Genomic DNA, 144,179 nt, shown 5'->3' on the forward strand with positions numbered 1-144,179 from the left:
CATTAGTTTTGAACAGATTATCTGATTTTCCTCAAACTCTCGCTGATGTGTTCTACTAATATTGCTGCATTTTCTCAATCCACATGCATATTTAGGTGAACTTGTCTTTAAGCATTCATAATGTACATGCGGGGGCTTGCGCACAAACACACACACACACACACACACACACACACACACATCTATATGACACTGCACTCCAGTGATTACTAACATGGATATAATGAAATTTCTCATTACAATAATGTACAAATCCTGGTCCAAAAATTATCATGTATACATCTTCATATTCTGTTTGGCTATAATAAAATTAAAGGCATTATTTACCATTTGCAGATGAAACAAAACCCATACACAAAATGTGGACAATAGTTATAATAAAATTGTTCCTAGAATAAATCGTCTACAGTTATGGTTTTATATTGATATGTTAGTTTTCATATCTCTAATATACTTTAGGCATACAACTGACCTACACATAATGCATCGAATGTGGTAACTCGAAAATTTTAAAATCGCTGCTCCAAATGGTAAACAATACCTTTAAGATATAATGAAAGAAAACCGCTGGTCTGAAGAACCTTGTTATAACAAGAGTGCACTGTCCATCACCCAAGTATTAACAAACCCGTCTCACAGTTCATGTTCTCTGTGTACTATTTTAACACCAATTGAAGACGCCAAACCAACCACACAAGAATTCAAGTTACAAAAGTAATTGTTTATTCTAAAGATATATACGCTACTTCCACAGATATAAATTTCCCTAGTACTTTTCTAGATGAGTTGCACATCAACTCCACAAAAAATGAAGTACACATTACTGACAGGACTAGCATTTCAGTGTGGATCTGTAAAATCATATTCAAATTCTTGTTGAAATGTTGACATGATTGTAGTAAGTCTTAGCAAGTCACAACTGAATAAGTACAAATTAGGGTGTCACATTTAAGAATGTGAACGAATGAGGATTGAATTTAACCATCTGAACTCTATACATAGATAAAATATGGTGAGTTTTAAAGATTCGCTCCACTGAAAAGTTTCCAAGATTTTTAAAAAAAAATCTGATTTTCTTCTTTCTTTCTTTTCAAAGCACAAGTTGGCACTGATTTGAGTGGTAGAAAGACGATAGTATCGAAGAGTTGGATCTGCTTGCTCTGTCTGTCCTGTGTACTCTTTTCAGAGGGCCAGTCAACTCCAGATGATCACACTAAAACATGGCTCCTAAACCAACTGATAATGTCCAACAAATAGCCTCCCTCTCATCTACTTGCTCCTAAATCATGCAAAAAACTGGTATGTTTGCATTCAACTTTATACTACAAACTATGAATCAAAATACCTCTGAGAGTAAGTATGAGAGAGAGAGAGAAAGAGAGTGATATGGAGAGAGAGAGAGAGGGAGAATATTACTTGGGAATGAAATATATTCATGTGATAGTACAAACTCTGAAAGAAAATATACTCATTGTAAGGACATAATGTCGCTCCTCCTATACTACCAAGAAAGCAGAATGTTAAAGACTAGTTTCAGCTATTACAAAGACTCCCAGCATATCACATCCTCTGTATGACAGTAGTTATCTGCGAAAACATCACCAAATCTCAGAAAATCAATTCCTCCCAGCAATTTCTGCATCTAATGCCATACGAATGAAAGTACTTTTCCAAACAGTGTCTAATCGATATAATCACCTTATTCTTGTCAGGTTTCCTGACTCGTATCCTCAATTATAGCTCTATTCATACGAAGCAGCTGCAGAATTATTCATCAGTTTTGAAAATTTGGGGGCACTTTTTCCTCCACATCCTTCCACTGCCACAAATGAAGGGACAAGACTTTGAAAGCCTCGGGGACTATGATTTGATTCACGTTTTTCATTTCTCTGGCATTACCAGCCCGTTTGGGATTTTGACTAATCCTTCTGTTCATTTATATATTGTGCATCTACAAAAAAAAGGACAAAATGCCTGCATACAACTTCTATTTCACTATGCATGAAAACTTAAGGATCAAAACGTTTAAGTAGATTGAGTAAATGTAACACAAAGCTGCTCCTCAGTTTTGACCGTGAAGCTACGATGAAGCTGAAAAGGACTATCAAATTGATTATGCGGTTTGGGGAGGTAATGTAAACAAGTGTGTGAGCACAACAATTCTTGCAAAATTCGTTTGATGAATATCTTTTTTTACGGTCAGTGATTGTAAGCCACAACACAGCAACAAGAATCGGTTTCTGTGTAGATGTCAGAGCTTCGTTGTGACGCCCGAGCAGCTTCCTCCGGCACCGCTGCCACTGCTGCGGCAGTCTACTGGAAGCGGATCTGGTGGATGGTGACAGCGCCCTCTATGAGCAAGGTGTTGACATGGGCGCACGGGATGCGGTGGTTGTATTCGATAAAGTGCTGTCCATTGACGGCCACCTTGTAACCCTGGGGCTCACAGAGGATGATGACCTACCATTGCATTGAAGTGAAAACAAAATATTATTCTTCATATTTTCCCCTCCTGCTGACGGTTAATCTCTGTGGATATCTTACAAGCACTTGAAATCATTTGATGCACTGGATACAATAATTCTTCTTCAGTACATCTTCGAAATGGATGTGCAGAAAAGAATTTTATGCTATTCAATTGGACACCTTAAAACTTCACACTTTTATTCTATGTCCAGTTTGAATGAAATTTTTCATATATCTGCTTTCTAGACTTCATTTCATCAAAGTCAGCTGAAACATGTGTAGCGGTTTGGGGCCTTTAGATGCCCTTAACACAACCACATTTTATTGGCATTCAGGTAATCCCCTATCAAGAAAAGAAGAAAAACAACAAAACTAAAACAAACAACATGCAAACAAGAAGAAAAAAAAAACTTGACCACAAAATAACGTTTAAATAGAAAACTCATCCAGGTGGTAACTAAGGCCTTTATGATAGCATAGGGATTGGAAAATACTGTGTGTGCCATATACTTCGTGAACACAGTACAAACTGTATTTCACAAATTGAGATTTTGAAAGAGGTTGAAATTACAATTGAGGACCAAAGTTACTGAATGAGAGTCTATCCCTTTGTAAGAGAAAAGTTTGCAATCTCCTACCATTGAGACGATTGTGCACTACTTTTATATTATGGGAGGCAGTATATCACAAAAATAAGACTGCGGCAAAATATATGGCAGACACAGTAGTTTGATCCCTATTAACTGACAGTTAATTTCAGGGCATTTGTACTGATAAAGACGGGAACAGATACGTTAAATGGTGAACAAATCAAAGAGGATTCAAGAGCAGATCAACTCACCTCAAAGAATCCGTTAGGAGCAAATGGGAAGTAGGGGGCAGTCTTCTCCTCACTACCCCACTTCTGGTTCTGCAGGGTGTTGCGCACCACGGCCTGGGCCTGGAAGCGAGGATTGAAGTGGAGGGCGATGTTGGGGCGGGGATTGCTCCCGACGCCACACTGAAGGTTGATATGGAACCTGTCCGAAAAGGGGGGGGGGGGGTGGAATGACAATGGAAAGTCAGTTTCTCTCAATTTTCAGTTATTCTATCCTCAAATATGCAGATCACAGACCCCAATTTTCAGGAGCAGGAGCTGATGATGACATGCAGTGTGTCTATATCTACTCACGAAGAAAAAAGCTTGAAACCACTTTCTTTCCATTAGCTCTTCTTTAGAGGTACATATCATTCCTTTCATCAATCTATATATCTATTCATCTTGCAATATACCCATATGTCTATCCATATATCAAATCTGTCAATCTGTCCAGTATTATACCTACGAACCTATCTATAACACCTATCACAAAGTAAGGGAGTAAAGACCAAATAGCTAGAGCTCTATGATTCATTCTTCCATCTCACTGACAAGTCATTTGTTTCTCCATTTTACTGGAAGACAAACTCAACGACAGCATGTCAAGATGAAACAAGGAAAAGTAGAAATTACGCGGTGCGTAATATATGTCCCCGCCGGAAGTAGCATTTAGTAGCAAAATGTACAATATAGGTAAAAAGATCAAGGTCAAAGGTCAAAGAAGTCAAAGGTCAAAATTCTATGTAGAATTTTGAAGCCCTCACCTAGTGCCATCACATAAAGCAAACGGAATCGAAATCAGGTTAGAAATAGCGAAGGAGTAGCATTTTGTAGCCAATGTACAATATAGGTAAAAAATCAAGGTCAGAGGTCAAAGAAGTCAAAGGTCAAAATTCTGTGTAGAAGTTTTGAAGCCCTCACCTAGTGCCATCACATAAAGCAAATGGAATCGAAATCGGGTTAGAAATGGCGAAGGAGTAGCATTTGATAGCAAAATGTACAATACAGGTAAAAAATCAAGGTCAGAGGTCAAAGAAGTCAAAGGTCAAAATTCTGTGTAGAAGTTTTGAAGCCCTCACCTAGTGCCATCACTTAAAGCAAACGGAATTGAAATCGGGTTACAAATGGCGAAGGAGTAGCATTTTGTAGCAAAATGTACAATATAGGTCAAAAATCAAGGTCAAAGGTCAAAGAAGTCAAAGGTCAAAATTCTGTGTACAAGTTTTGAAGCCCTAACCTAGTGCCATCACATAAAGCAAACGGAATCAAAATCGGGTTAGAAATGGCGAAGGAGTAGCATTTTGAAGGTAATGTACAATATAGGTCAAAAATCAAGGTCAAAGGTCAAAGAAGTCAAAGGTCAAAATTCTGTATAGCAGTTTTGAAGCCCTCACCTAGTGCCATCATATAAAGCAAACGGAATCAAAATCGGGTTAGAAATGGCGAAGGAGTAGCATTTTGAAGCAAAATGTACAATATAGGTCAAAGGTCAAGGTCAAAGGTCACAACTGAAATTCTGTGTAGAAGTTTCAAAGCTCCCATGTAGTGCTATCATATAAAGCACACAGAATCAAAATCGGGTTAGAAATGGCGAAGGAGTAGCATTTTGAACATTTTGATCACACACGGACGCACAGACGGACGGACGGACAGACGGACAGACGGACGGACACACAGACACACACACGTACGGAGCCCGTTTCATAGTCCCCTGCTCGAATTCGTTCGGCGGGGACAATGAGTCATTTACAAGACTCTTTAAAGAGCTACCAGATATTTCATTCCCCACATCATCTTGAAGGCAGAGAAGTGATTTTTGGTGTAAAAATTAAAATTTCAAAACACAGAAAATCTTGGTCAATGTTTAAGTATAAAGCCTATCATCTAAGCTGCTGCTTATTACATCAGAATCCACATCAATTACAAATTTATTGTAAAAGAGAACTCAACACATGAGAAGCATCAGATTCTGAGGACACTGAAAGTGGATTTCAATCACTTCCACAGAGCAGTTGAAAGCCATCCATGTATCTCAAATCACATGATCTAAACATGCCCATCCAAAACTATCCAGCTTTCCCCCTAGTCTTACCCTGCCAACCCCCTTCCCCCCCCCCCCCCAAAAAAAAAAAAAAAAAAACAGGGAAAAAACAACAACATACATTTCCAAATGAACACAAAAGTAAAGTTCAAGCAAAGCTAGCTAAACATGAAATATGAACAGAAAAAAAAAAAAAACAGGAGACAAAACAAACCAGGAGGGAGATTATCTCTCCCTCATACCGTGCTCAGCTTGCTGTTACTAACCTATCTGGGTTGGGGTTGACCTTTCCGCTGACAAAGATCATACGTCCGGGAGACATGCCATTTGGGATGGGGCCTGTGAAAGGCAGGGGCTATACGTAAGCAGCAGAAACACAGAGGGAAATAATGAATAGAGAGAGAATGTCATTTCAACATCTTTGGCCTCATCCTGCTGTACTCATTGATCAAACTGCACAGGTGGAGACAAAAAAAAAAGTCTATTTAAGACACAAGAACTCTACTATCACTTGCTAGGCAGAACTCTCCATCAGTGAATGCAATTCAAGCAGAAAATTTGGCATTTTAATTTGTGAAAACTCATAATACAAGCTGGATTATATCAGTCATCTGATATCCTGAAGATTGACTTCAGCAAGCTCGATCCTCACACATACAGTCACAAGAAAAATCCCCCCCCCCTCCACATTCACAGGTTCTCATTCTTAGCTAATGATATGCATTCACGGCTGACGTTGTAATTTCATTCACAATGTTTTGTGCAAAGAAATATTGATATTACACCATCTCAACACCTATCCTTTTAACATCTCAGTAATTTCAATCATATAGAAGGCATTTCATCACTTGCAGCAATAAAAACTCACACGAACATAAAAATGAAAGTAAGTTGAAAACTTGAAAATACAGGCATTTGGAACAATTCTTTCACATTTTTATCAGCTTTACAACTGCCTAGGGCAAATCTTGTGTGCACAGCACACCTAATCACAGCAGGGGAGAATGTGTGGATTTAAATGCTAAATGCTAAACATGGACTGGATCAGTCTCAAATACTCAAATTGACAAAGGAATGTCTTCCAAAAAAAAAGGGGGGGGGGAGGAAAAAAAAGTCCTGGAAAAGGGGGGGGGGGAATGGCCATGGGACTGTTTGTTCCTAGAAGATGGACATTATGGTGAAGTACTGAATTTCAACAGGGTTGTCAACACGCTACAAATAGCATTTATGGGATCATCATTATGTTCCCTGAACTTTGTTGAAATCTGATTGAGGAAAAAGGACTACTTACTGGGTTGACGATGCTGCCCCCAGGTGCAACATACTGTCAGGAGAAGAAAGAATATAATAAGAAGCTCAATGTAAAACAGCGACAAAAGAAGGATCATGAATCTGAATTGAACAGAATGTCTGCTTTGAAGGGAGAACCAGCTCCTACAGGAGAACTGGGCCATGGAATTCACAGTGTTCATGTTGGTCCTGCCCTATTCATTTTTTTCTTGTTCTCTCTCCTGTGAGGAAGAATCATTGTTCAACACAAGAATCTGCTGCCATGTTGAAATTGTTCGTTCTGTTTTTTACTAAGCATGCATTTGTGATTTCCTTCCTTGGCGTGAACTTGGAGTCAATCCTTGTGCCTGATGCCAGGTCTCTCCCAAAAATCTTTTGTTGCACTCTGAGAGAAAATAAAGTCTCTCTTTCAAGAACCAAATTCTATTTGCAACGTGAATATAAAACACAAACGGACTGAAAACCACAAAAACGAAAGGCTTGTCTACTGTGCACTGCATGTGCATGCAGAGAATTGACTTTTGCTAACAATGACTTTGAGAAGCATAGCTTGGCTATGATTCAGTAGGTCCCCCTAATTAGATGACTTGCTAATTAAGCAACAGATGTTGTGTTAAAGGGTTGCTAATGACACTATGAGCACTGGCATCTGCTCCACTATCAAGATGGCACAATGTCTACACATGTTAACCCGTTGAGGACGAACTGATTTTGCTACAACACGCATTTCCCATAGACCTCTGCCTGAGTATACTCGGGAATCGTCCTCAACGGGTTAAAGGTAAAACACAGTCACTGTATGACTCCAGAAATTGTCAATTTTTGCTCTATAATGGACAAAAATGCATAATAAATGTGAGAAATAATGCTGTGATAATGTGATTTCTATTTAAAATAATTCATATTTTACACAAAAAGGTAAGCCAGAAGTATTACAGTCTCAAAGCATTCTGATCATACTTGTTACATTATGTTTTATAATCGTTAACATCAATTAAAATGTTAAATATTGGGCTATAGCAGTATAGATTACACAAGAGTGAATAGCATGTGATTCAATACTACTGCTAGGGCACGTTTTGATCATCATGTACTGGCACTGTTCTACCTACCCACTGGTGAACAGGGAGGGCACTTCACAAATACTTATGTAGTTGGTTGGTTATTATTTCATACTTTTAATCTCAAAATACTCCCCAACTACTCATTATCCTGGCAAATCACATCAACCAGACAAGTTTCTTGTTAGATACTTTTGATACTTTGCACACAAATTCCAAATGGTGGAAGATGAATTTTAAGCCCTCCTGAGAATATGTCTCCGCTATTAAAAGAAGATGGTGTTTATTTAGTTTGCCCGACATTTCTTGTTTCATCACATCCCTTGTCAATGAATATGGCTCTTTAACAGCTTTCTGTAACATAAAATTCACAAGACTATTTTTATTTGTGGTGGGGAAAACTATCATTCAAAACAGAGGAGAACAAGTGGTTAGTTTCTAAAGACTATTTACTTCACCTCAAAAAACAAACAAAAACAAACAAACATAACAAAACCTACTATAACCGCATGCTGAATCAAAGCTGCAATGGAGTGGTGAATGCTATCCACTTCAAGCATTAAACCATGCCATAATGCATAATGTTTTATAAAACTATTAAATCTAATGTACAACTTTCATATCAATTTTCCATTTGGACATACTACCAGGGATCATTAAGCAACACAAGCTTTGGAATCAATATTCTTATTTTCATAAATATATGTATTTTTTAATAATAAATTTTGTGTATGTACACAAATCATAAGTAATACATAATCTCAATTTTCCTGCAACTGAAAAGGCATATCATATTGTTTGGCCTATAAAGAGTTCATGCATCAATTTATACTCCTCTTATTTTCGTAAATATATGTATTTTTTCATAATAAATCTTGTGTATGTACACAAAAAGTAATAGATAATCTGTAACCCATATTTCTTCAATTTGAACAAAAATGAGAAGTGAATGCAAGAAAAACAGTCCATGAAGAACTGAATGTAATTTAAATTTTCCTGCAACTGACAAGGCATATCATATTGTTTGGCCCAAGAGTTTATGCAACAATTTATACCCTTTCATTGCATTTGTAACTGTATTGAAGAGTGAATCTGTATTCAACATGGTATTATATGTTTTTTCTTTGCATTATGAAACATTATTTGTTGTATAAGCATTCTGTAAACTTCTGTAAACAATTCTGTAAACTAACAATATGATTATGCTGCTTCCTCAGTATTCCGTATTGCACACAATTAGCTTCTCTATACCCAACGCTGCACACTGGCACTGGTCCGATGGTCCCTGACCAGTAAAAAATGGAAAAACTGGGTACCTACCAGTCCGACAGATCAAGGTCAGACCAGTAGAAAAGAAGGGCTAGTGTGCAGCCCTGCTATACCTTCAATCATTTTTATGTACTAATGTATCACAACATGTTATCTGGTATGAGCTCCTATTTTGTTTCAATGATTTTAAAGTAAACCTGGTTTGAATATAAATGCAATGAAGATGTTATATTTGAGTAAGGTTTGACCGAAGTAAAATATTTGTGACAAATTAGAGTAAAATTTTCTCGGTCATGTCACAAATCTTAATGTCATAATTTCATCATTATTCTGTTTTAATTGATAAGTTCACTTATAATTACAAATGCAAATATCACTTACAAATTGTCACAAATGCACTACAACACACACAGATCAACACAGACACACAGACAAACATCCTCACCGCTGCAGGAGCTGCTTCGCTGCCCCCTTGGAACCTGACGGAGTAGAGGTGGACCTTGCCATCGATGGCAAGGGTGTCGATGCGCCCGAGCCGAACCACACGATGGTTGAACTCGGTGAAGTGCTGGCCGTTCACTGCCACCTGATTGGACACAAATCAAGTCAAATTTTTCATATGATTTTTGTGATATCAATAACACAGACTAGTATTCCATACATCACATTCAAACTAAAAAATATAAAATTCTCCTTATCACATATAACTATTAGAACTCAAACATTGGCATTGCTATTTAATTTCTATTACAATGTGTCGACAAGGTTGTGTCCGTACATAGCACAAGGTCTACTTGATTGATAAAGATGGTTTTGATAATAATGATTATAATGATATTAGAGTAGAACCTCATCTGTATCGGGAATTCAACTGAAATTGGTGTTAAACTTTTGATCTCAATACACGATATTTACCTCCGGAATGAAGGCTGTTTACAAGTGTCAACAGCTGAAAATACCGGAGGTAAATATCATGTACATGTACTGAGATCAAAAGTTTAACACCAATTTCACTTCAATAATTATGATAGTTGTGTGTGAAATACAGTCAAACCTGTCTATAGCGGCCACCCAAGGGAGACAAAAAAAGTGGCCGTTATAGACAGGTGGCCGCTATAGACAGGTTATCCAACTTAGTGTGCATCGCCTACATGTACATTATCGTTGTATACATCTAAAAGTACTTACATGTACATACAATGTGTGTACGTATGCACACGTGTGTTTCATGCACTTAGAAATAATGCCGGTGTTTATGAAATTGTTGCACAGTAGCATGTGTACAGTCTGAAGAAAGCTAAACACTAGTGCATTATTATGACTGAATGAGTGATGAATGCAGCAGTGGCGATCACTGCACGTTGCCCAGGAATGACTGGAACGACTACAAAGCAGAAAAACACATTGAATTACTGGCTCGGCTATGGCTCCATCGGGTCTGTGGTCGCTATAGACAGGTTAAAGTCTACCACGGGAAACAAAATTTGTGGCCGCTGGCCACATTAGACAGGTGACCACTATACACAGGGTCTTTAATAGGGCTTTTCTCTCGGGAGGATTTTTCAGTGGCCGCTATAGACAGGTGGCTGCTACGGCAGGTTTGACTGTACATATTTTATTTTGAGTGGCCTGTTGGTCAGGCTGAGGATCCTACCTTGAATTGCTTGGCCTCACACAGGATGATGATCTCAAAGTTCTGGTTGTAGGCAAAGGGAAAGTACTGCTGACCCCTCTCTTCCGCTCCCCACTGCCCCTTCTTCAGGGCGTTGCGCACCACCACGTTGGCGCCGAAGCGGGGGTTGAAGTGGAGGGCGATGTCGGCCCGCGGCTGGACACTGGTACCACACTGCAGGTTGACGTGGAACCTGAGCACCAGAAACATGACAAGAAAATTTCCACTCTTACAGTACTACCATAAGATGTCATGAAGAATGCCAGCAAACACAGACACAAGAAACCACTTTATTACAAATGCAAACACATGTACATGTGAAATAACATACAAAGTCACGACTATCTAAAGTCCACTTCTCATAAGTTATGATTTTGATGTTGAATTTTTTAGCATTTTGTACATTGCTATTATTTTGTACTTCAATAACATTATCCTCTCTTCTACATGTACCTTATAGGACAAGTTCACCTTCATATATATATGTGCATTGAGTGAACACAGCAATATCCATAGAACACAGCAATATCCATAGAATACATCAGTGAAAGTTTGAGGAAAATCAGACAATCCCTTCAAAACTTATGAATTTTTAATGTTCCTGTGCAGTCAGAAAATAAAAAACATGTTTAATTTTCTTTTCATATTTTCTGTTCATTGTTCTACACATGAGTCATCAAAAGCTGTAGAATTCTTCTCGTTTAGTGATGGCGGCAGTGAATCTTCAAAATTTCATAACTTTTGAACCGATTGTCTGAATTTCCTCAAATTTTCACTGACGTATTCTACATATTGCTCCTCTCAATCAACATGTACATGTATATTAAGGTAAACTTATCCTTTAAAGAGGAATTTAATACTGTGATGTTTAAAACTGGTCTTGTACTTATAGTATAATTTCCACACATGTATAGTACAGTATCATTCACACACATATATTGTAGGCTAAGCTTCAAAACATACACACACATCATTTGTGCTGGCACAACATCCGCTAGCATTTTGAAGTCAAAATACACACGAATACAAACAGCTCAGGTACTAAAATGATGAAAGACTGGACTTTGCATTTGGTGTAAACTGTCAGAGATTCATTTCTTCCTTGGTTCCAGTTCAGGCCTTTAAACACATGGACTGTATTCTTGCAACACACAGAGAATGAATAAGTACTTTCACACAAACGATGATGTGTACAGGCAAGATTCACTCAATCAATGTTGAGCATCACAAAGAAAAGTGCTGTTTCTGAATGAAAACTTTTTTGCTAAGATTCATGATCAGAAATTCAGTAATGCATGCAGAAATGTTTTTTTTTTTTTTGTGTGTGTGTGTGGAGGGGGGGGGGGAAGGGGTGGGGCTGGAGGCTCAAAGGGACAGTATAGTATTGGTGGAGATGAGGATCGGACTTTTAAATTTCTGTAAGATACCAAAAAAACACTTATGAAATAGTACAGAGGATAACATTCTAAGAGGAATTCAAAGTTTATTTGTGACCGTGCACCACAAAACGAACAAAAAGTCTCACACAGTGATTTTGTGTGAGGACTGAAAATAGGTGAAATGGGTCAACCTAACCAATCTTGGGTTTTTCATATTTTCTGAAAGAGCAAGTCTTTTTCTATATTATATTAAAGTTTGGGATCATAAAACAAATAGGAACTTGTGATTTCAGCAGTTTTTCTCAAATAATTTTTGGTGGAATAGTGTGCTTTAGTTGTTTCTCATAGAACCATCTTCCCATTTCTCAAAAAACCTATCCACACACTTCACTCTCAACTCCAATAACTCTGGAGAGAATGATGCGACTGCATTGAAAGGTGGCATAGATCATCTACAGAATGTGCTAATGAAGTATGCTCAATTTCAGCTTAATCTGATATTCTCTTCATTGTTGTTGCTCCGGTGGTCAACATCCTGTTTTTTGTTCAATTCCTCCCACAGCTAGCATCGCTTGATAAAGATATAGCGCTTGATACACCCTGTACTTCAGAGCCCGTTTTCTCAGTTCTCACTTTCCAGAGTGTGTCCTTTCTTTCCAATATTAAGATAGGTTAGGAGAGTCCATTTGAATTGAGTTATACATCATTTTAAAGCTAAGAGTCTGCTCTTTCAGAATCTACTCTTAACTAAAAATCCATGTCTGGCGACTTTTTGTTTGTTTTGGGGTGCAGGGTCACTTCTGATGAAAATCAGCTTTGGAATGGCTGAGACATCAAAAAAAAAAAAAAAGTAAAGCAAAGCAATCCTACTAAAAGGTGGGTCCCACCTTTTATTAGAATTGCTCTTTTTTGGATATCTCAGCCATTTAAAAAATTTCATCAAATAAATGCTGAATTCCTCTTAAAATTACATGCTCTTTCATATTTCATGAGGGGTTTCTCATTATCTCACCCAAAAAATGTTAGAAACCTGAAGTTAGGTCTCAACCAAAACTGTACAATCCCTTTAATGCATGCATTAAACTTGAGAGGGAACCATCTCTTTATCAAAGCATTTTTTTAAAGGTACCAGCAATAACTTTTGATCACATTACATTATCATTACAAGAAATTTGACCTTCAAAATTTGAAGGAAGTGTATATTCAGTTCACTTTCCCGTAATACTAGTTCAGGATTTATAAAAGTGATTTTCCTGCGCCCACATGTATCATTATTTTTTTCTCCTGGTACCCAAAGTTTACACATAGGACTACACACATGCATGCATGCACACACACACATACACACACACACACACACACACACACACACACACACTTTTTTTGTTTTTCAACGATGTTTATTCTGTTCCATTCAAAGTAATAGAAAAAAAATAACAATTTTCATTTGCTACAATTGAAATGACGAAAATATACATTTGTGATCATAATAGCAAATTTGCTATTGCTGTACATAATGACATAACAAAAATTACATTTTCATGAACAATTATCAATTTACATACAGTCACTTCCCCTATGCTCTCAAAAAAATTGCTTAAATTTAACAGTGATAATTCAATTCTTCTAGCATTAATCTTAATAATCATCCAAATGAATTATGCAGCAAAATTATACAGTAATAAATAATGGAACCATATTATTTATCAACCAATACCCGCCCACCTACTAACTCATATCCCTTACTGAGTCCCTATGACCACCCCCACCAGTTCCCTCCCTTCCTGTTTCCTCCCCCACCCCTATCTGTACACATGCAACACACAAACACACACAAACACACCCATACACACACACATACACATGCACCTAATTTGGTTAACTGCTCTTGCCTACACATCACAATATAGTAAATATAGTTATATAATCAGCCCGCCAACAGGCTGACAGGAACGCATGGGAAAGGAGGGGGAGAAAATACAAAACAACACAAGAGAAAAAAAAAAGAAGAAGAAGAAGAAGAGGAGGAGGAATGAAGGAAAGGGAAAAAAAATGAAGAAAAGAAAGAGTGGAATACTATGGAAACATTACTATTTTCTTAAAAGTCACAGACGTTGCACGTAGCTTCAGACTGGTTTATTCAACGAAGTCTCAAAATATTCCCATTTTTGTAAATGTACATGTAGCTTCCCAGCCTTGGTCGCAAGGATTTTTTCCTCATTTATTAATTCAACAATAATCTTTTGCATCTTTTCTCCAGTGGGTAACTTATTTCCCGTTCTAGATTTAAAAATGATGTATTTTGTTAAGATAATCAAAGTATTTACACATTTTGATCTATTTGAATAACCAGAAATTCCCCCAAATATATCTCTCCAATTCATATTCCTTAACTCATTTATATCAAAATAATCAATTATGAATTCCCATAACGGTTTCACTTTAACACAGTGTAAAAATAAATGCAGATAAGTTTCAGGCTCATGTTGGCAGAAGGAACAAAGGCTGTCTGTTACAAAACCAAACTTCATTAAACGCTCCTTAGTGTAAACTACGCCATGTAACATCATAAATTGAAATTCTCTATATTTTCTTATCAATGTACACTTACTCGGTTTAATAAAAAGATCTTTTATTTCTTTGTTTGTATAATCATAGCTACTGTGGTCATCTTTGATTTGTAAAACATAAGATGACTGTAAATCTTCCACCATAGCCTCATATATTTTTCTCGATTTTAAAACTTGCAAATTTACTCTCTGACCAGAAAAAATCAATTTTAAGTCAAAATTTGTGGAATCAACTTGCTGAAGTGTACCTGCTCTCATAGAATCCTTCCATTTCTGGGGTATAGCATTAAATATATCATTCAGTTTAAGCAATTCTTCTACCTTAAAACCAAGACCCAAGCTTTGAAAATGTGACTGAGATCTCAAATGACCGTTATCTAATATATCTTGTATTGTAATTATTCCTGCATCAAATAAATCTCTATGAAAAAACATCCTACCTGCTATGCGTACACTCCTATTATTAAATATTATTGGATTTACAACCTCATTTTCCAATTGTCTATATTTATAGATATCGAGCCAAACCTTCAATATTTCCGAATAAAAAGGTGGTACATTATCTGTCATAATAGATGAATCAAAGTCACACATAAACAGGAATCTACCTCCTACAGTACTAAAACAGAAGTCAAAAAATAATTTCCACCCAACTTCTTTTTCTCCATATAGAAGGCGTTTTAGCCACACACACACACACACACACACACACACACACACACATGCACACACACACACACACACATGCACACACACACACACACACACACACACAGACTTTTTTTTTAATGACACACCCATGTACACACACCTAAAAATACACAACACCACTCTTTTGAGGAGCAGTTGGGGAGAAAATCTGGTGAAGGAGTGGGGGAGGGGGTGTGGTCAGGAATCTTATACCCCTTTCAGTAACTCTCTGGCTCTGGCCAGGCCCGAGCTAAGTTGTTAAATTTTGCGATTACGAATGGGTCGGGACAAAGTGGCCCATACCAGGCTCGGGCTAATTTGGTGCTGCTGTAAGCTCTGGAGCACCAGGCGCGGGCCAGGTTCGGGCCTGGCATTGATTGAAGAGTTTATGAGCGATAGCAGTGCCAGGCTCGGGCCAAAATTCCCTGGCTGTGCTTCCAACACTAGAGGGCACATTCCGATACCACTGAACTGTTGCTGGCCTGCGCAGAAGCAACTGTGTTGTGTGTTGTCACATAAAGCAGACCATAAGAAAAAAAAAATTGCAATGACTTTCTATTGCTTTTCACTGCACTTTACAGAACACAAAATGCATAATTCGTTACCAAAATCAAAACCAGACCTATCGAGCCTGATGCGTGACCGCGATCAAGTGGTGTGCGTATATATCATACGTATCATTCCAGCTAATGGACTTTTGCTCTGTACTTGGCGTGTTCAGTTACCATGGAAGTTATTCCTTACATGACCGAGTTTACAAATGGGTCATCGTAAAAAAAGCACGGCTCTGCTACTGTATACGCCATATATTTCGCGAGTCTAAATTTTCGCGAATCGGAAATTCCCAACGATTTCACGAGTGTTTAAATTCGCGATCGTGGAGTCCTGTACTGAACGGAGAAATGTACATGTGTACGTCACATTCACATCGGGATCAGAGTCAATATTTTTGCATGTCTTTAATTTCGCGAATACCACCCGATTCGCGAAATTCGCGAAAATAAAAACCTCGCGAAATATTCGGCATATACAGTATATAGTTACTGAACGCAATTTTTACTGCCTTGTGTGGGTCAATTTAGCTTGAGCCAGGAGCTGGCCAAAAATGCATGAATAACTGGAAGGGGTATAAAAGATCTAGGCTGGCCTGATTACTTTATTTTGAAAGAGACATATTGAAGCCATAACATTATGGAGTGGTAGCAACAACAGACCTTTAATTACTTTTCTTTGATTTAGTAGAAGGGGGATGGGGTGGATGGTACAGGCCAACCTTTCCCTGGGCATAGGCCAACCTTTAATAGCCTCTTTCAAAGGCCTTAGCACTTATAGTCTCATGCAAAGTAAGCTGAAGCTAAGCATGTCCGCACGGTAGATAGTTTAAGTCTGTAAATGTCATTATTATCTATGACTGGGAGATAAATTTAACCTTGCACACCACTAACACTGTGTCATTCTGTTGCCAAATAACTTTGATCAGTGTAACTGTGACATTTGCTCATTGATTATCAGCCATCAGTGCAAAATGTCTGCAAGAACTTCCAAACAGAGCTTTTGCTGATTGATTGTGACTTTTGTCTGGTATCAAAAGTTGGTCCTTGAGGGAGAAAATCTTCATAAATTTGAATACATGTGGAAACTGGTCTATTACCACATCCCTGTAGCGTTAAAGGGAACCTCTGGGCTGTGGAAGACTTTTGTTTATCTGTGTTTGCTTTTAAAACATGAAAATGCCCATGAAATATCTATTAAAGCATGGCTACAAATGTATGACGTATGTGAAGAGAAAATCAAGAAATGATAAGTGGTGTTTTAGTCTATGGAATCTAGTTTGTACATAAGTCTGCATGCAACTGTCATTTGCTTCTGCATTATTAAGGCTTATTGCTTTTAAATTATCAGGTCCACTCCATCACTAATAGTAAATATTTGGTCACAGGCACAAACATGCATACAAGGGTCATTGATCGATGCATTTGGGCTAAGTATGTTACAGTCATTGCATCGAGTGATACCCAGTATTAAGGATTGCACAAATATATTCGTTAGTGAAGTTGACAAGAAGTTTGGAGGTTAATATAGTTGTGATCTATGCTTACGAGTGGTGCATCTGTAATTGTAAAACAGGAAATATTCGCTGCATGAAATATCTGTGAATTGGAGCCAATGGCCTATTTTTTCTTGTGGCGTGAAATTTTCCCCTATTGCCACTAGTATTCAATGCAAAGTGTAGCAAGAACTTCTGCCAGCATAATTTCATTTCACAAATCTTGGCTACTAGTGAAATACGCAAAAAATTTCATGCATGCAAAAATGTATGATTTCACAGCAACTAGCAAAAAAAAAGTCCTTGTCAGTTAGTAACCTTTGACCTCAAGCTCCCCTCAGAAATGTGCCAATATTCTCTACAATACTGAGCCCAGCCCATGAAGTCATTGAATGAAGTACAAACAGAAATTTGAGCAAACAGGAACCAAGTTTAGTTTACTCTCAAAGTATCATCTAGTCACAGAGGCCATGAAATGTGTTTGTTTGACAAGACAGACTTTCGATATCCTTGTTAATTTGCTTTCCTGAGTAATTGTTGTGTAAGGACCCACCAATGGAGACAACGTATTTCACCTCATCACACGTTGCAGGAAAGGGAAAATATTTTCAGGCACAGAACAAAATTGGTTGCCATATACAGAACATCACTATCATTGCACTGTTGCACTTAATGGTACTTGTTAGGACTTTGGAAACCCTGTACAGATGGTTACAGTTCGCTATCCCAAAGATTCATCCATTCAATGCATAAGTTTGTTAATCTGTAAATGACGGAATATCAAATATCATTCAGGTTTGTCATTCTGAATGTTCATTATTCCAAAGGTTCGTTCATCCAAAAATGAGAAAAAAGCTGGTTATTCAAAAAGTTTGTTAATCCAAAAATGGAATAAGGTTTGTAATTCTTCCATTTTCAGATTAAAGAATATATTTTCAAAATTCTTTAACCAACATTTTGAAAAACAAACATTTGATTTTCGAAACCATGGACCTTATTTTATCTTTTGATTACCAAACCTTTGGAGTAACAGACCTTATGAGGTACCAGGTAATACAATACCAGCATATCATTTCATTTTCAGATTAATGAACATCTGTGTATGTAAAATTTGTGTGTAATGGGATAATGAACCTTGGAAACCTAACAAACCTTATTCATTTTTTTTGAAACACTGAACATCACCCCATAGATATAGCATGGCTCGACACTAACTTTTTTATTTGGTGGCCCGATGGGGCCACCAAAATCCTAAATTTCAAATTTTTGGTGGCCCGAGAGAAAAATTTGGTGGCCCGAAAAAACACAATAAAAAACATTAAAAGTCCTTTTTTTTTAATGAGTCAAATATTTAAGTTTTATGACAGTAAGAATTAGAAGTTGGACATATCTACTCAACAAACTTGCAACACTCACTCTCAGGCACTCATTCAGTCCTTTTTCATCCATCCTTTAAACAAATTTATCTGCTAATTTCCGGCGCAAAAAGTTACGAATTTATTGACATACTTTTCAAAAAAATTTTGGTGGCCCGAGGCGGGCCACCAAATTTGCCTTTTTTTTAAATTTGGTGGCCCGACTTTCATTTTTGGTGGCCCCGGGCCACTGGGCCACCGTTAGTGTCGAGCCCTGGATATAGGCTACTTTGCAACATAATGTAGTGTATCACATGTATAGGCCTATTGTCATATGAGTAGTCCTTCACAACCCTCAAAACATCTTGCTACAAATTAACCACTGCATGAAAAAGTTTTAAGCATTATCACTGTCATTATTATCACAATCAATATTTTCTTTGGCACAAGATATCAACATACTCATCAGGTCTTCACAACAACAACATAAATCATGGGACATGATTCTTGGTGTCCGAATCAAACAAATGCTCTCCTAGCTTGTCTGGAACTACTATTATGACTTATTAGCTTCTCTCTCCATCCAAGGAATATTCTTTGGTGTAAATCAAATTGTAATCCAAGAAAACTGAGCATTGACAGGTTGGAATGTGGGAAAAAGGGGGGCAAATAACAACAAAGAAGTAACAAAAGAAAGTAAGAATTATGATGGGATGAACAGCATCTAGGAGTGAGATGGGATAATGGAATGCTTCAGGAGACTAGGAGACTACCAAAGAGGGATGGGTGTGGCAAACACTACTCCAAGAGACAGTGGGTGTGTTTATGCTGAACTTTTTGGGGGGCCATAATCAGGCTTTTGAGAGCTTGAAAAAGGTGAGCACAAACAGTATCACTGTGAAATGCATCTTGAATCAGTGTTTCAAACCTCTGATTCTGCTTTCATAAAATTGAGCATAAATGCACCCTTAAAGTCTATGGATTGACTGATGAGCGCAGGGTTGAAAGGGGCTTCAGTAGCGGTGGTGGTGGGGGGGAGGGGCGGGGTTAACTTCACTGACCTGTCTGCTCCTGCTGGCACGAAGCCATTGATGAAGATCATCATGCCTGGCTTCATGGGCCCCCCGTGGATGGAGCTGATGAAGGGCACTGGCTGCATGTCGGCAAGCGAGGGAGACAAGGAGAAGAGAAAGCAAACATAGTGAACAGCAAACATAGACAACAGTAACAAAGACAGTTTCAAATGTAACCTGGTGCATCATCCTGACATAGTTGTCAGCGCAATGGCTGAAAACAAGGGTCAATAGCTATTCTAAAATGTGCTAAAGTAAAAAAGATAGTTTTAAATTTGACCCCTTCCCACATCATCCAGACAAGGTTCACGACACAATGGCCTGCAAACAAGAAGATTTGGCTGATGGGAAAGAAATATGAAACCGCGGTAAATGGTAACAAATTCAATGTTTCACATCTTAATTCCTTTTCCAGGTTTCAAAGAACATCTTGATTTACTACAATTGGGGCTTCTTTTTTTTTCTGGTGGGGGGGGGGGGGGGGAGAAGTTTTTGAGAATCCATTACTTAGTGCTGTTGTATTTGAATTAACCCTCTGCATTTAAATTTCTCATCTCATGCATGCCAGACTGCATCTAATCATCCAAAGCAAGTTTCCTCAAACCTATAGTACTATATTTACAGTGACCAGCTTTCTTACCATAATTCTTATCACAAATTTCATGTGCATTTTCATTTTGCAAGAGCCAAAATTCCCAAAATCAAAATGCAAGTTCATGTCTACACTGCAATGCATTGGATGCCAGTGGCTATTCATGAAAATTTCATGCCCTGAATGTCAGCTCCAACTCAAGATAATTTCTTGCTGTGAATATTTCTTGCTTAACAGTAGATGTAAAATGGAACATACTAAATTAATCATTTAAAAAGGTTAGAGTCTGGTCAATTTCAAAATACTGATACTTGATGTTTGGTATTGTAAAACTTTATCAAGCTTTCACAATATATGATTGGTCACAAGTATTATAGAATTACAGAGGAGAACATTTTTGCCCCTGGTGAGACAAGACCTTTTATCTCAAAACATTAATTTCTAGAAGAATGGAAACACTTTCTGCAAAATAATGTCAAGTTGATGTCAATCAATGTAAAAACATTGTTTGGGATCACAGTAATACCTGCAATGTTTTAAAACTAAAGTCAGTATTTTTGATATTTGAAATGGAGTTGGGAGGTTTTTTTTATATATGATGGTTGAGATGCCCAGTGGATGATATCTGGATTTAAAAGACAATGAAGAACAGTGGCTTCAAATGGCTAGACAGCAGCCGAGTAAGATGGCAGAGGAGACAAAAAAAAGAGAGAAAAACAAAGATATGAGTGTATGAGATTTAGGACCGACAAGTAGATATGTATTATAACATACTCAAAGGGGGGGGGGGGGGGGGAACAGAATGGAATAAGCGCTGTCAACAAGTAACGGATGTGGAAAGGTGCTCGATGCACTTTGACCTGAAAACTTCCCTCATTGTGTTCTCTATATTTTCCTTCAGTTTTCGTTTCCCGCTGCCATACGAGCACGTCTCTTTGTAAATCATATTTTCTAGTCAGCATGAACCAAAATGCATAGAGCTGAGTTACTTCATACAAAGGGAATGGTATGAAAAAATGAGTCACTGAGAATGTTCTAAAATGTGCATTGCCTGTTTATTTGGGGTGGGACTCTGTCTAGCTCATTCTGGAGATGTGGCATTTATGACAAATAAGATGTCACACAATCTGTATGCACTGTATGTTTTGGGGTTTTGTTTTTGTTTTGTTTTCCTATTTTTGAGGAGGAAGTGCTGAGATTGATTATAATTGTTAATAGCCAAGTTCAGTTTCACTGTTTATCTTCCTTCTTCTCCCTTCATTCTATCATTTGTGACTTGTCACCGTATGTAATGCTCAAAAGAAAGCTAATCCCTGAACCAGGAAATCAACGTGAAATAAATCAATCTTGGTAAGAAGCATAAACTTGAGTTCTGCTAAAGTTTGATTGCTATTATTTCTCTCAAGTATATTACTTTCGTGCTATTACCTTGAGTGTTTGAATGCACACTTCACTGCATCTAAGCATGGAGCTACTCTCTGTTAGTAGCTCCATGATCTAAGCTTCAAAACCTGGTTTATCAAAACTGTGTTTGTCTGGTAGTCAGCTTTTATAATCATGTCTATGCCATAAAATATAGCGTTGAGCACATTTCGCTACATACATTGTACTTCACTGCAGATATGTACATGTACATGACCGTGCCATCACAATTTACCAACAAAAAGTCATGCAACTCAATTTTACATGAAGACTCAAAATATTAAAGTGAAAAGGGTCAACCTGGTCAATTTCCAGTTTTTCAAATCTTATGAAAGAGTAATTCCTCTCTATTATGATTCAAAAATTTGAGATCATAAAGTGAATGGGAAATTCAGGATAGTTTTTTTTTCAGTTTTTCAAGAACACTTTTTTTTTTCAGTCTGAACAGATTTACAAATTGTGAGCACACTCTCTTCACTTCACTTCTGAATGGATGATCCTATTTCATGAAAGATATGTATCTAGTAATAAGTTGAATATGTCTAATGAGTGTGCTAATTTCATCTTAATTTGATAATCCCTTTACACTGATCTTTATGGAGCTTAATACTTTGTTCTTTGTGTCATTTATTGTACAGGACACGACCAGGTGAATACTGGTAGATCCTAAACTTCTAATGCCTCTTTTCTCAGTAAAACCTTTCTTTTTTTTTTCAGAGGGAGTACACACTCTCTATCATAACAGCAGAGTGAAGAAAGTCCATTTGTATTGAGTCATCATTAGAATACTTAGAGTCTGCTCTGTAAGAATTATTCCTTCACTAAAAGCCCATGTATGTTGATTTTTGTGGCTTCCTGATGTACGGGTCACATATAATGGAGACCTACTGACGATACTTTTAGCAAGCATGCCCGAAAAAGAAAGGAAATAAATCCATAAATTCATCCTACCTTGCATACTTATGATTTAAGGAGGAGATACATGTAGCATCTATGTGAGTTCAATATAAAAGATTAAACTTCTGAACAAATGAAAAAAAAAAGGAGAAACTCTATGAACAAATGTGTGGTCTCAGTTGTGATGGCACAAAAATTATGAAAAAATTCAAAATGAGTGTTAGATTTAAATATCTGTTATATTCTGTGTGGGTTGTTTGTTGTTGTTTTTTCTCCACCACATCCTTGAACCATTTTTTATGTGTTCTGGTGAATTTGACCTGTCTTGCAATATTTATCTTCATAAGTGCAAAAATGGTTTCCTCTCAAGCACACACATCCTGGTGTGTCTTTTTTTCCTCCTCCGGAAGTGGGCACTCGCCAAAAACTAGTCAAGACACGACACCATGAAGAAGCAATTATCTTGCATGGTTTGGTTTTGCCTTCTCATTCCCGCTGCATGGTGCCTGGTCCAAATGAATGATATTCCATTGGTAGGGTGAGTTGGCATTATCATATTATCACATGATATCCCTGCTATACACTCCATGAACAAGTATGATCCTGAACTGGCCACATCCACCTCAATGAGATACACTGTCCTTTCTCAAAATGTTTCCATCAATGGGTTTATGTATACTTTCCATACATAACACACACACACACACACACACACACACACACACACACACACACACAAACTTTTGGTGAGGTATTTCATTACAAATCTGTTTATATTAGATACTTGCAATCCAGCTTGTGTAGGTTGTCAAGCAGCTATTGCTACATATTGTACACTGGGCAAACCTCCAAGAAGCTTACTGCTTGTAAGGAAAGACATTTGAAACACAATTAGTATGTATACAATATGAAACATGGTTGGAAAATACAATGGCTCATGCTTAGTCTGGATTCCACTTGAAAAAAAAAAAGCACACACACATATACATAATTACTATATAACCCGAATATTCCATGAGTTTTTTATTTTGCGAATTTGGCAAGTTGGGTGCTATTTGCAAAATTAGAAATATGCAGAATTATTAACTCTGATCTTGACAGCAATGCGACATGGCAGGCATACATTTTTCTGTTCATTCCTGTGCTCATCAATTACATATTTAACCACTCAAAAAACTGTCAGGGTGTACTGATTTGCAACAAAATTAGACTCGGTGAATACAACCTACCGCTAAATTTATTATGGTAGGGCCTATATAAACTATCATGAGGTAAATCAGGCAAGTAAAAGATATGTTACATACAGAGACTCCAACTCTCCCGTTTTCGACGGGAGATCTCCCGCCGAAAGCCATTTTTTGCAAAATCTCCCGTTCTCCCGTTTGAGATTTGATTTCTCCCGCCCTGGCTCTGTGTCTCCCGGTGGAAAGGATTTCTTACTTTTTGCTATCGTATGTTGAAAAAATAAGCCTTAGATAGCACCAGAGAACATCTAGAACCCTAGGAACTTCGCGCTTCGCACACATCAACTTGGAGTCTCCCGTTTTAAGTTTCGGGCGGGAGAATCTCCCGATCAGAAGGTGCTTGGGGTTGGAGTCTCTGTACATATGAAATTTAAGTTACCGTAAGTCAAAGCGAAACTAAAAGTCAATATGCAACGCTGCACACTGGCACTGGTCTAATGGTCCCTGACCAGTCAAAATCACTGTCAGACCAGTAACTTCTTCTGAAATGAAACAGTAAAAAATGGAAAAACTGGGTACCTACTGGTCCAACAGACATGTTGTACTAGTAGAAAAAATGGGTTAGTGTGCAGCCCTGCAATATGGCAATATCACTTCAGGGTGTCTCCAGCCCTACCCTTACTGATGGGGGGGGGGGGGGGGGGGGAGGGCGGGGCAAGCCTAGTTTGCAAACACAAACCCCTGTTGGTCGTATAGGAGTCTGCATGCGCCAAGACTAATACACGCACCACTACACTGCAGCCTCTCCTTGGGAGAAGCTTCAACACAGGGCCTATGGGACAGTGCCAGAGTGGTGCATGTAGTAGTCTTGGCGCAGACTCCTTTACGACCACCAAGGGTTTGTGCCTGCAAACTAGGGCAAGCCAAGCATTTTAAAGTTGCACTTGAGCCTCCACATGCCCCCCAGGTCAGCACTTTGGCCCCATTCTCTCTGACCTTTGATTATGACGTGGTCCTCATGCGGAAAGCACATGAGACCCTTTTCGTCAAAGCAAATATTTACTGTGAGTGGGTGTTTCAGGCCATTACATCATATCCAAAGGTACTATAATACCGTTAGTGGGACCTCTATGTACAGGCACCCCTCTACTGTTAGCACCTCACTATATGCACAGCCGCACAAAATGGGAAAGAGAAACTGAAGCTGGGGTGGGAAGGTAAATAGAAGAGAACTAGGAAGAGAACGTCATGTAGGTAACATTACAGGTTCTGTGGTGAAGTGCCCCTCTGTGCATAAGTATCAAAACTGAAATGTATTACACACTGTCTAACTCTGTTGACTCTTCAATGTATTCCTGACAATAATTATTATTAAGCATCAGTCAACCTGTGTTCCACAATAAGCTAGTTTGCAGTTCCACTTGGCACAAGAGCAGAAAAAAAAAGTCATTCGTACCAACAGGCAATTGGTTTTTAAATGCACAGGGATAAGCATCTGTGATGTAATGATTATTCACAAAATGTAATCCTTATAAATGCTGCTTGCCAGCACATCCATCTGACAGCAAAAGTGGTATTTAGCAATCAACAGAAAGAAATTGTTAATACATTCAATGCAAAATAACGAAATGGATGCCTTCCCAAATGTAAATTGATTGATTGATCATTCTGGTCATCTGGTCTATGCAAATTCATTATTTGTCTGAAGAGGATTGATGAATCCCATAAATTGTTAAGTAAAGCTTATATGTACAATTAAATGTCGCTCTAAAAATCTAGTGAAGTGCCACTAAATGACTGCGAAAAAAAGAAAGGCCATTCGTACCAATGTGCCCATGAGCTAACTCTGGACTGGCTTATTCTATCAACCCTTGTGTACCGGTGTACTGCTTACTGACATTTAAGACTGCAGATGTCTGTACGGACACCAGAACACACACTGCAGCCAGCTTGTAAACTCACATAATTCTTAATTAACAGACTCCAAATTAAATTTCCAAGGGCAATGCATTCTGTAGTTCCAAGTTGATCATTGACTCTAATATTTGCAATACTTGTTTTTGTATCATTCTGCACAAGTGTTCTTCCTTCCTACTCTTCTGCAATCCTTCTTCCTTCTTCCCTTTTCACATACAAGTCATATTCTTGGAAGACAAGATAGCATGTAAGACCATGTCAAAGGAAGGTTGGTCCAACTGAATCAATCTTCAATTGCTGCCCACCAGGTATTCGAAAAATTATGACTAGCTCAGGCCTGTTGGGAGCAGAATTGCCCATCACAGAATACTGTATACTGTATTTTCAGATATTTTCGCGAATTAGGAGGTCATAGACATTTTTGGCGAGATGTTGTTTTCGCGAATTGATGCCGATGCTAAGGTAAGTTCTGCACTATTACCCTAACACATGAAGACATTTGTTAAGTTTGGGATCCTCCTGTGATTTGTGAAATTTGCAAAAATAACAGCTTATACAGCATGTGAACTGATGTCAAAGTCAGGTATGGGAAAACACAAGCATACAATGCTTATTGATAGAGATGCAGTTACAATCAAGCTATAAATGGACAACTTTTGAAACAAACTCTTCATAATGGAGATTAAAGTAAAAAAAAATGAAACAGCAGCCAACCAACCACTTATAAATGTGTGATTTGATGGCTTAAAAACAGTTAAACGAGTATTCAGAATACAGCTTTAGCGAGTTGAGGACAGTTTGATGTTCCTACAACACGCATTCCCATAGACGCTTACCCGAGTATACTCGGGACTCGTCCTGAATGGGTTAATAATGTGTTGGAGACAAACGGCCATCTCCTAGATACCCATCACTCTCTCATCCTCCTACAATTACCATCACAGCATTTTGAAGGAGTGAGACTGAAAGGGTTAACCTGCACTGGAATAATCAGGATGCCTGATTAGAGAGACAGGGACCACATGTACAGTAAAAGGTCAACCCGAGATGATGACTTCAGATACACACTTGACCAGGAGTGACTTGACCCATCCCCTCACCGTCTGTTTGTTTGTCTGTCTGTCCATCCCTATGTAAATGGTCAGTTACTTAAATAGTAGTAGTGAAGGATTCATTTGAAATATTTCCCAGAGCACTCTAGGGCGGGCCCCACTAGAGTTCAGTTTTAGTAGACATATTTTCCACCCAGTGGTCTATTTGCACTCATGACTACTGTAAAAGTGGAAATTTTCGCGGTGTTAAAAATTTCGCACATTTGGTGCAACAAGAAACTAGCACGAAAATAAAAGCACATCAATAATTTTGCTTGCTATGTATTCCAGCAGCTGATGTCTTGATTCCACGGAATTAAAAACATGTGAAACTCTTCTTACTCGGCCGAGCGTGAAAAATTAGTCACGTGAAAATATCCACTTTTACAGTAGTACTACTGTCACTGTCATTGACAACTCTGACCAGCCCTTATAATTGTGTAGAAAACTGAAAAATGGAAGGGGGACAGGAAAAGGGAAAAACAAATAATGAAGAATAACCATTTTTACCAGGGACGTGGAAAAGAACTGTTTTATCTGGGTTAACAAACATTCCTAGGAGCCTTGCTGCTTTGTCTCCAAATGCTAAATGTATTGAGGGGGGAAAAGAGAACAAGAAACACCCACATATATCACTACACATGGTTACACAAGTGTTTGGTCAGCCTACATAAACCTTTACTCATTCCTTACATGAGAGCTAACCTTGATCCAAATACTACAGGAATAGACAGCTTTGACCCAAAATGTCATTTCATATTATTTCCTACTTTAAGGGAAGATTGGAGCATGGAAACATGTTTTTACTGCAAGATCATAATTTATATTTTTTGCAATCATCTTACCACTTATTTTTTATACGCTAATCTATTACCATTTAATCTGACCACCATGTAAAACAAGGTGACATGACATTTGCTCCTGTGACAACTGCTCTGGTCTTACTTTCTCCACGAACCTTGGGTTATGGTTATGGTTATGGTTTATATGATAGGGTTTTATGTTTAGTTTGACATGAGGATTAGGATTACTGTTTGGACAGGGTAATGTTTGTGGGAGGACATTATGTTTGGCATACAACATGCAGATATTTCATGGGAGCAATTGTAGCAGGAGCAAATGTCATGGAACTGTAAAACATAGCTTATGAGTACTGTAGTTATGAGGTATATAATATCAGAATAGTGATTAAAAAGATACTCCAGCAGACAGTTTTCTTTCACTTTTGTCGTTTTGTTTGCATTTATTTGACTTACATCGGCTATTATCAAAATGAGAAAATGAAAGCATACATAAATACTGGTATCTATTGGGGAGATTGTAATGTATGTCTATATGATATTGCTCACTGCTGGCGGAATTTATCGCCTACCACACCTTCACCAACCTTGCAAACTCAACAAGTAATAAAGAAAAAAAGTTGTCAAAGAATATGATACCAAAAGGTATAGCTCTGTTTGTTCACCTTTTTTTTCTACCATGGCTCATGTGCATGCAAGGTAGATACACATTATGTGTATGACATGATATTCCAATTTTTCCCTACACCTTATCAAGCACGTGAGGGGACAAAGTTCAATGCAGAGAGACGTGGTATGCAAAGAAATCTCTCTCTTTCTCTTTGTCTCCTTGTTGTTAACTTCTTCCCCCCCCCCCCCAAAGTCTCTATGTAATCTTCCTACCAAGGCTCCTGTGTTTTTATCTGCACCTTATCTGCACACATCACTATCTATTTGTCTGTGCCTGCCTGTCTTTACCTTCTGCCGGCTCAGCTTTCTCTTTATATATGTCATTCTAATCTTCTTGGTTTAATCAGGTGGGAATCCCACCTCCCTGGTTTTATAATACCACAGTAGTCAATCTACAAATCTCTATTCATTATCAATATCCCTAAAACTCTACATTTCAAATATCAATTTAATATTCCATGCCCAATATAAAATTTCATATTGAAAAAAAAAGAAAATATATATAAAAAAAATGTGGAACATTTTTCAAATGATACTGTAAGGTCTACAAATCTTTTGTAGTATCTTAGGAAACCGATGCACAAATTTCTAGCCATTTATATCTTTTCTTACTAAGATATTTGCATGATTGCATAATGTTTCTGTAGTCCAAAATGATGATTTATTTGTGGCACTCTGTGCAAATTCATATTTTGACATCATTTGTAGCTGTTTATATATTTCATTCTTATGAAGAAACTGTTTTTTTCTGCATTACTTTGATAAAAGTAAATTATGTTCCAGTAAAATACCACGAGTTTCAACAAAATACAAGCTGATATTATCACTATCTAAAGTGGTCCTCAGCAGTTTATGGGTTAAGGCCACCATCCATCTACATGATTGCATCTACCTTGGATTTGCTCTCTATCACCCCCCCCCCCTTTCCAACAAGACTTCTCAGCATGACAACTAGTGATTAGGCCACTGTTAGGAATGCATGTTGCAATGTGGGATCATTCTCTCTCACAACTATCTCCTTCCTGTATTCATTTCTGCATTTCTTTATCACACAACAGGGTAAATTTTACAGAAGCTGAAACGGGGTAAAAAGACATATTAACTGCTGAGATATATATGGCATGCCATGGTGCCTTTTTAAGGACAGATGATGGTAAGTAACTTGGTTTACCCTGAATCTGGTACCTTATGTAGGGCAAGAGAGATCCTTGGTGCTTTGGCAAGTTTAACAAAATGCCCTATCACGTTGTAGTCTCGAAAAAAAAAAAAGGCATCATGGAAACAATAAGTTGCAATATTCTCATCTTCTTAACTTTGAGAAGGTTTCAGGGTGAGTTTTAACAAGTCACAGTTTCCACTTCTTGCCTTTTCACTATTAAGAACAAGTCCACCTGGGTGAATTCCAGCCTACTTACTAAGCAAGTTTCAAGAAGTTGCCTCTTATATCACAGACTTTAAGCTGCTTTAAATTTCAATTTAGGGGCAATGTGATAAAGTGTATGCTTTTAAGGCAGGACAGAAAATGAGGGGAAAATGCCTGTGCAATGATGTCTGCTAAAAGAATTTGCACTTCCCAAGTGATTGCACTGTAAAAAAAAAACAAAAAAAAAAAAAAAAAACGAATTATCATGCCAAATCAAATTTGTTCTCAGCCTCTCAGAATCAGAAGGCTTGCCATACGTGTTCTCTCATAGACTTGACAAATGTCAAATGTACACATTTAAAGTGGGCTGGCGGACCGTACCTCTTCTTTCATGCCATTAGAAATACATTGAGACAGGTGCCGGCCGCGTGCCGGCCCTAATCTCCCATAATGCACTGTGTTTTGTCCTTCACAGCATAGAAAAATAGTCTTGCTTTCAGGATGTCTACCAGTTAGTGTTTCCTATCAGTGTTGTATAGTTAGAGCATCTAATACAGTATCTATCTTAAAATTCATGACCCTGGCAACCAAACACTTTTGGAACTAGTTACCAGAAAACCCCATTCAATTTGGTTAAGTTGTCACAGAGAATTGTGGATCTTTGTAAAGCATGTCATGGGTCTGATTCAATCTTCCAAATGTAACACTCATGGATGCTCTTGTGAACGTTTTATGTGTGAACACAATGGACAGAACTTGGAGGGAAGGTATTCCTGACATGCTCTACAAACTCATTTCTCTTTGACCACTGAAGCAAATTGGATGGGATTTTCAGTAAGATGTTGGTAATAAGTTAGAGTTTCATACCCTGAAATTTTATTTGGATTGAATCACTATTTCTAAAGTTACCATTGCAGATGGTCCCCATTGTAATTTTTTTGGGACATACGGTACATTGCATGTCTCAGTTTTAATTCCAGTTTATTATGTCACTGTGTGTACTTGAATACATTTTATGTACTAATATTTGTAGTAATATCCAATGCAGTGGTGGATCGTGGGGGGGGGGGGATGCATATGGTGTGCGCCCCCTCTTTATTTGTTGTTAAAACAAAAAAAAATGAGATGAAATCACTTATATGTGAACAAAACTAGCACATGATACATGCATCCTATTCATGTCATACAGTACATCAATGATTTTGTGTGTGTGTGTGTGTGTGTGTGTGTGTGTGTGTGTGTGTCTTGATCAAAGTCAGGTTGACCAGTCACAGCGGACGACTATAATTAACTCCTCCGAAACCCACGAAACGTTTTGAATTTTCAACCGTCATCGAGGCAGTACACTAGTGCGCATCGGGCGTTCTCATTTTCACCAAATTTTCACCTTCTCATATCTCCGTTATACATTGACCAAAATCGCTCAACCTTCCAGTATCAATGCAAAATCATGTTTTCTATCTACATACGGAAAATCACGAGAAACGATCAAGAACTTTCTAAGTTATTCAACATTTCATGTTTCGCTGTCTCGGAAAAGAAACATCCGATTATTTCCAGACACATCTGGTCGCACCACTTAATATTCATGAAACTTGACATACATATTCATAAGACATGTGCGGATGTCAATGTAGCCCTGCTCGCTTTGCCGAAGACCTATTTTTGAAGTTACAAGTGAATATAAATGAGGTATCTTGTCAGAAATCTCGGAGCAGCAGACCAGAATAATGACGTCATATTCTAAGAAAAACTGATTTGCGCTTGCGCAATGAATGGACTTTCCCATGCTGCTTCGATCCAGCGAGCTGATTGGTCGATGCAATGCAGCGTACTGTTACTGTGGGATGCAAGGTGGCTGCATGCACTTTCTACTAGCTGTCCGATTGAACTGCATGCTGAGTGTGTGGTGCAATGCTTTACAATACATTTCTCATTAACTGGTAACGAAGGTTCCCTGTATTCTCATCATCAGAAGCAAGGGAAATTAAACCCACTTTCGTTACAGTACAACAGTGCCGTACGGCACTGAAGTACAGGTGACGTGAGAGCGACAAAGATGTGGGTACGTGGACTTGTACCCTGTCTTCCCGTGTGCGAATGACTATGAAATTTCGTGCTCGGAACGAACTTGGAAAGTGCACCTCTTTCGATTATTTCCAGACATATCCGGACGCATGACTTCTCGAATGTGATATTTTAGAGTTCCGGAAAGAAATACATACTTAGTAACATACTTGAAAGTTTTTTGTTGTTCACGAAGTCAAAATGTGAATTTTAGCAACGATTTCTGACAATTATTTTCCGTTTTGAGAGTGAAGTTATGCTACATTTTGGAATATTTTATCGTCGTTATTTAACGACAGGCAGGTTAAAATGAGGTTTTTACTTTTCATAACCGTTTGGATTATCAAAAAATATGAATAAATAGTAAAGTTAGAGCAGTTTTGCTGTGACACTTTCCTAGCGGTTTTCATGCGAAACGTGTTCATTCAAGAGGAAAGCAAGGTCAGGTCAAAATGAAAACGGTGAGTTAATTGCACCCGTCCGCTGCGACTGTAACAGCAAAATGCATCTCATCTTCCATACCATACTTTCATACTTTTTTCATATGAGCTTCAAATATTTGGGTTGTACATAAAAATTCAATTCCAAAATTGTCCCCATCATAATAAACATGATCAGATTGCTGTAAAAGCACATATGATAAACGAAATGGTTATTATCAAATCATCATCATTACTATTATTATAATATTACTAAGGCACATGTACACAAAATGAGGGAACAGGAAGATTTGGTCGGCTCAATATCAACAAATATTCCACCATTATTGCATGTATGACTCATTAAAAGCACAACCACGAACGACGCTAATTTGATGGTGAGAGCTGCATTAACTTAATTAGGTGATACGCTATCAGCGTATCACCTATTGTGCTTGTCAAAATTTCTCCTTTTTTTTCAATTTGGCATAATTTACCATTTGCAGATGAAACAAAAATCCATCATTAGTGAGCTTCAAAATAGTTCTAAAATGTGAATTAGGGATAGAAACAACCAATGTAAAAATCTGAACCAGTATAATCAATGTTAAGTCATCCATTATTAAATATATACAAAATGTGAACAATAGTTATTCAAATCATAAAAATCTTCCCTAAACCATCTACAGTCATGGTTTAATGAAAAAATAGGGATATCTCCTTATATTTAAGGCTTTATTGCCAAAATTTCATATTGTAGAATGTTTTGTGATACAGTTGACCTACACATGTGATATGCATATCAAATGTGATAACTCAAAACATTTTTTTTTTTAATCACTGCTCCCAAAGGTAAACATTACCTTTAAGGCACTTTGAGAGGTTGGGTCTTATATGTACATGCAGCTGAAATGTCAACTTTCGATTTCCTTTCAAAACGATCTTTTTCCCTATTATGATCTACACAAGTTTCATTTTCTGACAATGCGTAACAGTATGACCATCAGATGGCCATGTACATATGTATAACAGATAACTTCTTTAGATAAGGGCACAGCTACAATCAAGTGCCATAATTTCCTGGTATACTCCCCTCCCCCCCCCCCTCCCCATGCGTACATACGTACACCCTACACACAGATAGCTTCCAATACATTGTACATGTCTTATCCTCCTAGGGTAAAGCTATACTGCCCATAATGCTTCCACTAAACACACAAGCCCACTAATGCACACTTTACCTTGAATACTTGATACCCATTTTTAAAGGCACCGGTCCTCTTGGCAAATATTAGCAGCATAGTGCACTTTTGACTTTTAATACAATTCAGAATCTGAAGTGTTTTAACAACCCTCCTCCCCTCGATCCCCACTAACCCCCCTCCGCCCTATATTACCATTCACTGGTAAAAAAGACAACATTATAATGTTAAGTTCATGCATCATACTTGGTTCTTCCTCAAGAATAATGCATTATGCAGGAAAATAAGATTTATCATTGCCAGAGTGTAATATTGAGGAGTCATAGTGTAAAACAGGAAAAAACAGCTTTTCCTTTTGGTGGCCCCATACATATGATTCAACTGCCATACAAGCTCACTCAAAAAACCACAACCAATATCATGACTGGAAGTCAATTTTATTCTGGAAAACATTCTGGAAGAACTAAGACAGCCTCTCATGTGATTAAGGGGGTGTTTCACCAATTTAGTCAGTGCTGACAAGTTGTCAGTCACTGACAATTTCAGCAAAATCCTTGGTTTTGATTGGCTGAGATGCTCTGGTCACTGAGTGTTACTATGGTTATTGTCAGAGACTGACAACTTGTCAGCACTGACTAACTTGATGAAACACCCCCAAGATGCTCTCTTCAGAAACATGCTCTCTCCTACATATACCATTCACACACAAACACACACACACACACACACACACACACACAAAATGACACTAACAAGTATCATCACAGTATGGCCCAATACTTGACAGAGAAAGAGAGAATATTTCTGATGATTTTTTTTTTTACACATTGAAAAACAAACACAATGACAAAAAAAAAAAAAAAAAATTAAACAAACAAACAAAAAACTAGTATTATACCATCACTCATGATCCAGTGGTGGATCCAGGCAGGGCACACTGGGCACTTGCCCCCTTTATTTATTTTTTTTTTAAGTAAGCAAAAGGGACAAAAAAGAAGAAAAAATGGGGGGACATGTGCCCCCCCTTTTAATTTTGTAAAGGTGCCCCCCTTTTACGGAATTCCTGTATCCGCCCCTGTGATCATATCGCAGAAAAGTTTATGATGTCATTGTGCTCTAAACTATTACATGTCACTCTTAATGCATGAAATATGGCAGGTGACATGTTCAAATTAAAATCAAACAAATCAAATCAAGGGACACGAATTGAAAAGCCTTGTGTGGTTCTAACCAACAATAAAAATCAATCATGGCTTCAATTTAACAGCTTGCGAGGAATGTCATGTGATTTCCCCAGTACACAGGTACATGGCAGTCCGACAAGGCAAGAAACTGTGTGCTGTCACACGCGAGGAAACTACTGCTGCACCATCACTAATCTTACGATGAGACACTCAACAAACATTTATGCACATATGGCATTTAATCTGCCACAGCTGGACATACATCTCGGCATATGAATCCAATAATTTGGACTGATTGACTAATTGATTGAATTGATTTGTTCAAACGTGACCTATACAGAAGCATTGAATGCTTATAGGCAAGCAACCAAATTGGGCCGCATAAAATTACATTTCAATGTAAGAGGCATGAAATTACACCAGTAGTTTCTCCAATATGTTTCAGTACACATCAGATATCACAATACACATACTAACTGAATAAGGATTACAAAGTTTATTGGAAGGGATGTATTAAGTGTCTCACATTTTGTCAGTCTGTCCAATGTAAGATGCCTTTTTTTACTTTGCTTTTGATAGCAAGAGTCCAAAATTCAACATTATTCATCTTACTCAACAAGGTCTTTTCTGAATTCCCTTCCAACTTCAAGAAGCTGTGTGACAGGGCCTGTGAATTAATGATAGTTGTAATGTACTTGTTGCATTCAGGCTAAATACATTTCCAGTACTGTATATGCCATATATTTAGCAAGTTTAATTTTTTGTGACTCGGGACTTCGCGACAGTTTCATGAGTGGTTAAATTTGCAATTGTGGAGTATAGTAACGAACTGAGAAGTGTATGCGTGCATGCCACATTCATGTTGGAATCAGAGTTAACATTTTCACACGTTTTTAAATTCGCGAATAGCACCTGGCTCGTGAAACTTGCGGATATAAAAGCCTCACAAAATATTCTGCATTTACAGTATACTGTGCAATGCATTTAACATTCTAGGAAACGATACCAACAAGATAGACTGTATAAACTGAACAATAACAGATAACTGGAAGGGGGAAGTGGGGTAATCTTGGTGGTCACTTTAAGCCTGCATAGAATAGAAAGAAAAAGGTGTCTTCCTGGTTTTGAGATAAAACATGCCATTCCACAATCATAAGGTTTCTCTTACCGGATTGAGCACAAATGGAAGTGAGGCCCCAGGGGCGACTCCTGTCTGGGGGTATGGGTAAGCCATTCTGGTATTGCCGTCTCTTTGAGGTTCTCCAGGAATATGATTCTGCAAAAAACAGAAGAGACACAATTAGCACAATGAATGGGACAAAGAACAGGATATAAATCTCAATAGCAAACACTATGAAGGGTTTATCGGATCAAGCTGATATTCTGCACATCTTTCAGGTACATTCTATTCATGTCTAATATCAAAACAACTTTCAATGCAATAAAATCATCCATTCAAAAATTAAACTAGTCTAAAATGAAAAGTGTATAACTAAGGGAAATCTGAGAAAATGTCAAAAAAGGCTTTAGAAAAAATGCAAAAAGAAAATTTCCCATTTGTCTTAGAATACGTCAAAATTTCAAATTATACAAAAGAATATGACCCGATTCAGCTATTTTTACTCCACTATGTAAAATTAGGGCATACAGACTTTTTGCTGGTTTTATGATGCACAGTCACAACTACATAATGTATCATTGTATACGTATATAAGTATTTGTACCTGGCGTTTTGTACCTGTGGGTACCTTATGCAATGGATTCCAAGCTCTTTCAAAAGAGACAATCAGCACTCTGATATACAATATTGTATGCTGATATTTTCGTGAGGGTTTAATTCTCGCGAATTTCATGAATCACTATTGGACCGCGAATTTAACAACATGGACAAATATCTCAAACTGAAAGGCATTAGTGCACTTATGACAGCCTTAATGTTAAAATCATGAAAACAGCATCTCGCGAAAACTGCCTATGACCTCCTCATTTGCAAAAATATCTGTATGCAAAAATGATAGCTTATAAAGTAAGTTAAAGAGCTACATTCGCAGTGGCCCCATGGCCTGAAGCCACTAAAAATTGATTTCTGGCCACAAAATCTCTTTGCAGCCCGCTCAGGCAGCTAAAAACCAAATTAACTTTCCTTTTATTTCAGTCCAACATTTCTTTGTTAAAATTAGGCCACCAGAATTTCACATTCAAGTATCTATTAAAGTGGCCCATATGGGTCACCAGAAGAAAAAGTTAATGTTGAGCCCTGAGTTTTCTCTGATCTGAATTTTTTCATTCTTTGTATATAATTTTTTGCCGATCAAACATGTGAATGAGCAGTAGACAAAGGTCTAGACAACAAAAGAGACGTAAATAGATTCATTTTATTTGCCTGAATATGAAGAAAGAATATATCTCCAAGTATCTTCAAGAATGAAGAAGGGAGATTAATCTAAAGATAAAAAAATATATATGTCACGTGTCCCACTCCTGCATTGTGATGAAAATGAACTTTCATCTCTTGTGGAGTCTGATGGAGCGTGGAGGTCATCATGGAAGATGACGCTATGGTGTACCAAGTGTCAAACATCGATCCTTCATCAGACATTATACTTTCTTCAAGTAATGATATGATATGCTGGCAGGTTCCATGACACTTGCTCCTGCAACAAGTGCTCCCATGAAATATCTGCACGCTTTTAAACCCAACCATAAAATTCTACCCATAAACATAATCCCAACCCTAATCCTAGTCCTCACATCAAAACCCTAACCCTACACGTAAGTCCTTGGAGAAAATAAGACCAGAGCAACTGTCGCAGGAACAAATGTTGTGTCACTGCTGGCATCATGCAAGTGTGGTGTCTCATGAATTTTCTGGTACACGTGTACATTTGCAAATAGAACAGATGTGACCAGACTTCACTTTAATCTATCCTTGATATTAGCTTTGGTTCACAATGCATAAGCCCCTCCAGTTATATTTCTAGAAGAAATGCGTTATGCCATCAGATGAAAATCTCTCTCAAGGAAAATATCCAGAAAATTTTTTATTGTTATCTCATTGCCATAATGAGCAATTGAATGTGCATATTTATGAAAAAAAAGGAAATCAATACTTAGAGATACATAATTTTCATCAATGCCTCCAAGCTTTCTACATTTATTTCAACATCCAAGTGTACATTGTATCTAAACTGTTTTCCCATATCACAAAGTCAGGAAATTCACATGGAAGAAAATGGATCTCAGTATAATGATGCAAAAATATAATGGCAAAAACCACAGCAGTTTAGAAATCAAATCACAGAATTAAAACTTCATGCATTACTCAAATCTTCGCATTGACATACAACATATTTTATACATACATGAATCCACATATAATAATAGACCTACTTGACAAAGGGGTCTTGGTGTCATATGAAACAGGTCTTCAACTTCGAGAATCAAATTTGCATGGCAATATTCAAGTTTTCCTGTCGGACCGGTACTTTAATCTAGCCTTGACATATGAACAGAACAAGATGGTGTCACATGACATACATGTAGACCTGCAACTTAAAAAATCAAACTTGTGTGGTCATATTCAAAGTTTTACTCAATTTAGCTAAAGATACCAACAGATAATAGACCTACTCAACCAAAGATTGCTCGGTGTCATCTGACATAGACCTTGAACTCAGAAAAATCAAAGATGTATTGCAATATTCAGCACCTTTTTACATTTACTGCTGACTGATTTTATATCTCGGTCGAGTAGTGTTATTCTGTACAACATACACTAGAACTAGATCTTATCTATACAGTTGAAGCACAAACAAAAGGGCCTATTATGCAACTACTCTAGTCAAAAAGTACAGTGTACCTGTAGCCTGACCAGACCGCTGTGCAAAGCACAGCAGTCTGACATGTACTAGTGTTTAAACGTTGTAAACGACCATCGCTTTTGACGGCAAGACCACAAAAAATGTCTTTTATTTTGTTTGATTTTAAAGTGTATAATACCACCCACCTATATCGTATTTTGCTGATGGTTGAGTTGAATTTGGTGTTTTGTTGGTATCCAAACCTTATTGTTGAATTTTTCAGAGTAGATTAAGTGATGATTCACAAAATCAATGAACTACCACGAACGCTCAACCCGAGGTACCCTGGTACAGTGGTAGCATTTTACGTACGCCTGTGCGTTTCGTGTGTTACGTAAAGCGTGTCGTCTTCTACGTACATGTATTTCCACGCGTGCTGCTCTCATGATTTGACGTCACTTCCGCTCCAACTAGCTACGTTGTAGTATAGGAGAGTGATTGCCATTCAATAACATGCAGAAGATGAGGAGTGAAGCAATACGGACGCTTACACTTACACTTACAGACCTGATTTTAAGGACGGATTTCAGTGGGTTTTTGACGTAATTCAAAAAAATACGCATACCGATTATTGAATGATTATCATAGATTACAAGGATTCCTTATATTTTAGTTTTCCATGATTAATAAAGATATTCATGAAGGAAACGTACACCCACCGCTGAAAAATAACAACGTCTGCGAAGGAGTAGACGTGCAGCCGCTGTCGCGAAGCGACAGCGGCTGCGTATCGTTAAAGTAGGTTCCTACCTAACCCCGGGACGCTCCGTGTACACAGTTATACTGTGGGAGCGTCCCGAGTCAATAGAGTGCTATATCGGTAAGCTTGAAAAACATACAGTCTGTCACAGATTTTCGCCCCTCCGTAAGTTTTGAATATCACTAGAAAAAAACTTACTTTTATAGTATACATTAGATTCTTATCTAATTCCTACCATTCGTTCACCTTGTTCTTGTTCACACTGGTCCAATGATCTTGAAAAAACATTTTTTTTTTTACAGGTCCATCTCCTAGCTCCCCATCCCATTCACCATTTTCGAAATCAGTATGCAGTACACTGCGCACGTAAATATTCATGTACTGGCGGAGTCGCAATACTTTTAGCCTTCTGACAAGGCCTGCGCGCGCACACTCACCCAGAAAGCAACGCAATATACAGCGAGAGGGTTTGCCAACAGTATGATAAGGCCTTGCCATAAAGCTACAGCTGTACAATGAATTGACGGCCAGCGCATGCGCACAAATTTCAAATCCATTGACTGTATAAGATGTCGTTCTCCCAAGTTCCTCTCGACCGAGTCACATTTAACTCATCAATTCGAGCAGAAAGGGAATATTGGCAGAACCAAAAGTTGAACGCAGTCAGTCTTCAACATTACAACTTCACCTGTAAGTCATCATATTACAGAATTTTTGCGATTTCATATTGATATTTAGGCGCTATACTTCGTCTGTCATGATCATGTCTGCTACAATGCGCAGCCCCAACACTGCTTGTTGGGGCTGGTCGCAGTTAGTTCCTACCTGGTGCTAACAGGAAGTTCTACTCGGTGCTTATAGGAAATTACACTTGTTGAGATTGATTCAAATTCGGGCTTAGCCTATTATCTGTGAGGACAGACGCCTCCCCATTAAAAGATTGAAATCGGTCACATCACGGTAGGTTTTTGGTCACATACCGTTGCGTTGGTACAGAAATAATAGCTACGCGTTCAATGACATGCCAGTCACATTATGTGGGGATTCCCCCTTCGATCCCGCGCTCCCTGTCACACCTTTGCACTGGGTTGGCTTTGTGGGAGGAGGTCAGCGTGGCACAACACTCAAACATATTACATTAAAAAAATCTGCATTCTCACCGCAAACAATTAATGTCACTTGTATTTTCATCAAAAATATATGAGCTACGAGTAGTGTGAATGTTTTCCACACACAGAAACTTACATGAAACGGGTTATTAGTGGTCTTGGTCGAGCGCTCTCTCCGGTAGCTTGTTCTCCCCCTGTGCTCTGGCAACGGAGTGACCGATTGCAGTCAGTGCGTGTAAGTGTGTGCAATACCGTGTTTGGGTTCTAGAGTGACATTCCGTTTCGCAGGTGGGTGGCGTGTCCAGTAGGGCTGATACAGTAACCTCGTGTAGTCTATGAAACTAGTCTGTAAAGTATCAGAGCAAGTATCACGTACTTGTACTCAGGACAGTAGTGGCACATGGCTCTACGTGATGATCATGCCATGGTGATGATGTCTGTACATGTCCATAAACAAATTTATTAGTGTATCAAGTAATCATATTTTTGTTTATTTGTTTATTTGTTTGCTTGCTTATTTGTATTCGTACTTGGACGAAAAGTCAAGGTATATGCTACTTCTCCCCCCCCCCCCCCCGAAAAATCTCAGGCGGGACTCTTGGAACGTCGTGCGTTTTGGCGTGTGTGTGTGTGCTGTTATTGTTTTCTGTGTGTACGCCATTCCTTTTGATTTACAAGTACATAGAGACTCTAACAAAATTTCATTTTCAAGAAAAGTACATATTCCATCAACTTGTTACTGACATACCGTTAGGGTAATATTATTTCCCCTGCTTTCTGAAAGAGGGAAGTCAATAATTGCCTTTTATGCTAGAAAAGTGAAAATATGTTAGATTTTCCTTTATGTTAATATAGCTGTATGATGAATTGTTGTCTCAGAATGACGTCATTGAACTGTATAGTAGTCCCTCATCAAGCGATGACGGCACCGAAACTTTAAAAATGCATCATAACTTTTGAATCGATTGTCTAATTTTCCTCAAACTTTGTGTCCTACGGTATGTCCTGCTTTCACTCAATCCACATCCAGGCTAACAAGCAGCTAAGTATTAACCCATTCCATACTGAATTCTGAAATCTTCATAGACTTAATACACAATCCACCAGTTTCCCGTATGAAACGGGTTAAATTAAATCAGGTTTCGGTTTCCTTTAATGCGTTTTGACGTAGATGGCGGGATTCGACGAATTACTTTCACAGGTATACATCCACAGAACTCTTTTCTGTGTATACATCCCACAGAACTGTGAGTTCTACATCATGTGGTGACAGTTCTGTGGTGCGTCGATCTGGTGTAATAATGGGTAGCAAAGAACCTCTCATCTCAGGGGAAAAAAATTACACACTCGAAGGTTTTCACTTGTCTCCATTTCCGTCTACTCAACTTATCCAAGGACCATAACTCGCATGACAGTCACTAAAGTCTTGTGCTTTTAGTCCAGTCAAAATATGAAATGACCCACAACTAATTGCAACAGAAACGATTCCACTTGCATTTGACCCGGAAGAGCTATCAAAATAACATATTAAAAGTTCCCTAAAATTCGGGTGGTGGATCAGTGTCTAATTTGCATAAATTCAAAATGGCCGCCATACAACCTATTTATGCCTATATCTGGGGATATGTAACCCACAGAAAGTAAATTCCGGTGTCTAATCCTATGTTTTTTAGGTCAAGGAATACAAATATGTTATGTATAGCAACTTTCAAACATCCTTTTATATAGTTTTTGCATATATTTGCATATAATTACATGCAAAATGGCCGCCATATTGCCTGCGCAAGCCCGTATCTTCGTATATCATTAATGTAGTACACTCAGGAATAAGTCGCTATATATCTGGACATAAAACCGCAGAAAATAAATTCTGGTGTCTAAACCTATAGATGTTTTTTAGGTCAGGGAATACAATTATGATATAAGCAGTAACTTTCAAACTTCCCTTTATACATTTTTTGCATATATTTCCATTCAATTAAATGCAAAATGACCGCCGTAGTGCCACTACAGGCTTATATTTCTATCTGTAAAAGGTACCTAGTGATGGTGTCTGTGGTCTTAATTTTACTACTGAGAATCACTGATGTAGAATACGTTCCACTCAGCAATAGTTACCTATATTTCACTAAAAATTTGTATATATTTATACATAAATCTATTCAAATTACTACCGTGAATATGATTTCAGATATACGAATACAAGCTGCAGAAGGTTGATTGTACTGTAATGTCTCATCCAAGATATCAAGGGAAAATTGTTATACCATTTAAAACCTTGATGATTATCCTTCACCTAGTGTGTATATTCTTGCATTTATTAAAAGTATTGTATTACATTGTACTCACATTTTCTTGAGATACAGCTTCAAAACAGAGAACAACTGTAAGTAGCATCGAATAGAACATATCTTTATTAACTGTAGATTCAACTTATCTTCCAAAGTGTGCTCAATAGGTACACAAATATTAAAGTCTAAAATTATGTAGTAGGAATCGTTAAAATATTTCATGATTGCATGATATCTAATGTATTATGTTTTGTAATTTGCCCTCATGTTTACTGCTTATTACTTGTGTCTATGTTGCAATTCTTTATTTCTTCTCTCTCTTTTTTTTTTTTTTGCCAAGGGGGGGGGGGGCATGTCATCAAGTTCATGATTATCCATAAGCTACTCTACAAAAGTTTAATGAGTTTGGACATATCTCATATAGCTTTCAAAGTGTGCTTACGGTACACAAAAATTGGTCTTAAATCATTCAGCAGGTTTTTTTTTTTCAAACATCTTTTTTCTTACCTACGATGATTTACATCCATGTTTAGTTGATACTTGTGTCCTTTGTTGCAAAACTTTTGGTAAAGGCATGTTTATCAATGAGCAACATATGACCGTGATAATTTGTATGGAAGTGGATTTTGTCATATTTTTGCACGGTTTCACCCAGTGACTCACTGAAAATGTAAAACATTGTGATTTACAGCCAGATACAAAGAAAAAGAAAAAAAGGAAATGCCTTAACATTTCTATTACTAGTACTCTGGATTCATCAGTCGATCAATACAAACAGCATCCTTCTCATTGGCTTCAAGCTCATACAACACATATAAATTCTTATAAGTCTTACTTTTACCTTTTTTGTGTTGTATCTGCAGCTTTATTAAAAGAAATGTTTCCTATTGCATTGAGGCTTCGCACTAATAACATTTTCACCAACACACAGTTGTTGTTTTTTAGAAATGCGAGCAGCATGAAGGCTGAATTCAATTTTGCTGGCGAAAAAGCAGTCTTAAGTCAGATAAAAAGCAAAATACATAACATCATTTTCTGTTCCTAACCCTTCCAAAAGGTCCCTTCCCTCCAGCTTTTCTTCAAGTTAAACAGTGGAAGGGAAATGACATACAATCATTGGAATTGGGACGATTTTAGGAAGATGTTTAATCAAAAATATGTTCTGATCACTACAGAAAAAGCTGCAGCTATTAAGGAACTCCTGAAGAAAGTCTGATGCAACTGCAAGACAGGATGTTAGCAACTGGCAGTGTATAGTTGCAGGGCAAGCAGATTTGACTGCACACAACCCATACCAGTGTCAGATGCGGGCCATTATATATCAGACACTTGTAATGTTGTATTTCTAAAATATGTGAGGAGTGAGATTATGCTGTTCTAATTGGTGACTAGGAATAAGAAGCATTCTCGAAAGACATCGACACAGTTTACAACAAACGTGAGACTTACCACGCTTCAGTATGAAATGGAGCCGAGATCCTGTTTGCTTTAAATTAATCAACTGCAATTTCACACCATCCTAGTCCAGAATTTGTGGTAAACACATAAAACACTGTGAGTGTAAGCTATAGTTTTGTATACTCGTGTTTCTATTTTGAGAGATCACATTACATACCTTAGTATCTGTATTATCACAAGCTAGAAAATGAAAATGATGTACAGGAAACGAAAGTTTTCTTGAAATCAAGTGACTTTGATCCATTAGATTTTAAACTCATCTTAGCCAAAGGTTCAAGACAGCAAAAAAGATTCAAGCTAATATTGCAAATAGCCATCATTTATATTCTACTGTCCGGTCGTCGGTCATGCATACATTTTCAAAAACCATTTCCAGCTAGGTTCTCTTTAAAAAAAACCCATGTAATGACAGATTTTCAACAAACTAGGCAAGTAGCATCCCATGGATGATAGGCTTTCAAGGTGTTCAAATAGACACCATATTCCGAAAGGTCCCAGAACCCCGAAATTAAGGAATCTATTATAAAAAAAACTCCCGTCACACACACACACCCTCACACACACACACACACAAAAGTAGAACCAAGTGTAACAGAGCTAGGTATAATGTACAAAGTTGAATATCTTGGAGATTGCATATAGATTTAAGTTTACTTTCACAGTTTAACTTATTTTCGAAATATTACACATTATATATATATATATATATATATATATATATATATATATATATATATATATATTGACAGCAAATCTTGCACATATAGACGTGGCTGGTGTTGGGTAGCACCCCTTTAATCATCGAGTGTGGTCTTGTAGTGTTGTCTGTGTACAGACAACACTACAAGACCACACTCAGCACCAACACAATCCTGAAGAAGGGCTTTTCGCCTGAAAGCTCGATGATTAAAGGGGTGCTACCCAACACCAGCCACGTCTATATATGCAAGACTTGCTGTCAATAGATTTACTGTCCTTGCACCGCCCCGCCATGTTGTGGTTAAGTCCTTTGATGTCAGTATATATATATATATATATATATATATATATATATATATAATAATAATAATAATAATACTTGTAATCAATGTGTTGGTACCAGTACAGAAAGATGACGAATCAGGGTGGTAATGCATTTCAGTCCAACAGTGCTATTTAGTCAGACCAAATTTTCGACGCAAACATTCGTCTTTCTTCACAATTGTCATTGTCGATCCTGAGGAAGATGAATGTATCCGTCGAAAATTTGGTCTGAATAAATAGCACTGTTGAACTGAAATGCATTGCCACCATACTTCGTATGTATATATATATATATATATATATATATATATATACATATATCACGGGTACCATCTACCCCAACCCCCCCTCCACCCCAGGCCACAGGATGCCCAAAGGCACCTTAAATATTACCTATAGGTGCGGATGCCTTGGGGCTGGGACCAGTTATTGGGGGCCACTTTTGATTTTTGATCCTCTTTTTGAAAACATATGGTCAAATTTTCAACAAACTTAGTACTGTAGGTGCATTTATCGCTAGTGTCATGAATATATGAACATCATGCCTCCCTGGGCCATGGAGGTCCCTAAAGGCTTGTAGAAATGGCCCTTCCCAAAGTCTTCCAATTTCCTCTCTCCCAAGTAATAGTCTGTAAGAATGCATGGAAGGTGAACTTGAGATACTCGAGTGAGGGCTGGACCCCTGGGTCTTTTATTCAGAAAGTGAGTGAGTGACATGGTATCCTGATATGACAAGAACATTCTCTAAACAAATGTCCAAACTCACGAAGCTTTTGTAGAGTAGCTTATGGATATAAGCTACTCTTAATTTGAATAGATTTATGTATAAATATATGCAAATTTTTAGTGAAATATAGGTAATTATTCCTGATTGGAACGTTTTCTACAACAGTGACTTTCAGCAGTAAATTAAGACCATAGACACCACCACTGGGTACCTTTTACAGATAGAGATATAAGCCTGTAGAGGAATTATGGCGGCCATTTTGCATTTATTGAATGCAAATATATTCCAAAAAATGTATAAAGGGAAGCTTGAAAGTTACTGCTAATATCATAATTGTATTCCCTGACCTAAAAAACATAGGTTTAGACACCAGAATATATTTTTTGTGGGTTTTATGTCCAGATATATAGCGACTTATTCCTGAGTGTACTACATTAATGGTATACGAAGATACGGGCTTGCACAGGCAATATGGCGGCCATTTTGCATGTAATTATATGCAAATATATGCAAAAACTATATAAAGGGATGCTTGAAAGTTGCTACAGATAACATAATTGTATTCCTTGACCTAAAAAACATAGGTTTAGACACCGGAATTTACTTTCTATTGGTTACGTATCCCGAGATATAGGCATAAACAGGTTGTATGGCGGCCATTTTGAATTTATGCAAATTAGACACTGATCCACCACTCGAATTTTAGGGAACTTTTAATATGTTATTTTGATAGCTCTTCCGGGTCAAATGCAAGTGGAATCGTTTCTGTTGCAATTAGTTGTGGGTTAACCCACTTTTTGTCGTATTTTGACTGGACTATTTGTGCCTGATTAAGAAATTGGATACAGAAACTTGTCAGAATGTCTCGCGAAATGAACGCTCCGATCGACAACTTCAGTATCATCGCTTGTTGTGAATCTCCATGATAGTTACTGCAATATTGTTCCTATTTATACTATAAAAATATTAATCAAGCAAATGAATAAATTCCACATGATGAGGTGTATTCCAGATACCGCAAAATTCATGATTATATCATAGTAGCTTTATAAATTTGCTCGATGGGTAAACGATCTCTTTGACGCAAATAAAAAGTTTAATTCAATTCAATATTACCATCGTTGAATGGGTTATGAACTGAAAAAAAAGAACAACCGATGATAACTATATAATGAGCCTATACTTGAAAGAATGATTGCTTTACAATAATAGTATTCGTGGAACCTATAAAACAGGCCTCGAGTATAACGTTAAAACATGCACATAAGCTTCGGTATATACGCAGACACCAGAATAAAAGATATTCGTATAGGCCTATTCATTCTCACACTATGTGTGTGGACGGACTCGTATATCTATAGCTACATGTGATGACAAAAATGATCTGTGTGCATGCCAATGAGAAATAAAAAGATTCCATGAAGGTTAAAAGGATATACTGGTGCTTTTTTTTTCATAGGATAAACGGACTGCCATACATTTATTTCTGTGACATCAGAAACTGACACATAATGTTTTGTTGTTATTTCTAAACTTGAGTGTTATATTCCTCTCGGTCTCTTTTTTATTCTTGCTGTATTCTTATTATAATGTAATTTTGTTGCATATTTTCGCTATTTTTGCTACCTGGTTTATATGTGTACTTTTGTTATGATTATAATGATGTGTATTTGAATATATGTTTTTGTATCTTAAGTTACCACTTGGTATAAGAGCAGTTTTTTCTTTAAACTGAAAGGGCTACCCTATTGAAATAGAACGAAATCAGATTGCTGATGTATACTGTGAAATTTCACTATGTAGCAGTAGTAAAGGCAGGTTGACGCGTAATTTATATAATTATGGGAAGAGTAATTGATGACTATTGTAAACATTTGTATAATGTAAAAAAAAAAATGTTCTTTTCTTAAATGTGCAGAAGCTAAACTACGTCGGGGTGAACCTGGGGTGCATGTGAAACAACTGAGACTGTATGACGAGAGTGCAAGTGTGGTTACAAAACTCAGTTGGACCAATAATATTGATTTATAAAACAAAATTAGTTTCAAGTAGGCCTTCTTACTATTCAATTCAATTCAATTCAAATCAAATTATTTTATTGCCATATAAAGTAATACAAAGTAATATGCATAACGCTTACATGAATACATAGTATTTAAAGGAACTTTGAATCACGTATAGGTTTCAACAAAACATGAATACAATTATTATAATGATACCAACTCTTGTTTGAATAAATAAACAAGTAAGCAATACAATCTTAATTTATAACTCTACATGGAAAAGAGGAATTCACAAGAAAAGCATGGCTTGTAAAATTACTCTAGAAGGTGAGGGCATCTAAAGATCCGTCAAGGAATGCATGTATACATTTTGATATCCTGATGTCAGGCGAAATAATCAGAAAATAAAAAAAAGACTATGACAAGGACAAGAACTAAAGCAGGGATGGAACAGACAGAAAATAAAACTAAAGATAGGCATGACAAAGAAAGGGAGTGAAACAAAACAAGACAATGTCTACATTCAGTTATCTGGAAAGGTCACCAAGGCATGAAGAAGAACTCAAAATTCTATACAAATTTGTCTTAAAACACAAACTCTTAATAATTCAAAAAAAATCCTATCATTAATTGATTTATCTATTTTTATGAAAATAACAAAAAAACATTGTTTTAAATCTGTTTGTTTGTTTTCGTCAGGATGACAAAAGACATTTTTTTTCAGTTTTGATTGAAAGGAAGGAAAAGTCAGAGCATCTTTTAGAATATTATCAAGGCTGTTCCAGAACCTCGGGCCATGAAAACGAATGTATTTTGGGCGAGAATTGTATACGTATATATAATGGTAAATGAAATTCACTGGAACGTCGAGTAGAGCCGCATCATTGCAATGCGACAAAAGATTGGATCAAATATTTGTGGTAAACTTTTGTTATTATATTTGAACATAAATTGACCCAACTGAAATAAATATAAAACATTTATCTTTAATAATTTATTATCCCAAAACAAATTATCAGTATGAGCACGCAGATTTAAGTTAGAGATTACTCTCAACGACTTTTTTTGCAATAATGATTTTTTTTTTCCAAAAGGAATTGATGTGTGTTGCCCCACTCTAAAATTCCATAATTCAAATACGGTAAAATAAAACTGGAGTAAAACATAGTTAATGTGGAAGATGGTAAAAAATATTTCAGTCTATTTATTATACCTTATTTCGTGAAACTGTTTTACAGAGAACATTAACATGATCTCTCCATATAAGTTTATCGTCAACACAAATACCAAGAAATTTTATACTATTGACATGTTCAAGAGGAATATTATCGATAAATATATCCCCAGGCAGTATTTCTATTCTATTCACAGCCGAAGAGGTATGATGTACAAATTGACCATGTTAAGAAGAATAAAAGAAATACGAATGACAATAATTGAGAAAAAGAAAAAAAATGGAAAGAAATCGCAAAGATGTATAGAAATATATGTATGCATATACGATGAGTGAACAAAAAAGGAGGATGGAAATACGGAGGCGAGTGTGAGAGGACGATAAATGGAAAGAAGAAGGAAGAGTGAGAAAGACAAACAAAATATATAAGTTGATTTTAAAGGAGGCACAGCCTGTGAAAAGGCATATTAAAGGGGATGGCTAGTAAGTGATCAGTGGGAATCAGTGGGAATGCTTGCGGGGATGATTGTTCCAATCCTTGTGGGATTATTTAAGAGTACAAAGTGTGTGAAAATTATTTGCTTCAGAATATGCAAGTAATGTGCAGTTAATCGTTAACGATCGTCCTGTCACTGTACAGGCATGCTAACCTGGAAACATTAAACTGCACATTACTTGGATATGAGACCATTCTGAAGCAAATAATGTTCACACAACATTAGATATATAATGTACTCTTAAATGAATCCCACAAGGATTGGAACAATCATCCCCAAGCATTCCCACTGATTCCCACTGATCAGTTACTAGCCATCCCCTTTAATTGTATATACTGTAGTAACTATACGTGAAGGACGAAATAGATAATCTAATTTACGTTGTCATTTACAACTACCAGCTACATAACATACTATTTGGATTTTCCCAGTATTATCTTTGAAGTATTTCTTTAGATGTCAATTAAAAACAGTCGATGTCGATTGGAAGCAGATACCAGCCGATGAAACCTGAAAGTGGAAGTGGTATATAGCGGGTAAGGCCCTCTTTTTTTTGTCAGCTGAAGAAACCCGGAAGTGCATGGTACCAGAAATGATAACCTGCCCCCTCCACGTTTAAAAACGTGGCACCGGCTGTGAAAGAGGCTGCACTGACAAAAAAGAAAGAAAGAAAGAATGTAATTCATTACCAATTTTATCCTCATTGAAATAGGTAAAAAGTCTTTCATTTCTAGGAATTTGATTGTATCTTCCAGAGGCAATTGTCAATTTGAGATTAGCACATCGGAATTCATTTGCACAGAATTATCGCCTGCGAATCATTCATGTTAGAAGTAAACAAAGCTCCTACTTGAATTTTTCGATAATTCAACCATCATGGCATTTTTTTTTTTTGTATATCACCATGCCACTCTTGTTTGTAGATGACATTTAATCTGGTGCTAACTAAACTTTAGAAGCCAGCTAGTTTGATGCCTGATAGTTCAAAATTTCCGTGAGACCTAAGTTGTCAAAATCCTTTTTATTCTGATGACCCACGACATAGAATTCTCTTGCCTCACAGATAAAAGATATTGAAAATTGCTATCTTTATAAATAAATGATAATAATTGCATCTATATGACACTTTATACGGGTGTTTCTAAGCGCACTTGATTTATACACGATAACTAGAAAACAATAACATAAAGACAATGCCAAAAAATAACAGTAACGAAAAGAAGAAGGAAAAAAAAAATAATGTGATACAGTGATACAATGATTAATAACTAGCTGTGTGCGCCCCAGATTGAACAAACAAACAAACGAACAACTGATTAAAATGTCTAAATGATTATATAGATGAGGCATTCTGAATATGAAGAGGGGTTTATTACAAAGGATGGGGGCAATGGAAGAGAAGGCTCGGTCACTATAACGAGTTTATCTTTGACATTACTGTGAACAAGCCTAAAGCAAAACATGAACATCCGAAGGGTCAGTTTCTTCAAACCTTTAGTTCCGTGAGTACAGCAGCAGAACAACAGTCCTAGAAAATGTAGACTACGAGACCATAATAGCAGCACTGCACTACACTGAAACTGAAACGGTATATTTAATACGCGGAGCACCGATCTAGCTAACAACGTCACTAGAGCGGTCGTATTCAAATTTGAAAGGAGATTGACTTTGCATCATGAATCGAAATTCTCACATTCCTCGGCTGAAGCAAGAATTCAGCAGGCGAAAACAATATGCAACAGAGAAACCACCGACTCTTAGGTAACATGACTTTATAATAACGATAATTAAGACGTTTTCCAAGATATTTTGCCTAGGCTAGTAGTAAGAGGTAAACGTTGGTCCCATGTATTAAATCTGATGTTGTTCTTCTAGTAGTACTAGTAACTAGTAGGCCCCTTACAAATTTTTGTAAATAGAGAGCATTTGTGGCCGTGTAAGTACTGTAACAGCGTTATTGAAATGTGTATTGTTGGGAAGGCGGGGGAGGGTTAGGGGGGAGGAAGGGTTGGTTGATGATGATGGGGGGGGGGGGGGGTATACAGTAAACCGTGGCGATCTAACGTTAGAGTGAAAAATGGGAGGGAATCGGTAACTTGAGTCCTTGAAGTTGAATGCCTTGTTGTTGCAATGTTGGATTTGAGGCTTGATATAAAATTTATAGTCTATCGGAGGATGGATTGGATGGAGGATTGGGGGAATTGGCTTTCTATCTTGCTTCGGAATCGCGAATCAGTGATGATGGTGAGATTGAAGAAGAAAATTAACACAACCTGATATTCATTCGAGATAAGAAGTTGCCTCTCTTCTAACCGTTTACTTTAGAAGCAAGCCAAGCACAGTCTCTATTCATTTAATTTGGCCTATTTCTTATGGATTAAATGTAGTAGTATATTAAAGTCAGTTTTGCAGGCTCTGTGAGAGTATCAAATGAATATACCAATGGTAATGAAGATATATCTCTTACAGATAAATTTGTTGCAACATTTCTTGGGCAAAGCAGATGAGTAATAGTTATCTACCCCATATTCTGTAAAACAAGGAATGTTTGCGTGTATTTTAATTGGCAGTGTGATACAACCACATGCGTGTTGTCTTTACCATCCAGCCACACGAGTGTGGTTGTAGCCATGGCCCGAGTCGCTGAATATAGCCACACTCGTGTGTAATGTTTATGTACATATCCACACACACAAAGAAGCTTTATTATTGCATAGTGGGGAACACGCTGTGTGTGGCCACATCAACACGCGATGTACCACCGCAAAGTGATTAACCTACCTTTCTAGATTAACCTCATTTAACATTATCTCACCATCTAGACAAATTTACTTTTTTTCATTTTAAACTTTATTCTCATTTTCTTTTTTTGATAAGATGAATTTAAAATCAATAGCAAAGTTACAGTTAATTTTGGACTTTGATTTGCGATTGATCATGCATCGCGTCGTTATTGAGACTTCGCCTTCGTTCGTTCGGGTACTCGCAAATCGCGCACCTAGCATACACAGGCAGCCAGTGCGTGGGTCCCTGCTGGGGCGGGCGGCACATCTGTGCTGGCTAGGCTGCAACTACGCTGAGCGATCGCTAGCACCCGAAGTCACGATGTAGGGCCTACCACCAGCAGTCTAGCGATGTCAATCCGAAGTCCCCCAATTTAGCGGCAGTTGTAATTTGGTATTAATTCTACACCCATCGTATCAAGCAAACACGATGAGAATGGAGCGAAAAAAATATTTGTAAGAAAACAATATTAAAAGGTATGAAAATGAGGTTGCTTTAATCACTTTGCGAGCAAGCCGGTTGTGTGCGTTCATGTGCTTGACACGCATGGCGATCATCTTCTCCGTGTGTGTATCCATATGAATATACATGTACATTACACACGAGTGTGGCTGTATCCAGCGACTCGGGCCATGGCTACAACCACACTCGTGTGGCTGGATGGTAAAGACACACGCGTGTGGTTGGTTGTATACACTGCCATTTTAATTTCACAAATTTCGCAAGAGCTGAGATTCCCGATATCAAAATGCACATGAAAGTTCTTGTCTACACTATACGCATTGAATGTTAGAGGCAACTGGCGAAAATTTCATGCCGGGAAAAAGGCCGTCGGCTCCAATTCACGAAAATTTCATGCCGCGAAAATATCATGTTTTACAGAACAATTGTAGTCCCCCGATCAAATATCTGGAAAAAAAAATCTAATTGACACTAACAGAAGATAATTCTGTTTTGAAATCACCTTTCATGTTGTATCTATTAATGATGGTTTTAATATTGACAAAGTTTGCTATAGCTTGTTCCTTGCCTGTGTTCATTATTAATGCACCTCTGCTGTTTTTTTGGTAATCCTTGTGAAATTATCTGGGTTTTATATGGGGCATTGCAATACCTAATGGAGTATGAATTTACACAAATATACCCTTTGCATGCAGTAATTCTAACTCATTTACATCTCCATTTCTTCAGCTACACACAGTTGAAAGTCGAAGTGTCAGCTCTGCAAGAGGAGAATGCTGACCTACAGCAAAAGTTGATGAAACACCAAAATTCTGTCCTGTCATCCAAGGTATGTTTCTCATTTGTGGGAGCAATTTTGAAATTCAGCACTTGACCTCTATTTGTGGTTTGAGAGAGGATGATAATTATGATGATGTAAATCTGTACTGCACTTCAAACTACATTTTTAAGTGTTTGATTGCAGTTTAATCCTAGGATTTCACTGTTGATGTCAGGACTAATGCACCATAACACCATGGTAAAAAGCAAAAGACACAGTAGGAAAAACAGATTTTCTGTTTAAGTTCGATCGAGATTCTGCATCTTCGTCAGTGTCCTATACCAAGTGATGAATGACAAAATCTGCTTTGTGCTAAAAATTTTATTCATATGTGATTGTCTTTCATGCTTTTTATGATATCCCTTAAAGTTCGTTCATGAAACATCCTCTCCATCCTGATATTCTTGTAGTTTCCTGTCATACTTTTGGACTGTTTACTTCCACTACCATTTTATGGTTCTGTGGCTGTGAGATTTGTACATAGTATGGCGACCAACTGTTGATGCATTATTTCATTCAAAGTGCATCATATAGCGAATGGTTTACTTTTGCTGGACTGAGACGGCCCGTCTCAAAGCTGAGATTGGTGCGATATCGACATCATCATAGGTGTGTCAATTTGTTTGCTCTTGTGTTTTGCTTTCTGTATACATTTGCAGGCAGCTGTGAAAGACCTGCAGAAGGAAAACAAGGAGTTAAAACAAAGATTGGATGATGAAACAAGGCAGCTTAAAGGTAAACTTAGAATGGACTGATTGAAGTGTTACAAGAAGATGTATAAGGAATTACAGTGGTACAAGGCAATTAAGTTAGGTTTCCTTTAAAGGAAACCTAAACCAAGATACATGCATCGATATGGATTGAGTGAAAGCAGCAATATTAGTAGAACACATCAATAATATTTTTTAGCAAAAATCTGAAGATCAATTTTAGCCTAATTACAAGCATTGAGAGTCTAATTTTTGATCTGTAAATCTGTTTTAGCATATTCAACAATTGTACATCACAAAAACTTCCAAAACTCATTTCAATTCTTATGTATTTTATTGTTTTCAGAATTTCTTATGTATTTCTTTGTTTTTCAACTTTTGTTTTTCCATTGGAAATTGTCACTGACCACTTTTCTACCATAATTAGCACAAAATTAATCAATGAAAGTGATTAATTGTAAAAGTAATTAGGTTTTTATAACTTTCGTGACAGAGCACTGTTTTCCATAGGAAATGTACACAAAATCACAAAATTTTGCCTGTTTTGGGGCGACATTCCATTAAAAAAATGGGCGTGGCTTCACAAAAGTATGCGTGGACGTTGCAAATTTGGTCTCAAAAGTTGCGCGAGACTTGAACGAAGAAAGCCTCGCGACGAGGCCTTCTCGCGTTACAGAATTATAGCGCGAAACGTCGAGGGGGGGCAGATTCCGCACACAAACATCTTATCCGTTCATGGATTTGAAATTTGTGCCCATGTGATGTGTGTGCATGCGCTGGCTGTAGTATTCAGTGTATGTAGCTCTCCCAAGGTCCTCTCGACCGAGTCACATTCAGTCATCAATTTGAACAGAAAGGGACTATTGGCAGAACCAAACGTTGCCCGAAGCCTGTTCTCAATACTTCAACTTAATTGGTAAGTCTTCAAATTGAAGAAATTTTTGGATTTTAAGTTGATATTTACCCGCGATACTAAATCTGTCATGATCCTGAATGCTACAATGCGGAGCCCCACTACGCTATGCGTATGGGGCTGCTGGTCGCAGTTAGCTATGCATACACGTGTTTTGTATGGGGCTGCACGCTGCTGGTCGCAGTTATCATGCAATAATGGTTTCGTACAATGCGTGTACTACCTCGCCGCCGTACGGCGGCAGCTCTGGTACGAAACCATTATTGCATGATTACTGAGACATGAGAGCACTTTTGGGCGAGTAAGTCTCACAGTGTTTAATAGTTATATGAAAGGTACGTTAACCTGAAACACCAACTAAGACAAGGAAATTCAGGGAAACTTTTGAGGTACCAAAACTTTATATTATCTTTAAGAGTTTTGGTGCTGTCATTGCTGGATAAGAAGACTACTACAGTTCATGATGTCTTGTATGAACAATGATATAAAGAAAACACAAGGAGTTTTCCACAATTTTTTTGTGCGTGTGCATAGTACACTTTCCACGGACTTGTTAGTGACATGCGCAATAAGGGTACTATTATTCCCCCTGCTCTCTGAAAGAGATAAATCAAATGCTCTTTCATTATGCTCGAAAAGTGAAAGTACATTTAATTTTCTTTATATAGTTGTCTATACATGGATGTTAAGAACTTCAGTAATCTTCTTATCCAGCGATGACAGCTCCAAACTTTTGAAACATCATAACTTTTGAATTGATTGTCTGATTTTCCTCAAATGTTCAACCTTGTGTACTACTAAATTGCTGCTCTCACTCAATCCACATTTATATCTTGGTTTTTGTTTCCTTCAAACCAAAAAGGTGTTTCTGCAAACCTAGTGTCGAATGGCTCCTTTGCTACTCCTCTGTTGATTATATGAATATCTGCAAAACAAGGGAAGATGAATTCTGTTCATTTACATTTACAATGTACATGCATTATGTTCTCTAAATATCTAAATCAGGTTTGCTGGTTTTGAAAAATTTTACTTAGCAGTTTCTTGTGTACAGTGGTTTGAAAATAAAGTTGAAGCCATGTGGAGATCATTTAATAGCAGATAATGCAAAATGGTGCCACTTGCAAATGTGTAAGGACGCCATCTTGTGGCTGTCTAACACACAACTTAAATATCTGTGTTCATATATTTAGTTTGAAATATCAGACCCATGCATCACTTCACAGTAGCAATGATATGAAAATCTGAACACTGCCAGCTACTGTCCGATACAAACATTTCAGTAGGACGTTCAGATATCACAAGAAGAAAGAAACTACAACAAATACTATTGGCAAAATGAGATACCCTGACAAACTGCTTTTAGTCAATATATGAAAATTAGGGCAATCAATTTTATTTCCTTGCACTGCACACAATTAATAAGTAGGATATTGGCAGGTGTTTTAGGAGGCATGATGGAGTAACCCTTTCATAAAACGTCTCTGTTAATTGAAATTATACAAATTCAGTGCACTGTAGGTAGTCATGAAGGCAATTATGAGAAGATTTATACTCTTTCTGGGTATGTATATGAAGATTCAAAACCTTTCTTTCCTGTAACCCATTGCAGAAGAGTTAAGTCCGGAGTATACTCGGGCAGGTGTCTATGGAAAATGTGTGTTGTAGCAGTATCAACCTGTCCTCACTGGGTTAAAACTGTAATTAGATTCACAACCAGTCCCTAAAAGCAATCACCCTGATGTCTTTGTGGTGCAAGCTGTCCTTTACTTCCAATACAAACACCTGCTTCTGGAGGTATAGAGAGGTAATGCAGTATTTTTTTATATAATACATGTTAGTGCTCATGTCTAATGAAAATTTGATACAAACACGCTTGCAAATGATAAAAGTTTATGGGAATGCAGTTTTTCTCTCTTATGCAAAGGCTGAAATATGAAAGAAGGAATCAGAATTGTCTCAGAGGTTTGCAGTCATTGTAATGCAATATGTTTTTTTTTCTGTCTGTCTGTCTGTCTGTCTATCTGTCTCTCTGTCGCTCTGTTATAGACTTGTTGTCCTCAAGCCAAGATGAGCTTTCAACTAAGACTAGCTTCCTGGAAACCAAGTTGTAAGTATTTAATTGTAACTCTTGATATACTGAATATGTTTTCATAGTTCTTATGCAAGTGGAGGTCAAAGCTCGCGGTTGTATTCTTGAATGATAGTTTTAATCCAGTATCTTGAAAAAATGTTCAAATTGATGTTGTCAAACCTCTTCAAATTGGCTTAATATCATTTAAGGCAAATTATGATGGCTGTTGTGATGCTTTGTAAATATTATACTGTACAGTGCACTCCTGTCATAACAAACACGGTTATAACGAAATTCTCGTTACAGAGTAGCAGAAATTCAGGCTGCAGCATTATCTGCTCTATGTATTTTTATTGTGTATTTGTTCAGTTTTGAACAAAATTTCAATAACAAAAGATAACTGCCGATCCAGAGGGCTTTGTTATAATGAGAGTCCACTGTATATTAAAGACCTGTTGACACAATACAACTTTGAATGTAAGTGAAAACACAGCAGGGGAAGTCAAATGTTACTATGTTTTGTTTTGTTGTTGTTTTTTTTTCCCTGAAAAGTCATGTCAATGGATTTCTCCACCTTAAATTTGAATTGAACAGTGGCATGATCTTATATTAGGACATATGGCAAAGATCTTTTTTCAAAGTTGTTAGAGTTAGAAGTAAAGAGTAAGTAATTATTAGGTTTAAAAATTAAAAGAGGCCTCTAAAACATATATGTAACTAATCACACTATTCTGAAAAGAAAAACAAATTATAGAAAAACTTCATAAAACACAATTTTCCATATATGTTTCAAGATCCTAAGCCTATAGTATCATGTAGAAGAAGAATTGCTCTTTCAGATGATATTGAAAACTTTGAGTTTGAGATTGACCCACTTCGCTCATTTTGAGTCCGTACGTGAAATCATGACGTGTGATGACTTTTTGTTGGTTTTGTGATGCACTATCACATACATGTACATGTGTGATATGAGACTGCATTTTTAACATTGTATCCACAGCAACAGTTTTCTTTACTGCCTTTTACCAAGTGTGAAGGAAATATTCAGCTATGTCCATTTAAAGTGAAGGAAACCTGTTACATGCCATTTATAGAGGAATCGAGACATTCACGTTACCACATGACAGTGAAACCCCAAAGATTCAATCGACTGAAGTAGAGCAATGTGTGCTGGTATACATATCATATGCTACATGATGATCAATGTGTCTCTGTCTGCTTTCCATGAGTTTTTGTGTAAAAGAAATGTTTAACTATGTTAATTTGAAGTATAGGAAAGCCAATTACATACATCTCATTCATAGATGAATCAAAACATTAGCACTACCACATATGTGAAACCCCAAAGATTCAATCACCTGAAGTGGTTTCAGGGTAAGAGCATCACACATACATGCTATATGATGATCAGTGTTTCATGCTCTGTCTAGTTCCCAGGAGATTTCATAGAAGGAGAAATAAATCCTTCCTATTTGCTGGAAACATAAACGTTGACCTCTTTATCTAGATGGGGAAAATAGCCGTAGCATTGTGTGTGGTTATAATCACTTTTTACTTTTTCTCATATTGCTTTGCAAAAGTAGCACACACAAAAGAAATAACAACACCCTAATATTGTAAAGCAAAAGAGGATTAAAAATGAAAAACACTGTCTCACCACAGTGTACATTGTACATGGTGAAGTGATTAATTTTGGGAATATATTACCCTTATTAAACATGTTGATCAGGTAAATGGTAACAGAGACAAGAAAAAGCCTGTCGATTTTCCTGCGTAAATGCCTGAGTAATTACGGGAATCTGGGTTTGTTGACGCGTTGCCCGGCAACTCGGTTGGGTCAAGGAAGTAGACTTGTTGTTTCCATCGTGAGGGGATACCACAAACAAGATGGATTGATAAGCTAATTCATCTGTCCATGAAATCTAATGTGAGGTGAAGTCAAGCATACAGTACACCCTGTGGTGCTGGGAAGTCCTCTCACGGCTGACCCTCTTTCACTTTGGTTATGCCATTGTTAATCGAACAAGACCTATGGGGAAAGTATGCACAGTGCATAATCCGTGCAATATTACCCTCCCCACCCACCCTAGCCCTCACACTACCCTCCAACAGTTTCAGAAGTGTAGAATATCTTGTTCATGTCTGAAACTGTTACTTTGTAAAACACTATAGAATGCTGAATTGGTGAAATTCTTTTCATTCTGTAATTTAAATTGCATCAAAGAGCAGACATTTTGTCGAGTGGTTGGCTTAATTTGTCAAAACTTTGCTTTTCCATAGAAACAGTTATTTCACGGTCATAATAATTCATTGATGAATTCAGAATCAAATAACAGGTTTAGCTAGCTCATATCCTTTTGCTGCTTTTTTACCTGCATCATTTATTTGTTTATTCCATTTATATGAAATGTAATCTTCACTGCTTTATCAATAATTTTCATCTTTGCGCGTGGGAGGGCAATTTTGTCATGCTGAATATTGTACACTTTCTGTTAATTTACAGATTTTTTTTTTACATTGACGTAACAGTGCATTGTGACAGTGCAGGTCATGTAGTTATCCCTTTGTCGTTGTTGTTGTTGTTTTTAGGGAGGTAAATATTCAAATACAAGATGGAGAGTATTTAGATAGCATATTTTAATGTCACAAGACCCCAGCGCCTAACTCGTCTTTGTAATTGCATCAACAGCATTGATTTAGCACTTTTCTTCTTCAGACTAGTCAAGAGTATTCAGCTTTGAAATGAGAACAAGGATAGAAACAACAAGAAAATGGGTACAGAACATACTAGACAACAGTTTGCACTCATTGGGAAACTTGTGGAGGAGGGGTTTTACAAACAGGAACAGGAGTGAGCATATTGCAGTATAGGGTAAATATACAACTCATTAACCTGGATATTAAAGGTCCCGTTTACCTTTAGGAGCAGTGGTTTTTAAAAATGTTCAAAATATCACATTTGATGCACATGTGTAGGTCTGTTGTTTCACAAAACATCCTACAAGTACCATATAAAATTTTTGCAATAAAGCCTAAGATATAAAGAGATATCAGTACTTTTTTCTAACTGTAACTGTAGACGGTTTAGTCTGGAAACATTTTTATTATAACTGTTGTTCGCATTTTGTGTATTTAACAATACTTCACATCAATTATACAGATTCAAAATTTTACAGTGGGTGTTTCTATCCCTAACTCACATTTTAGAAACATTTTAAAGCACTAAATGCTGGGTTTTTGTTTCTTTTGCAAATGGTAAATTATGCCTTTAAATCAACCCACTCATAGTTACAAGGGACAACATTTGCGCTATCAGAATAACCAAGTTGATGGCTGAAGCTAATGGATGGATACTCTGAGCATTCAAATTATACCAAGAGAGTGTTAAAACAAGGTGGAAAAAAACCCCCCACAAAAACCCTATTACAGAAAATTAGGGAAATCAATTATTTTCATTTCCTAATATGCGGGCAGTATGGTGCAGAATTTGGACATTATCTTTAATACTCAATACCTAAAACGATGAATCTCTAAAAGGCAAAGTTTACTGGAAGCTTCATGGGTATGCAACAAATAGCAAGTTGTATATCATAAAGGAAAGTTAATGAAATTTTGTGTAGTCATTACATATCCCTGAAGGCGTGATGTACTGTGTACATATAAACTACTTTGTAAGCATTGCTTTCCTACTTATTCACTACTTTGAAGTTTGTCTCTTACTGGTTTTTATTTACTGTACATTCTTTAAAAAATAAAGAAATGGTAAATCCAACACTTTAAATGTTTTCACTCCTTTAACCTTTTGTAAAAGTTAAATTTGACACTTAAAATGTTGGATGTAACATTTTGAGTGTTAAATTTTACATAGAGGGTTCGACAACATTTAGATTGTTAGATTTATTTCATTTTTTATTGGAATGTATACATGTATGTATGTGGTTTAGTAAATTAGTTGAGATGAGGATTCAGCTTTTAGCATTTTGCGAATACTTGTTGGATGACCATACAATTCTAATAATTCAAAGTTTATTTGATGAAAATCTGGTTTGAAAAGGCTGAGATATCCAAAAACAAAGTTGAAATGAAAGATTTCACATAGGATTGCTTTGTTTAGGGCCATTTCAAAGCCAATTTTCACTGTTTGACAAACATTCCTCTTAGAAGCATATATGCTCTTTTATATTTCATAAGATGCTTCTCATCTCAAAAGGTCATCATCAGAAAACGTTGGAAACCTGAAGTTCCACAGAGACTCCAACTCTCCGGTTTTCGATGGGAGATCTCCCGCCGAAAACCCATTTTTGCAATATCTCCCGTTCTCCCGCCTGAGATTTAATTTCTCCCGCCCTGGCTCTGTGTCTCCCGTTGGAAAGGATTTTTTTACTTAACTTGCTATTGTATGTTGAAAGTATAAGCCTTAGATAGCACCAGAGAGCATCTAGAACCCTAGGACCTTCGCGCTTCGCACACATCAACTTGGAATCGATCTCCCGTTTGCTAGGGGTTTCAGGCGGGAGAATCTCCAGATCAGAAGGTGCTTTGGGTTGGAGTCTCTGGTTCCATGCATCTCAACTGAAACTTTACCATCCCTTTATTGTATTCTTCACACAGCGTTGGTAGTGTTACTTCATAGTTTGCAGAGTTTGTTTGCATATACTGGTATTAACCAATGTTGAGGCAACACTTCATTCTTTATTGGAAAACAAAACACACACTCTAAATGTGACGCCATCAACATCAGATGGTCGGTTCCCACAGTTCAGAAACGAAGGCTGCCAATATATGCCGGCCATTTCCGTGCACGCTGGCAAAAAAATTCTGCATTGTGTTTGTGCATTGCAGTGGAAAGTGACATCCATAGCAACGCCCTAACGAATCCACCTGCCTGGAACGAAAGATGGTGCACAATTCTCACACAGATTTATTTGTCGCGATTTGCCCCCCAGCGTCCTGCAATTTGGAAGCCAATGTTTTGAACTGTTGTCACCCTCACCATAGAAAAACGCAAACAGTGAGTGGTGATTAAATACCATGGAAGAATGCCCAGAGATGATTTAGTACTGCACATATGTGTGGCCATTGATATGCTGCACTATCTATTGCTCCTGGGAAGTTAGTCATCGACTTGCGTGCTGATCAGTATCTTTTTGGTCCTTCCCCCTTTTTAATTACATTCCTCCCCCCCCCCCCCAACCCCTATCAAGAAAAATGCATCCAGAATATCAGTACATTTGGGGGCACATACATGTCTTTGGTACTGCTTTGGGATTCTGATGAAGTTGTGCCCTTAAGGCTTAATACTGGAAAAGTCACAAATTTGGCCTTTTTTCAGCCTCTTATTACTGAAATTGTGTGATTTCTAATCAGTCATGCATATTGCAGGCAAGCATGTGATGTGTCCTTTTGAAATACAAATCTTCTTTATCTGAAAAGCTGCTAACTTTATGCTACAATTCATGTACCTCCCTCTGTCTGCCATGGACATTGCTATAAAAACAAACAAACAAACATGCGTAGAGGAAGCTCAAGGGAAATATTGAAAGTGTGAGGCACAACCATGGTCGAACATAGAATGAACTTTAGCCAGTCACAAGTTGCACAGCAATTTCTCTATGATAACTCCATTTCTTTTCCTCAGAAATTGGGCTAACAGAGTGTGATGGGCAGTAGCAAGCACTTTGCTGGTGTTAGTACTTTTCTTGTTACACACAAGGAACAATGTTGAATTAGTGAAATTTGTGATCTCCATCCCACTCTTGGCTTTGCTATTTAGTCATAAATTGACATTCGTAATGAACTTCAGCTTAATTGTAATAGCAGCTGGTTGGCATTGTACCAAAACAATAGTAATAAAAAAAAAATCATCAGAAGGCACAAAATATTTCTGATCTTGTTTCACCTGTTCAGGCAACCTATTCCTTAGGATGGAGCTAACCAAAAATAGAATAAAAAAGTCAACATATTCCCCCATAAGTTGGCACTAGCTTTTTCTTTTCCTTTTTAAATGAGTCATAGTTAAAAGAAAAATAATGTTTCCAGGAACCTGACTGAAGGTTTCATTGCAGGTGTGTGCTTAAGTGCATGTTTTTCTTTTCCATTTTATGGTTCTTAACTTCCTGAATCTGTGTTGATATGTCTTTGACTTCTTAATTCATGTCCGTGTAGACTAACATAGTGCCCACGTCCCTCTCAATTGGGTATATTTTCAATGTGGTGTGTTATTTGTTTTATAGTTCAGTTGGTACTCCTCACCTAGTGAGTAAGCAAAAACAATTGTATGAATGATGATAAGGGTCTCTCAATTTAGTTCCCATGTCCTTGTGGCAGTTGAGTTTAGGAGTCTAAGCCATGAGGCCTTTTCCGCCATTGTGGTGGAACACGCAGGCGGTCGATCAGATGAAGTTCAGGTTCTTTTCACACAAAAGACACACTGTCACGCTGCCGCCTTTATGCGTTGAAAAGATAATGGGCGTACAACTTGGGAGTTGGGTTGTGCAGGTTGTTGCCGTGACAACCGATCCAAACACGGTGTTTGGGGAAACACAGAAAATATACCTATTCCGTCTTTGTAGGTAGGTATGGATGATGTCATTCTCAGCAAGGCTGACAGTGATGTTGGAGTACAACATATTCCTTACTTCCGTCTTGTAGTTTTTCTAGTCATGTGCTTCAAGTGAACTATTATGGTCACTGTTTGACTGGGCTTAGGGGCAATTTTATACCAAAGGTCCAAAGCTGTAAATTTGAAAGATCTTAGCATTTAGATCCAGAAGCAGCACAGCAAAGTCATATTGTGTGTACATACTAATAATGTGGGTAAAGAATATAATTTTTCAGTGATCAGTTGTAGTTAATGGGTCCATATATAGAAGGTAATCTTTGTTTTTTCCCTCAAATGCCGACTGACTATATATAACATACATGTGCAATTTATATTAAGGTGGTGTTTTTGTATTGCCTCCCCATGTTGTAGAGTTCATGTGTGTGTTTTTTTTTCTCATAGCCTTTTTGCCTTAATAATTCTTTTGCATGGCTTTTCTTTGAAGGCTTTTCCACTGTCAGAAGTTCATAGTAAACCCCTCCGTGCCTTCCAAGTTTCTTACCTTTCCATTCACAGAGAAATTTGGCAACCTTTCCACTTTAGGTAGGCTTTTGTATTAAACCCACCCATTTTTTAATGCACCCTCTGACTTGTAGAGTCTTATTTACAAATATTCTTCCTTTCGTACTGTTGTTTACCTGTAGCCTCTTGAATTTCAAAGCCTTTTTCACTTAACCCTAAAAGGGCCGGGGGGGGGGGGGGGGGGGGGGGGGGGGGTATTGAATCAACCCCCCTCGACATTTTTCGCGATTTTCCGCCATGCGAAATTTTTTGACCGCACCATTCGCTTACTTTTTACTTTCAAGTCTCGCACAACTTTTGACACCATTTTCGCGAAAATCGCGCGTACTGTTACGACGCTGCACATCCTTTTATACATGCCTGCCCCGGCCTTCCCCCGGCCACAGAACACCCCCTAAAGCCTGGCCTGGTTAGGGTTAACCCTTTGATTCCTGGAGTAGTCATTAAATCCTTCTACTTCCAGAGCCATGTGTACACCCTGCCATTTTGCAAATCCTTTGGCCTGTTGCATAAGACTTTTTACCTGAGAAAATCTGAGGTTGATTTTTAACAGAATTTTTTCCTATGTGAAGACACTTTCAGAATCATGCTATCCTGAGTTTTTAGTTCTTGCCAAATTTTTTCTTATGTTAACTATTTTATGCAATAGGCCCCTGGTCTAAACCTTTTCAGATTTTAAAGCAGAGCTGTTTGCCAACCTTTTCATTTGGCAAAGCTGTTTTTGTTCACACTTAGACACCTTTTTTTCAAACCCTTCTGTACTCTGAAACCTTTTGTGAACCCTTGAACTCGAAGAGCCCACTTTTAATTTTTTTTTTCTGCAGTATGTTGCAGAGTGTCTCTCTTTTTGTATTAAATCTTTCCATTCCTGTAGCATTTTTTTTTTGCCTACCAATTGTTGTTCAAGTACACTTTTTTCTTATAAATGCTCTACTCTTTGTATAACACCCATTATTACTTTATTTTTCATCGTGTGGTAGTAGCAGTAGTGATCTGATTGGCCGCTTGAAGGGGTTACGAGTTGGGATGGGGCCCAATGGTTGAAATCAATTTCCTCGTGTTCAATGATCATATTTCAATAGTTCTTTTGCAGGAATAATTTCAAAGGCTACAGAGTCACAGAGTTGTGTAGATGGCAGTACACGCGCCCGAAGCTGGGTGGAGGGAGAAAGGGAGAGCAGTGTTTTATATTTAAATCAACAGCATATAAATCTTACACACCATCCTTTCCAGGACCAGAAGTACATGTAGTACAACTTCTAGATATTTTGCCAGTCTGACCGCGCCTCTAGCAACGATTTAGAGTATATCAAATCTATGCGATTAATCGTCCATGACTAATTGTTGACATGTCCTTGCTGAAATGCAATCAAAGTTGATACTAGCAACTAGTGTTCTGGACATTTTTCTGATCTTTGATAGAATGCCTTTTCTATTCATCTGTGTAACTGTAATTGTCCTCATTCTTGAAATTCTCTCTGTCAATTGATCGCATAATCATTTTCCCTCATGTGGTAATCCATTGCACATGTAATATTGTAGAAGTGAGTTTGTGCACACTTAGGTCTGAAGATACAAAAGGACCCTAAAAGAATAATCTTTATTTGCTCAACATTTGTAGTGCTACCTGTCATACACATGATACATTGTGCATCTTTTCTTCTTGAGGATTTCTGTCTTTGAGTGCTAGCATGCATTTCTAACTCTTTGGTCATGCAGACAGAAGAAAGAAAAGAAAAGAGAAAAGAAATGAAACAAAAAAAAAGAAAGAAAACAGTAGACTCTCTCTCCATCCATTCATTTTCTATCTCAGTATGTTAAAAGGATGTTATAGTTTTGATTGAGGTAGGGATTCAGATTTGAATCTTTACGAGATAATTAAAATACCACATATATTAAAGAGCATACAATTCTGAGAGGAATTCAAAGTGTATTTGATGAAAACCAGTTTTGAATTGGCTGAGATATCCAAAGCAAAGTAAACAAAGTGGTCCTATTGAAAGGTGGGTCCCACCTTTTATTAGGACCTCTTTGTAATTGAATATTTCAGCCTTTTCATAACTAATTTTCATCAAATAAACTTTGAAATCCTCTTAGAATTATATGCTCTTTAACATTTTGCAAAGTGGTTTCTAAGTATCTTGCAAAAAGTTGAAAGCTGAATCCTCACCTAAACTAATACTATACCATCCCTTTAAAATCTGAATCCCCCCATGTCAACCCAAACTATACTATCCTTCTAATCAAATCACCATTGATTGCCATCGTAAGTCTGTTTGCCGAAGTGCGTCGCTCACCGCCAAGACGGAGTGGGGCATGATGTAGTGGTCGTACAGTAGATCAGTTTTGGTCTCGTCACATGATTCCAAGCCATATTTTTTTGTCTCCTTCCCGAGAGGCCATGTGCCTGCTAGCGCACGTGTAGAATGGATATGCCTTAAAGGGGAAGGCTAGTAACTGATCAGTGGGAATCAGTGGAAATGCTGGGAGATGATTGTTCCAATCCTTATGGGATTCATTCAAGAGATCATTGTATATCTATTGTTGTGTGAAAATGATTTGCTTCAGAATGGTCTCATATTCAAGTAATGTGCAGTTTAATGCTTCCAGGTTAGCGTTCCTGGTCAGTGACGGAGCATTAATCTGCACATTACTTGAATATGAGACCATTCTGAAGGAAGTCATTTTCACACAACAATAGATATACAATGAACTCTTGAATGAATCCCATAAGGATTGGAACAATCATCTCCCAGCATTTCCACTGATTCCCACTGATCAGTTACTAGCCTTCCCCTTTAAGGCTATCGATGTATTTTTTATGTGCGTGTGCAATTTCTTTTTAGTGACCTTCATACGTAGCAGTAGCTACTCTTGCAATGTTTGATATCATGACATGTATGAAGCTGCTGGAATGATGTTAGTATAACTCTACATAGCTAAGAGTACACTAGTTGGTCTGCTTTTCAACTATTTCTTCATTAATTGTTTTCACCTGTAGCCTTGTGTTAATTATGTCCCATGTGTGTCTAGTGGGAAGCCATTTACTCTGCTGAAAATGTGTCAATTTTATATTATATATATATATTTTTTTTTGCTGCATTGGTCCTACTACTACTTTAACACACTTCTCATTCTAAAGCTACAACTATTGTGACCAATACTACTACACCAATACCACTTCTGCTACTATACTACTACTACTACTACTACTACTACTACTGCTACTACTACTACTACTACCAGTACCACTATGTACAACTATTGTGACCACCAATACTACTACACCTTTACCACTTCTACCGCTACTACTACTACTACTACTACTACCACTACCACTACTTCTACCAGTACTACTATGTACAATCAGCCTATTAATACTCAGTTGTTACTACTGCTGCTACTGTGTCTGCTTCTCTCACAACCAATACTGCTGATACTGCTGCTATCACCAGTTTTGCTACTACAAATGTATCACTGCTACAAGTACCATCACCTAATTTCCTTGCTATTTCAATATCTACTGCTGCAGGTAGCTTACTCTACAATACTCAATTACAACAATTCTGTCTCTGGCTTTACCTCCCTGAAGATTTTGCAAGATACTTCTTGATTTAACTGATCAATTCAAAACACTCAGAGGTTTAAAACTATGTGTATACTCATTTGTCCGTTAACCAGAGAGATATTTGTCACAAGCATGAACAGACACACAAACTAGCCCCATGATCTCTTTTTATGAAGTCTGTGAATGCAGTAATATGCTAGCACTGGTTGATTTTCAAGGCCCCGAATTCCCAAAATCAGTCATTTCGTCGACGAAGTGACAGCATTTTGTCGGTTCATTTCGTCGGACGAAATCACTGATTTCATAACTATATAGGCCATGTGACACTTGGCGCCCCATATAAAACTACGGTCTTTGTTCATGGTTTAAACCATGGACAAAGATTGTACCACCTTCATGAATTTGGGCCTAGATGTGTGTGTGTGTATATTATCTATCTATATATATATATATATATATATATATATATATATATATATATATGTATATATATATATACTTTGTATATATAATATATATATATATATATATATATATATATATATATATATATATATATATATATATATGTACTTCTTGGTTTGTTGTTTGTGTTTTTGTTGGCAGGGAAGTAGGGTGTGTTAATCAACTGTGAAAATCAATGTACAGTGATTATTCCTTATTTTAGAAGCATTACAGTATCTTGATGCAGACCACTAGCTATAGTAAGGTCTCCCCTTTGAAACATGGCAGAATTCAAACCAAGGGTTCATATGAAGCCTTAATCTTTTAACACTGGTCATTTTGTTGCTCTGACTCCAAATTTGTTCTTTTATAACAAAATAAAGTGATCACCAGATACATGCTATGGTGAAAGGGGGGGGGGGGGGGGGGGCGGGCTTTCCAAAATGAACCTATATGCCGTAGCAGGAATGTCACATTTTATACAGTGTCACCACTGGAAAATGGCTCATTGTTTGACATTTACAAGGGAACCAGACATGTAATAGTCCTAGAGACGGCAAAAGGCAGTTTCCAGTGTGTGCAGCAGTGATATAACAAAGGGAATAGAACTTCAAACGTCTGGATATATTTCTGCCGGGCATTTTGGAAGTGGCTTTCGCAACTTCCCCCCAGTAGTCAATGGCCATTCAGAAGGCAAATAGCACAGAAGACCTTCTGCACCGCGCCCTGCTTTTGGAAGGTATCTATGTGGCAAGTGCAGCTACATGTATCAATGTGAGAAATGTTCACAGCAGCTGCCCATTCAAATGGAACAACTTGTTCCTTCGTTTCTCCAAAAACTAGTTTCATTTAAATGCCCTTTCTTGTCTATGTGTCCCTGCTACTACCTGTGAGGTAAGAATGAGGCTGAAGGCCATTAGTGGTTGCCATGCCAACCTTTCTTGCAAATGGCTGGAGGTACATGTTTGCCCCCTCTGAGTTGTTATCAAAGCAGAAATCAAAATGAGAGGTAGAGGTGTCGGTGAGTCTCCTCGTTGTGACGATTGCATTCTTGGTGGATCGATAATGGCAGCTTTCAAAAGTGTATCATTGAGTTCAGTGCTTGATGGGCACCACTGATGTGAAAGGCAGGTGAAATAAAGTTTCAGTCGTCCAGGTAGACTACTTCTTTTGTGCAAAGTCTTATCTTGCTGTGAAGGGGAGCCAAGTGGGTTCTGTGCAATAAGGCCACAACGTCAATGGAGTCGACTTTAGAATCTTTTAGGGAACCTGTTAAAACAATGCAAATATGCCTCCATAATGTTGTACTGGCTGAGGCAGTGTCTTGGATGCTTTCAGGTTGCTGTCAGGTGTATGAAAGAATGAATTTGAAGCATATTAAAATTTTGTATTATGTATGTACATGTATCATTGCAATGAAAGTTGGTACATCTAGACTTTTTAATGTATGTTTGATTTCAGCAGAATCATTGCCTGTATGTCAGTTTTTGATAGCCAGTCACACTTTTACCAAGTTGTTGTAATGGTTAGTATGGAATGTATACACAAAAATATATGGGTTTTACTGGCATGATATACATAGGTAGGTAGGCTTGATGCACGTATATTAATCATATTTTGATGTAGCAATAATCTAGTTTTCACAAGTTGACCTCACCCATTTGTACCTTCAGGCTTGCTCAAGCTTGTTATCTTTTCTTTTCTTTAAGCTTGTTATCTTTTTTTGTTATCTTCAAGCTTGTTATCTTTTTTTTTTTTTTTTGCTTCATGGGGACAGGAGGCTTAGACAAAGCTTTTTATTATTGTTGATACTTCTCCACAGAATTACCAATTTAATTAAGGCTTGTGTGATATATTCAGTCAGAAAACAACTTTGCATGTATCACTGTGCACAGCAACTTAAGATGCTAGTTTTTTACCATTCTTTTGTGCTCTTCAGTTTGAGTGTAGCCAGGGGAAACAAGTCGTTCATTCACGAGAGTAAAAATGATAGCGATCCAGGCAGCTGCTCCTGCGTGCTTCTCCATGGAAACGGCATGGCAACCAAATAATCACACCAAAGCTGTCTCTGTTTCACAGCAAAAGTGGGTGATCTTTTTTTTTTCAAAGACAGAGAGAGAGAGAGAGAAAAAAAAAAAAGCTGGAGCTGCCCAGTGAGGGGTGGCAGAGAGGCCCAACAGGTTTAGTTGTCTCCGACAGCGGGGCTCGTCGGGTGACGGGAGGCGGCACAAAGGATGTCATTTTTGATTGATGGCATCCAGCTAAGGTCCCCTTTATCCTTTCATTTTTGATTGCTTTCGTAATGCAATGGCTCTGTTTGAGGGAATAATACTCTTAGTGAATGCTGCTGCGATTGCTGATGCATATTTGATGTTCAAAGGTTTTTTTTTTTTGTGATTTGCTCCTTGTTTTTTTCTACCCAGTACCAGGCTGTTATACGTACTCCACTTTGCAACATTGTCCTTGTTGGAGCTTTTTTTTTTCTCCCTATTTGTAGAATTTGCAACCTCTGCTCCTTTGCTGGATTTCATCCCCAAATGTGCTGATTCTTTCTTCTTTTAATTCACATATTTTCTTCCTGGTTGTGATTACACACAGAAATAATTCACACTCATAGGAAGTTACAGAGAATGATCAATGAATAATCACATTTCGCTTAAGCATGGATGACTAAATCAGACCTCATGCCCTTTAAATCGTGCGAGACAGTAGTGATTCACTCTAGTATGTTCCTGCCTGTAAGAATGTACATAGATTAATGGGACCACATAGAAATTTCCAGCAGAGAAAATAATGTAAGTAGATATGAACCTGTGTATAATGACTACCTGTATGACATGTCCAGATACCAAAGTTTTGCTTCTGACTGAAAAGTGCACACACTGATGCCACTCATTTCTTAGAGGAATGTCTGTCACTGATAGATTTTCTTGAAAAACTGAAAGAAAAAAAACAAAACAAACAAACAAACAAACAAACATACAAACAAACAGCCCTTTTTCAAAACTAGATTATTTCAATATTATAGCCAGCATAAGGACCTTGTAACCCCCAAACCTTTTTTTGCGATGCCATATGACCCAAACCACCCTCTTTAAGACTAGCAGACCCATTGACCCTTTTCAAAGTTCACATGACATTGAGTGAGAAATGTCCCTGATGTAGTATCCTTTAAAATGCATTTAATCCAACTCAGCAAATTATCAAGTGCCCCCCCCCCCCCCCCGCCAAAAAAAGAGAAAATATGTAGGTAGAATGAATACAGATAATGTGAAAATTGTTAACATATGGTTCCCACATACAAACACAAAACCAAATGAAATGAATGTGAAAGTGTGACAATATCAGATGACAAACACACAGTCATTATGTAATTTAAGGTAATCTGTTCCAGAAATAAACATTTGTCAAATAGGAAACTTTTTCAATGAAAAACAGACTATTTTGACATCTACAAAGGACAGGAGGTACTGGTATTACATTTTTGTTCAATATATTTTGCTGTAATGTATTTTCCATGTATGAACATGACATGGATATATGTAGTATTATGATTTTTATGTAGTCATATTGGACATTTAAAATATTTTTTTAATATGACTGACACCTGATACAACAACCACCTGTTTATAACAACCCCCTGTCTATAACAATCATATTTTTTTGTTTCTCTTGAATAGTATTTGTTGAAAACGGGCTTGAGTGTATATTATGCAGGTTACCAAACAAAAGAAAAGGCAAAACGTAGTAGCGAATTGAATTGACTTTCCTCTTGTATGCTATTTGAGCATCCAGATTCTTTCTCCATGTGTATGCACATTTGACATGAATGTAAGAGATGTGTATGCACATTTGACATGAATGTAAGAGATATGTATGCACATTTGACATGAATGTAAGAGATGTGTATGCACATTTGACATGAATGTAAGAGATGTATATGCACATTTGACATGAATGTAAGAGATGTGTATGCACATTTGACATGAATGTAAGCGATGTGTATGCACATTTGACATGAATGTAAGAGATGTGTATGCACATTTGACATGAATGTAAGAGATGTGTATGCACATTTGACATGAATGTAAGAGATGTGTATGCACATTTGACATGAATGTAAGAGATGTGTATGCACATTTGACATGAATGTAAGAGATGTGTATGCACATTTGACATGAATGTAAGAGATGTGTATGCACATTTGACATGAATGTAAGAGCATGTCTTGTAAATCATATTATAACAATACATTTCATGAAAAAATCAAGAGATTATAGGGTGGATGACAGGTTTGAATCCCAGTAGTTTCTCTTCCCAACATATTTTTTTAAATTATTTATCAGCAGTTGCGATCCTACAAATATAGACTTTGTACAGAATAGGGAGACAGCTGATATGTTATCTGTCACGTAATATTTTTCAATCAATTTTAAGTACAATGTGATAAATAAGCAGTGAGACTATCCATCTGTAACTGTCATGCGCCATTGGTTAAGAGATTAATAGCGACATGACACATCAGTGATGCAATATTTTATTGAAAGCATTCAGCGTGCAGCGATTTTCCCCCTGATTTGTTCACGAGAAGCATTCATGCGATTCACAGTTTGTAAGAAGCATTGATGTGACTCAATGCACCATTTTGTCACACCCTTGCATGAGGTCCCTCATTGAAAAAACTGTGTGAGTGACTTATTATTTTATTTTCCTTTCTTTATACCTACCATTTCCTTCGTAGGCACCTTACATCTATTTAGCGTTGTCATCCTTGTGCCGAACAAATGTCTGTCTGTCAGTGTTTCCATAGGTCTGCCAGTCAGTTGATCTATTGCAAAGCATTACACAGAGTGAAAGGGACTTTTAGATCATATTTATCTATTTTTAGGTATTAGTCTAGCGGATATAGAGCACATATAGGGTGAATCATGCACATTATGGTAAAAGCACCATATTTGGTACACACATGTACATGATGCCAATACAAGTCATTTCTGATATGGAAGCCACTCTGATTCTGCCTGTGTCGGCCGTGGCGGCCATTTTTCAAAATGGCCGCCATGTGATATAGCAATGCTGTGTATTTTGGAAACTATAAGTCCGATTGTCGTGATTCTTGCACCAAAGTATAGGTTTTGAGGGTCAAGGATTCCAATAAAATAATTTTTGAGAGGATAAAACAATGGCAACCTACTTATTGGCAGCCATTTTGAAAAAATATGGCCACTATGCTAGATATAACATATCCTTAAAACGTATGGACAAAGGGTCATGACTCTGGTACCAACTTATATGTTTTTGGCGTCAAGGATTCCGATAAATTCAACTGTAAGTGAATGTGAATCGTTTCATCCTACGTTTGGCGGCCATTTTAATAAATATGGCTGCCATACAACAGATAATGAATATTGTATATCTTCGAACTCAAAAGATATATAATGACGATTCAAGTGTAAAAGTATAGTTTTGGGGTGAAGGTTTTCAATATAAGGCCAAAAAAAAAATTGTTGCATTGGCGTAGCCCGCCCGACCCTAAAAATTCCGCCGACCCCATGTTTTTTTATTATTTTTTTTTTGCTATCGATATCAAATATCTTGTTGATTGCGATCGCGATCGCACAAACCCGGAAGTGGAAACGGCTCTTGGGATATCGGATGTACGAGGGAGAGATCTAGCGCCTCGCATAAGCCTTCCTTGATCAGTACGTCATCTGTTTCCAACACGGACACGTACTCTAACAAGATTTATTCAGTGTATACGTAGCATTCAGACTGCGATGTATTGTGCACAGTTTTGCCATAGGTTTCTTGTGTGGAGAACTTACACGAATCTGTATATGTGGGACTGTAATAGAGATCGCCGTGTGCGATGAAAAGATCGTACATATGGGTCAATTTGCATCTATCTTATCTAAGTCAAAATAGTAAAATATGAAGTGAAAACATTCAGGATAGGGATTTCAACATCTTTAAATTCTGTGAAGGGGTATAATTCCAGTAATATCGGCCTCATAAATGATTTGTAGAATAGATGAACACAGCACATTCGGTGCAGCAGTTGTAACTGTTTACTGAGCTGAGCACGAGTTTTACACGTAAAATGCAGGTAGCAAAAAAAAAAATAAAATAAAATAAAATCCGCCCGACCGACCCTATTTGAAAATCTCATGTTACGCCAGTGCAACAATTTTTTTTTTTTGGCCTAATGATGTGTTAGCAAAGTGAATAGGTTCATCACATCCTTTGTTTTGGCGGCCATTTGATAAATATTGCCTCCCTCCAGTTAAACATGGCTGCCGCTCTACATTCTATTCATATATCTTTAAAACCAATGGATGCATCTTCATGATTCTGGTACAAAAATATGTTTTTGAGGTTCAGTTATTTAAATGGATACATCTTTTCGTGTATACAACCATCACATCCTATGTTATGGCTGCCATTTTAAAACATGGCCGCCGCAATATATACTATACTGTACGTCTTTGAAACCAATTTGTTGTCAATGATTTTAAATAAGCATTTTGTTGATTAATAGAAGTAACACATTTCGTTTTCATGTCCATTTTGATAAATATGACTGCCGCACTACATAGAGTATGCACACACACACACACACACACACACATACACATTATATACAGTGTGGTCTAGAATTAACGGAAACGCGAGTTTTCGCAAATATCTGCACATTTGCATTACTTTGATGTCAAAATGAATGACATAGAGTTGTAGAGAATTTATCTAGAAGAAGAATGACACCAAAATCATCAGATTTGGTTGAGTAGTTTTCTTTCTACAGATGTTTTTGTAAAGACGGGTCGAGCGTAATTATTTCTTAGCTCAATTCAACAAATTTCAGCATCGAACAAAAGCCACTGCCTTGGGAGACTAACAAAGAATTGAGACCGCACATCACAATGTGGAATGCTTGAATAGGATTATTGTCGAAAATTGACCTTCAATTGTTGGGTAGTCTCCGTTGCTGAGCTTTGAGATAAAGTAAGTAAGTAAGTAAGTTAAGATAAAGTAAGAAATTAATGATTAACAAAAACATGTCTAGAAAGAAAAGTACTCAACCAAATTGGACAATTTCGTTTTGGTTTTGGAAATATATTCGTTTCCATTTTCTGAGGGGCCACCCTGTATAGATTATATATACACCCTCACTTGCCATACGTATTGTCCCATTGACAAGAATCGTTCACCTATTATTGGTAAATGAACCTCCTATGTTGTTGCGGTGTTTAGTTCTTTATTGAATTGAATTGAATTGATTGTTTTATTGTCCACAATGCGAATGTGGAAATGCGCCTTCCACCAGCGTTACTTACAAAAGATACAAACAGATTAGAATTATTCGTTGAACAACATATACGTCACAGATTACGAATAACATGAAACATAAATGTTTTGCAATACTTGTTGCAGAGAAATAAGAATAATAACCATTATATTCATAATACATATCATTCAATTCATTCATTTAAACAAATTCTACAATCATTATACTTATTATCAAAAATTCAACTTTCAACAAATCTTCCACTTCTAATCAACATTTTTGTCTTCACATCTATGCCTCAAGGCCATAATGCCAACCAAATTTGATTTCAATTGCTTCAAAACTGTGGAAGTTGTTCACCACACTAAATTTCGAAAAAAAAAGCACCAACCCCCCCCCCCAAAAAAAAAAAAAACAATAACAACAACCACACATGCGGTTACCTTTTTAACGTTTTGTCAAATACAAACACAAAGAGTATCTTACATAACTACACCTATGAATCATAAATACCGATTTTAAAATGAATTACTTAAATACTATGAGAGTTATTCAACCCACAAAATTTTAATAAAATTATAGTTACCATGGAACGCTTTGTCCGACAAACACAAAAATTATGTGTTCCGCATCTATATCTCAAATCCATAATGCCTACCAAATTTTATTTCAATTGCTTCTAAACTGTGGAAGTTGTTCACTCCACAAGATTTCGAAGAAAACATGCGGTTACCATGGCAACGCTTTGTCAAATACATACACAAAGAGTGTCTTACATAACTACACCTGTAGATCATCATAAATACCAATTTTAAGATTGATTGCTTAAATGCTATGGAAGTTATTTGATCCACAAAATTTTAATAGAATTATGGTTACCATAGCAACGCATTGTCCAACAAGCACAATTATTGTTCATTGATTGTTGTTGATTGACAATACCTCTATCACATTCACTATTCAAGTAGGTATTGAACATCACATAAGTGACATTTAGTACAATTGTTGCATACCTGGAATACTAAAGATAATTATGTTGAATATCAAAGGTAGAATAAAATGGTGAGAATGGAATAGAAGATTTTCCCCCAATTTTGGATGCATAGACAGGAGAGTACAATTAATGTACTGTCATAGTTTCCAGCCACAAAGACATGATTATTGCAGTCTTATAAGACCTACAGATTTCTAATGTTTGTTTTCAGTTCTTGTTCATTATTTCATAGTATGACCTTGTCAAGACTGTTACATAAAATTATAAGGAATCATATGAAGGAATCGAATTAGCTCTGACAATCCAAAACAATTATTGTTCCTGATCATCCATTGATGAGCGGTGATGAACGTAAATGCATATATAGATGCAGGTGCACTTTAGAGAATGTCTTCAGTATTTCTACTGGTGCCGGTAAGTAAGATCGATTTACTGAATATTGTATTCTGCAGTTTTATCTTCCAATAATTATGAACCTATTTCTTTGAGGTTTTCCTTCAATTCATAAATTAACATAATTTTTCTTGTAGTTTATATTTTGCTAGTAGACTCATGTGGAGCTGCAAATGACAATTAGATGTACAACACTTGTAAACCTATAAATATGTATTGTATAATATCTATTATATTTGCCGGAGAGATGATGAATTACAATACCTAACCGCCTTAGGGGTTCCGCTCCGGATTTGGAATAGGTTTACTCCCTATAACCTTTGATTAACCCAAAAACTGCCCGCAAGGCAGCGGGAGACTCGTGGAGGACGGGGACGTCTCTCTACCCGTACTGGACCAGAAGGACCTGCCCACTGCCACTATTTACTTTATCGTTTGATGTATAAGATTCAGTGTAGTTATAAGTATCAGAACATCCTGGTCAATCATGGATTTTGTAGACATACATAATAGTGTGTTTACATTTGATGTAAGTGACCCAAGAAGTTTTAGAACTTTTCTCACACTTTGTCAATAGTGTCATGTTTCCAAAGAAAACAAATGTACTATATTGGTTGGAAACTATGATTTTCATTCCATAGTCCAGGGACCAGAGAAAGTGAGAGTTTATATTGTAGAAAATGCATAATCTTGATACTTCAGACATGAAATTGTGAAGATCATGTTTTTCACATACACTGTACACACAGAAATGCTATGAAGGAAGTTGAGCATATTTTCCTAAATGCTTACAAAGTTAACTATGCCCAGATGTTCCACATTAGAATACTAAAATTGAGTGAACAAGTAATTGTTGACCCCAAAAACAAACGTTTACACCTGAATCAATCCACAATGGGCATCCCGCTTTCATAACACTCGTACGCTATTTATTAAATGGCCGCCAAAACAAAGGATGTGATGAACCTATTCACTTTGCTAAAACATCATTATATTGAAAACCTTCACCCAAAAACTATACTTTTACACTTGAATCGTCATTATATATCTTTTGAGTTCGAAGATATACAATATTCACTATCTGTTGTATGGCAGCCATATTTATTAAAATGGCCGCCAAACGTAGGATGAAACGATTCATATTCACTTACAGTTGAATTTATCGGAATCCTTGACCCCAAAAACATATAAGTTGGTACCAGAGTCATGACCCTGTGTCCATATGTTTTAAGGATATGTTATATCTGGCATGGTGGCCATATTTTTTCAAAATGGCCACCAATAAGTAGGTTGCCATGGTTTTATCCTCTCAAAAATTATTTTATTGGAAGTCTTGACCCTCAAAACCTATAATTTGGTGCAAGAATCACGACAATCGGACTTATAGTTTCCAAAATACACAGCATTGCTATAGCACATGGCGGCCATTTTGAAAAATGGCCGCCACGGCCGCCAAAGGGAGAATCAGAGTGGCTTTTATATCAGAAATGACTTGTATTGGCATCATGTACATGTGTACCAAGTATGGTGCTTTTACCATTAAGTGCATGATTTTTTCTATATCCGCTGGACTATATACAATTGAGTATATGAATATAAGAACGACCCAAGTCCATTAGAGAAAATGTCGGAAAAATGGGAATTAATAAAAAATTCCCAACTCCCTTAAGTGTTTTCAGTTATTGGGGTGTTATTAATTCAAATTTGAATATAAAACAGTCACTTGAATGACTATCTGTATTTGCATGACTATCTAAATGGCTTTCAAACGCGATAGCCAAATTTGGACTTGGGTCGTTCTTATATTCAGGTACTCAATTGTACATGATGGTAACCACATTAATTTAAAAAAAAACACACATTGAATTGGATGAACTGCATTGAAAGTTTACAATTCACATGTTTATGGCTGATAGCTAAAGCATGTGTCACTGTCATTCTATCATCACTCTCCCCCTTGTATTGGATCATTGATATTGATCACATGTACACAATCACATGTACTTACAATCACAGTTCTGTTCTCATGCTGCTGAGGTCCACTGAGATAAGAAAATGCACAGTCCAGTTTGTAATCCTATTTTGAGTGCAAAATGGGAAATATTAAGAGAACACAACTAACTGTACATGGAAATATAGTGTGGATGTACAGTGTAGATGTACAGTATTACTGTAATAGAATAGAAAATTGCAAAATGCTGAAGTGCTGAAATATGCCAGAAAATGAAGTTAGATAAAATTTCATGCAAATGACTGCTTGATCATGTAGGGTAGTTTGTGAAAAAAAAATGAACGCATGGACCCCAAGTGAGAATGTAAGTTAAGTCTTTCTTGCTAAAGGACCGAAAGGATTAATCACAATTCAGTCATGTTCTACCCTTTGCAGATCGAGCAAGCCCTGGATTTATTTGTGATAGCAAAACACACAAGAAAAATCATAATTGAGTACTTCAACATGCTTTTGTTGTCCACTTTTATCATAGATTGATGAGTGCCGCTTGCTTGTTATACATCAAAATGTGGTAATTGCTAAGTCGTACTACCGCCCACCTTTTCCCAACTGCATGCAATACATCCATTGCATGTCCTCAGCCTGCCACAACAATCTGTAAAACTTGATGTGTCTGTATTGATTTTTTTTTTTCAGCAGCAGCAGGAGCAGCAGAATGGAGACAAAACTGTCATTTTCTTTCCACATGTTACCTGGAGTGACGATCTCTTGTCTGTCCTTCCATAATGATCTGTGTCTTTTTTCCTGTATTTTTTATTTCATTAGCTCTCAGACTCTTGCCTTTTAAATGTAGAACATCGAAAAAGTACAATGAAGGTCATGATAACAGAATACATACAATGAGAAGTGACCAGCTTATGGCCTTGATGCTCACATACAACTTGCTGTGATTAGTACATTTTTTACACATGGAGGACATTACCTACCAAACTATCATACACAGAGAACACTGTTTCTTCATACTGACACTTTCTTCTGAAAAATTAGCACTGATTGTACAGGCATTGTGATACAAATCACAAATTGTCAATGTTATATCAAGTTCATTTATCATTTTTGAGGGATTCTATCCATTCACATATTAACTCATTATGATTAAAAAACAATAACAAAAATAGGACCATTATGTTTAGAAATTTCACACTTTGACTACAAAACAATGCTTCTCATTAGGCGTTTTCACATCAGCCCGATGTTTCGAAATAGCGCGCTATTTTCTGACTTGGGAAATGAAAAAATATCTCAAGCTTGGATTTTTATCGGGCTGATGCAAAAACGCCTATTGATGCAGAATATGTAGGGATGTCCCATTAGTGGTTGCCACAGCAATCACAACTTTAATAGCCCGAGAGACTGCGCAGCCAAATCCCCATGCCTCATTTCATGCATCAAATGCCAGTTGCTGAGATACTGTGGTGGCCGGAATGGCACAAATTAATTTTGGAAGGCGGGAATGGGAGAATATAATGTTAACATGTGTGTAGATTATAGATTAGCTGCTCTGTGAGATAATGAGGCTATTCTTGCCAATCTAGTACAATCTGAACTCCTACAAAGTGTATCAGTGTGAATGCGACCTGGTGCATTTATTATTTACTACACTCAGAGGCTGACTAATTGAATATATATGCTAGTGAATTTCCCATCCCACATGCCGTCAGTGAATGCATAAAGGATACATTATTTTTGGTGTGCATTGCCACAGTGTTCACGTGAAGAGCTGGGCAATGATAGTGATGATTATAACAATAATATGGTACATTTCTACAGTGCAGCTGCTATACATGTATACTCTGATTTATTTGGTCTTCTATCCAGAGATCAAATTTAACCCATTAGTAAATGAACTGCCCAAAATTGCCCGTCAGATTACTCCCTAAAATGCCCCAAACCACCTGTCCATTTTTTATAGGTATATGCTTTACTATTTTTATTGTTTTCTTATAGAATATATAATTATGTAATTTGAAAGAGGCCAAAGGTCAACAAAAGTATGTCAGAATTATTTTTGTGTTACACAAGTCACTTGGCAAAGTCTTAATAGGCTTTCAAATAAACATAACTTATAAAAGACAAAAATAAACATGTTGTGATATATTTCACATAATTCAGAAAGTTGTTTGAATAAGAGCAATATTGCTATACCTTCCGGGAAACAATAGGCCATTATGTACAGAATCTATGGTTGCTAAAGGGTTAGCAATAATATGTTTGGTGATTAGTGATTTAAATTTGTTGCTATCATAAATTGGAGTGATAGATCCTGGCAGAAATGAGAAATGAGAAGTGAAGTGGTTTCACAAGCAGTATTCAAGGGAGCATCCAAAATACATGCTTATTATCAAAATGATGGATATGAACCTCATATACTTTCACACTGTGGTGAAAGACACATATTTAATGCTTTGTATTGGAATTGTTTTTGCTCATGAAAACAAGCAAATTATTGGATATATACTGTAAGTTCAGAAATTTTTGCATGCCCCAAACTTCTGCAAACTTGGCGTGGAGCCAAGATTTAAGAAAGAAAAATGTACGCAAAAATTTGTGTCTACCAAATGCATTGTTATGAATGCCATTACAATGCTGTACGCTGTACAAGTAAGTTCACTTGTACCACTGTTGTAACAGTTCATAGACCTAGAACATGATCAAAAGGATTGTAACTGCACTTCCATACTATGTGTGTTCAGTAGTGTGCATTAACTTTTGTTGTGTGTTTTATATTCACCAGCAGTGCATGCTGAACAAATCGCTGCTTTACTAGTACATGTAGTATACTCATAATATTTTCATGGTTGGCATTTCGCGAAAGTTTCATGCCATGAAAAAGGTTGTCGGCTCCAGTTTGTGAAAGGTTCATGCCATGAATTTTTCTGGTTTTACAGTATATTTCTTTAAAAAAAAAAGTGTGATGTGCAACAAGGGAACACAATGATGTGATTCGGTGTATAAATGGAGGTGGGAGAGAGGAAAGACTCTGCTATGTAGCAAGAAGAAGTTGGCATTTATAGCTATGGAGATTTACGAGATGAGAGGAGCATGGAAGATTCGATGGCGGTATCCATGGCAACCTGATACAGACAGGGAAGATGCCCTGTCTGCATCAGGTTGCCGTGGATACGGCCGGCAAATGTGATTGTGGGCTGGGATGTGGTGTAGTAGATTCTTGGTGGATAGGGCTCCATGAGCGTGGGGGTGACAGAAAACACCCAGCCAATATTCTCTCGACAGGAAATTGAGACCGGATTGGCCATCATGCTATGATAAGTTGCTGATGGACAAGCCGGTGCTAGTAGCTCTTAGATGTCTTTTTAGCTTGATTTTTGTGATGAGCAAGCAAGATCTGAATCTTTAGTCACACCACGCTGAAATTAAAGCAAATTACAGTGTTAGAAAGGAAAAAAAGTGATTCACTACCTCCCGTAAGTAACTTTCTACAAATCCGAACTCATATGTTACAATTCAGAGTCTGCAACAATTTACATTGTATGTCAAACATTTCAAACTTCACTCATGTAATACATGGGTGGAGAGGTACAGCATATATTCAATGATACAGTGCAGTTCATTACAATATGTGTGTTTTTCACCTTCTTAAGAAGATTTAGTAGCCTGATGCGAAAGAAAAAGGAGAAATATGAATATATCTGTGGATTTAATCAATCTTTCTGAAATGTATCTCATCAATTGCAGTGCCTGCAAAAGATTTATATTATTTTGCATCAACATCTGGAAAAAAAAATGAAATAGGACTGAACTAGACAGTAATGATAGTGTTGATCTTGTGTGCATTATGGCAGTGCCTATTATCTCGGAACTGCAGTTTGGGTTTGCTTTTTTTTTCCCCTACAAGGTAATAAAATGTTTTTGAGTCCCTGGTACAGGAAGAATCTATGGGAAGCTTTCCTTGATGGCCTGAAATGAAATAGATATTTATTAGAAGTAATTTATGTCTGAAGTGATATCTAACCTTGGTAATAGAAAGGCAATGTGAATGATGATTGATTTTTGCCACAAAATTGAATGGGACACATTAGCAGAATTGATAGTTAATTGTCATAGTGCTTTGGTGGTTTTTTTTTTTCAAGGTATGTGTGTGTGTGTGTGCGTGTGTGTGTGTGTGTGTGTGCGTGTGTGTGTGTGTGTGTGTGTGTGTGTGTGTGTGTGTGTTTGTGTATTTGTGTGTGTGTGTATGCAAATTATACAGTCAAATTGTACAGAGATAGTCGGATAGATGGATAGATGAAAGGATTGAGCGATGGACTGTATGGTTGGATTAACAGGTGAATGTGTTGTGTGCCTGGTTGATAAGAGATTTACATGAAGATAATTCACAAGTGAATGAAATAATGTGATACACATACCAATTTGTGACTGCTACATAGGGAGAAATAATAAAGGAGGTGAATAAGATGAGATGGATAATAATACTTAGATAAACAGATACAATAGATGAATGGATGAATACACAGAGAACAAGCTAAATATATGCATAGATATATAGATAGGCAGACCAATGAATCAATAGGGAGAGAGAGTAGAGAAAGAAAGATATGGGTGTGTCACCATCCCTTCACTGACGGTAGTCGTCATCACCAAATATGTTTTTTATCTTTCTTTTGATCAGACAAAGCTGTGAAGAGGCTTTGGAACACTCTGGTATTAACCCAGGTGAGTATTCCACTTCATAATCGGGATCAGATAAGAAGATCAGGGGGGCGTTTCATCAACGAGTTCGTCGGAGTTTTCACCGACGAATTTGCTATCAGCCAATCAGACGCAAGGATTTATACTGACAACTGTCAAAAGCTAATGAAATCCTTGGTCTGATTGGCTGATAGCAAATTCGTCGGTGAAAACTCCGATGAACTCGTTGATGAAACGCCCCCCAGATATATAAAACAGCTAGAAAATGATACAGATTGCCACCATGTTAAGCATAGCTTCTAAATGATGGCCGACATTGCGAATTTGAAATGTAAATTGTTGCAAACACATTCATGTATCATGCCCTGTCAAATAGAAACCATTATACATAAAACTTGCTTGCGTAAGGTTGTAGATCAGTCATGCTTCTCATTACTTCATTGCATTTGTAAAAAATCTATCTGGACAAGATTGATTGGTATAAATGACCAACCTTGTAGGTTTAAAGTGAACCATCGGTCATACAGAGATGCTGACCATTACTTTTTAGCAGTATTTTGTACTCCCCTTTTTTTGCCATTAATGCTATGGGTTCTTGTAGAAAACACTGTTTCCTGAAATAGTGTTTGTATACATTTTTTTTTTTTTGAGAAAGGTAAAAATAATGTTTTCACCAAAGATATGCCTTTTTGATTTTAAGTGGTATATCAATATATTCTTTCATTCTCCCAGTGACACTTGTTTCCTTGGAGATGGATCAAGAACAGAGAAGAAAAGATTTTGCAGAAGCCACAGTGAGTAATGTTAACCCGTTGAGGACGGACTGATTTTGCTACAACACGCATTTCCCATAGACGCCTGCCCGAGTATACTCGGGACTCATCCTCAACGGGTTAACCCTTTCTATGCTAGGGGACTTTGAACAGTGTGTGCAAGGCTTTGAGATTTTCTTTGCAAGGCTATGAGTTTTTCTGTGCAAGTCACCACTCAAAGCACACTAAGGGTTAACCTGTTGAGGGCAGGCTGATTTTGCTGCAGCATGCATTTCCCATAGACACTTACCCAGGGTATACTCCCGACTCGTCTTCAGTGGGTTTTAACCTTTTGAGAACAAGTCCCGAGTATACTCGGGCAAGGGTCTATGGGAAAAGCGTGTTATAGCAAAATCAAACTGTCCTCAACGGGTTAATCTAACACAACCCTGCAGCCTTTGAAGCATTGCAAAAGAACATCTAGAATGGCATCAGCTGACGGCTTCCCATCAGTAGAAAGCCTCTCAACGATCATTACGGACGAACCCATGTTATCCTTTTTGTAAGAAGCTACATGTCTTTTGAATTATTGAGATGAAAAAGGAGACAAGCATAGTGACGATTGGAAGTGAAAATGTGCCAAAACGTGCAAGCACACAGAAAAGAAGGCATGCCGGAAAGACTGATAAGTTAGATCTGCCTGTCAAGAAAAAAATCTACCTGGGGAGAAAATTGAATCGATCAGATTTACGCAGTTAACAGTCTGAAGGAAAGGAGGGCTTGGAAACTCAACAAAGAAGAGAGACATAGAGACTTTTCTTAAAAGCAGTATAGACAAACAAATTTGGTAGACAGACAGACAGACAGATGGACGGACAGACTAGTAACACAAAACATTGAATTAGGATTAGATTATGATCATTTGGATTTGTTTGCTGGTGATGAACACATTTTTTTTTCTTTACAAGTAAGGCATCAATATATCTCTCTATCCTGGTATGATGTATGGAGAGACTATTCACATTAACATTGCTCAAGTCACTTGAGTGAATGCATGCTCTGTTACTGTCTTAAAAAAACATGGTGCTCTGGAAAAAAACATGGAGCTTTTAGATTGAATTCACACAATCAAAGTATGTAAAACCATCCAAATGGAGCCCCAGTGCAAACATAATGAGAAAGGTAGGAAAACCCCCAAGGGAACAGCATGGCAACTAGCTATGGCCTCGGTGCATAATATCATTGCCAGATCTACAGTCGACTGTGTACCCTCGGCAAACAAGCATCACTGTCTGAAAAAAAAAAAAAAATTATGACTGCCATGCTCTTGCGCACACAAAATGTCAAATTTCAAATGCTGCACAAAATTTTGTTCAAACAGTGCTGTCAAAAATGAACGTCAATGAATTTGGTGATGTGATTCTCAGTCTACTATCAATCAATTACTGATGGCATAATTACGATGTTTCTCTGTGTCACAGAAAGGGCCAAAATAATCACACTTCTTGAATTTCATCATATAAATTTCTCTACCTTGGAAGGGATTAAAAATGTCATGATGTGATGGTGAACAGTTTTTGATTAGCCACTGAGATTCAAACAGCAGTGACTGTCAGATCAGCTTTCAAATTTCGTCATGATTTTAAACAGCACTTTAAATGATATTTGTGGGGTCCAAAGGGGCCTGAGTCTTCAATCCTAGAGCAGAATCTTTGTCAGACTACATTTTACTCCCCCTGGCTAGCTTTTTTAGGTTTAAAACAGTTTTCAGCAGGGTTCTTTTTTTTTTCTCCCACTAATGAAAGTTATGCAAGTAATGGACTTTTAGAGTAGTTGTGATCATTAGTAAGAAACATACACAACTCAGAAAGTGTTCTACCTTTCCACCATACCACAAATGATAATGTGGTTTGCTGCCTTTAAACTGAATAACATTTGTGTCTATTATGTGAATTCAATACCTCAATAATGAAAACACATTCAATCTTTCCACGTGAAAAGACAAAATGGTGCTCTTGTTTGTTCATGACCAAGGATGCCAAACTCAAGAATTGTACTGCCAAACTTCCCACTTCCAGAAAAAAAAAAGAGAAAAAAGATACCTGGCTTGCATGCAGGTCATAAATGAATTGAGATAAGGATAAAGCTCTTCTGCATCAGTTTGAGCGTAGGGAATTCTAACGGTCCCATGTTGAAGAATACCCTTGACTGGTCCACAGTTGCGTCAGCTTGTATTTGATAATAAATTTCCCAGTAGGTATAGATACATGTAGGTACATGTATAGACAAAGAGAGCAGTGCAGGATAATTTGACTACATGCATGTACATCACTCATGTAGAACTAATTAATCAGGTCACATCGACTTGCTTCATCTGCCAGGAGTGAAGGTTTTTCTTCTTTTTTTTTTCTTTTTTTTTTAATGACGCAGTTGAATTACACCAATTACAAGTACCATACAGGAAACGATTGAGAAAGGTGCAATCAATAGCTAACATTGGAGAGTGTGTTATTGTATTCAAACATTCAGTGGTTTCCGGGGGTATGTTGTGGTGTTTTCTGTCAGATCAATGTGTTGTGTTGTTGTTGTTGTTTGTTGTTGTTGTTGTTGTTGTTGTTTCTCTTTTTTTTTCCTACGGGGGCAGTTTGGTAATTCTAGCCCATTAGGGGATTTGGAAGAGTTCAGCATGGACAGTTCATTTCTGTATTGCCACTGGTCTTTGTATATATATATATGTGTTTGTGTGTGTGTGTGTGTGTGTGTGTTCTGTATCAGCACACTTTGTTTACTATGTCCTCTTTACAACAACAATGATAATGTGTTTGTGTATGAATGGATTTAAAGAACTGATGAGCAGATCAATGAATGAATGAATGAATGAATGGATGGATGGATGAATGCTACCTGCCTCAGTGAAGAAGGAACACAGTATTCAGTGATGTGCAAAAATGGAAGCACAAAAAGGGATTTACACTCTATAGCAACCGTTACTATTAATGGACTGCTGTCGCATGTTGGTGTGCAAAACACATTTTTCATCAATGTTGACCAATGCATTGCCATGGTAACAGTTTTTATTGAAAATCATACAATAATATTGTGGATTAAGGTAACAATGGGCTTGTATTCAGTGTTTGACTTTAAATCTAGCACATGTGGCCACTATAGTATCTAGCTGTGCAAGCTTCTTCTTTTGTCAATGTCAAACAGTGTGTTGCCATGGTAACTTTTTTTTTTCAAAAATCATACAAACATATTGTGGATGAGCTTCCTCAATTTTTGAGCATTTTACTTGAGATTTGGCACATTTTTTTACATGTATGTAAAACATATCTTTCATCAGTGTTGAACAATTCATTGCTATGGTAACAGCACTTTGTCAATAAAGATATACACAAACATTGTGGATTAGGTTTGCTCCCTCAGTTTTGTGCATTTAACCACAAATCTTGCACATGTTACTGCTGAATGATATGTAGATGTTGAAGCTTTACCATTGACCTTGACCCCTACCCTGAAAAAATGTTCTGTTTCCCCCTTTATATTTGTGTATACAGTATCATGTTTATTAGTGCATGTGTATGTGTGTGTTTGTGTTTGTGACCATTTAAAGGAGAATTTTCTCATGTTTTTTCTCATTTCCCTACAGACAAAAGCCCATGTCTTAAGAGAAAGAGTGGAAGAGAATATCAATGTTACTCGCTCCAGCATTGCTGACATGAAGGTAAAAAAAAAAAAACAATTACCCCTTTTTTTTTTGGGGGGGGGGCCTCAAAAATTAGAAATAACTCCAAAATTTGTCTTAACAGTTCGTTTAATAGTACTTGGTTGTTGTTTTTTTCTATTCCTCATATTTAGCTATCTTCATACAATGTATATGTTTCAAAAATGATGATAGCACTTATGCATAGCAGCAATTTTGATGGATAGAAAATTTTAGGGAATACATTGTTGTCAGAATTCAGGTGTAATTTGCTGTTGTAAATAATTGTTGATTGTGACCTCATAGAATGTCTTATAGAATGCGACTCATAGAATAAAAGAAAGTACGGCTGTATGTGACTATTTTGAAAATTGTGTTTCATTGTACTATTTCATGCTTAATTTCAAGAATGTGTGATTTGTGGATTTGACATAAATTTCTATGTCAGAAAACTTTTGCCCCATGCATGTGGAATTCAAATGGAAATAGACACATTATATCAAAGTGAATGTGATGTCTATTTCCAATGTGTGTTGATGAGATATAGCCATTACGTGTTTTGTATATGGATATTTTCTCTTCCCTCTACAGAAAATCCTGAAAACATGTGAGACAATCTTGGCGGTGGAAAAAGGTGGACAGGACACGTGAATGACTTTTTGCTTCCCTATTTATCTTGTACAGTAATAGTAAAAAGATGTAATCACATAAATAGTCTTCCCCCTTCAAATCTACCAGAGCAACTATCAAAGAGTGTAGCAAAGACCAGTGAGTTCCAGGAATGCAGCCATCTTTACCCTGGAGGTGTTTCTAAAAGAATTCAGGTCGATCTTAAATCTTAGATCAACTTAAAATTACGGTAGGCTTTTTGTGACTTCAATAATATTCTAACTTTCACATATGAATGAATATTTTGGAGACTCTTTCATACAGGCATTGATGAACAAAATAAAGTAAGGGACAAAACAATATCATTTCTGTAAATTTAGATAACAAAATGAAGTGGATTCTGAAAACATAAAATAAACTGGAAAGAGAAACGCATGGCATTTTTAAGTCAACCTCAAGTTGGACTTAAATTCTTTGTGAAACCCTCCCCCCCCCCCCCCCCCCCCGACTTGATTAATTCAGTGTGCGTTTAGCAACTACAAATGTTTTTAGCATGTTCAGAGCAGGGAGGTATCAAACCTCCTTGATAGATTTATCAGATGAGATGAATGACAAATAAATAGGAGACAATGAAAATAACAAAGCAGTAAAAAATTGGGAAATAAAGGAAGGAGAGAGCATGCAAAAGGGATGAAATAATGCAGAAAGATAGAATTAGGTGTATAGTGATAAGAGGGAGGAGGATGAGGAAAGAACCAAGGAAAGGAAGTCACAGAGTGTATTACAATTATCAGTGGCGCAGTAGCATCAATATTGTTCAATATCAGTATTGTTTGATTCTCTTTCTTTGATTTCATTTTCTCACTTCCTAAGTTATTAATACCTTTCTAATATATATATATATACTATATATATATATATTTTATATCAGCTTGTATTGTACATTGTATATTGAATTGCCGAATAAATAATAATAATAATAATAATAATATATATCGTCTGTTGAGAGTGAGAAGGGCGTTAAGTGGTCGTGAACACTATGGGTTTAGTGGCAACTTAACGCCCTTATCATTCTCAACTGACGATATATATATATATATGTACACACACACATATATATATGTATATATATATATATATATATATATATATATATATATATAAAAGAAATGAAGAAACAAACTGGTAATGCATCTTTGGCCAATAAAGCATGAGTTTGTTCGACTCAAATTTTTGGCGTCCTATACCTTCTGGAATCTTCAGCTCCTGAAGAAGGCGTAGGATGCCGAAAATTTGAATCGAGGCCAAAGATGCATTTTATTCCCCTTCATTTCTTCAATATATATATACATATACATACATACATGTACTACTAATTCAATATTGTTATTTCAAGGATAGAAAGGGAGAGATAGTCTGCACACTGCATGTTACTCTGTTGCTATAGAAACTAATGCACTGGCATCCTCATAAGCTGATTTCTCACCTAAATTAGTCACCAGAAAAGAAGTTCAGTGTAGTAAAATTTCTCGTAGATATTTTTTTCTCCCAATGTCCTTGTAAATATATATCACTTTGATGATTCATAATTGCACGGCTTTAATGTAATGGAAATATATGTTCACATTTATGTACAGTTGAACCTCTCGTATCCGGACAAGTCGGGACCGGGGCTCATCCGGATAAGGGATTTGGCCGGATACGGGAGACTCAACGCTTTATACATGTACATATACATACACATGTACTGATGCAGCCCATTGTAGTACCACATGTAGTAATGTGTATACTGCAACCTTTTCATTGTTACATTTGGGGAAGTTTCGGGATGTTGAAATGTCTGAAGGTAAGCAATTTGGAAGGAAATTTGATGCAATGTATGTTAATCATATTGGAAGTAATATGTAATTCATGTGTGTTTGGGTAGGGGTTCTCAAGGAGTTGGGAATCCCCCTTTCTTCCCGTAATTATTTTAAAAAAATCACGGCGAGATTGCGTCCGGATAATAGAGAGATCCGGATAAAGGGAGGCCGGATAATAGAGGTTCAACTGTACATACATGTATGTATATATAGGCCTATACAATTGTATGTATATATACACTTGTATATATATATATATATACACACCTGTATATATATATATATATATATATATATATATATATATATATATCCAGAGCTCGACACTAACGGTGGCCCGGTGGCCCAGGGCCACCAACAACGCACATCGGGCCACCAAAATTTCAGAAATGAAGACTTTGGTGGCCTGATCGGGCCACCAAAAAAGGACGGATGTTTGCCTTTGGGCCACCAAAAATAAAAGTTAGTGTGGAGCCCTGATATATATATATATATATATATATATATATATATATATATATTTTCCTCATTCAGTGTCTTTAGGTCGACTCGTTTAATTATGTTATTGAAGTTCCACAACATGCCACTTTAGTTTGCTTTGTTTCTCTAAATTCTTGTAGAAATCACGTTAGACATACCATTATCAAAAAATTAAATTGCTAAAATGTCCTTGGCTGTCGCCATGGCTTTTTGTTGATGCTATTGTTGCAATGATCTGCCTTACATGACTGTGTTTTTGCGTCCAAATGAAGCTCGGCCCCCGTCAAGGTTGTAGATAAATTTTTGATGACATTCAATGTGACTCCTAATCTGCTTCAATCGGCGAATTGGTGTCATTATAGGAATTTATGAGCTTTTGTCAAAATCCTCCCCAATCTATGTATTTCAAACCACAATACAAAATTTACACCAGTGATGTAAATTAGACGGTGTTTTATTGATTTGTTACAGCTTCCGTTGCTCCCTCCCTCCCCCCCCCCCCCCCCCCCTCTCTCTCTCTCTGGGTTGTTATAATCACACTGTATACCAGTCACATGCTCTGTCGCGTAGCTCCCACTGATAAGTTATTCATTATCATTGTAAAGCAGTATACATGAACAATTATCGCTCACAAGTATCTGAGGAACCGCAACATATGTGTTATTTTCGTGGTCTGTATTGGCTTGGGCATGTTACTTCAAATAAAATGAATATCCTGAAAAAGGAAATGCTGCTTTGCAAATCCAGTGTACGGTCTAATACCAATGATGATTATGGTAAATTATTTAAGATAACTCTGGTATTTCATGAACTGGTATTGATGTACAAATGTATATATCGCCCACATAATAAGAAAACAAAAAGTATTATGGTGAACATTTTCTTTTTTGTTGTCTCAAACACCACAGTGCCCAAAGCAATTGGCTTGCTCTCCGTTTTGATCACTGTCATCATGCTCAAGTATTTCTGTTGTTCAGTAGGATTTTTTTTTAATCGCAAGAAATATTACATCAATGTTTCTTTGTATTTGTGTGTCACAATCAGGAGAAAACCATCCTTGACATTTTGGCTAGGTTGTTTGTTTTCGTGACAATTACGTGGATTTTTACCATAATTAATTGACATATGCCGGATGAGATAACTAATAAAAGGTGTGTTGACACGTTACCCCTAATACTGTCCTAAGTTTGCCATTCTATTGTGTGTATTTGATTTTGTTGATTACCATCATTACACACTCACATGCATTGTACATGTACATCAAGTATTTGTACTTTTATTATTTTCTGTCTGTGTCTGTGCCTGTTGGCTGGTATGTGTGCAGTACGTTTGTTTCTGAAGCTAGCATTTTCTTTTTTTCGACACAATTTCACTAATGAATAGATGTCAGCAATAAAATCTGTACCTAAATTAGAATTAAATTAAAATGGAACATTGCTCTTATGATTTGTCTGTATGCAGCGGTAGAGGAAATAACGCATTTTCTTTTGCAAATTTTTGTGATTTTTTAGAAGAAACAGTTATGGCAGCCATAGTTCTCTGAAGTGGGACTCATCTATAACAAAGAGGTGGCTATAGTTGCAGAGTTCGAAATACATTGTACCTCTCTGTATGCAGTAGTGTATTTCGCAATGTAATGTCTCACATATTTCATATATATAAGGAATTTAAAAACGATTACTGAGGATTATATTTATGCAATAATTCACTTTAAAACGGGGGGGGGGGGGATTGAGTACAGACCACTAATTAAACACGTTCAAATTGATCAGAGCACGCGCACATAGGTACACGCATATACTAGTACACAAATCAACATAACCAATGAAATTCGAAATGACTATTTAATAAAGATTTCAAATGACATTTCAAATCCGTTTTAAGTGATGATGTCATCCCTTTACATCTCTCCCGTTGGGTTATGCATAAATTATGAAAATCATGTTTGTTTGTATGTTTTTTGCGCAAGTTTGCAAATTGAACAACTACATTCTAGTCATTCTGGAAGCTGTCTTATAAAATCATTAAATGCGACGGATTCCATGAATTCTTGTTAGAATTTATGAAAAAAATGAAACAAAAACAAAAAGGAATCGATGGCGATTTCTTTAAATGTCAAATGGAGACTCGGGAGGTTATGATGTCATCACCTCGTCTTATTTGAATTTGATTAGTGACGAATTTTAACTTGTTTTGACGACACGTTAAACTTTAGAATCATCTTTTAAAGTAATTTATCGAAATTTAAAAAAAAATCATTATTTCCCTTTTTCTTAGGTAAACGTGAAAAGGAGTAAATTAGTTCCACGGTCGAACCCTTTGCAACATTGAAAAGAACAAGTATACAAACGAACCTCGTACCGAAATCATCTATTTCATTTATTATTTTTCGTATACATGTTAAGTATATCAAAACTTACATCGTCCACTTCACTGTGTAACGTCTAATGTGGCCCCTCGTCTTTTTTTTCACCTTTTTTAGGTTTTACATTTCGTATAATGATTATCATATATTTATATAATATTGACTGGCCCTGAGGGAGGTACCAGAAAATATTGCCCAAACTGAAAGCATATTGCCCGAGTCGAAGACGAGGGCAATATGTTTTCAGTGCGGGCAATATTTATCTGGTACCTCCCGAAAGAAAGGCCAGTCAATATCATAATTATTACCTATCCCCTAGGTAAATTAAGAAAATATGTGAATACGGCTATACACTATGATACAGATCAAGCCACATTTGACTACCTGTAGACTATCAACATGTTGAATAATGTATTGCAAAATTGTTCATCAATGTATATCATTCAACTCCACCTTCAAAGATACATATGTAGTTGTAACAGGCAAACTTCAAACATCTGAACGCTCTTACACTTTATTTTTACTTCTCTGTTGAAAGTTGGAGAGTTGTAAAACTAATGGTCACTGTGCAATTACTGAGCACAAATGCATGGACTAGTCATTGTTTGACGCCTAGTGCTGCTGTAAGTGGCCGACCTTGTATGAGTTGATTTATCAGCGTTCTTCTGCGGTGCGTGTAACTGACACCCTGGACGTCCTGGAATGTTTTCTTTTTGTGGTCGATCGGAATGTTTACGTTTAAAGCAGGGAGGTGGGGAGAGATTCCACTCTTCTCTTCCCACCTCCCTGTTTTACAGTGCACTCCTATTATAACAACCACGGTTAGAACAAAATTCTGATTATAACGAAGTAAAAATTTGAGCTGCAATGTCATCCACTATATGTATTTCTATTGTTTATTTGTTCAGTTATAACAACATTCCGATCTAACGAAAGAAAACTGCCGGTCCCGAGGATTTCGTTATAACAGGAGTCCACTGTATATGTAAAAACCCCGGATGCTCGTGATATGCTCTAATGTCGCCTGCTGAACTCCCGACCCTGCAAAATACCAACTGTAATTGCCTCGCAAAACTACCTCGTATAGGTAATAATATTTGATATTTTAATCTCCTACACATTCTGTATTACAAAATGTTTTTACAGAGTCTTAAAATATCATGTGTGTCCACATACTGCTTATTGGCTCTCTGATAATATACCTGTAGCCTAACTTTTTTTCGAAGCTTTACATCATAGATGACATGTAAGGGGATTAGATTTGTGTGCATTTCATCGCACAATTCAAACGCTTTCCTCAGTTTAATCAAGCTATTCTTAGCGAGTCCTTCGCTACTCTCGGGAGTCCTTTCCCCCGATCAAATATTAATATTGGCACGATGAAAAATTTACCACTCACTGCAAGGAGGCGCTGGCGGAGGAATTGCACGATGTTGATGCAACAACGAACGGCTGTTTATACGTCGCTATGGCAACGGTTCGATATATTATTCTCCCTTTCCCCACCCCCGCGGTGGAGCTGCGGATGTACGTCACCATACCATCTTCCGTGGTTGCCCAGGGTGACGACGGTGACCTGACCCAATGTCGAACCGCTGTTGTTTCATCGTCGAGCTTCCTTGGTCATCGCTTGAAGATTGAGGACCGATGCACGGTGAAATAGAATATAATATTACGTAATATAATTTAACATAGTATGATATAACATAACATAATATATAATATGATATAATATAATATAATATAATGTAATGTAATATAATGTAATATACTATAATGATATGATATGATATATCATGTATATCATATCATATCGTATCGTATCATAATATGAAATAATGTATAATACCATATAATGAGCGATAACTGATGAGTAAAGTAGTGCACCAGGGAGAAAATAACATTACCCTTTCTTTGTCTTTTCAACATCACTTAGCTAAGCAGGGCTCCCACATGGTTTGTTAATTCTTGTTCTTAAAGAGTTTCGGCAGAAAGCTGTAAAAACTTCGAGAACATTAAACCATGAGAACAGGATCGGTAATATGCAGCATTCATTGTAAAGGGTTCAAACAAGAACCATACGAACTTTAACGTGCACAGTTTTTAGACATATTCTGGTATGATACAGTATTACAAATTATGAGGGAAAAGGCAATCTACTGTACATAAGCCTTTGTAATCGCATTTACTATGTAAACGAAGACACTGGCTCTTCCAAGGTCGTCCGTAAAATGGCAAGAAGAGTTTGAATTAAAAAAAAAAAGACTCGTAAAATTATATTGTATGAATTTTCTGTCCGGAACCCGAGTCATGCCTGATCGCGTTGTTGAGAGTTGACATGTCTAACCGCAAGGCGAGATGGGCATTTGTAAGGTTGTCCTCATCAAACTCGTAAGATTCAGTTCTCAAAGCATCTTTACACTGTCATCTCTAGATGTAAAGGTAAGTTTCCTTGCATTTTCGCGCAGCTGAAGCTATGAATAATGTGGAGATTGATATAATCTTGTGACGGGCTTCATCCAATATTACAACTTACAAGGATCCCCTTTAATTTACAGGCGATTCGCTATCACCCTTTCGTGACCACCCACGGTATTAGACCTAGTAAAATTCACGTGTTAGTTAATGGATTATTTTGTGTGTGTGTGTGTGTGTGTGTGTGTGTGTGTGTGTGGAAACTTTGTGGAAACAAATATCTTTTTCTAACATTGATTTGTCGTGATTTTATTTTGCAAATACAATATGTGTATTTCCTTTCGCAAACAAATTGCTTGGGTCATACTTTGTACAACAAGTAGGCCTACTGTATTATGGATATCTGGAACCGAGCCTGTTTTTATAAATGTGCGTAGATTGTACGTATATGAAAATAATTTTAGTTATTGTAAAATTCAGTGAAAACAATACTTGTGGATAAGTTTCATACATGTGTCTGTTTTGATGCACAAACAGAGATTAGCCAAGTGCTTCGAGTAGTATGACTCTTCGTTGATGTCCCTGTTTTAGCATTGCTAAAATGGCGCCTCTTTGCTAGCTATCTGGATCGCGACGCTCTGAAAACCTCCGTCTGCGGAGGTGTTCGGAACCTTGGCTATCGAGAGTTAGATTCTTGCTCTTCCTTTTCTACAGAAGAATATAGACAGTTCGTTCTGCTGATACGACTGTGTGTGTGTGTGTGTGTGTGTCTGTGCGTGTGTGTGTGTGTGTGTTTAGCGCGCCATAATTGATCCAACCAATCATGATATACGTGCTTGACATTAACTTTGAAATTAACGATGATCGTCACCATAGAAACGTAATGCTTTCGTCAACAATGCACACGCCAGAGCTAAATTTGCTGGGCGAGTTTTTTTTTTTCTCTCACACACTCTTTTCCCGCTCTCGCTCTCTCTTTTCCTGAGCTTTTTCACATTTCTAGTCTGCTGCAGTGAAAGCGATTGGTCTGATGTTAGTAGTGCGTCTGATATTGAGTCACTTTGTAAGCGATTCTCTGCTCATACAGACGCCGGTCTCGTGCTGTACCGTGTTCCTAAACAATAAAGGAGGAACGAAACAAAAAATACCTTTGTGCGACGTTCAAAATTGGATCACATCTCATTAGGATATCACAATTTCCAACATTCCATGTTTTTCTGTCTTCTTCGAGGAATATATACATCCCGTCCATAGAGGAAAAAGACACCAGGTTTGTGTTCGATATCTCGCCTTTTACAAGTGATTTTTAGCCTCGGAAACAGAGACGTGTTTGCGGCATTCGCGTTATGTCAGATCGCTTATCATGTTTCGATCCCTTTATAGATGTATTTTTAGGCCTATATTTACGAGATTTATGAGATATTCTTGAGTTATTTATCATCATTGTTATAATTTCGTACCTGTTTGAGACGTAAAAAAAAACCCACTCACGCAGTTCAGTCTATTTTAGCCGTCATATTATTAAAAAAATACATTTGTCGTTATTCCCCATGTGCAATCCAATCTAGGTTTTTGCCATCTTCTGTTCAGCTAACGACACGGCACGTATACCTTTCTTGTACACAAGAAAAAACTGAGTGTCCTTTTAATGTTATAATATCAATTTACTTTTGTAGTCTTACTACTTTCAATAGCTGGTGTTATATAATAATGCGTTTATTTCATTTAGACATACGGAACCTCTAATTCCCATTTTGACATCATGTTTCGTAAGTCAAGTTAAAAAAAACAAAACAAGCGGTCACCCAAAGTTTACTTTACAATGAGAGTTTCAGAGTAGTACGATGACAAAAGTCAAAACTAAATCTACCACACTTCGTATCCTTTCCATTTTTCTTTTCTTGCGGTAGTTGAAATAGATGAGTTGATTTTCCAAAATCCCTGCCCCTGTTTTAGTTTTCACTGAAAATAAAGAATCGAATCCAATAAAGACTTGGGAATATTTGAAATATAAAGTAAGACAAAAGTGTATTTAAATTTCAAAAGAAAATAAAAGTGATCATCAGAAAAGACTGCGTGAATTAGAATCAGAAATTAATGAAGTGCGTAGTATAGAAAATTTGACGGTGACAAAATACTACTCTCTGATTCGTAAATGCAAGAAAAACAAAACACAAGAAGTTTCTTTGATATAATAATCGTTCTTATCTTTGTCCCGAAATATGATCTGAGCTGGAAAGTGTTTTTTTTTTTTCTTAATGAACTGAAGTACATAGTATCAATATTATCATGTCATGTTAATCTTGGATGTAATTTGCATGTCATCTGTTCAACATCGGATTCTTTGTGATGGTTATACTTGTAGTACTAAACAAGTTATTGCAAGAATGGGCATCTTATTACTTCATTGCTTTCTGTGTTTGATGTATAGATAATTGTGTGTATAATCATAATCATCCTGTACTAGACATGGTGACAATAATATCTATATTTGCAGTTGATAGGTATCGGTATTTATAATACTGAATATGGAAAAAAACTTTAGAGGGGGGGGGGGCAAAATCTCGACGGGGGCAGCGTCAGTTCCTCGACGAGGGAGCAAAGTGAAAGAGTGAGGGTAGGTGTGGGAGAGTTTATTTATTATCCCCCCCCCCCTCCTTTCAGTAATTAATTATCTGTTACAGGGGGCACATTTGGTGGCAAAAACTCGTTTTGCCCCTCAAAATGTCTTTTTTTTGGGGGGGGGGGGGGGTGATCCCTCTGTGCCCCACCCCCCCCCCCCCCACCCCACTTCCGACGCCCTCTTTTTTTATTTTTTTTATCAAGAGAAGTGCTGTTACTGGACGAGATGATAGATATTTGTGAAAACATGCTATTTTCAAAACAATAAGTAGGGCCCCATAAGTATTGCTGTCTTTGTTTTCAAAGAAAGGAAGCTCGGTAAATGGTGTGTATTCTTGGAATGCCAATGCTGTATCACAAAACACATGTTACGATGTGGGCAACTGCTCCTCCTTTTCCCATATATTCTGGTCAAAAGAAAAAAAAAAAGCAATGACACATATTTCGACAGAGGAAGATTATCTCCCAATCGTAGTATCTGCAAATAATATTGCCGTTTCACACTTTCGCCTGTCAGACTATAACGAAGCAGTCGTGAACTTGTCGGACACTTATGCGAGAATTAATCCAACATTGATTGACAATAAACACATGTATTAAAAAAACACAGGAGGAGGTAGCTGTGGTTTCATTTTTTTTTGGGGGGGGTGGGGTGGCATTTGTTTTCTTTTGCGGGAAAGTTAATCAACTAAATTGGAAATCTATCATGCACTGTATAGGAGGTTGGCTGTATTTCATCGTAATTGCGACATTGGGGTCTCATTAAAGCTTTTCGTGCTTTTGTTAGAGCATGACAACGTTAATCAAATATCCTTTCCAATCTGTAGATGATTTTTCCCATAATCGAGTATAATTGTCGAGCCATATAATATATACAGGCGCATTTGTGTGAGCCCTTTTGTTAATGAGAAAGCAGTGTTCGGCCTTGCGTGAGGCCCGTGTCCACGAGAGCGTTCACTCTGATGGCACGCCCCGTCCGCCCCTGGTAAGATGAGGCCGACTCATCATCCAGTTTAATGTGTGATGTTATGAGAGTGAATACCACTGCAAAGACAACAGATTTCCGCCATATTCACTCGCTAGTTCTTTTTTTCATCGTTGTTGTTTGTTTTGTATGTTTGTTTTTATCATGTGATACAAAGAGGTGTTCGGGCCCTATTGATTCTTAACACTTAAACGTGTGCTTTAAACAAGCGTAATTGGACTCAAAGCGGATATAGTCTGCATTGATTTCTTCCATTCATTTATTCATTGAATCAATATCACACGAATAGAAAATGCACAGAATATGAAGCGAATTGAAACAAACCTAAAAATGCAGTCTAAACCATCATAATTGCTGGTGGAATCTATGTTTTGCTTCGCGTGCACATACATGGGAGCTATTATTGTCGCAGGAGCAAATGTCCTGGAAACACTCTCTGTAATGAGGGCCTCCACGCGAAAGATAAGGAAAGGTTTGACGTATTTAACATACAGAAAGAAAGGTACACATGAACTCAAAAAATTCGATAAAGAATGATAAAACACAACAATCGTTATCATATTATTCACAATCTTTGTCGGTAATTAGGTCAGTTATATCATATTGCCATTACGTTTCTAATATCTGTATTTATCAGGAAAAAAAGTATACCCGGAGATATCCACATCGGAATTACAGCATGATGGATACGAAAAGAAAACAAGCACCCAGCCTGGGAATTGTTATGGTCATCGTATTATCAGGTAAGTCCATTTTTTCTTACTACATGTATTATGGCCCTTGTACGATACGCTCTGTTTTCTGCTATTTACCAAGTTCACATTTGTTCAGTATGGCATGTTCTTTCAAATTTTGAACATCGAACATCATTTATCGAATACATGAATTAAAACTCTTCTTTTTACCAGAGACTTTAATGACCTTTCGTCTATTTTTTTTTTTTTTTTTGGGGGGGGGGGGGGACCTATCACGCCGTGTATTTTTGTTGTTGTTGTTGTTGTTGTTGTTCTCGTTGCACTTTTGACAACCTCTGGAGAACCCTTTAGTGCCTTTTCTAACAATCAAAACATCACAATGGACTCATGCATTGATACGCAGAATGAAGTCCCTCACTTAAATGATAATGATGATTATGATGATGACGATGATGATAATAATAATAATGATAATGATAATAATAATAATAATAATAATAATAATAATAATAATAATAATAATAATAGTGGCTCCTCGAATAGCGCACAGGCCCACCATTCGGTGCTCATGTCGCTTCAAAAAAGGAAAAGATAGATATTATAAATAATTATATACAATAAATGTCATGTACAAACACATACCAGATAAAGAATAGAATTGTTCCGAACATTATAGATTGCAATTATAGTCCTCAGTGTGAGAGGAACAGATACGTTTTAGACTTTGTTTATTAGTTACAAGAAGAAAAAAAAAAGAAGTGTTCAAAAACTTTCACAGAAATGTACATTATCGCAGTTCATCAGTTAATGTAAAACAACTAATCTTACTGTAACAGAACGCAAATCTACATTTACACATCACCACACCTTTATATTTTCGATGTCTTTTTAATGCAAGTTTTGTTTAATCTTTATATTGCAGCTTCTGCCCCAGTTGTACAAACAATGGTAAGTATAGTATGTGGTCCATTTTTCATTTCAACTCCTTGCAAAGATATGTATTGATCGTACATGGTAGTATAGGTGCTAATGGCGAAGTAACATCTTTATTGAATTTGTCCAACAAATGCAACAACAGAAATTCACATCGCATCGTGTGTGTTCAAATCAATATATGTCTTGTTTTCATTTTTCTTCAACAAAATATGAGAATTACGATTGATCTGGGATGGAGTACACATGTCGACTGCAAGGTGAAAATGAAAAGAGATTTTAGGAATTGAAAGCATGTATGCATAGTTTAAAACCAAACATTGTTGCATAATCCACGTTCTGCGACACGCACACGCGCGCGCGCGCACACACACACACACACACACACACAATGAGACGTCAGCTACTAGTATAAACAAGCAGCTTGTGTTGCATACTTTGGATACTCAAACAATCGGCGCAGAAACTTTGACTTCATTAATCTCAAGAGTAAAATATAAAGTAATTAAAAACAGGACAGACACTACAGAACAGACAGGATAGAAATAAGGCAAACAATCACAAAAACACAAGCACAGCAACATGTCGCTACTGTAAATGTAAATGTATAAGTGTAAGTGTAAATGTGAATGTAGATTCAAATGTAAATACATGTACAAATGTAAATGTAAATGTGAATGTAGATGCAAATGGAAATGTGAACATCTCTTCCAATGAAATAAGTCCTTTAGCGAATAAGGTTATTGATGATGACAATTCACGCGAGCACAATCTATTTAAACAGAAATCATTTTATCTATCGATACGGGTATCACCGATCATTCCGTGTATTTTCGTTCTGTCTTTGAACACAATCTCACCAACAACGTATAGACCTTGCCGTTATTATTTTAGCTTAACATTATCGTCATTTCTACCATGGCAATCCACATTTCAATCCAATTTGCAATTTTTTCTCAGAGGTAAGGTGATCACGTGGTGACAATCGTTTCTTCAGTCACACGATAAGAAGCAATGGTAATTTATTAGTGATTTTCTCCTATTTATATCCCAGTGCACGTGTCCAATGACCACGCAAGTTACAGACTCAACTACCGTCGATTATGCGACCACAGATGATACAACGCCTGCTACAGACTCGACCACTACCGATGATGCGACCACAGATAGTACGACACAGGTTACAGATTCGACCACCACTGATCATGCAACCACAGACGATGCGACCACAGACGATGCGACGACGGGAACGGATTTTACGACTCTAGAAACTGCTACGACTTCTGCAACACAAACTACCGACGGAACTGCAGAATCTACCACAGACTGTATATGTCCAACTGGCGCTACGACGGATGGCATGGTGTCAGAACCCGACGTCACGAATGGTGCAACCGATGATGCAACAACTACAATGAACGCTGCCACAGGTACAACTGATGACACCACAGGTACAACTGATGATGTCACAGGTACAACTGATGATGGCACAGGCATGACTGATGATGCCACAGGTACAACTGATGATGCAACAGGAATGATGGATGATGCAACAGGTACAACAGATGGTGCCACAGGTACAACTGATGATGCCACAGCAGCAACTGATGATGCCACAGGTACAACTGATGATGCCACAGGTGCAACTGATGATGCCACAGGTACAACTGATGAAAGCTCAGGTACTGATGACACTGCCACCCCAGCTGATGAAGAGATGGATGATACAACAGGGACTACATCAGCAATGACTGACGGCACCATGGGATCAACTCCTGGCACCATGGCCGATCCTACAACACACTCCATTACTGATTCCACAGCAGGTACCGTAACCCACACAGTAACCCGCACCGTAACCCGCACCGTAACCGGCACAGCAACTGCTAGAGAAATGACGGCGACAGCTAGTGCTGGCATGATGAACGACATGACTATGTCTAGCACTGCCAGATCCACAGGAACTATGTCCACAATGGGAACAAGTCGTACAACAAAGACAACGTCGGGGAGTACGACAGGAACGCAGTCGACAATGAGATCGAGCACAATGGAGAGTTCTACTGCCGAGCCCACCACCACAATGACCACACGGCCCTCGACAACAGGTGAATTCTTCTAGTCGTTGGTGTCGCTTTGTTTGTGTGTTCTTTTGCTTGGGGGAGGGGGATATGATAGTTGAGTAAAAACAAAAGAACTCCATTCACCATTTACTGATCATAAAACACGAGAAAATGAGTGTATGGAACAGGGAACAACGTCAATCTTTAAGTGTTGTGACAACACATGATGCAATTAAGTGAAAGAGTTTGACTTTAAATGCTTTTAACAGTCGATCGTGATATTTATGATGGAGTTTTAATTAAAAAACATGCATGTAACAGGAGGCATATCTACCTATCTACCTATCTATCTGTACATCAATGAAAACATGCACAATCCTATATGATTATGTATAATTATATTATATGAATATATTATACAGCAATGATATGTTTTCACGCTTCTGTTTTGTTGTTTATTTTTGATAGCTTGTGCAATTAATGCTGCAAACGGGCTAATTTAAAAAAAGTAAATCAAAATCGTTTCCTCGCAGCTTCATTATGTCACATTACGGTTGTTATTGTAATATTTTTCTTAGCGGTCCCGACGGCAAAGCTGGCAGGAGATCTTACCGTCAGTGGCGTAGAGTACTCGGAGGCTCTTGCTGATACAACATCAGATGAGTTTGTTGCGGCCGCAGAAGAGTGGTCTGGAAGGGTAAGGATTTGGACTGTTCGACTCCACCATTTTTTAATTTTTTTTCACCTTTTTCAATCTGTTAACAATCCAACTTCTTCTCCGAACGGAATCTGCTCTCTTTTTGTTGTTGTGGTTCTTATTTTCTTCAAGCAGGGGGACGGGGTACTTTTCCAATAGCCATGTAAATTCAGTGAATGTAGAAGCATTAGTAAAGTACGGAAGTGTTAGGGAAAATCGGATATGCGTTTCAAACGTTTGGAATTTGAAGCTTTTATCGTGTTTGCCCGTACCCCTTTCTCTATGGGCACCTGATGCAGGGCACTAAAATGTCACTGGAGTACGGCACATTTCATAAAAATGCTCTTATTGGGCGTCGAATGAAATTGACCTCAAATTACATATAGGTTTTCCCATTCGTTTTCAAACTTTTTTCATTCAATTTCACATACTTTTACTTCAATTTCGTCGCAGGATGTCGGGAATGGGCCAGTCTTACTTTCAAATTCGTCTTTCGTCGTTCATTTTCAAATAAAGTCCATCCAATTTAGTTATTTGGCATACATTTTCGTCATTTACAGTTCAAATTCGTCCGTCTCACTCGCAGCACTCAAAACAGCAGGATCGATTTCGTCTTTTGTCAACCATTTTCATTAAATTTTCATTCATATTCGTCTCGTATCTCTATCCGTTGTGATTTACCAGTCATTCATGATTTTTTTTTTTCTGTAACCGTTCACATTTTATGTACATTCAGGAGTTAACATACACAAAAGTGTCCCCCCCCCCCACACACACAGAACCACAGATACAGACACACACACAGGCAATCCGAGTACACACTGATACAAACAGACGTACCGTCTCGCAAACACTGACAAACGATTTCTAGGCAAATATAATTAAAGACAAAATTTAAGGGTAGAATTGTAGCCTGTTTAATGTCAAAGAATGGATAACATAATTATGTTTGCTGCTTTCCAGGGTACAAAAATTAAAGTTTGCCTCATGTATTATGATGCGAAACCTGAACATTACGAGTTAAATTTCAAAAGGTGACCCTGACATACTGTCCTGTGTTATGTCTTTTGACTGTCGTTTATCCTTCAATCAATTTTGGTTGTCAGTCATGTTTTTCGTGTGTTTTGTCTAAGCAAATTGAAAGGGAATAATGTGTAACTATACACTTTACGAGAGAAAGTAAAAATATGTCGGCTTAAAGTTGGTTCACCATCAAAATAAAGAATCGACAACATCTGACTGATTTGAATGAAAAATTCATGAAATTGTGTGAACAAAGACGAATTTGATCTTCACATTCTGCGATCCGTCAGCGGGAGGGATGAATTTGAAGAACAATTGACGATTCTGAATGCTATGTCTTCGAAAATGTTTGACGAAAAACGAATTACAATGACGATTGACGAAATTGAAGTTAGGATTTGCGTTCCACGTGCTTCTCGGGACGAAATTGAATAGTAAATCTTTGAAATTGAATGACAAAAGTGCGAAAATGGATGGGAAAACCTATATCATTAAGTATACTATGCTAGTCATAAAAAGATGAATTGTGAAGTTTTCACAAACTTCACAATAAGTAGTGATGCTTTTGTTCTTTTTCTCAAGATCATTGTGCAGTTGTAACATCACATTATTGAAGAGTTCTCGAAAAGGGAATATTCTACATTTAGCGTTTTAGCTCTAATCTTATATAATGCCCCTCTTGTGAACGCATACTTGAACTTACTCTTTGATTTTGTTGAAGTGTCTTTCCTATCTTTTTAAAAGATAATATGCAAGTATTAGTGTCAGGTTATCAAATGCAGTTAAATCATATACACCAAACTGAAACCTGCATCTTTTTTTAGATAAGCAAAATTGTTGAAAAATAATAAAGCTACCTATACTTTCTACAGGACTTACTCCAGTTCTTTCATGATTTTTTTTTGATAAATAAAGAAACCTAGAACCACGCACCCTTTTATCTTTCATTACAGTTACTCTCTTTTCCGCTCTCTCTGTCCACACACACACACACACACATACACACACACACACACTCACACACACACACACACACACACACACACATAACCTGTCTATAGCGAACACCAAAAGGAGGCGAGGGAGGACCGTTATATAGACAGATGGCCACTTCTAGACAGGGTCTTTAATAAGGCTGGGGGGGGGGGGGGGTTAGTGGCCATAGAAGGCAGGTATCGCTATAGACAGGTGGCCGCTGAAACATATTTGGCTGTAAATGAATGTGTGTGATGCGTGCATATACACACTTATTGATACGTGCACACTTATGTTATATAAAAAAAAAAGAAACCAGGCCTCTTTACTCGACTAGTAGATTTCCGGTTATATATCCTGTATGTACCTTATGATGAATCATTCGCCTGCTCATGGCTGAATTTGCATAACCAATGCTCAGGTCCACATTGCATTACATACATTTCATGTCGTTCCCAAACATATACGTCGGGCAAGAATCAGGCAAGCTTTCCACATGTTTGTCGCTAGTACACTTATTATGAGGATATATTCACAAAAATTGAAATCAGTTAAGCGATGCGTATATTACTAAACTTTACATTCATGAGTCGCTGCTTCTATTTGCCTGTATGATTACACCATGGACCTACTACACATGGACTAAGAACGAAGACCTTTCTTTGATCCCATCATCACCGCCGCCACTCGATTATGTGTATCTCAATGAGTACATTCAGGTGCTTGGATAATGACAATTGTGCAATCGTGCATCGTCACTGACAAAAGAACCATTTCCTTCATTGCGGTCTTATTTTGCTGAGGTACCTTTTCAGGCTCAACTGCCTTTGAATAAACACCGATGAAAGGGAGCAGCAAACCCGAAAACATGACAGTTTTCCTGTCACAAGATTAAAAATTACTGAAGTGGACACTTGTGGACAAGCATTTAACATGGCTTAATGATAAGATATACATGCTATCCACGGTTACTGTCCACGTTTACTCTGGAACAATGTGCGAAAAATTACAACTCACAACCAACCTCTCAAAATACACGTAATTGCTTTCTCTTGTAAAGTACGCGCATTCCGCAAATTAGATTTCTTGAGCGATAATATCCTAGTGTACTCTACAACTGCACATGCACGTTTCTTGATTTAAGAGAATTTCTATCTTAACCGCGCATGTAGTTTTTAGATTTTTAAAGGCGTCGTCTTGTTTTTAGCCAGGCTGGTTGTCAGCGGTGATGATAAGATCAAAGCAGGTAATCATGTTTAAAATGCTTTTGTGACGCTTTTGACAGAAGCAGGTGTATGAATTAATTAACGAGCGATGAATGTCCATGTGTAGTATGTCCATGATTACACCATCAGTATTACATTTACTCTCACTTGTCGCGATCAGATCGGAGAGGCTCTGTGTAACGCGACCACCAGCAGCGACGCAAGGAAAAACTGCACCCTTGAAGTGGAGGTGACGGGGTTCAGGCAGGGCAGTCTCGTGATCTTATACACCGTAACAGTCTTCGCCACCGCGGACGCGGACCTCGATGAGTCGGTCGGGGCCCTTACTCAGCTCGAGGAGCTCGTGATCCTTGATGACAGCGGACAACCGTACGACGTCGTTTACGAAGTACTTGTCGGTGAGTTCATCGCCAAGAGCTGTGTTATGTCTTTCATGCCATTTAATTCGCTGTGTTGTTTATTTATTACTTAAGTAAGCGCTTTGCCATTATTTTTTCTTCGTTAATAAGAAATGAAATGATTTGAAAAATTGAATTGAATCACAAACATTGAAAGAGTCTATCACAATTATAGTGCAACTATTCAGAGCCTTAGAGGAAGCATGTTAGTAAAACATTTTTAGGAATGAAAATGCTAAAGTTGATGAAGGGGGGGGGGGGCCAGAAAATTTGGATTTTAATCAGTACCAATTGGCATTTAATGCATTCCTGTATCGTGACATTACTATCGTGACTATTACTGCCAATACGCGGATATACAAAAGTTCTATACTCTTCATGTATGGAAACATTATATTCCAAAGGCTAAGTTTGTGGTGTAACGGAGGTTCCCCAATGCATTTTAACTGCAGTTGTTCAGAATTTAATTTTTGTCATTTCTGTAATCTCTGCCTTGTTATGTTCATCTGTTTAACGCTTTAAAATCAGTCTGCTTTACTTTACTATATATATATATATATATATATATATATATATGTTTATATCAACTTGACTTAAGATTTTTTTTTTTCAAAACCGCTGGCATCATTATAATTATTCTATAATATGCTGAGGGACACAGCAACATGAAACAGAATTTGATATACCGTACACTCTTCCGAAGTTGCTTTCCCTATTACTACTTAAGAAATAACAGTAATATGACAACATCCAAATGTATCTCTCAAGAAGATAACACCAAGAGGATCTCATAATTCCAGATCGCGAGAAGCATTTCTTTGTTCTTATTTTTCATTCCGCTACAGCCGTTACAGTCGCTCCTGAAGTTTCGAACGCCGCAATGTCTGTGAGTACTATTTTTTGCCTCGTCATTTTTATAGTACGACTCAGTCAGTTGCGTATCTGCTTTTTAGAAAGACAGGGCAACTGTATATATATGTGTGTGTGTCTGTGTGTGTGTGTATGTGTGTGTGTGTGCGTGTGTGAGTGCGTTGTATGAGTGTGTTTTACCCATGAGGAAGTACCTCCTTGGTAGAACACTGTTGTTATTTGCGTCAAAAAAAGTGTGATTTTTTTTTTCTGTTTGTACAGCGGCATCAGCTGATGATATTACAGTTACATTGATTTGAATGTCAATGAATAAAGATTATTGAAAAAAGAAGAAGTGTGTGTATGTATGTGTGTGTGTGTGTGTGTGTGTTTATGGGTGTGGATTGAGTTAATGCAGCATTGTAGATTATTAGTATGTAACTTTATTGATGAAGTGAGAGGAAACTCGTGTAATCTATTTAAAGTACTGTATGTTTAAATTTTCGGTGCCGCCATCGCTGGAGAGAATACTACAATAGTTCTTGACGTCACACGTGGATGACGAATTAAATTAAATGTGAAAGGAATTCCACATTTTAATGTATGATATTAAAAAAATATATATCTTTTCTTAACACTGACATATACTCTAAGAAAAGAAACATGAACTTAACTCGAATTTTATTTCAAGTAATAGACGGGGTTTGGCATTTCACATGTTTTTGTCTCTATAAGATTCTGTTCTATTAGAAGGCAGAACTCAAGAAAATGTTTTAAAATGATGAGACGCTTTGCAATTTCCAGAAGTAAACTACTGCTTATAAAAAAGATTGTACACCAAAGAAAAAGTAGTCCTTAACCTTTTAATAGTGTATGGTAAGGTTCTTACATCCACCCTGTAAGGTACAGTAAGGGAAGTGTTTTTTTTTAATTATGCTGGTAAAATGAAAATATGTTGAATTTCATTGATATCTTTCTGTATAGCGTTGTCCATGCGTTATAATGTCACGAAATATTGTAGTCTTCTCATCGAGCAGTGGCGACATCGACACTTTCAAGACTCATAATATTCAAACTGATCGTCAGATTTTTCTGAAACTTCCCTGATGTATTCTGCTAAGGAGATACCAGGGAAGCTCGCGTAATACATTCTTTGTTCTACTAATATTGCTGCATTAATTCAACCGACATTAGTATTTGGATTTTATTCTGGTCAGTTGCATTTGCCTTCAAGTCGTTAAATAAAATCCCTTTATACCATACACTTTGCTGTTTATACTACCGTAACAAAGGTACCGCCAGATTACGCTTTGTGTGGCGCTGTGCTTAAGTTGTCAGTTTGCACTCATTGTTCAATGCAGCATGAGATACCAGTTAACTGCAACTGACAATCCCATCTATTCTTATGGCAACGAACAAAAAAAAAAGGTTAATAGAAATATGATTACGGTTTTGTCACTTCGATTCCACAGCGAAGGTGTGTATCACAGCTTGCCGAAATTATATCACCTCAACCTGCACGTGTTTCTATCCCTTCATTCCATTTGCAAAACTGTGTCAGGCGATCTTTTTATCATTATTTTTTAGAGTATTACAATCATCGCTATAACCGGGTTGATTGATGGATAACTCTTGATTTCTGTTCGGAAATGGTTTCTTGATTTCTGTTCTGTGGGATAGAGAATTCACAATATCTATTCGACTTTTAAAACCCTGATCGAAAAGGTCCAATTACATGGTGATATCTCTAGCTCTTCTTGAGGTGCTTCTGTATTAGCATAAAGCCAACAGCCAGGAATTTGCAGTCGCAAGAAAGTGATGTGGTAATGTAAGGCCAATAGTACTGTGGAGAATCGCACAGCTCAATTTTTAAGCGTGAATTCTCCTCGTAAATACTGAATGATGTGAGCAACACATCTCTGTCGGACGTACAGATAATGACAAGCCCAAATGAATTGAAAGCCGACTGTTCCTTCAAACATTTATCTCATTATTTTAACCCATGCTTAATAAACCTTATTATGACGTCAGCATCAGCAGAACAGAGTATTGTCAGTATTTAGCGTAGCGTGACTTTCTCAAGAGCAAACCGAGAGGCGCGTTGAACAAAAATTCTGGAGATAATTCGCACATTGTGTTTAAGCACAGAATGCCATAAATCTCTGAAAAGGAACGTGTATGTTTTTTTTTTTCGTTTCATTAGTTTGTTTGTTTATTTTATCATTATGTAGAACCTGACCTGTTTTGTTTGCAATTCAACTGATGAAAGCCACGCCTGCTCCACCGGCAAAGATTTGTCTGAAGTCTCGACTACTGACACGTGCACAACTGGAGAATCGTGCCTGGTAAGCTAGGCTGATGGCTTCTTGGTTCACAGCAGTGGGCATCCAGTAGAAACCCGCGATATATAATGATAATGATAATGATTAGACAAATTTGTAAATATACTCTACTGCGCTGTGATGAAATAGAGCTCCTAACATTCTTATTGATTAGACTTCCAAAATAATAAGTAACAAATTAATCAAAGGCTTCTGAAAAAAGGTAAGTCTCCAACAAAGATTTAAAGGCAGCAAGTGATGGGGCCTTCCTCATTTTCTCAGGTAATTTATTCCAATATTCCAATAAATGGAAAACTGACAAACCAAAACACATTGTGGGGGCATTTCATGAAATCTTTTGTTACTAACGTTCACCACGAATTCACCACAACCAATCAGATGCATGAATTGCAGTGACTGACAAGTTTCACGAAACGCTTATGTATCAAACTCTTTTCATGGATTCCGATGGAATAAATAAAAACGATCAATATCACTTTGCAGAGGTGTAAACGAGCATAATAAGTTTCAATTGTCCTGTAAAGTCTGTCTGTACATCTAACTTGTATCAGGTTTTGTACTGCACATTTTACATGAAGGGCCGTATTCTACATGTACGGACGTATGAATAGGTTTTTGGGTTATTACGTCTTGAACATTAGAAAAAAAGAATCGCAGAATCAAGTATGTTTCCAATACAGTTTTTCCCCTTTTGTGCAATCTTGAGTAACGACTATTAATAAACCGTGACCCTGAAACCACCGAAACATCATAATTATCTGTAAGAATACCTTCTTTTCACCCTGGTCTGCATTCGTTCATTCATTCATTCATTCATTCATTCATTCATTCATTCTTTCATTCATTCATTCATTCTTTCATTCATTCATTCGTTCAATAATAATAAAAGTCAATATACGAAAGGCGTACCAACGAGTGGCCAAACACTAATTTTCTTGAGGGCCTCATACATTTATTTTTCTCTCTACAACGTGTATCTATTTTCCCCTGTTCTATCAAATGGAGATATTCCTAACCAGACATTTACTATGGTCACCTTTTTTCTTTTTTTTGCAACCACTTTCTTTGCAGACGATCAGGACTGAGATTTCGAATGACATAGAGGTCACGCGGGGCTGCAGGTCCAACAGCCTTTGTAACTCCGAGAACATAGGCTCGGCGCCTTTCTGTGTCATCGCGCAAAATAACACAACATGCACCCATTGCTGCACCACCCCAAACTGCAACAGCCTGGCGTCTGGATCAGGGCGGACCAAGGTGGGGCTCCAATCATGGCTGATTCCGGTTCTCCTGGCTATCGTGCTCCATATCCACCACCGCTGACAGGGCGAATGGGAACTCGACCTCGAGAAATGAACGCCATACGTCATGATTAAAATATTTGATAGAAATAATGATTAGATTAAGAGCAATTGACATTCAAACCAATGTGTCGTCACATTGCATAGAACACGCCTGTGATCGAAAGCAATACGTTCTTAATCTATGGCATGAACATAGAGATCATTTCAAATCAACGACTTTACAAAATGCGTCGATACAAGCAGGAATAAGAAAATTAATCGCGACGTAAATCACTCTAACAGCAATAGATGTGACTGACGCAAAACTATATCATAACATTTTTTTTTCTCGTAGGGACATTTCGCTCATTTGTAACGTCATTAATATGACACTGACTATGGCAGTTCACTCCCCGTCGAATAGTACGAGAGCAATTCTGAGCCCCATTTAATGAAATGTTGACATGATAGCAACTCTTGCTGGAATGGCAATTGTCATGGTAAAGACAGGAATCCAGGTTCCTGATTGGCTGTTGCTGTGGGAAGTTGCCATTCCGGGAAGAGTTGCCAAATATCCTAACACCTTTTATGAAACGGGGCCCTGGAGATGTGGGGCAAGACGAAATGATGACTGAAATAATGCATTTATCTTGTCGTTACTAACGTGATTTTATAAATGATATGAGTGGCAGTTTGGAGGAGTGGATGTCCTGTGATGGTAACGAGGATGAGGGAGTATTTTCGAGTGTTCCATTTGGTAGGCATCCTGTTTATCCCTTCCTACCACCACCATAAGATATTTAAACGGGTGATGACCGATATTCGGAAGGTTTGTTAAACATAAATTGATATAAAGTTCATCACAAAAGGAAAGGAAGGTGGGTTAATCCGAAAAAACCCCACAAACGACAAAAAGGATGTACTAATGAACCTTTGTAATTACGAACTTCATTTCGTTCAAACCTTCGGAATAACAAACCTTACTTAATTTTCGGAAGTACGAACCTTCTGATTGAAGAACCTATTCTCATTTTCGGATTAACATATCTTCGGAATAACGAATTTCAAACATCATGATTCGTTACAATTGGCCACACAGATTTTCGCTACTGCCAGTTTTAAGCTTTATGCAGGTTTGCACAATGCAATAATCATATTCAACCATTTTATATAACAATATTGACTACTTTTCTTTAATAGATCGATACACTCATTGAAAAGATTCATTTTTAATTCAGGAAGGCAAAAATGCTACTTTTACATTGCCGATCACCTTTAAATGTAAAAGAAGCAATGGTCAGAAGATGAAGATCAGATGAGAAAGAGAGAGAGGGAGAAGAAGGAATGAGTGCTTCGGTCCATATCATAATGGTAGGATATCTTTATTCTGTGGGACCGTATTCTTTTGAGAAGGATTTTTTATCACTTTTCATTGGTAGGCCAAAGGTATTAAAAAACATTTTAATCACATATCGCTGTAGGGACCCCTTAACCGCAACCATTTTGTAGAGTGAATGCGACCAAAATACAACATCAGGAAATGCATTTACCTATTTTTGTGTTACTTTTAGAACACTTTAAGAAAATCAAAGAATGATTTAAGTCTTATTATGTTATTAACTTATTATGTGATTGATGTACCTGGACTAGATAGCCCTGTGCTTGCGTACGTGTGTTTTATGAGTTGTACACACAGGAAGGCATGCTTCGTAAACTTGATGCATAATGATCACCGCTCTTATTCTCTGCATTTCCAAAGTTTAACATGCATACAGTTCTATTATGAATGTGGCATGTACACTAATATTCTCTGGGGAAAACATTCCTACAATCAAATCTTGTGAGGGGAATAGTGTGTTTGAATGATTCTCGAAGTAGATAATGCAGTAATATCCGTCCTTCTGCACAAAGAGTTAAAAAAAAAAAAAAGACAGAAGCTCGAATGCAAGCAGGAAATTATTGATTCTTAATCGCAGGAAAATTCCCTCGAGTTATGTCCCGATATAATAATGTTAGTTCACTTAGCTACAGATGAAACTCTTTTTTTTTCTTTGTCAGACGTTTGCAACACGCAATGGGCACTGCAAATGTTTATTTTTTGTACACATCTCGTTAAAATTACTTCTTTTTTTTGAAAAAGTGCGTGTAAACAGCATTCTAAATGATCTGTCAGTGCACCTGTTTCTGTTTCAGTTCAAAATGTGCTGCTGTATTGCATCGTAACATGATATAAATCTCATGTAAGTTTGAGCTGCGGATTGCGTAATTAATCCAAAACCACAAAATGTATGAATAATGAACACACTGAAGTAGTGGGGTCATCCGACTGGACCGACACCCGCTAGTCATACAGCCCACGAGTTCTACATTGAAAACAGGTCCATGAGTCATACAGCTCACGAGTCATACAGCCCATGAGTTCAACACTAGGCAAATAAAGCCCATGAGTTCGACACTAGGTAAAAACAGCCCACGAGTTCGACAGATACAACACGGGGCTTAATGTGTCGGTCTCGTGGGCCTTGTTAACTAAGTGTCGAACTAATGAGCTGTATGACTCGTGAGATGTATAACTCATGGGCTGTATGACTTGTGAGCTGTATGACTCGTGGGCTGTATGACTTGTGGGCTGTACAACTCGTGGGTGTCGGTCTCGCGGCGTGCACCCAAAATAGTTCCGGTAGTTTTGATGCCAGGCAGTGACTCTGCGATGAACGCGGCCATGATTTGCCTAGCAGATACTGGAAGGGATTACACCATTGTGAGATGATGTAAACTTCTAATAGCTGACTTACATTCTCGTTGGTCTTTCAAAACCTGTCTTTCATTGCTTGCTTCGTGTATATTTTCTCCAAAAAAAAAAAAAAAGATTTTATCAACTTTCTTCAAATTTCTGTACCTCATGCCTTGTTCTCAAAAGTGCGTGCTAGTTTTCTCATCTTGATATTCAGATGTTCCTTTTGTAAATAACTGAAGAGATTTGTGTTCTTTTTATATTGTACTTTGTCTGTAAATTAAAAGAGAGCTTTACAAAGTAATGTTTCATGTAAATACGATAAATTACCTATACTTGATATCAAATATTACAAAATTTGTATTTGGTTTGAATTTGTCTTTCAACAGTCGTGTACAACCTAAGTTGAACTTGTACATTTAGAAGGCACAAGATCATTTGCTCACATTAATGATTATGTTTTGATTAATGTTTGATTCAAGGTGAAATAAAGTGCATTACCAGAGCAATGGTCTCAACAGTCTATAACAGGAATATTTTTTTTTTGCTTCTTGTCCTGTCTTGTATGATACATTATGCTAATAATTGACAAACGTCACTTCCCTGCTCACAAATCAAATCAAATACATATGATATATATATATATATATATATATATATATACATTATTATATATATATATATATATATATATATATATATACTCTCTAACAAACGAAGAGTGAAAAAGTTCACTCTTGAAGGAGTGAATAACAGGAAAGAGTGAGTTTCGAGTGAAATTGGAGTGAATTTTTAGTGAAAATATCTATTTTCACTAATTTTCGAGTGACCTCAGGGATCACTCGAAAATTTTGGAGTGATCCCTGAGGTCACTCCAAAATTAGTGAAAATGAACATTTTCACTACAAATTCACTGCAATTGCACTCGAAAGCCAATCTTTTCTGTTATTCACTCCTTCGAGAGTGAAGAGTTTCACTCTTCTTTCTTTAGAGAGTATATATCTATACTCTCTTAAAAAAATCGAGTGAAAATATTCCTCTTAAAAGAGTGAATACAAAAAAGAGTGAATTTCGAGTGAAATGGGAGTGAATTTTGAGTGAAAATGTTCATTTTCACTCATTTTGGAATGACGTCAGGGATCACTCCAAAATCTTCGAGTGATCCCTGAGGTCACTCCAAAATGAGTGAAAATGAGCATTTTCACTCAAAATTCACTCCAATTTCACTCGAAATTCACTCTTTTTTGTATTCACTCTTTTTAGAGTGAAAATTTTCACTCGATTTTTTTAGAGAGTATATATGTATATATGTATGTATATATGTGTGTGTATGTGTATGTGTATTACATGTATATACATATATATGTATATGATATATACAGGGCGTATCAAAAAATCGTTACACTTTTGAAAAAATTGTCTGAATTACATTTCAAAATATATGGAAGATTTTGTTATATTTATGGATACCCAATAGTCTCATCTATTTAGTACAATCAACAAAACAACTTTTTGTTCACGCTTGGCTGAACACTGAAGCTCTTGTCCAGAGTGTGTGCAAAATGACTTGCGCCAAATTAAAAGAAGATGGAAAATTCAGCCAGGAGTCCAAATAAGTGTTCTCAGTCAAACAAATTGGTCTTTTGCTATCAGTTTTGATTATGTTATGGTAGTTTAGGAATTTTCTGGCGATTTTCTGTCACGCTTTGAATTATTCCATCGTGTTATGGAAGGTTGCTTTAACAACATCAAGATCTTTCGAGCACAGATATCACAAATCATGCACAGACATATCGAGCACACATGCCAGTCACTCAGTCAAGAAAAAAAGTACAAAATTAATGGGTCCTCAGATCATTCAATCAATCAATCAATCCTTCAATCACTCACTCACTCAATCTATCAATCAATCAATCAATCAATTCAATCAATCAATCAATCAATCAATCATTTAATCATTTAATCATTTTTAATCATTTAATCAATTAATCAATTGATAATTCACTTAGTCACTCAATCAATCAATCAATCAGTCATTTACAAATGTATGCATGTTTAAAGTGGTAGATCGACATAGGGAATATCACCCCCCCCCCCCCTTTCCATGGCATAAAGGCTCGGTTTTTTGTTTTGTTTAGGTTTTTTGTATTTAATTCATCTAAAATGGCCACTGCTCTCTTCCCTTGTTGTTTCCACTACCAGCCCCTTCACTCATGTATTGATGGCTTGATTGATTGATTGATTGATTGATTGATTGAGTGAGTGAGTGAGTGATTAGTGGGATGGATGATTTGAATGTTGATTAATTTGGTACCACTACCACATAAATGAATAACTGGCATATGGTATTGATGTGTCCGTGTATTATGAAAACTGTGCTTTAAATATCATGAAGTAATTGCACACTCCAATTCTCACCAATTGATTAAGAAATTAAATCATTAAAATTACGATAAAAAGCTGACAAACAAAATTCAGACTATCATAACATAATCAAAGCTTTAAGTAAAAGAGCAATTTGTTTGAATTGGAGCACTTATTTGGACTGCTCGGTGAAATTTGCATCTTTCAATTTGGCGCAAGTCATTTTTCACACTCTGGACAAAGAGCGTCAGTGTTCAGCCAAGCGTGAACAAAAATTTGTTTTGTTGATTGCACTTGATAGATGAGACTATTGGGGATCCATGAATATGAAAAAATCTTCCATATATTTTGAAATGTAATTTACACAATTTGTTCAAAAGCGTAACTTTTTTATATACGCCCTGTGTGAGTGTATATATATATATATATATATATATATACACATACTCGCTCAAATCGTGATCAGTAGTTTTTAAAATTGCTGAATTGCTCACGGTTGTTCGTAAGAAAATGCACATATACAAGTATAACAAAACGGTCTAGTATGTACTACAAAAAAATAAATAAATCCGTATATGCCGTGCAATCGCTTTGCTCCCTGTAATGGGGGCATTCCAACCTGGTTGTCATTTTACTCTAAATACGACCACATCTCTCATTGGGTACCCGGTTACAATGAGACTTTGGTATGAGAAATGGACGTCGTCGATTTCTTACTTAACAACTTGTTTGCAATCATCATCTACAAGTTTATTTATTTTTATTGGATCGAATTGAAAAGGCCTTTATTGAAATTTGACAAATGACCTAAGGTCAAATTTCATATATTTAATTTCATTTTATGTCTCATTTCATAAATTTCATTTATGTATGAAAAAGAAATTCAGAAATGATAAGAAATTCAGAGATAGAATAAAGTATAATATAATAAAAATACACAGCACGCCAACAAAACATGTCTGTGACATAAAAGGAATAATATTTCATGTACATAGATATAATGACAATCAAACTGTTTGGAATTTTATACAAGAAACAGAAATGGCAAATTTTAGGGGAAAATATTACTTAATGGAATACTTCATTCCAACCAGAAGTCGACTTGTATTATGCTAACAAACAAACAAACAAACAAACAGGCAAACAAACAAACATATGAAGGACTAATTCATACGTAGACAAATACATTTCAGGGATTCTCAAGAGCGAAGTGAAATAGAATTCATCAAAATCATCTATTTTAAATGTAGGGGGTCTAAGATGGCGCATGGCAGCGTGTACTTTTGTTGCAGGAATTGAAGGGCACATCCTACGACTTTATTTTCCGATAGTGCAAGGATATCAAATTTCAATTTCAATCTCTGTATCTTATTTAGTAATATTTATTTGATCGTGAGTTTCTTTTTAAATCGGTTCCTCTAGTTATAGTATGGTCTAAAAAATATGTGTAATTCATAGTTCCCCTAATCTGATTTATCACAGGACCTGCAGCTGTACAAGCTTGCTTTATACACAGTCCCCATCATATTTCTCAACTCATGTATACAGACCTTGTGTTTGTACCAAGACAAACTTTTGTACATTCCGGTGAAGTTTCATCTAATTTACGTTTTGTATGATTTTCGTATTGTACAATTATACTTTTTGTGCTATTTGTGAGAAATATGGAAATAAATTGAAATTGAAATTGATCTATTTAATTGTTATCGTGTCCAACTGTGCATTGTATGAAAAGCAAGTAATGTCAAGCTAGTAAGGGCAGAGCGATAAAAAAAAAAAATCATGATAAGAATACATCACCTGCCTTCTACATTACCAATAAATCAAACGTGTATATGTAATCAAAATATGAATGTTCTGCGTCGGTGTGTAGTAAATGGATATTAAGAGTAAATCAGTCGTATAAACACCGCAGGAGCCAAGAAATTGGACTGACGTTTTGGTCAAAGACCTTTATCAAAGTATTTATTATTTGTATCTTGGCAACTTATGCGTCTTCTTAGTTTCTTGCATCAAATTGTTTATGTTCAGACTTACTTTGATAAAGGTCTTTGACCGAAACGTCAGTCCAACTCTTTGGCTCCTGCGGTGTTTATACGACTGATTTTACTCTTGATATATATATATATATATATATATATATATATATATATGAATACATAGTACGTGTTGTAATCATATTGTGCAGATCTATATATAAATGTGTATTATCATATCTTAATCATTGTTTGTATTATCATAATACATGAACCCAGTTTAGATTTCAATCCTTACCAGCCTACATATTCTTAGGCTTCACAGAATAGACGTGAAAGAGTAATAATATTAGTAGTAATTAGAATAACAATAAGAGTAATGACGAGAGCTGGCGTTTATAGGAAGAACAGAATGACACAAATATGTCAAGTTTGAGCGACATGGTCGTGCAACCTACTAATCTGTTATAATATGTGATTTAAAAGCTATATAAAGCACAATAAGGTTGGAAACCACACATAATTGTTTCTAAAACGTAAAAATATGTACGTAATCGGATTTACCACACTCAAAATTTCTTATATGCGACAGTCATATTAAAATAAACATATTCAGTGAACGGCGTTAGCATGACTTTGATGGTAAATCGTTTCAGAGTAACAGCGTTATTCTCACAACGCCTGTATGTCGGAATGTTTTTTTTTTTTTTTTTTAAAGCAATGGACATCTTCAAGAAGCTTAGTCAACGTAATCGGACTATTTCTAAAATAAGAAACTGAGCCACTTTACAGTGTCATTTTGTCCGGACAAAACCGCATATAAGCTTTGGGAAATTGGCGGTCATTGTTACCACAGGCATACCGTACTCACAGGCGGGTATTCAGCATTAGCTCTGAAGCGTGACGAATGTATGTTTGGTATGAATGACATTGTCATGGTAACCTATTTTACGACAACCTGCTTCTTTCAACATCATGGTATTGCATTGGAGTTTGCGTCGGGTCACTGATCAATCAAACAGGTATATTGATCATGAAATGCTTAATGCAGGCCCTGGGTGAAATGTACAGTCCATCATGGACAAGAACAGATCTAAAAACAGACAAATGATAATATTCGATTGATATGATTTGATATGATTTGATTTTAAATGAAATAATGAAAACAATATGTGTCAAAGTAGCACATAAGCTTGTCCGCGCCGAGTGTGTATGTGTGCACGTGGGTGTATGTTCTTACGCATAAGGGAAGAAAGAAAATTTCGAATCTATTTGTCATTTACATCATTTGCATTAAATGCTAATGTACACGCACCTACGTTATTAGAATATATACGTTTTGATGATTTTTGTACGTCAGAAAAATAGACAATATGTTATTGTATGGTAATACAAGACAATCACTGTAACTTAGTTATGCTTGTTTCTTTTTTGTTAACACTGAAAAAAAAGATTGAAATCAATTAAAACCAATCTATCGTTTAAGCGTAGAAAAATAAATGTAGAAGCTTCAATTACTGTCATGTTTTATCAGTCGCTCTTCTCACCAGCATTACTAAACATCAAAACAAATTTCCAGATATGACGGGCCATTAACCTACTGCTTGCCGTACCCTGTTAAGGATCGAATGATTATTTTGTCCGAAGGCAGTTGGTTAGAACGAGAGAGCAGAGTAATATCTACTCTGCTGTATCTGATCGATAAAATCTACTATCGCTCCTTAGCGACCTATCATCGCACGAATCTTTCCGCACTCCCTCTCCCTCCCCATCTCTTTTTGTTTTGCCTTTTCCTGCTGATTTCGTGTACCTTCCTTTTTATCTCATCCTCATGTTTCCTCTTTGCGCTTTATTTTTATAAATATCGTTCCTTTGTCTCTTCCACAGTCATTTGTCAATAGCATTGGCATTACTATGTGGTTAAACAATGTACACTTCACTGCCAATCAAGGGCGGAATCTGCCCAAATCCCCCCCCCCCCCCCCCGGCTCCATACAGAGAAGAAGAAAAAATGCATGGATGAATAGCGATTCTTTTGATAACATCAGACGAAAGAAAATGGGAAATACCATTTCCATTCATTTGTAGCAACCTTCATTGAAACGAGGGGCAAACCACAACACATGTCTTTCACGATCTGTCCTGCAGTTTTGTCCTGTCTGGCGCATTTTGATTGGTTGAAGTGTAAGCCTCAGAATGAAAAGTTGCCATAGGTACGGGGGTCCTTAACGACACAATAATTTCAGCAGTACAAAATCTTCCTATATATTGCACTTTTTGTGCCGGTTAGGGCATTCCACCCAAAGTTCTCGTTTCTTCCTGTAGGAGATAAATTTGTCTGCGCATCATCACGGATTATTTGCATGGAATAAACCCTCTCGTTGCTCTGACACTACCATTGAAGAGGATCGCATCATCTTGAATCCTAAGGTGCCTGCTTCCAGTCCAAATTACTTCTAGTTGCAAACTTTTCAGCATTTTCCCGCTTCTTATCCAGGTGTTTGAAGCATGTTTAAATTTGTATTTTCTGTACAGAGTTTTGACAATCTATCTTTACAATCTCTCTTTCACTTTATTCCGGAAGTTGTTTCTGATATGTTTATTAGCGAGCAGGTAAAAGGTAATGTCTGGCATAACACTTGAGGGAATTCATTGAAGTTCCTCTCACGAAAATGATGAAATGGATTTTAATATAAATGGAAGTTCTATAGTCGTCGAACTTAGTGATGCCATCCTCGTTCTTTCTTTAACCCTTTTTGTTCCTCTTTATTTCATGTCTATTGGTTCGTGTATGAAATTGTTGCACATTTTGACTCATTGGCACAGAATAGGTTAATACGTTTATGTGACAGTTTGCGAAGAGGATTTCAACAGGTTATGATCACTATAGTGGTTGGGAATGTGTGGAAGAAACATATTGGATTATATTCTCGCACTGTGGGCAAGATAGTCCACAGCTCTTCTCTAATCTCTTCACCCTTTATTGTTAAGGTGTTGATATTCTTGTTTGTTTGATTGTTTTGTGTTTACTGGTGATGATTATGTCGTGAGCTCCGGAACATGATAGAAGTGCTACGCTGCCATTATTTTTGTTTTTCATGTTCATTTCTATTGTTGCTACCATTGCATTTTGCCAAAGGATCATGACCAGTTATAGCGAGGTGTCAAGGAGATAAATGAACAGATATAAGGGATTATGCAAGATGTTCTAATGTATACGAATTGTTAAGTTGCATATGGTTCATATCACAACTGTGCGCTTATATACATTTTTTCTTTATTTCATTTTTGTTCTCCCTTGTGCAGAAAACCAAAAAGGAGCAGCCGTACCGATTGAGCCAATACACTGCACAAAATGGCACAATCCATCCTAAAATTAGCTCTCTCAGGTAAGGCTTATTGTCTCGGTGTATGTCTCGTCTGTGTCTTCTACTCTGAATATTCTTTCCATTTTTATATTTGTAGTTATATCTTTATTACGTATTATCGTAGGGATGTTTCCAAAAGATTTTACAGCGTGTCCTAAATCTTCCTATAGTCAAGCTCTGCGTTTGAAGATTGTTCCTTGCATTTCCACTTTCATGTAATATTGTATACATATTCTTTACACCTTATTTGAACATTTCCTTATCGTACCCTTTAAATTCAATTTGACATTGTTGCATAGTTATAGTTTTGTCCCTGTAGGATTTCTGTATACAATCCTACCCCACAGTGTGTATTAACGCGTTTGAACAATTCATATGATTTATGACATACTGTCAAAATTTCGTTATACATTGCATTGTATGCGGAATGCAGAACTAAACTGAACTGAACTGAATATGTAGATAATGGTATACTATAAAGACTGAGAAAAACTAAAAGAACAGAGGAATATTGGAGTACACATACCTGTTCTGATATTATGTCATACATTGTCCCCTGTCATGTCATCGGCAAAAAAAAAATAATAAAGTAAGGATTCCCCTTGGAAATATAGCTTATTTATCCAATACATAATTTTAACAACATTGTTTCCCACTTTTACACCACCCACTGCAGTACTGCTGTTATCAATTGCTGCTATTTCACCAGTGACAGCAGCACCAGCGACAACAGCAATGGTAAGTGTACATTACACTGTCTATATTCTTTTGAGTTATTTAGATATTGTTATCCTTACTTTTTGTCTCAGAATCATGTGAAATCATCCCAGGCCCTCTTTGAAAATAAAACAGAAAACCAGGAAAAACTGGGACAAAAACCACACACACACACACACACACACAAGTAAGTTTTCCTTTTGGTGTACTTTAATACATGAAAAACAATAAGTTTTCCTTTTCATGACTTATGATGGACGTGTGACTGCTAATGGTAGGTTCCATTGAATGTCAAATTCACAATGAACGTCTGTGGCATTCTCTACCAGTCCCGCTTCGGAATTGTAATAGCCTCAATACCCTCAAGTCTGAACAGCAACTTTGTGAATAATGTGTGACACATCGTGGGAGCCGGGTTCCAAAGATAACAGGCGCTATAAAAATGCTGTTTCATCATCATCAGTATCGTCATCATCATGTATCTTGTATGTCATGGTATGCTATACACGGCCCCTCGGTAGAGCAGTTCCGGGTGAGCTGAAAGGGCTACCCTGCTAAAAGAAAACGGAATGAATAGATAAATAAACAAAATAATCATCATCATCATCATTATCATCATGCAATGATCACAATTTAGTTGTTTACAATAAGCTCAATATTGCCTTAGCAATTAGGGGCAACACTGGAGACAGATAACCTGTGTTAACGCAATAACGTAGAGTGCGCCGTTTTTAATTCCGAATTACCCTCTTTACCTGTAGGAAACTGTACATATATATGATAAATGTATTTTTAATAGAGGAGTTTGAGTCCTAACGTATTTATGTCAATTAGGACAGAGGTATCAGAACATTTACATAGACTTGCTTGAACTGAAAGGGAATTTCTATCTTTCGCATCTTTAGGTTAGTTAGCATTTATGTCTCGATGGAGAAAATATTGTACATAGCAAAAGCTGTTTTGGAGGAGCAGCCGATCCTAAGTGATGACTTTTATACCATGACATAAGCTTGGCGATTGTTCGATTAAGATGGAAAAATAATCATTTTTCGACACTTTTCAATGAAAAATTTGACCAATGTCCATCGTCATCTATGGTACAGATTGTAATGACGCCTCTCCTCCTAACATGATCATGTTATTATACTGTGTGTGTATTTATATGTTTTATGTTCATACAGACTACAGCTGAGACTCCCTTTACAATTATCACGAGTGATGCTACGAGTGATAGTAGCACCACAGTCTATGAAACAACTGAAGCAACACCAGGCACCACAGGCACCCAAACTCCATACACCATGACTACAGACTCCCTTACCACTGGTGCTACTAGTGTTCCAGACACCACAGGCACCCAGACCCCATACACCATGACTACAGAACAATCCACTACTGTTACCGATGGTGCAGCAGCCACCACTAACACTGGGGCCATGGGCGCCACAACTGCAGACGAATCCTCCACTGCTTCTGGTGGTGGTGGTGGAGGCAACACTAACACCCCAGCTCCAGGCACGAGCGCCCCTGACGAACCTTCCACTGCTTCTGGTGGTGGAGGTGGAGGTAACTCTAACACTCCAGCTCAAGGCACGAGCGCCCCTGACGGATCTTCCACTGCTTCTGGTGGTGGAGGTGGAGGTAACTCTAACACTCCAGCTCAAGGCACGAGCGCCCCTGACGGATCTTCCACTGCTTCTGGTGGTGGAGGTGGAGGTAACTCTAACACTCCAGCTCAAGGCACGAGCGCCCCTGACGGATCTTCCACTGCTTCTGGTGGTGGAGGTGGAGGTAACTCTAACACTCCAGCTCCAGGCACGAGCGCCCCTGACGGATCTTCCACTGCTCCTGGTGGTGGCGGTGGTGGCACGGGTGCATCAGGCACCACCAATACTCAGGCTCCAAACACCGGAACTACAGGCCACTCTACCACTGTTACCGCAGGTGCCGCAGATTCTCGTACCACAAGTAGAGATAATGCCCCGGACTCTACCACCGAGACGGAGGACGTAACCACCTCTGAACCTGCGACACCACGTAAATATGAGCACTTGATGCTTTAACAAATATAAATTATAGATAAAATGTACATATGAATTATCACGAAAGATCGGGTCATCAATCGTTTTTAATCCTAAGGATACGGCTTCTAATTAAGGAACCGGAAATCGTGGTTTAGAATTCTTACCGAAAAGTACATATTTTGCGCGTCATCTGCCATTCCTGTTTTATTGACGTTGATTGGAGAAAGAGGGATTGGAAGAATAATTGTAGATTTTCGGAACAGAATTTAACTTGCAAACAAGTAAAAGTGAAAGAAAATAATTTAAAAATATGGACGGGAAAGCCGAAGCGTTGTTGATGTCATTCCAAGTCTCAGTGCTACTATAATTAAAGGTTCTCTGTGAGTTTGTTGTGCATAACGGAATGATTCTAGTAACATAACGATGTTTTCTTCATGTTCGTGTTACTCAATTTCTGTAGAAATAAACAATCTTGATATCATAGACGTATTTAATTGCTAATTTGTGTTTACTATCACTACAAATTTATTAGGCATAATAGAGTACGTGTATAGCATTACGCACAGTGATATCTTTTTTTTTCAATCCAAGTGACACACACACACACACAGAAATGATTTAGAAAGATTAATGAAGAGATAAATGACACAATTCAATTCTAAATTTTTACTAGTTTCCTACGAGGAAATATGGGAAGGAGAAGAAGAATTAATACATTGCTCCTAAAGCTTCGCTAAGAAACTTATTGAATTATTGTCATGTTGACAGCACATGACCTGTATCCACATCTGTGATATTAGCAAAAGAGTTTTTCTACTGTTTTTTTTTTTTTTATTTGATCGATAGCACCTCCCTCTGCCTCATTCCGGGGGATGCTCACTTTCTCTGGTCTGAACTTCACGGAAGGACTATCCAACTCTTCCTCACAAGAATACATGGACTTGGTTGCTGATCTTACCGAAAGTGTGAGTTTCAATTTTCTACACATTGTATGGATTAATTTCGATAATCATGCAGGATTTTGTTACTTGCAGATAACGTCCACAGTGTGTGGTTATTCGCTACATGCTCTTCAAGAGACCTGTATCACTATCTATTGACATTTCGTCATGCAAGGTGCATGCACTGTACTTCATATTGACTGTGATATTGGATATGATAATGGAAAGAGTGAAGGTAGCGAGGTGTCTACGCGCTTATCCTCAAGTGCTTACTAATATGTGTTTGCGCGTATGAAGACGTCAAAAAGAGACTTTATTACGTATTTAAAGAAAAGTCAATGGAGTCAGTAAAGCGTGCCTTCCTTTCGTCGTTTTATGTCAAAACTTTCGTCGCTATATTAATGAGCGGTATTCATGATAATAATATCATATTATTTGTGCATGATCCCGACTGCATCAGCATAAGTTACATGCACCTGTCTGTCTCTGTACATATATATAAATATATATAGTCTATTATGTAATATATATCTAACTACATACATATAAGAATGAATATATATATATATATATATATATAATATATATATATATTATACAGATATTGACTTATCAGAGGTGGAATATAACATTTGAGATATTTTTTATATTTTTGTCGAGGATTATTATATTTTTCCGAAGCGCGTAGCGCTGAGGAAAAATATAGTATTTCGAGACAAAAATATAACTTCCCAAGGGAAATGAAATGTTATATTCCTACCGAAGGAAAAAAGTCAATATCTGTTATATTATATGACCTACAGTACAAGAAATAAACTGCTAAAAGCAACACGACTTCTCCTTTTTCAAACCCACAGTCAAATTCATGAACGCGCGTGACAACGCTCGGCACTGGAGTGTTAGTGGTATGCAATCGAGCCAAACCGAGCCATAACTATGATGGCTTTCGCGTAGGCCCTAGCCGTGTTACTATCGATAATTCGTTCTTCCGTGGCATATAGCCGTGCAGGAGCATTATTCCTAACATTAGAACAGTCGCTATTCAATCATACGTAGGCCTGTAGCGAGGGCCTATATTTACGTAGCGGTAACGTTAGAGCTAGATTTTGTAATGACAGTTGTAATATTGAATTATTATTTTAAAAAAATTGTAACGTTAGAAGACTATAGGCCTATACCGTAACTGCCGCTCTTGGTCTAAAGCAAGCTTGGTAAGTGTTTGTGGTGATGTATGAGAATGTGAACTTTCTAACAATGTAGGGCCTAATCTCTTCTGTCTGCAGTCACTGGTACATGAACTGTAGACTACGGACCTGGCCCTGGTCCAGGTCCAGCGCTAGATGTAGCATAGAACTACCGGTGTCAAAGAAACTTACTCAGTTCAGGCGGTAGTAATACAAATGGGAAATCCTTTGCCTTCTGGCCCTGTCACGACTGTCTAACATTAACGGGAGTAGTAGGCTCTATAGCTTCCAACACATTCACCAGTTTGTTTCTCTCTCAAGCTGCCATACCAGTTACAACACTGCTAACAGTTTGACAAAAGAAATCTGTTGCAATTTCGCAATTCTCGCTTGTAGCATATATATATATATATATATATATAATACATACCACATATATACTCTCTACATTCACTAGATTGAGGTGAGGGACCAATCCAAAATCAGATTGAGAAAAACATTGACTTCTAAAACTATCAGATTGAGATTTTCAATCTAATCTTGGATTGGTCTCTCATCTCAAAGTATATATATATATATATATATATATATATATATATATATTGACATCAAATCTTGCACATTAATAGACGTGGCTGGTGTTGGGTAGCACCCCTTTAATCATCGAGCTTTCGGGCGAAAAGCCCTTCTTCAGGATCTATACAGTCAATGACAACAACGTATAAATACAATCAACCTAGGTATAAAATCATACTAAACTCAACTAGCCTCATATACTATACATTTCAAAATATACTCAACAGAAAGGGAGGCGACTCAACAGAAAGGGAGGCGACACACATAAACAGGACATATTCTTTCCAATCACATACTCGCCTGCCACTGCCAAACTACCTCACATCACACACAAACACCACCAGACTCTACAACAATCTGACAACACCCGGGAATTATTCCCCAAACCCCCTACCATCTCCTTCCGCCGTGGACGCACAATAAGAGACCTCTTAGTTCGGGCCAAAGACCCCTCCCCCAGCACGCCATCACACAAACCTAACGGATTCTACCGTTGCAACTCACGAAAATGTAACCTTCACCAACACATCGTAGAAACTACAACATTCCAAAGCACAACCACAGGTAGACAATTCAAGATCTCCTCACACATCAACTGCAAATCCACATGCGTCATATACCTCCTAACATGCTCACTCTGTCATAAACAGTACGTCGGGAAAACAGAAACAACACTGTACACAAGAATCAACAACACACTATCAGAAATACGTAACTACCACAACCCACATCACAAAACACTCCCATACACCAAACATTTCAACCTACCCTCACACTCATTATCCAACCTACAACTTACAGCCATCGAAGCTATCGAGAGCAAATCACACACGACAACATTACGCCGAGAATCCTTTTGGATTGACAAGTTAAAAACCCTCCACCCAAACGGAATTAACATAGAACCTTAATGTTTTTTTTTTTATTACTGATTGTCAGATATGTATGAGTAATTGTAGAAATAAATGTAAGTATGTATGTATGCTTGTATATATATTTTGTTTTTGAATCATGGGAAAGTATTGAATAGATGTATGAGGGTGTATTATATAGAGATAGATGAGAGGAGATTAATTGAATGTTAGTGTATAAAAATATGTTATTTTTTAGATTATTATAATATTTGTTAGATTAATTGAATGTTAGTATATGATAAATATGTTATTGTTTGAGAAGGTTAGAATAATTTTTAGTCAGATAGAATTAGTGATTGATGTAAATGTAGGTAGATATATAATAGGTAATGTAATAATGGTATATGTATTTTGGGAAAGTTGAACTGTAGTTAAAGTAACGTGGTTGTAAGTATGTAAGTATTTGGATAAATAGATTCATGTGTATAAATTATATTAGGTATGCGGATATGTATGTTTGTATGTATTACAAGAGGTGTATTAATATGTAGAAATTGTAATGGTAATTTGCAAGTTTTTCTGTATTGTTGGATGGTGAAAATTTTTGAGTATTGGTAGTTTTTGATTGATTATTGAGAACGAGCCTTAGTACAGGAACGCCCCCCCCCCCCCATATACACAAATACATAAAAGATACACCCGACCACAATCTTCACACAGACAACACTACAAGACCACACTCAGCACCAACACAGTAAGTTTTGTTTTTGCGATTGTATTTAGTAATAGTATGCTGATTTGTTTTTTGTTATAAAATGCGCTGAATTGAGGTATGTTTTATGTTGAGTATATCTTGAAATGTATAGTATATGAGGCTAGTTGAGTTTAGTATGATTTTATACCTAGGTTGATTTTATTTATACGTTGTTGTCATTGACTGTGTAGATCCTGAAGAAGGGCTTTTCGCCCGAAAGCTCGATGATTAAAGGGGTGCTACCCAACACCAGCCACGTCTATTAATGTGCAAGATTTGATGTCAATAGATTTACTGTTCTTGCACCGCCCGCCATGTTGTGGTTAAGTCTTTTGATGCCAGTATATATATATATATATATACGTTCATGAGTTCTTTTGTCAGTGGAAGTCCATTATTTTTAGAGTAACTTAATAGAATGTTTGTCTATATCTAGTGAACAAGTATCCTTACGTTATCTATGTAACCATTTCAGATAGAAGACGCCTACTGCAACGCGACAAACGTCACGGCCGAAGGGGGTAACTGTACCATAGAGGTCGAAGTTACTGGTCTAAGAAGTGGCTCCGTGATTGTCGACTACACTGTGACGTATGCTGGCACGGAAGCGGAAGTTGAGCAATTCACGGAGGACGTCTTGGCGATAGAAACACTCGTAGTTAGAGATGAGAGTGGAGCTGTCTATGAAGTCGTATATGAGACTCCAACACGTAAGTGTGCAGTCACCTGATACTAAACTCGTTTCTCGCGCTGACGGCAGACGTTCTACATAATAGTGGCGGACAGAAATGCGTCATGGTGCAATATTTGTCTCCAAACAGCCCCGTCAAAAACAAAAACAAAAACAAAAACAAAAAACAAAACGAAAAACGAAACAAAAACAAAGACAGATAGAAAGAAAGAGCCAGACAAAAAATAGTCAACAAGGTCATATTATGGCTTACAGGTGTTTGTTTCACGTCTTAGCAAATAAAAAGAGTGAGAGCATAAAGTTGGATAATACGAAGAATGCAGTTCAGGATGAATGTTCAGCTTTTAAAGAGCGATAGAATGCATGATAAGAACCCAAGACACTTTCCGTTAATGTGCTGTTATGTAATAATCCTGACGCTATGTAGGCTACGTCACATGCTTTCCGCAAACTTGTGTCGGGAGTTTCGTTCGCAGCGGAGCCATGACCATGTGCTTAGCAGGATTATAATGCGACTTTCGATACACTTCATTCAAAACAAATTTTCAAATACGTTTATTGAACAAAATACGCAACTCATTCAAGTACTGTAAGTACGTCGTTATGCTCTGTGTTGAGTTTGTGGCTTCTTGGCCGTAAATACATTGTTATGTGTCCTACTGTGATTTTTTTACATCCTTTATTATTCGTAAGTAAACAAGTCTCATGACAATTATAATTTAATGTGGCTGCTTCCCCTTGGTATTTTAGCAGTGTATTAATTCATATCTTATGCTCACAATATTTTACTAATATTATTCAAATTAGTAAAATTCTTCCGTCGAGATGTTTTTATTGCAACTGCTTGACAAATTGCCCTACATCGACGTAAATAAGCACTGAATTGATCAGTGTTTTATTAGAAGCCATGATAAAAAAATCATAGGCGTACATACTCGAGCAGGATTCGAACCTATTACCTCATGATCTCCGGACAGGTGTCATCTCCACTAGACCACCGAACTTCCGTCCGACAGCAAGTGCTGGTTCTAATCCTTATAGCATGCAGCGGTACTGCTTTTCTATTCAAATTAGTGAAATTCTTCCGTCGAGATGTTTTCATTGCAACTGATTTACAAATTGCGCTACATCAACGTAAATAAGAACTGAATTGATCAGTGTTTTAGTAGTAGCCATTATAAAAAAAATCATGGGCGCTTATACTCGAGCAGGATTCGAACTTACGATCTCCTGATCTCCGGACAGGCGTCATCTCCACTAGACCACCGAACTTCCGCCCGACAGCAAGTGCTGGTTCTAATCCTTATAGCATGCAGCGGGTACTGCTTTTCTATTCAAATTAGTGAAATTCTTCATTGCAACTAATTGACAAATTGCCCTACATCGACGTAAATAATATTGTTCTGTTACTAATAATGTTCTGTATAAATGATAATTTGTCTTGCAATCTAAGAATATACGTTGTGTTCCAATGTGAATTTTCGCTTTAACTAAACTCTGCAAAATGTTGCCGTATACCCTATGTTAAAAAAATGTTTAAACTCATAAATACTAAAGACATAAGCTTGTAGAAAAAAAAAAGATATCTAACTCGTGGTTAACTATCATTCTTTGTTTGTTTGTTTGTTTGTTTACAATGCAGTGGTAACTGAAGCGCCCGTAATTACCACGACTATTCCTACTACAACTATTCCTACAACGGTAAGAAGATCCTCAATTTTTGTTCTCATGAATTTGAAGGCTATCCAACATATATATGCTGTTTAATTCAGAAAAAAGGGGGCGGAGTCACCCCCCCCCCTTGACGTTTCACGCTATGATTCTGCTCTCCTAGAAAGCCTCGTCATGAAACGTCTTGATTTTTGTTTTCAAAGTCTCGCGCATGTACGGTATGTCCCCCTTAAAATTACGAACGGATTGTTCGCATTGATAACACCTAATTTGATTAAACCATCAAAACGCTACTTCAGAGTCTTAAAATATAATATCTCAACTCTATTTTACAGGAATCCCATTCAATTTGGTTAAGTGGTCACAGAGAAATGTGGATTATTGTAAAGCATGTCATGAGTCTGATTTTTCCAAGTTTAGCACTTGGATGCTCTTGGAACTGAATATTAATGTATGAACGCAATACACAGAACTTGGAGGGAAGGGATTCCTGACATGCTCTAAAAAATTCCTGATTTCTCTTTGACCACTAAGATGTGGGCAATGAGCTATGGTTTCATACCCTGAAATTGCATCTGGATTGATTCACTATTTTTAAAGTTATCGTTGTGGAGGGTACCGTTGTATTTTTTTTTTTTTGGACATACGGTATAAGAACAAATTTGCGCCTAATTTGCGAAACCACTTTCATACACAAAAATCCCGAAAACGACAAAATGCATAATTGAAATGGCTGTGGATATCTTTATAAAGTACAATATGATGTTGTTGGAAATGTTGAAATAGATACACTCCCCCCCCCCCATACACAATTAGACTTTCTATGCCTTTTATCAGTGTTACAGAGGCTTGAATAAGATCATAGACTTAATTTGCATAATTAATTGATCAAAGTTTGAGCGAGATAATTCCAAAAAATTTGAAGATTCAATCTTAAGGTACATACTTTTGATGCTTGAACCTGTTATTTGATTTGTTCCGTCGCTCCAGAACTTGACATGTTATACATGCTCCTCAACTGGGGTTACAGACAACTGCTATCTAGGGGAAGGTCTGGAAGACACGGAGCAGTGCGAAAGCGGTGAAATCTGCATGGTAAGAGCCCATTATTTCAAACTCTCACCTCGCCCTTTCATCGCATTTGCTTCACCAATCTGGCAAAGGTTGCAACAAATCTACCTAGATTTCCAGAACCTTAGAGTGAATGGGTTAACTCTCTCTATGTATGAACATGTATGTATGTATGAATATAAGAATATGTACATACATATACATACATACTGTATACTAAAATATCGCCTTCCGCTTCTCTCATCTATCTACCCGAGTCTAAGATTACCCACTCCCCAGATTTAAAATCAGGATAGAAAGCAGGATATCCAGGACAAAGAAAGACACTGAAACCGTTTTTTACCTTATCAATGGTATACCCATGAATTCCATATAACATATTTTGTAATGTCGATATATACACACAAATATATATATATATACATACATATACATATATATACATATATATATATACATATATATATATATATATATATATATATATATATATATATATATATATTATGCACTTATATCTTATGTAGAAAAATGTTATACATATTTTGTCGGAGATGAAAAAAATGAAAGAATTAAAAAATAAGCACACGGAGCGTGCAGTATTATCACTATCCCAGAGAGGGCGTTGGTACATATAATTTATCAGGTATATGTTGCTTTTTTCTGTTAAGGCATGATTCTTTTATGGCTGTCTCTCCCAACACTACCAGTATGTTTGAAGTGAAGCACATACTCTGTCTTATATTCACTTCTAAAGTGTCGTACGCTGGTTTTTACGCCACCTAGTTAAAGTAGGGCCTATAGTATACACAAATGTGATACACAGTGCTTTGCCGGATTTTACCCATGCAGGGGAAACTCCATAATCATATAGTGTGCTTGCTTTAACCCTCCCAATCTGACAAAGAGCAGTATGCCTACTTACAACATGAAATTATTATCATCTTTATATAATTACTATTACTATTGTTATTATTATTATTATTATTATTATCATTATTATCATCATTATCATTCTCTTTGCTCATTTTTCCACTAACATGAAATCATGTTAGAAAGTACAAAGAAACAGACGGCTATCTGAGACAAAAGGCAACAATCATTGTTCATTTCATAAATTGAAAAGATTTTTATCCGTGGTGAGATAAACGACAGAAAAAAAATCAGATACTTTTGAAGACAACTGAAAGGAAAGAAAATCTTATTTTCGATTTAGACCGGACATAATTATTTTTATGATTTTGGATAAAACCATCAAAGAGATCCAAAGTTTGCCGCCTGTACCACATGTAATAATTTATTAGAACTCAAAATGTCAAGGCCTCATGAATTTCCCCCTAATTTCCTCACAAAATTTAGCTACGTATAAAAGATTGCAGACACAAATTAAAACTTATCTAATATTTGAAATCATTCCTAACTTTCCACCACTGTAAAGGGAATTGGTATTTCAAATGCATGCAGTGTAACAGTGCTAGTGTTGTTCAATACTAAACTATCGTAGCATCACCTTCCCACACTTCTAGTCTACATAGCAACACCTTATCCAATGTCATGATCACGTCGTTTCTCCATAGACCCGTCGCATCACGAACGACACGGGTTCGTACGCTGTCAGGGGATGCGGGATCGATTCTTCAGTTTGTACCACCGAATCGAGGGAGAGCCTCTACTGTACAGATACGCAGACCACGGGGGAGGAATGCATCCACTGTTGTGAATCGAAAAACTGTAACGGCTCTTCGATGTTGAAACCAGCCCTCCTCATGCTGGTTCTCCAACTGACCGCTGCCATGGTCATCATCTCGTGGCGACGATAATCGAATCGGGGTCAGTCTCATCCGCGGAGCGCTCCGACTCGAAGGGAGCCAGGCTGACGACTTTTTATCAAATTAGTGTCCACGAATGAGTGTCTCGAATGATGCGAGTGTGAATAGGAGGGGAATTTTGTGAGGAGGTCATCTTCCCTCCACATGACAGTCATGTATATTCCGTCCGCAAATACTTAATGTTTTATATGAAAAGAGCTGAGGGAATGTTGCTGCTGTTGAATTTCCTGATTGCAATTAAGAGGTAAAAGGCTTTTAAATTACTCATATGTTAACTTAATTAATTTTGATAAGAAAGAAAAACTACTTTCAAAAGAGGAAAGTTGTCATAATACTGTACAAACAAAATCCCTAAAGGCTATTCTCTTCAAGATATCGTCTGAATTTAAACAAATGTGTTACTTGATGTTTTCTCTACTCCAAGCATGGTCCTTTTTTTACACGCTGTTTTCCATTCTATTGTGACAAAATACAGTTCCACTGCATGAGAAATACTAAAGCAGCAAAAGTCCAAGTCAGAGGGACACTATATAGTATTTTGAACAGGCTAAACATTCCAGATCAGGTGTAATCCATTACAGCACTGTATGATACAAGCAACTCAGCAAGCCACACCTTGACATTATGTTGTGTGATGTAAATAAATCGTGTTGAAAAGATGATGTATTTTGTGTATATAATGAATTTACTGAAGTTTAAGTACTTTCAAATTTCTCTAATAAAGTAAAATCTAGATAATACGATTGCATTAACATACAGATAAGTAAAATGTGTGGACTTACTCTGTGGACTATAATAGAATCGTTTTACCTTAAGAAAGAACAAATATCTTGCTTTACACTAATAGTATGATGTTCTGGTACTTTTCAGCTTTCTCAATACAATTAATGGTCATCCTGTCACTGTGTCACTAAGCAATGATGTGTAGAGTTTATACTTTGTTATATTTCATGACACGACGTCTTTGGCTCCACTGCTGTATCTAAACACGTCATGCTTTGTTCCACTTACACAAATCAGGATGCACCTGTCTCTCAGGGCGCGTTTACACCGATCAAGGTAATGGCAACGGTCATATATATTTTTTTTTTTTGCTATGATGCGCCAAAAGGGACCAGACATGGTTCCGTTAAAAAAATCAATAATTTGGCACAAAATCACCCAAAATGTTATTCTTCTTATGTCAAAATCATCAGTTTAAGATTAATTTTGTAACAAAATTATTAGTGGGGAAGTGATACTGTAACAGAAAAAGACATGGTTCCTTTTGGGGCACCCATAGCCAAAAAAAAAAAAGGGGGGGGGGGGGTCGAACCGTTGCCGTAACCTTGCTCGGTGTAAACTCGTCTTTATGCTTGTAATATCATACTGTTGCTGTTGTTACGGCATTAGTCCCGTTCCCATTGCAACACAAAAGCAACATCTAATCAACCGTAAGTGCCAAATCGCTATACAATAAGAGTTACCGATTCACTATAAAGTTATGTTTGACATTACATTGCATACGGGGAAAAAAGACCCAAAGGACTGATAGAAATGCGCCTTCTTAACAAAGGCCTACACGGAGCAAACTGTCAAAGTGACTACAAGGCGTGCAATGAAAATCGCGCCAATCTATAGATTCATTCCATTGTAAATTTATTATTTTTCCGCTGGAATACTTCATTTTATTGCATGAGTTGGCCAGGTTTCACAACGTTATTCTACTTCCATTGAGAACCATACATCAAATTACGCTCAATGGGATCCAAGGATAACACTTTCAGTTTACACAATTAGATAATTTATGAAGAACAAAAATAAAGAACCACACTATAGGAAACTTAGTGGATCTCTTTCAACTCTGTCGAAAATCCATACCTTTTGCCCTTCTGTCGACCCCCTTCAGTAGTGGTTTTCATGAAGTAATTGTAATCCATCTCTTGGTTCACTTTAACTGAAGGAAGTAGAGAAGACTGGTCAGAATAATTTCGATAAGGCTTGTACGAAAAACTGTTATAACTTTTATTCACAATACCTCGTCATCTGTTGCTAGCTTATGCTATCTATATATGTCGATTTCTTGTTAGTTCTTGTATAGTAATACAATACTACTTCCATTTCATATGATATTTATTTGATAAAATAAATGAAAATTATGAATTCATCGATAACAGAAATGATGACATTGATGAATCACAAGGTGATAAACACAAACCCCCAAAAGATAAGACATGGATGACTTACATTAACTTACAAAGATAATCTTTCGGTCATGCCATAACGTATCTATATTTCCTATGGGTGAATCTCTCAATTTATTACGCAGAATATGACAATAAGAAGATTATGTAAATTCTGATTTATGTTTGTTATATATTGTGTTCTTTTTTTTTCTTTTAATGTTGCAATTACTAGTGTTGTACCTTTATGATGTTCTGTTTGACAATGGAATAAACTTTTAATGCAGAAAAATGAAGACAAATTTTAATCGAGTATTTAACACCAAGACCACGAATGGCTCACCAGATAATTAGGGACTTCATCCATTCGACTAGAATCTAAACCAAAACGCCCCCAGAAACACAGCCATGTAATTAATTCTTTCTATCAAGTAATATTACTTTGGTGCGTCAACAATACAAAGATAAAAAATGTAAAATAGAAAGTATAGTGTGCGCGATTATTTGATGTGTCTACTGGTGTGTGTGTATTGTCTGTATAAACGAATTTCGCTTAGTTTGCCAATGGAGGTAACTGAGTGTTTTTAAACGTGTATCTACTGGGTGCTGTTCGTTATTCCGAAGGTTCGTTAATCCGAAACACACAAATCCCCTATACCTAGAGGTTCGTTAATCCGAACATTTGTGGCGTTATTCCGAAGGTTCGTTAATCCGAAAATGAAATAGGGTTCGTTATTCCGAAGGTTCGTTAATCCGAAAATGAAATAGGGTTCGTTATTCAGAAGGTTCGATGATCCGAAGTGATATAGGGTCCGTAACGAACCTTCGGAACAACGAGCTTTGTTGCATTTTCGGATTAACGAACCTTAGGAATAACGAACCTTATTTCATTTTCGGATTAATCAACCTTCGGAATAAGAAACCTCAGCACATTTTCGGATTAACGAACCTTCGGAATAACGAATCTTCGGAATACCTAACGGGCTGTAACCTTATGTATCATGTAATGACGTTACAAGATGTACAATTACATCTGACTTTTAAAGAAGTACCATAATATGCTTACAAAGCAATGTTCTGGAGTAATACTATACTCACATATTACTCGAAAACTAGTGAACCTCGGCATGTGACCCATTTTATGTGTTTTTTGGTGAAAATGTGATAATGAAATAGAAGAAACTATCAATTAATCAACTAATCAATCAATGATAATATGAATGAATGAATGAATGAATGAATGAATGAATGAATGAAATTATGCCTACATCAAGAAAGGGACTTAAAATAACATACTTTTTCATTGAATTAAGTATAATTGAAATATATCTGGAGTTAATGCACGTATCTATGGAAGCACATGACTGGAAACGTTGCTGATAGTTCACACAGACAAATACAAACACACCCATAAACATGAGCACACACACATACATACACGCACACACACACACACACACACTCACACACACACATATATATATATATATATATGTATGTATATATATATGTAATTATGTAATTATGTATACATGTATATGTATATATATGAATCATATGTGTGTATATAAATATATATATATATATATATATATATATATATGTGTATATATATATATAAATCATATGTGTATATATATATATATATATATATATATATATATGTATGTATATATACATATATATATATAATGTGAGAGATAGTTCCCTGGGTCCCGAACGTACGCGGTGCCGCATTGTTGATTGCATATAATTGAAAGAAATTGGACTGAGGCGGGACGTTGCTCTCGATTTTAGTCTCCCTTTTATTTGTCAAGCTTTCGGCCCGTCATTGGGCCTTCGTCAGGACCTACCAACAGAACGATTATTATATGAATAACCTGATGTGTCATATAATATATAATGCAATTTCACATATTACCAATCTTCTAAATCATTTCCTTTATATACACAAATCAATCATTCAAATCAATACAAATATCCAGTCTAACCTCAAATCATCATCAGAATAACATCATATGTCCAAAAAATATATTTAAAAATTCTTATATCATAATACTGCCATATAATAATCATATTTTCTTATAATTCTTAGCGTGATGATCACAAACAGAATACTATTTGCATTGCGTATATGTATACATCCGCATACGCACACACACACACCCACATACATACGCACATATATACATATTCACATACACACACACAAGCAAACACACACACACACTCACATACGCACACACACACACAACTCCGGTTGATATAATACTATCTAAATCAACATATCCTATATATTTCGTATATTACCGAAATATAATAGCGTCAACCCTGCCAAAAATATATCAACTCTTAGATCAAATGTGTAAACAACAAGAGTTGTGTATGGAGGTGGCATGAAACTCCGAGTAGCAATAAATACGGATGAACCTGCTGTCAACCGAATGAACTTGTTCCAATACTTATATATATATATATATATATATATATATATATATATATATATATTGCACATGTATCATATATACATTGGTTACACTTTGGACCAAGTAAATTAGAAACTTATCTCACCGAACGACAGGAAATTTGTCCAGCAAGCTTTGAATGTTGAGCTCTTCGTTTGTGACTGTGTTTTCACTGCAATTTCATGCTTCCTTTTATTTCCAGCTGAGCATAATAATTTACCCAGTCATAAACATGGGATTAACCTTTTTAAAGGTGTGCTAGCACTTGTGGCCACATGGGAGAATATGATAATACACAGACAGAGGCTGAGGGCAACAACTTACACACGTGAAATCATTCATTCATCTATCAATAACCACCACCACCTCCCTCCAAGAAAGGGTAGGGCAACAAACAAACCCAAATAGCGATACGCAAGTAACTAGGGATAGCTATAACGTCTGCAGAATAGACAGCATTTCCTTCTGTGTTTGATGTGTGAGCGCTAGGGTGTGCGTGTGTGTGGTGTTGTGTGTGTGTGCGTGCGCGCGCATAATGTTCTTCATTTTTTTTTTGTTCTTCCTCGTTCTTTGTAAGAAAAAAGTATGATCTGTACAAAAAACAACAACACACATACTTGTAATAATTATTGTATTTCCATTACCCTCAGGGAAATGACAACAAATGACTGTCAAATTACAAGGCAAACAACACGATGCACGCACATCCACTACATTCATGAATCAGTCTCTACGAAGAGGTGTGGCCTGAATATTAAGGCAACATAGTAGTCATGGCGACACTCCCAACAACATCCATCTGTTCAAATGGCGTTAACCTATTTTGTTTAAGATCCTATGCAAACGACGTTCTGGCTGATTACGGGAGGCAATGCAAATATGAGTGCTGGGTTGTTATTGCATAAAGGCTGTAACAAGTATAAATTAGAAAGTTCGGTGGCTACAGTCACCAGATCTTAGTCTACCTGATTGGACGAAGCATAATTCCTCCGCCTTTAATACTTATCACAGTGGATTAACCGGTTCTTATATTTTAGTCGTATATTCAACGGGAATCAAGTTAAATCCATAGCAACTGGTAAGTAGGCTTCAAGTGCGACTATTAGTTCATCAATTTAATCATTTTTTAATATTTATTGAAGAGTCACACATTTTAAAGTGATGATAGTATAAGAGGGGTTTTTCAATTAATTCTTTGCCTCCTTCGATTATGTAGAAATTGGATCAAAAGAGAGTGTTGTTGTGGTTGCTTTTTTAAGCAGGGAGTTTCACAATGGAAGAGAAAATACCGCCAGAACTGGATAAACGTCAAAAAATGCATGTTTTTTTATAGTTTAACATCATATTCCATTTTTCTTAAAATATTATTATCTGTTACAAAGATGATGACTAACAATGATAATGATGACACATACCAGTATCAAATTACATCGTTCTAGCATTTTCCAAATGGATCTCAATCAATAGCGTTCTGGGGAGATTTACCCTATTATGTGGAATCAGCAAATGCAGAGATATATTAGCAGTACACATTATTAAAGCTTGAATAAAATCGTTCAAAAGTAAAAAAATGAAGAAATAATAAAGTTTTCGTTAAATCCAAGCGACGTCATTCCTGGATAATAAGACTTCAACAAATCGTGCTTTCATTCACGGTAGGACGATAATACTAAGAAAATATAAAGAGAAATACATAGATGTCTTACTTTTTCTAGCATTATGAAAGAGCATTTGACTTTGATATCTGTTTCAGACGGCAGGAACATGATATCAACCTGTCATTGACAAAATGAGGGAACTCTTTTTTATTAAAAAATGATGGAATTTTTACTTGTCACAATTTTGAAAATTACTACGTATAGCATGTGGCATGTATGAATTAAAAAAAGAAATTAAAACATATGTTAACCAGATCCTGAAAACTATGCGGCTCAGTAATTTTTGGTCAGCGCGTATCAAAATATATAGCTTTTATTGAATTTTTTTTTAAATGAGTGTGCGTCTATGTCGTCGTTTATACCTAAGCACTGGTTGGCACCATTGTCTTATGATAGTGCGTGTAGTCATTAAAGAAATAAGGTGACATTCCAGGTCAGATAACCAGATTTTATTTGTAGGTACACGTTTTCATATTTTCTGGCGTAGTAGTCTTCATTGAAAAATCCTAAGCTTCATGTCCGTTAGCGAGGGACGTGTAATTTCCTATGAGGCACAACTCCCCACCAAATTGGCTCTTTTACACAGAGCATATACACAAGAACAGAATGTTAAATGTTTCACTGAAAAATCGAACTTAAAACAGAGGAAAAAAACTGTATAAAGTGCTTTCAAGAAATACTGATTTTGTCGCAACCAAATTATGCAAACGGGAGACGGTCCTATTATCGACACAGTACAAGTTTCCCTTTTTGTATTTCTTCATTAATTTCCCTGGTTTCGCAATGTAATAATCATTAAGAATAACCGGGAGTCTTTAGCACAATCTCGTAAAGTTGGAATAACACAGCACCAGGACCGGGAAGGGAATGGAGTTTACAGATGCTATCTTATTGAAAAAAAAGAACATCAAACAAACCAACCGAAGAGTTTTGCTAAGCGATGACATCATCCCCTCTTGACTATTAACACTATTCTATTAAAACATTTAAGATTGCATAGTTCCGTAACTTTTATGCTATTTTTTTTTTGGTATCTGTTCCGTTCTTGTCATTCTATATTGCCTTATCTATTATAAGGTCATCTTCATCATGGAGTGAAATTGCCGTTTTAAAATCTTAAAGGGAAACTAAATTATGAAATAGCTAACATCATTGAGATTAATAGAATTTTAGCGTCTTCTACAAAATGAAGTGACACTTCCTGAAAATTGACAACGAATAGTTGCTATTTCACCATTTAGGATTTTCTCTATCGATCTTATGATTATGAAGAGCAAAAACAAAAACAAAAAACAAAACAAAACAAAAAACCCACCCGAATGATCGTAGGTGATCGGGCTTACCGCGATAAACAGATCAAATTGAACATTGTACAGTGGATGAATGTTCTTTTTGTTTAATTTGGCCTATACAAATGATTAAGAATATGTCAAATTAAAGTGCTCAAATTTCTTTAAAGCTAGTCACGAAGCAACTCCGTGGTAAAAAAAAAAGTTTGATGCAAGTTTGAATCAAGCGATAATTACATTCACGAGTGTAAAAGGCGACAACAGGTGTAGAAGAAAATCTCGGCCCTCAAAGTATAACGGCAATTTGACGACCACAATTCAATTTGATCATGCACATGAATGACCGGTATATAGCGCGTGGTGTAATGCAATTTCGTTGAAATTTGGACCAAGAAAAATGACGAGTATAGTAATATATATATATATATAATATATATATATATATTACTGTTTCATTCCAATATATATGAACAGCAGAAGATTTGGAAATCGCAACATTAAGTGAACTCTTACTATTATTACCATCATACTTTTGCATATCTGACGAAGTGATGGAGAAAAAAGAATTCGGTCTATTTTCCTTTATTACGAATGTTTAATGTTTGCATGAATGCAAACACGATATGGAAAAACTTTCTTGTTTGTTTTCGAAGTAAGTTCTCATCGTGGATTATTATTTATAAGTAAAGAAAAAGGGAAGAGGTGAAAAATCATTTTCTGGGAAATCAGGTATGGACAGCAACCATTGAAGCGGCACTATATCCATTTTTTTTTTCTCATCGAGGTGCATTACGCACTGTGCAAACTGCAATTCAAAACGTTCGTGGAATTGTGCTTTCAATCGATCTCTTTATTAAACAGTTAATGCGACCGCACACAATACTGCGTCGTCAAATTGTTGTATATAATAGTGGTGCGTATATCGATCTTAGTGAAAAGACAATGTGAGCATCTTACTCTAACACTATGAGAAGCCATGCACCTCGGCAATTGACTTGTCTGCCTACTCATCTGTGGCATCGACACTCGACAGGAGATCCTAAATACATTATTTTGGAACGCTCTCTATTTGAAGGGTTATAAAGCAAGGAATACTCAGGGAGGTGTTAGAGAAGGAGTCGAATCTCTTCGCAATTAAATTGTGCAAATTTATGAGTAGGTTCTATAGCATGACAATGAAATGCTTAGCATTTCATACACTGGTTTGATGTTCTATGCTCCAAGCCGTCCTTCCATAGAGTTTGGACATATGGACCAAAGAAGAAGTTTTTTATTTTAAACAATTTATTATAAGCCATATTTTAGAGGAAATGTTGAAATCATGTATGGAACTTGGTTGTGATCTTGTACGGAACAACTACTTTACGTTTTCTTCAAATCTCCTTGTTGTTAATATCTCCATATCTTTGGGCCCCAACAACAAGCACCAGATGCTTCAAAGGGGTCCCGGCATTAATTTCCAAATATGTGCATGTATGTTTATACACATTGTTTTTGTTTTTACTGTGTACATAATGTACTTTTGATTTATTTTGTGCCGAATAAATTGAATTGAATTGAATCTCCAGACTAAGAAAGAGCATCAATATCTCGTAAAAAGTTCAAATATAACCATCTTTATATAGAATGGGGGGGGGGGGAGGGTTACCAACTTAAATGACTCCAGGTCAGCCCTTCTCTCAGTCTCTGTCAATATATACGAAACATAACATACAAATCGTGTTTCGGCTTACAAATTTAAAGCAGACACATTCGCAAAATACATTTCTAGATATCGACCAATAATTTGTGAGCATTTTAAGGCAAAAATTCAGCTTGATAATTCGACATGCCAGATTTACGGTGAATTTGTTTCCATCATTTGGATAAAAGATCATCCAGAAATGTGAACACGTGTATAATGGCATGATCCGAAGAGACGTGTA

At 37.0% G+C, this 144,179-nt stretch overlaps 2 protein-coding genes and 1 long non-coding RNA gene across 3 annotated transcripts; 2 read left to right on the plus strand and 1 right to left on the minus strand.

Annotated features, from left to right (window-relative positions):
* Positions 1 to 700: 700 nt before the first annotated feature.
* LOC139723256 (galectin-8-like) lies at positions 701 to 40,446 on the minus strand. Its single transcript, XM_071634515.1, has 9 exons — positions 40,385 to 40,446; positions 35,748 to 35,855; positions 19,761 to 19,852; positions 10,641 to 10,851; positions 9,432 to 9,572; positions 6,658 to 6,690; positions 5,633 to 5,721; positions 3,308 to 3,485; positions 701 to 2,460 (listed from the first exon to the last, which is right to left on the minus strand). The coding sequence occupies exons 2-9, from the start codon at positions 35,811 to 35,813 to the stop codon at positions 2,314 to 2,316; spliced, it is 957 nt and encodes a 318-aa protein (XP_071490616.1). The 5' UTR covers positions 35,814 to 35,855; positions 40,385 to 40,446; the 3' UTR covers positions 701 to 2,313.
* A 43,930-nt stretch (positions 40,447 to 84,376) lies between these two features.
* LOC139723207 (uncharacterized) lies at positions 84,377 to 89,134 on the plus strand. Its single transcript, XR_011710334.1, has 3 exons — positions 84,377 to 84,443; positions 88,051 to 88,125; positions 88,696 to 89,134. It is a non-coding gene; the product is annotated as an uncharacterized lncRNA (long non-coding RNA).
* A 7,795-nt stretch (positions 89,135 to 96,929) lies between these two features.
* Positions 96,930 to 113,262, plus strand: LOC139723231 (uncharacterized). Its single transcript, XM_071634491.1, has 9 exons — positions 96,930 to 97,105; positions 100,080 to 100,185; positions 101,060 to 101,085; positions 102,125 to 103,178; positions 103,712 to 103,830; positions 107,215 to 107,452; positions 108,298 to 108,338; positions 110,533 to 110,646; positions 111,715 to 113,262. Exons 2-9 carry the CDS (start codon positions 100,122 to 100,124, stop codon positions 111,964 to 111,966), a joined length of 1,908 nt encoding a protein of 635 aa, XP_071490592.1. The 5' UTR covers positions 96,930 to 97,105; positions 100,080 to 100,121; the 3' UTR covers positions 111,967 to 113,262.
* Positions 113,263 to 144,179: the final 30,917 nt, after the last annotated feature.

The sequence above is a fragment of the Diadema antillarum genome, unplaced genomic scaffold (assembly GCF_040938485.1).
Source record: "Diadema antillarum isolate AM-2024a unplaced genomic scaffold, OU_Dant_1.0 scf00000183, whole genome shotgun sequence".
NCBI lineage: Eukaryota > Metazoa > Echinodermata > Echinoidea > Diadematoida > Diadematidae > Diadema > Diadema antillarum.

What these genes read in the sequence shown, in the direction of transcription:
- LOC139723256 (XM_071634515.1), bottom strand. Translation starts at nt 35,813, where the DNA reads ATGGCTTACCCATACCCCCAGACAGGAGTCGCCCCTGGGGCCTCACTT. An exon ending in GTGAGGCCAAGCAATTCAAG is followed by an intron (nt 9,573 to 10,640) that starts GTAGGATCCTCA and finishes GTGTCCAATCAG; the next exon opens with GTGGCAGTGAACGGCCAGCA. An exon ending in CTCCTAACGGATTCTTTGAG is followed by an intron (nt 2,461 to 3,307) that starts GTGAGTTGATCT and finishes ATGCAATGGTAG; the next exon opens with GTCATCATCCTCTGTGAGCC.
- LOC139723231 (XM_071634491.1), top strand. Translation starts at nt 100,122, where the DNA reads ATGATGGATACGAAAAGAAAACAAGCACCCAGCCTGGGAATTGTTATG. An exon ending in CACACGGCCCTCGACAACAG is followed by an intron (nt 103,179 to 103,711) that starts GTGAATTCTTCT and finishes TATTTTTCTTAG; the next exon opens with CGGTCCCGACGGCAAAGCTG. An exon ending in TTTCGAACGCCGCAATGTCT is followed by an intron (nt 108,339 to 110,532) that starts GTGAGTACTATT and finishes ATCATTATGTAG; the next exon opens with AACCTGACCTGTTTTGTTTG.